General features: G+C 49.1%; 3 protein-coding genes and 1 long non-coding RNA gene across 6 annotated transcripts; 2 read left to right on the forward strand and 2 right to left on the reverse strand.

Annotated features, from left to right (window-relative positions):
- Positions 1-598: 598 nt before the first annotated feature.
- Positions 599-14,276, forward strand: ITM2C (integral membrane protein 2C). Its single transcript, XM_032480457.1, has 6 exons — positions 599-931; positions 8,641-8,781; positions 10,776-10,964; positions 11,679-11,789; positions 12,357-12,507; positions 13,013-14,276. Exons 1-6 carry the CDS (start codon positions 806-808, stop codon positions 13,102-13,104), a joined length of 810 nt encoding a protein of 269 aa, XP_032336348.1. The 5' UTR covers positions 599-805; the 3' UTR covers positions 13,105-14,276.
- A 21,450-nt stretch (positions 14,277-35,726) lies between these two features.
- Positions 35,727-78,916, reverse strand: GPR55 (G protein-coupled receptor 55). 2 transcript variants are annotated; one of them, XM_032480458.1, is made up of 2 exons: positions 78,716-78,916; positions 35,727-39,538 (listed from the first exon to the last, which is right to left on the reverse strand). In XM_032480458.1, the coding sequence occupies exon 2, from the start codon at positions 39,528-39,530 to the stop codon at positions 38,571-38,573; it is 960 nt and encodes a 319-aa protein (XP_032336349.1). In that variant the 5' UTR covers positions 39,531-39,538; positions 78,716-78,916; the 3' UTR covers positions 35,727-38,570. The 2 variants fall into 2 exon arrangements, with proteins under 2 accessions (XP_032336349.1, XP_006183339.2); XM_006183277.3 differs by lacking the exon at positions 78,716-78,916 and adding an exon at positions 50,681-50,764.
- A 28,936-nt stretch (positions 78,917-107,852) lies between these two features.
- On the forward strand, positions 107,853-116,678 carry SPATA3 (spermatogenesis associated 3). The gene is made up of 5 exons (XM_006183278.3): positions 107,853-108,025; positions 108,113-108,237; positions 111,208-111,382; positions 113,462-113,605; positions 116,591-116,678. Exons 1-4 carry the CDS (start codon positions 107,853-107,855, stop codon positions 113,565-113,567), a joined length of 579 nt encoding a protein of 192 aa, XP_006183340.1. The 3' UTR covers positions 113,568-113,605; positions 116,591-116,678.
- LOC116663792 lies at positions 110,107-117,876 on the reverse strand. Of its 2 annotated transcripts, XR_004320130.1 has the most exons (4): positions 117,605-117,876; positions 117,333-117,444; positions 115,060-117,195; positions 110,107-114,857 (listed from the first exon to the last, which is right to left on the reverse strand). It is a non-coding gene; the product is annotated as an uncharacterized LOC116663792 (long non-coding RNA). The 2 variants fall into 2 exon arrangements; XR_004320129.1 differs by having other exon boundaries at positions 117,333-117,876.
- Between the last annotated feature and the right edge of the window lie 5,313 nt (positions 117,877-123,189).

A 123,189-nucleotide genomic window follows, 5' to 3' on the forward strand; every position in this document is an offset into this window, starting at 1 on the left:
CCACAGCTAACACAAGAGCGCCAAAGAGCAGGGGCTGCTTTCCTTTCTCTACTCCCAGTGTTCTCCGCATGCTCCCCGTGAGGGCTCTCAGGAAGGATTCTGCAGGAATGAATGATGAAGGGAAAAGAATGATGGAGAATGAAGCCGGTGTGGATGGATGCAGGATGCGGGACAAAGGCAAGTAGTTAGGCACCTGGCCTTGACACCTCCTCCCAGGGCCCAGGACAGGTCGGAAGAGGGACTGGGAGGAGGGAGCGGTGGGAGCATGTACAGTGAGGGCTCCAGCATTTCCAAAGAGGATGGTATGAAGTGGGGTAGAGGAAATGTGGAACAGGTCTAGAAGATGCATTTGCCTGGCAAACACGATTTTAACAAAGATTGTATATTCTGGGGATGCTGGTCTTGGAGAGGCAGATGGAAGGGATAAGGCTGCGAAGGGGGTTGAGTCCATGTCTGATTGGATGGATGGATGGATGGATGGATGGATGGATGGATGGATGGATGGAGTTACTGAATGAGTGGTTGCGGGAACTTCAGACTTCCCCGGGTCGGAGCAGCGCGCCCGGTAGGGGTCACTGCAAGCCCCTCAGGCGGGAAGGGGGCGCAGGCGCGGCAGGAGCCAAGGCCCTCCCTTATTGGGGCGGGGGCGGGGAGGGCTGGGGGTGGGGTTAGAGAAAAGGACGCGAAAAGGATCCAAACTTCCGGTGCCTGCAGAGCGCGGAGCGGTGGTGGCACAGAGAGAGGTTGCACTGAGAGAGGCTGCACGGTCAGAGGCTGCAGAGCGGACGCGCGGTCCGTCGCAGCCATGGTGAAGATCAGCTTCCAGCCCGCGGTGGCCGGCATCAAGGGCGACAAGGCCGACAAGGCTTCGGCCTCGGCCTCTGCCCCGGCCCCCGCCCCGGCCGCCGAGATCCTGCTGACGCCGGCTCGGGTGAGAGGGGCTGGGATTTGTTCAGATGGGGGGCGGGGGACCAAAGCGCGCCTTGCCGGTTCCGGCAACTGCCCGAGGCGCACTGGGATCCCGGAGCCTAGAGCGGAGCGGGGGTGGGAGTCAGGAATGGGTCATCGATCCCAAAGTGGGGAGGGGGCTTGGGTCCTGTCCCCTTAAGGAGTCAAAAGCATAAGTCTGAAGAGTGAGTGGGGGTCCGAGTCGAAGATGCCAGGTGGGGAAGCGCTCGCGGTCTCTTCTAAAAGTGGAGGGGGGCCCTAGACGCCTGGCCCCAAAATACGGGGAGGGGGCTGGTCCGAGGAAGTTCGAGGAATGTTGGTGGGGGTGTGTGCGTCTGGTTCCAATCAAGGAGGAGGGGCCGCGAGTCGATTCCCCAGGTGGGGGATGGGAGAAGGGTTGGACATTGTTTCCCCAAAGTAGGGCGGTGGGTTGTGATTGGTGGGGAATGAGGGGAGGGGGTCTGGTGCCAACGAAGGGGGAGGGACTATTGATTTCGTCCCAAACCGGGGACTGCCGGGGACGAAGGATGGGCTGCTAGTGTGCACCTGAATTTGTGGACCAGATTTAAAGCGATGAAACATGAAATGGAAATAAACCAGAACCGGCCTGGCCACAAGTCCGGGATTCGAGATTCGAGTTACGAGTCTGGGTGCCCTGAGCCCACCCCGCCCCCCGCCGTCTGGGCCTCCCAGCTCTCCTCTTCCTTCCTCTCCTCGTTCGCTCTCCCTCTGGGCTACCCCCTCCACACGGCGGGGACGCCCCTCCGCTGCCCGGGGGCCCTCCCGCATCCAGGTTGCGCTTTGTGGGGGCAGCGTCCTCCCCTTCCTCCCCTTTCCCTCCAGCCGTGGGGAGAGGAGGCATTTCCGCCGTGGAGAACTGTCTGAGCTGCGTGGAGTCTGACCGGGGGAGGGCCCCGAGGGGGCAGGACGCGTGGCGGGCAAGGAGGGGAAGGAGAGCTGGTCCGGCCAAGCTTTATAGTGCCCCAGCAAAGGGGCCTTCGCGGCCGTCGCCCCTGGCGGTCTTGGAGCGCACCAAGCACCCGCCGGCGCCCCCCCCCCATCGAAACAGGAGTTCTCTCCCTCTCTCTTTCCGTTGCTAGCTTCTGAGGAGTCTTCCACAGCACCAAGGCCCCTCCCCAAGTTGACTGCTCAGACTAAACCTTGAGGTGGGGGCGGGGGGTGGGGGGGCAGTCGGCGGTGAGGAGATGCTGCCGGATTACCTGTGCCCTGGAAAAGGGGACGCTGGAGAGGGGACTCAGAGGTGGGTGTCACAGCTAGAGCAAAGACTGAGCATAGAATTCCAGGAAGAGCCTTAGCGAGCCTCCTTGCCCTGGTGTGGTCACTGCAGCATCAGTGGCCACCGGGTCTGGTTTGGGGGTTGCATAGCAACCCCCACCAGAGCAGCTCTGTCTTCTCAGCTTAGATGCTGAGGGGATACTCCACATTTGAAGGCGTGGCCTGCAGCTTTAAAAGTTTGAAAGGGGTTCTTCAAGCCTTCTTCCTCCCTTGCACCCAGCCCCTGTAGGGTGCCAGGATGGGATCCCAAGTACTTCTCCCAAGGCCCAGAAAACTGGACCCTGCTTCTGAGAGCTATAGGATTCTGGCAGGAGGGAGGACCAGCCAGACAGTCGAGGATGTAATTCAAACTCCCGTTAGAAGGTCTGCCGAATTTCTCAGGAGTGGCACATTTTCTGGTAGCAGCCGCGCGATGGTAGATGCAGCCTTGGCTGTAACTGACATCCAGCTTCTGGCTCCAGAATCAAGCGTCCTCTCTTAAACCGTCCTCTCTCCCCTCGCACAGCGTGAAATGGAAACATCAACATCTTCCTGGTGCTGTTTGCAATGGTCTGAAGCCAGCTGAGTGCGCCTCCTCCCCAGACCTGATTAGTTAGGCAGGATTTCCCCCCTAAAACTCCCCCACCCCGCTCTCTTAATGGGCAAGGGGGAGCGATGGGGCCCCAGAAGGAGGATTAAAATCCCAGCACCTTTAGGACAGACCTGCTTGTTAGTAAACTTCCACAGCTCACCCGCCCTGAGGTGATCAGAGGAGGCTTTTGGGTGTCACACGTTGGCCCTGCCAGTCACCTGCTGGAATTGGAGGCTTGTGAAGAGAATTGACCTCTCTGAGCTTCTTGTGGCCTCGCCTGGCCAGTGGGCACATTTTCCACGTGTGCGGGGTGTGGAGCAAGCCCCCCACTCCTGCCTCCTCCTCCTGCGGTAAACACATCAGGCGCCCAGCATTCACAGTAGCCCAGGACACCAGCCAGGGACAGGCAGGCAGGCTAGGAGTTCCCGGGAGCTGCTTCTTTAAGAGAGGGCATTTGGGTTTGTCCCCTGCTGATGGGCGTGTGAGAGGAAAGCTGATTAGAAGGTCTCTTCTGGCTGGGGGCGACCCTAGAACCTTCCTTGGCTACTGAACTGCACTCAAAAATAAGATTTCAAGCTCTGGAAGGACCACTCAATGAACAGAGTCTTGTGAGTGCCTTTCAGCAGTGAGCCACCCTCTAGCTGTCATAATAAAATGTCAACCTGTATGCCCGCCCCGGGGGGCTAGGGGAGGGCAGCCACAGCAGCAGCACCAGCACAGTGGGCCTCCCCCGGCTTCTGAGTAAAACTGAAACAAGGAGGATTTTGTCCCAGACCTGCTGCTGGAAGGAAGTGCCTCGGTGGGCTGGGAAGGGATGGGGGTGGGGCCCCAGCTGGGCCTCCAGCTGCCCACCCTCCCCACGTGGTGCTTGTCTCTGAGATAATAAGAAGCCAGCGCTGATGGGCAGCTGGCGGGAAGTCAGCTTGGAAAGTGGGCTGGACGGGAAGCACCCCCTCTTAGCACTCTAGCCGGATCATTCTTCCCCTTTGGAGGCCTACCGGCCAGCCCTGCAACTCTCAGCCCAGTTCCCCTGTCCCTACTATCTGCCCGTGTCTTTGTGTATGCGCGCACGCGTGTGCACTCACGCACACACACACACACACAGGCAGGTGTGGGCGTGTACAGACTCGAACAGTCAGGTTGGAGGCGCCACAAGAAGAGAGAACCATGTTCAGTAGTCATCTTCTCAGCGCTGTAATTTTCTCCTTGGCTTTTGCCTTTGATTAATGGCCCCTGTGTCACCCCCTCCCCCAGCCCGCATACCTGGGATCAGATTTCACTTTCCACCTCCTGGCCTCAGGCCCTTGGCAGGAAGGAGCTGGGTCTCCTGGAGTGGTTGGGGGAGGGACCCCTGCCAGCCAGGAGAGTGGATCTGGTGGGGCCTGGAGCCCTGCTGCCCCAGTGCCCCATACCCATGGGCCCTGAGGGCTGGGCCAAGAGGATCTTGGTGAATGGGCGGTCCTGCCCCTGTGGTGGTGTAGGAACTTCGGCGGCCATGCCTCGCCTGCCCTGGGACTTCCCCAAGGGGCTCTGGCTTTTGGACTTGTGCCCCAGTGACTTTTCTGCCTTCTCTCTCATTTCCCTTTCTTTTCTGTCCTCCTTTCGGCCCCTCCTTGCATGATTCAAGGCTGTCAGCAGATTGCCACGAAGGGATGAGTTTCTCTTACCATAAAAAAATCTTTATGGTAAGATCACGGAAGCACAGCCCCTGCAGCATCTCCGAGTTGCGTCTCCCCTAGGAGAGCTTCCAGCAGCAGCTGTGCTCCTCGCCCCCCGAACCTTTGTTCTCTGGGGTCTCATCTTGACTGTTGGGAATGGAATAGAAAGAATTAGCAGAGGGAATCTACCCCGGCTGTGCAGGGCTGTTCTCTGGTCCATACCCTTCTTCCTCCCCAGGCCTGCACTGTGGGCACCACTGGGTCACACGACAGGAGTGGGGTTTCACTGATGGTGAGTTCATGGTGCCCTGTCCGCGTTTACCTAGCTGATGTCTGTACTTCTGACCACACCTCTGCGTGCTCGGTGGGCGGAGGGCATTTACCCAGTCCCCCCACCTCTCCAGGCTTCTGTCTGTCTCACTCACACACACACTCCCTCCTTCCCTCCCTCCCTCCCTGGTGCCCTTGCCTCTGTGTTCTGCAGCCTGGGAGAGGAAGAGGCTGAGGAGGGGGAGTGGTGCCGGTGAGCTGAGGTGGGAGCCCACCCCCAGCCACCAGCCTGGGCCTGCCATGAGTGTATTTCTGGCGCCTGTGCTAGCTTCCTCCGAGCAGCCTGCCACTGTAGTTTAATCTGCTTGCAGTTAATTTGGACATTGCCACGGAGGGAAGGTGGGTGAGCTTTCTCCCTAAGCCGGGGAGTCTTCAGAGTTAATGCTTCTGTTGGCAGGGTTCCCCCTGACTCTTTCGTCGCTGGCTTTACTAAATCATTTAATGAGAGCCCTGCAGACTCCTGAAACAGGCAGGCCAAGGCCCGGGCCCCTCCTAGGTCCCCGGACATGTGGCCCAGGTGCCCCAGAGGCATGCACAGCAAGGCATGTTTCTCAGGATGCTCAGTTGCCATGGAAACAGTATCGCTATTTTTCTGCTTTCTCTCAGTGGAAGCCCCCCAGATGCCCAGCTGTGAGTAACTGCTCCACTTGGGAGCTGTGTTTTCCTGGGGCTTCAGCATGACAGGTGAAGCAGCTTAAGGGCTTCGGGAAGCAGGCTCCTCGGCCATCATCCTGGGTGAGCTGTGCAGCCAGGGATTTTCCAGCCCAGGCTGACTGCGTGCTCCCAGGGGCCTCAGGGCTGCTGCAAGGGGCTGAAGGTGCAGGCACGGGGAGCTCCAGGCAGGATTCAGGGGCCTCCCCTGTGTGGCTCTTTCTGTTCCAGAGCGTTTGTCTCAAAGCAGAGTCTCTGTGATTTCCAGTCGGCCTCCTAGCAGCCTCTGGGCCTGCTTTCCCTTCCACCCCTGCTGCTCCGTGATGCTTCTGGGGGTTTGGCCCCTGCAGGCCAAATGTGTTGGGTCGGAAGGGGAGCAGGGTGTGAGCCAGGGGTGTGCACTCGGTGGGGGTCTGTAGGGACCAGATAGGAAGCCACTTACCTGCTGCATGTCTAGGAAAGGTGGGGGTCCACCACAGAGACCTGTGAGGACACAGGGTGGCGTCCCGGGGTCCTGACTGGAGACTCTTTCTCAGTAATGGTGGCCTCTCCTCCCTTCAGCTGCGGCCTCTCTTCCCTCCCCTGTCCTCACTGACCTTCCCTTTCCCCGCTCTTCCGCCTGCCCAGCCCCTCCCCCAGGCACTTAGAAGCACCTGACCCAGCCTGGGCCCAGAAAGGCCGCTGTAAAGCTAGTAGGTCTCACCTTGTCCGTGAACTTACATTGTGGAGCAGACCTTGGGGCTCTTGCTTTGTAGCCTATTGAGTTTTTTTGGTGTTTGTTTTGTTTTGTTTTGTTTTGTTTTGTTTTTAAAGGCAGTTCTCACAAGCCTGCTTCTCTGGTTTTCCCCAACAAACACAGGAGCAAAACTTGGCCACAGTGCAGCTTCAACAGCTGGCTCGGTGGTGGCCCTAAAAAGGAAAGGTTTAGCTGATAAAGGTTCTGCTATTTTTATCTAGCACTTTATCCTTTATAAAGGGCTTTCAGGGTCTTTGTATCCTTTAATCCTGACAAAACCCTGGCAGGAAGAGTCTGTTCACATTTCACAGGAGGACCTGTGGAAGGTCAGGGGGCTGGGTGCTTCCCACTCATGGATCTCAGCCCATAATGGGGCTTCTGAGTCCCTGCAGTCCAATAAAATATACGTCCTGCCCTTAGGGCAGGATTCAGAGCAGGTGCAGTGCTTGGCCTGTCTTCCTGGTCACCCACCTCTCCTTTGGACCCACTCACAATAGCTGGAGCCTCTGGATAGCTTGTTCCTTGTGAGACCCTGGCAGAGCTTGGCCATCGGGTCGCCAGGTCCTGGGCTACTCCTGGGAGCCCACTGGAAAATCAATGCCATTGCAGCCCCCAACCCATTCTGGCTGACGGCCATCCCTCAGGGCCCTGTGGGCAGTGGTCACGTGTGCTAGTGACCTTGCATAGTGCCCCCAGGGAGCCGAGGAGATGGCAGCCAGGTGGGTGGTCTCACCAGCTTGCTTCTCTGGTTTCGATTACAGGACCCCTGCAGCAGGGCCAGGGTTGGGAGAGGCCCCAGGCCTGTAAGGGGGAGCAGGATGGGCCAAGGTTCCTCTCCAGCCTGCATCCCTTGGTGCTGGAGACTAGGGGCTGCTGGCCTGGCAGTAGGTGTGCGCAGTGAGGGGGAGAGTCCTTCAGGCATTTTCTGCCATTTTCCTCGGGAAAGGGGTTTGGGAGAACCACAAGCGGGGAGGTATCAGCCCCTCTGATGGGATGGCCCTCTGCTCCCTCAGGCCCAGGCCCCACACCCCCATGTGCCCTAAGCAAAGGGGCGGGACCTGAGGGACACAGCAGGCCCTGCACCCGACCCCTACCAGTCTGGGCCCCCTTTGCTGAACTGAGGATAAGGGCCTGTCCTGGGTAACTTGGACCTGAACTGTGTCCCTACCTTCCTACCACCTGCTCCAGGATGAAGGGAGAATGGAAACACGGCACAAAGAGGGCTGAGTGGACAGTGGCAGAGCTGGAGTGAGAAGGTGCAGGCTCTGGGCTGGAGCTCCCCCCTTCCCCAGCTCTGCCTCAGCCCCTTAAGTGGTGGGGGAGGGGAGCTGGGACTGGCCTCTAACCTCTCCCGGCTGCATCACGGAAGAGGGTGGGCTCTGTAGGCAGAGACAGGCCTGGGGCCTTGGAGACATCTCCAGGATGAATGAGGCCTGCATTAGGGCAGGGGTGGCTGGGAGGACAGGCATAAAGATGAGGGGTGGCCAAGGCCACACACAGCTGGTTAAGAGCCCGAGTCACTAGACTCCTGGTCCAGTGCTCCAGGGAGCGCAGGGTTACTGAGTTTTACACACACACCTTCCAGCCACTGGCCCAGATGTGTGTGGACTGGAGCTGGGTCAGGCTGGCTGGCTGCTTCTTGGCAGCCCTGCAGCTACTGTCCCGAAACCAAGCATGGCTCCCCAGAGCAGGTTTTTTTCCAGGAACCTCCTGCCCTGGCCTCCCTGCCGGCAGCTGCCGCTGCCACAGCCACGTTTCCCTCCTGGCAGAGGCGCCCTGGCTTCCAGAAGCCTCCAGACTTCACCCTACAGTTTCCACTCCTGACAGCCTGCTTGACGCTCCCAGCCAGTGCCTGGGTGATGCCATCACTGTCGTGGCTGGCTGAGCCCTGCCCGGTGTGGCCTGAGGGGACAAGCACCCCTGCCCAGACCCTGTGGGCTTCCAGGAGCCCTGTCCCCATCAGTCAGTGACCGCTCCAGCCTGCAGGTGGATCTTGTCACTTCCTACTTCAGAAGCCTTCCCTGGCTCCCCATTGCCCAGAGCAGTGGCTCCAGCCTGCCCAGTGCACCCCAGTTCCTATAGGTGCCTAGGCCTGGAACAGTCACCAAGGTCACGTCTGTGCTTCCCCACTCTCTGTTTGAAAGAACCTACTGTGGTCAGAGCTGGTATAATGAAGGGGACTAATAGTGTGGGTAACTCAAAATACGCTTGCTTGATCTCCATGGGTCATCTTCAAGGTGGGGGTCCGTTTCTCTTTAGATGAGAAGAGCTGGGGGGACCCTGGCGATGTTTTCCTTTCCTGCCAGATGATGTTCTGTGTGTTTTGAGCATCTCCCTTCCCTCTGCCCCGAGGCTTCCCCTCCAGCCGGTGGGGAGAGGTCTCACTTCGGGAAAGGGGATTCCCAGGGGGGTGGGACCACCACCTGCTGACCCTGTGCTGCTGTCCACAGGAGGAGCGGCCCCCCCACCACCGCTACAAGAAGGGCGGCTCCGTGGGCGGCGTGTGCTACCTGTCCATGGGCATGGTCGTGCTGCTCATGGGCCTCGTGTTCGCCTCCGTCTACATCTACAGATACTTCTTCCTCGCTCAGGTGAGGCCGGGACGAGAGAGAATGGCGTTTAGAGAGAAGCAAGGAAGTGTGCGTGTTTGCGGGGGTCAGGGGTGAGGGTGTGGGAGCGGGAGGTGTGAGCTGTTGAGAGCCAGGGGCTTGGTGTTGTGAGGAGAGGGCAGCCCCAGGTGGGAGGAGTGCTCAGGGGAGCCCAGAAGACCTGCATCCTCGCCCTCCCTGGTCTCGGTCCAGGATACAGGACTGGGGCCCCGGCCTCAACTCCCATGGGCTCTGGAGGAGGGTCCTTGCCTAGTTCTTCAGACACACCTGAGCTTGACAGGGCGCTCTTCCAGGAACACAGTCAGTGATGGGGGAGCCAGGATTAGAGTCTGGGCCCTTGAGGCTCCTTCCCACAGTGTCACCCCCAGGGCGCTATTACCGGAAACTCAGGTCCAGCAGAACTTGGATCTCTGCAATCCCTTGAGAGTCCAGCCCCTATGCCTGCGGGTCATGCTTTCAAGAATTCCATTCCTGGCCTGGACATCTGGGCTACAAACCTTGAAAGGTGGAGGGTGGGTTGTAAACAGATTCACCTCCACCTCCTGTGAGGGCGGCCTTCGCCCAGGATTGCACCCTGGTTATCTGCTCACACAGCCAATCTGGGCCCAAAGCTGGCCCAGACACCTGGTCATGGTCACAGCGACCTTGTGATCAGCCCAGACCTGGGGAGGGAGGCAGTGCCACCAAGTTCTCAGACCTGAAGGTAGTTCAGTTAAAGGTCGCTCAATAGAATAACCATGAACACAACTTATGGGGAATCTCAGTGACAAGAAGGCTGAGAATTGCAAGTCATTTATGACCCAAGTGACCTCCTCCCACCCTTTAGCACTGGGCTTTCGCTTTGTTGTCACCCAGTTTTTCTGCAGTGGAAATTACTGAAGAGTTTGTGTTCCATGTGACTTACCCTGTGAAACCACACTCCCACACACCACTCACTTCCCGTTTTGTTCAGCATCTGCTCCAACTCCCCATGGCCTGCTCCATACCTGCCCCTGGTTCTCTTTCCCAGCCACGCGCCCTCTGGGGCCTTTTCCTGTTGCAGCCTCTGCTCCCAGCCCCGACTCACGCCCTCCTGGGGTTCCTCACCCCACCCGGATTCCTGGGGAACAGGGCCACCTCAGAGCAGCCTGTGGGTCTGGGCCCTGGGACAGTATGATTTATATGTGATGATTCACTCTCCTGGGAGAGCTGACACTCAGAGAAAGGGGAGTTCTGCCTATCACGGGCCAGGGCCAGCAGTCCCTGCTCTATCTGGAGGAGCCCCTGGGGGAGTGGGAGGGGCACACGGTCCCTGGTCAGTCAGTCACGTGCCTATCAGTCACGCCAGGCTGCCTCCCTACCCGTGCTGTTGGAGTGATTAGGCTGCCCCCCGAGATAGGATACACCATGTTTATCAAGGTTTCTCATGAGGTACGGGGTCCAGGGAAGGTGACGGGACTTGTGAGAGAGTGGACACGCAGCTTGCAGGGGGTGGGGGGGTACCACCAGAATCTAGTAACAGGGCTGCCTCTCAGCTCCTCCCTCTTCCTCCCGTACTGGACCCCGCAGCAGAGGGCAGGAAGCGCAGGTGAGCACCCTCTGGTGGCAGCGGAGGGTGGCACCCCACAGGGCTCCTGCCTGTCCACAGTCCCTGTGTTTGCCTCTGCAGATCCACCCCATTTCACAGCCGTAGACTCACGGACTTGGAGGCCAGAAGAAGCCTGAGGGGCTCTCGTCTTTTTACAGATGGGGAAACTGAGGCCTAAAGGTGTCTTCCTTTTAGGAACTGGCAGACCTGGCTCACCCTTCCTGACTCGGCATGTTTCTCGGTTTCTCCTTCTGTAAAATGGGTCTCACAGCCCCACCCTGCCTGCTTCCCCAGGCCTTCAGAGCCTGCTGTGGTTGGGCAGGCAGCAGTGGCTGTGCCGAGGGCACTGAGTGACCAGGCTCCCTCTCTTTCTCGCTCTTTCTCTCACCCCCCACCCACCCTTGCTCAGCTGGCCCGAGACAACTTCTTCCACTGTGGTGTCCTCTATGAGGACTCCCTGTCCTCCCAGGCCCGCACGCGCATGGAGCTGGAGGAGGACGTGAAGATCTACCTCGAGGAGAACTACGAGCGCATCAACGTCCCTGTGCCCCAGTTTGGTGGTGGCGACCCCGCGGACATCATCCACGACTTCCAGCGGGTGAGGCTGGCCAGGGACTGGGGCAGGGGCGGTGAGGGGGCACCCAGGGACCCAGAGCCCCCCTTCCACCAAGAGTCACCAGGAGAAGAGGAACAGGAGCAAAAGGAGAATGCCGACGTCCCTTGTCTAAACCTGAAGTACATACTGTGTAATGTACACTGTGTGGTAGATGTAGATGTCTATGGTTTAGGTCCATCGGGGATTTAAAGACACAGCTTTTATCATATAGGTAATGCGGCTCTCACAGGACCTGAACTAGCCGTGTCTGACTTTCTCCTCAGCCTCCTGACAGCTGCAGATTGTTACCTTTTTACTGAGCTGTTTGCATGTTGACATCTTACAGAGGTGCCACACACAGGGCCTGGGGTGGAGCATCTCTTGCTGAGGGTCCAGGCCATCCACTGGGGTGTTTGGACCGCGCAGGTTTGATCAGATGGACAGTTGGGACACTTACCGTGTTTTTCAAACCTCAACTGTGTGACCCCCCTGAGAAGAATCCTTGTAACAACTGAAACACTTAACAGGTGGTGTTTTCATCTGGTGAGTGGAAGCTTCTACAAACAGGCTAGGAGAGGTGCAGGAGAAGGGAGCCCCACCCAGGTGTTGAGGAATCTGGGAGCGTCGCATGGGTGCCCTGGGGTTCGTGCCTTGCACAGCCCACCAGGGCCAGGCTTTCGCCTGCGTAGACTGATGTGGCCCCCTCCTCCTGCTCAGGGTCTCACCGCCTATCATGACATCTCCCTGGACAAGTGCTACGTCATCGAGCTCAACACCACCATCGTGCTGCCCCCTCGCAACTTTTGGGAGCTGCTCATGAACGTGAAGGTGGGCGGGGCCTCGGCAGTGGCTGGTCCCCCCCCATGAGGCCACGCCAGGACAAGGGAGGTTCCTGCGGCAGGGGTGGGGGACCCAATGTTGTGGTCAGCTAGGCCGGGCATCAAAGGTTGATCCCCCACCTGCTCACTTCTCCCACATTCGAAGTTAACGCCTAACCCTCCACTTCGGCCTCCCTCACTACGGAAGAACCTCGAAACCAACTTCCTTAGCTTTCACGGCCAAGTTCCGTGTCACCCCATGTCAGCAGTGCAGGGAGAAGATGGGGGCCCTGCCCCCGAGGAGCAGTCCCCAGAGGATGGGGACCAGGCTTGCACACCTGCGTGACTCACAGCAGTGCAGGTGCAGGCACTTGGCACAAACAGGAAGTGTCTCGGAATGTCAGAAGGGCGAGCCGTGTGGCCTCTGGATGAGGAGGGTGGTGTTGGATGGGCATTTCAGGCGGGGGGGAGCTTGGCTCAGGTGATCAGCAGGATGGTGATGAGGGGCGTGGGCAAGTGGGGACCACAGGAGGAGAGCCCTGGTTCTGACCTACCACTGTGGCTGCTCCCTTTGCAGAGGGGGACTTACCTCCCGCAGACGTACATCATCCAGGAGGAAATGGTGGTCACGGAGCACGTCAGCGACAAGGAGGCCCTGGGCTCCTTCATCTACCACCTGTGCAACGGGAAGGACACCTACCGGCTGCGGCGCCGGGCCACCCGGAGGCGTGAGTGGCGGGCTCCACCCACCTTGGCCCCTGCCCCAAGCTCCAAACCATGGCCATCCTCTGGCAGTGCCTGGCCGCACAGCTGGAGACCAGCTGTCAGAGAGCTCAGAGTAACAGTGAGGATAACAGCTGGTGTTAGTTGAGCCCTGCTTCACATTCGTTATGTCTCCTAAGAGAGAGTGTAAGCAGGCAGCATCATCCGCATCATCACTATTCCTGCTGCCCCTTTTAAAGATGAAGAAACCGAGGCACAGAGAGGTTAAGAAACACTCCTGAGGTCACACAGCAGGAAAGTGGCCGTGCTGGGTGGTCTGACTCCAGCTCTTAAATTCACACCACTTCACTGCGCTGCCTCTGGGTGAATCTGGGTGTCATTACCTGGGCCTCCCGCTTTCCCCTTGGGGGCCTGAGGTCCTGCTAAGGCTCCAAGGCTGGTGGCCTTTGTGGCCCAGCCAGTTCTGGGCCAGGACACAGGCCTTACTGGGATTTCTCGGTTCTCTCTCAGGGATCAACAAACGAGGGGCCAAGCACTGCAACGCCATCCGCCACTTCGAGAACACCTTCGTGGTGGAGACGCTCATCTGCGGCGTGGTGTGAAGGCCCCTCCCCCAGGCCCCGTCCCACCCTCTTTCTTTTTCTCTTCCGGCCACTCTCTGGCCCTCCTTCCCCTCGCTTAGCTTGTATTTTGGACACTTTTCCATAGATGTGACGTGTCTCCCCGTTTCTCTCTAGCCCTACCCGCCTCCCTGTACCAGAGCTGTGACCTCTCAAGGCCTCCACCTCTGCTGACCTCCCCGGTCTGGGGGATGGATGGGGTGCCCCAAGGGGGTTTCTTTGACCACCATCTGGAGGTCAGGTCCATGGGGGCCGGGCCCACAGCTGCACCGACAGCCCAAGAAGAAGGGCTGGGCAGAAGGGCCAGGCATGTTGGGGTTCTGGCGGGGGGAGGGATGTAGAGTGGGGTTCAGGAATGTCTGCACAGCTGGAAAAGTCCCGAAAGGCCTTTTCCTTGCACGGTACACTTCCTCCTCTGTTCCGATTCTGGGGCCTGAGCTGAGGGTGGCGGAATGTGCCCCAGGATGGAGCCACCCAGAGCACAAGGGAAGATGGCTGTCCTGGGGTCTCCCCAGGATTCCTGTCAGTGCCTTCAGCCCACCAGCGGGAGCCTGGAATTTGGGGGTGGGGGTGGGATGAGTCCGGCAAGCACAATCGTTCGGGTGGAACCAAAGAAGGGAGGAGCCAGGGCCCCCAGCCCTGGCCCCCCAGGAGCACAAGTGGGGTCCCCGCAGCCACAGCCACAGAGAAACGGGCAGGAGGTGGGGGGTCTCTTCCCATCCTGTCCACAGGCAGCCCTGCCCTGCTGAGCACTGAGCCGGGATGCACTTGGGGCTGTGGGTCCTGCTGAGCAGGTGGGGCTCACTGCGTTCTCCAGCTTAGAGCTGTCTTAGAAGATCACTGGGGGAAGGGGAGGGAGAGCCACCTGGTACTTGCACACCCTGCCTCCTCTTTGTTCTGAAATTCCGTCCTCCTCTGCTCAGGGGGAATGCAGCGGTTTTTTTTCCTTTTCCTTCTCACTTCTGCATGTTTTTACTGATCATCCGATATGCTAACCCTGTTCTCAGCCCTGAGCCCTGAAGGGGAGGGCTCTGACGCCTCCAGTCAGACCTAGGTGCTCTCTGGAGATGAAACTTTTAAGTGCTTTGTATATTTTCTCAATTAGATCTCTTTTCAGAAGTGTCTGTAGAACAATAAAAATCTTTGACTTCTGACTCTGACTTGGGAGTGGTGGGTGGCGGTGGGCGGGAGGTGGGGTGCGGGCTGGGTGAGGGGTGCTCCTCCATCCTGTAGGCTGGGCAGGTGTCCCTGGGGTCAGAGGAGCAGGTGGGCGTGGAGGGGGAGGCAGGCAGGAGAAGCTCACAGGCCTTGACTTCTGGCCCCCAAAGAGGTGGGCCTGCTCTTGGTTCAGCCAAGGAACCAAGATGTCCCCTTCATTCTCCCCTCAGTCCAGGTAGATTTGCATTTTACAGGCGAGAGGAGTAGGAAAAGGCGGAAGAGCTGAAGCAACTTGCCCAAGGTCGTGCTGCTTTTAAGCGCCTATAAACCACCTGTTCAGTTCTACACAGAAGATGACATCATTATTGCTTGTCCTTAAGCACAAGGACGGTGTCATGTTCTCCACAATTGCTGGGCAATTAATAACCATCTTGGTGGAGCTGAGCTGAGGTTTGGCATGAGTCACAGGGTCACATTCTGCAGAGAAGGAGGGGGTGGGAGTTGCCCGGAGGCTTGGTTGAGTGGACCGCAGAGGTAGGACCTGGGTCCTGCCCTGGGGACAAGGATGAGCGCCTACACCCTTGGCTCACAGGCTCAGTAATCCTGCGAGGGACACAAAAGATCCAACAAGTTAGTGCAGATACACCTTGTTCTCAGATCTAAAGGCAATCTTGGGAAGATGTAGGGTTTTGCTACATTTGCCAATCTAAATGCAAGGCAGTCACAATTAAAATGCCGACAGAATTTATTTTTTAACTGACACATTAAGTTCTTTGGGCAAAGTAAACAGCGGGAGCAGCCAGGTGAATCCTGAAAAGGGGGAGGAACTGTCTCCAGATACTAAACATAAAATACTGTAATTAAAGAGTTTGGGGTAGCAAAGGACGAGGTCAGTGGAGAACAATGTGGGGGCTCAGAGGCTGACTTAAATACAAGGAAATTTAGGTCAGTGGGGGACATGTGGGTTCTTTTTAATTGCATGACTGGCTAGCCATTTTGACAAAAAACCTCGATCCTATGTCCCTCTAACAAAATTAATTCTGAGTGGATCAAAGCTTTTAAGTATGAAGTGAAACCATAAAAGTACTTGAGAAGAGATGCTTTAAAAGAGCATCTTGGAGGAGATAATCTTTAAGCTTGATACCTACCAATAATCACTTGAAGTATGAAAAACTAGAATTTATAGACAGCAGAATATACCACAAAGTTAAAAGTTTTGTAAGTGGCAAACTGAGAGAGAGATTATAAACATAGGACATAAAAGGGCTATTTTTCTTAGTATGAAAGTTATTATAAATCGATAAAAAAAATGAATAACCCAATAGATAAAGCGGCAAAGAATATGAGCATGCAGTTCACAGAGAAATTCAAATGGAACACTGCTTAAGCATGAAAAGATGTTCAATCACGGTTACATAGAAAACACAAATCAAAACTAGGTAGATACAATCTGCGTAAGCTAGAGGTTTTTTCGTATTTTATATTGTGAAGCATTTAATACGTACAGAATACTGTACATCAATCACTAGCTTGTAAGCTATGAGGCACAACCAGTGTGTGTCTGGAACCCGACAGCTGACTAATGAAGCAGAAGACTGCCAGTATCACTGAATTCTTCACATGTACCACTCCCCTTGCTGCCGTGTAACAAAGCACCCCAGAACTTAATTCTGCAGGGATGGCTGAGTTCCACGGTAACTGATGTCAGCCCTCATGGGCTACCTGCTCTCTCCTGCTTTGCATTCAACTGGGAGCTTGGCTGAGCTGGCACATCCAGAATGGCCCCTTCCTTCCAGGATATGGCTTGGAACAGGCGCCAGTCAATACCCTGGTTTTCCTTACAGCTTGGCACCTGAACTCCAAGAGGGGAAGCTGAAGCTGCCTGTTTTTTAAAGCCTGGAATCTGAAGTTCCAGAACATTACTTCCATGCATTATTGGTCAAAGCAAGTCACAAAACTAGCCCCTATTTAAGTGAAAGGGAAGTGGACCACCTCTGGATGTGGGGAGAAGCTTACATGCTCAGGGATGCAAGGATTTGTTGGCTCCCATGTTCGGAGGCTCCTACATCATCCCAGCCTCTTCTTTCCATCCCTGCTTCCACCTCTATATCCTCTAAGGGACGTTAAAAGTACATCTATTCTTAGATCCAAAGACAATCATGAAAATATATCAACATTCCGTATATTAGCCAATCTCCTTATATTAATTAACCAAGCCAGGTTAACTCCTATCCTGAGTTTCTGTGCTTTGTGTTATAACTCTACCACAGCTCTATGAACCCCTCATGAAATTTTGCTTGGATTTGACCATCATAAAAGTAGTAATAATACACATGTATTATTCCCTGATTTGTTTTTCCTCCCCAACCTTATATTTCTAAGATTCTTCCACATTGGTGCCTGTAGTATTTAATTCATTTGAACTGCAGTGTATCAGGCTATTAAGTAGATATACAGTTTAATTACCTCTTCTCCTAACAATGAATATTTGGGATCTTTCTGATTTTTTACTATAAGAAAAATGCTTTGGTAGACATTTCTTTTACAAAGCTTCTGGTCACCCGTGCAAGGGTTTCCCTATCATATACACCTTAAAAGGGAACCAGTGGGTCACTCAGTACGCAAATGTTTAACTCACAAAATTCTACCAGATTGTTTCTTATAAAGAGTTGAACCAATTTACATTCCCACCTGTGCTGCAGAGACGTTCCCCCTGCTCCAAGTTCTTGCCAACACTTAATATTAATAACCCTTGGGATTTTTTGGCAATGGATTGAGAGTAAATGGTATTTCATTTTGGTTTTAATTTTCATTTACCTGATTACTAGGAAATTGTGTTGAGTTTCATACGTGTGTTGGACTTTTCCTATGAAATGCCTATTTGTGCTCTTTGGCCTATTTTTCTATTAGATGCTTCATTTTTTTTTTTATTGACTTACAGGAGTTCTTTATATATTTTATATAGTCTTTATGTATTTTGTCATTGATGTGTGCAAATCTCTTAGCCAAGTTTGTGGCTTGTCTTCTCACTTTCTTTGTATTCTCTTTGATGAGCAGAAATTATTGATTTTAATGTAGTCAAATGTATCCTTCTTCCTTTATGGTTAGGGATTTTTGCATCTTGTTTCCAAAATCCTTCCTATACCAAGAATGAAGAGCGATTGTCCTATGTTTTCTTCCATTCCTTTTAAAGTTTTGTATATTACATTTTAAAATCCCTTTTTATCCCCTGGCATGCTGTGAGGTAGGGATAACCATTGGTTCTGTTTGTGGTGTGCAGTGTGTGTCTGCAATGATTGAATTTCCGTATGTATAAGGTCTATTTCTGGGCTTTCTAGTCTGTCCTACTGGGTCTATTCTTTGAGTCACAACCACACTTAAAACAAGACTTACACACCTGACAGTGCAAGAGTCCTTCCTTGACTTTCTGCAGCAGTGCCATGACTGTTCTTGGCCCTTTGTTTTCATATGCATTTTAGAAATAATTTATCAAGTTCTATGAAACATTTGTCGAGGTTTTTATTGGACTTGTTTTAAATCTATAGATCCACTTGGGGAGAATTGAAAATTACTCTAATTTCTAATATAATTAAAAATTGTTATAAATATATGTCCTTATCCATGAACATGGTATTTTAAAAACTTATTTGGATTTTTAATATCTTCCAATATAATTTCATACTTCTCTCAGTAGAAGTCTTGCACACCTTTCATTTGATTGATCCCTAAATCCTTTATATTGTTATTAGAATTAATAATTATAACTCTTTGTTGCTAGTGTGTAGAAATGTAACTAATTTTTGACTACTGATTCAGCAAACTTGCCAAGTGGTCTTTCTTACTCTAAGAAATTACCCAAGGATTCTTTTGTGTTTTCTATATAAACAATTGCATTGATTATAAATAGATTTTGTTTCTTTCATAGTTTATCTAGGAGTTTTAAATATATGTTTATTAGTAAAATTGACCTGTAATTTTCCTTTCTCATAGTGTCTTTGTCAGGTTTTTGTGTTAAAGTTTTGCTGGTCTCATAGAATGAGTTAGAGAGATTGGTTTTGCAATTTTGTTTTGTGTAAGTTTAATAATACAGTCTTCTCAAGTGTGCATAAGCCTTCTTGTGTCAATAGTGGCAGTAAATTGGTTTGACAAGAATCAGATTTTAAAATTTCAATTTTTAAAACATAATGTGTTTGACCCAGCAATTTCATGCCAAGGAAATTTATCCTGTGGATAGCCTCAAACAAGTAATACAGAAATATATGTACGAGGCCATTTATTGTTGTAATAGGAAGAAACTGAAAACAAGAGATGTTCAATTAAAGACTTAGTTTTAAAAAGTGCAAGATTTTGTTGCCACTACAAAGACAGAGGTAGATCTATTTGTGCTGATGTGTAAAGTTCTCCAAGATCTATAATTAGGGTAAAGCAGGTGGCAGAGCAAGATATATACACATATGCGTACACCATTTGTGACTTTTTAAAAAGATAGCTCTATGGATGTGCTTATACTGCTCCTGGAAGGGCACTCGGAACCTTGTAACATCAATCACTTCTGGAAAGCAGGGATGACAGAGAGCTGTGCCTCCTTCCACACCATGTGCTCTTTTTATAATTGAAATGTGTCCCTCTCTCTCTCTCTCTCTCTATATATATATATATAGATATATATATATACACAGCCAGATTGGAGGAGGGCCTGATAGCTGAGGAGATGCCCTAGTTGTCAGAGTTTCACCCGTTTCCTCTCTGGCCCTTGAGGTCTGTCACCCATCCTAGAAAGGAGCCCTGTATTAAGCCCAGGTTTAGCCTGAAGAATAGAGCAGTTGGAAATGTTAAGTTGACATAAGTAGGAAGCTCTGTAACCTCTTGCAAGTGTTGCTATGGAAACCAGAGCCTGGGCGGTCTCCATGGTAATCGTTCTCAGCCTTCTGCCTGAAGGAGTTACCACCCACTGGTGCTAGAGTCTTACTTATCAGAGACCTCAGAGCATCAATAAATGGGAGGGAATGTTGGACCGGCTTCTGCCCACCCCAGGGATGCTTGGTGAGCTCTGGGCACCACCTGCTGCCCACCGGAGGAGAAAGAGCCCATCCCCCAAGGGACACTGCCCTTGTGGGGAAGCATAGCACCTACGAGGCAGACACCTGAGGCCGTGTATGCAGTGTCCCCGGAGGAAGAAGGGAGGCTGGTGTTTGGAGGCCTGGGGGTCTAGACTTTGCACTGACCCCCGGTGTGCCTGTATAGCTGTGGTGGAATAACACTGTCTTTGGGTTCCAACACGCCCGTTTTTGTTTTTTTTTTTTTCTTTTATTGAAGTATGGTTGATTTACAATGTTGTCCTAGTTTCAGTTGCAGAGCAAAGTGATTCAGGTATACATACACATATACAATGTATCTGTGTGTTCTTTTTCAGCTTCTTTTCCATTATAGGTTATTACTTCAAGATATTGAGTATGGTTCCTTGTGCTATACAATAGGTCCTTATTGGTTATATATTTTATATAGCTGATCCTACATAAAGTGAAGAGTTTGGAATAAATCATTCTGAAAAGACTAAGTCTTTTCCAGCTTTAAGAACACTGGTTTGCATGTGGCCCGGCAGCATGGGGCCCAGAGGAGAGAGAGCCCAAACAGCGGCCAGGGTAGGCCTCCTGGGAATTCATCTGAGGATGGAGGATGGTAAGGAGGAATGGTGGTGGGTGGGTAAAATGCAACACGAGGTATGTCTTCCATGGGCCAGAGGACATGTCACAGTGCATTAGAGCCTATGGCCTTCCTGGGGCTGAGTCTTCTGAGGGAGACTGGGGGGCTAGAAGGGAGGCTTGGAGTCCAGGGCTTGGGATGGTGCTGTCCCAAGAGGGTGGATCCAGAGCATCAGTGAGGCCCGGACCCTGCCACCCACTGCCGCATCTCCCAGCCCTTGCTGTGTGCTGCACACGTTCCAGTGGCCCAGCGTCCAGAGCCAGTCTCCCATCTGTGAGACCGAGAGCTTACGTGCCCTGTCTGGCCCCACAAGAGTCTAGGCTCTGCCCCTAATGGGGCAGCAGTGAGATAATGGGGGAGAGGGGTGGGGAGAGAGGGAGGACCATGACTTTGACCAGCCTCCTTGTCCAAGACTCATGGAGCAGAGACCCACTATGTTCAAGCACATGCCAGGGGCTTTCACTGATTTGCTTTGCTCATTTCTGTTCATTTCTTGCATTGTCTCTGGGGTGAGTATGAATCTCATAGCTGTAAATTCAGGCGTGCAAAAAAGTATCTTTGTTTTTCTACAATAATCTAGTTTTCAAGTCCCCATTTAGCCTGCTGGCAGAAAATGTAATCACAATAACGTGGGGGTAAACGCAGCTGTTACTTCCGTTTGAAGAGCGATCAATTAAGGCTTCACTCTTTTTTTAGCCCCCTCCCCCTCCTCCAGGGCCCAGCATCTGAATCATGTGCCTGTATTTGGGGTCTTCCCCCACCAACAGAGCTTTGACGGGAGACAGTGGCTGCCTCCTGTTGTAATTTCTAGAAACGTGTGAAGACCTTGTCACCCAGAGTCCTGTGAGCAGAGGGAGGGGGTGGCATCCTCTCCGTGGTTCCCTTCATCACCATTCATTTGCTGGAGCTGCTTCTCCAGTCCGTCAGTGATTCTCTGAGCACCCAGTGTCCTGTCGATAAACCCCTTTCTGGCTAAATTAGCCAGAATTCTTCCTTGTTTGTGTAACAGTTTTACTGAGCAAGAGAGCCCAGTGGGTAGAATCAGAAAACCACTTTATTCTCTCTTCCCACTTGCTTTTCAAACATGCTCTGTGGGATCAGTTCTCTTCCCAACCCCAGATGAAATCTAAGGTTGGTTTCCTGGTTTTTCAGGTCAATCCAAGATAATAAAAATTCCTTGGGTCACTTTAGCCACAAAAATCCGATTTCAGTCACTACAATGTGGAGTTAGGCAAAACAGTGGAGACTCCAAAGTTCATGTGAAGCTGGAGCTGCCCCCTCCACCATGGAGCCCCCGCCACACCCCCTGGCACCACCCCACAAGGCTACTGGGTGATGAGGGGAAGAGGGTGGTGTTGGCCAGGGAGGAGCCAAGAGGCAGGAAGGGCCACCAGCTGTGTGTTATCTGGCACCTGTGGGAGCCTTTGAGCCCCCATCCTCACCTCTTGCTGCACTTCAACGCAGGTGGACACTCCGCCAGCTCCAGCCTTCTGTGCCTGGATCTAAGTAGCTCAGACCAGCTTCTGAGACCTTTGCCCATCTTTTGACACTGCTGCTCCCGCAGCACCGGCATTCCCGGCACATCCTCTGAGCTCTGAGCCTGGGCAGGCAGCTCCAGCCACAGCCCACCCCCATTAGCCTCCGCAGGTGCTTGTCACACACCAGGTCCTCAGGATTGCCGCTCCCAGCAGCAGGGGACATAACAGCAAGCTCTCAGGGAAGCCCCTCTCACTAGACAAAGGCCAAGGCCTCGTGCATGGGACACTGGTCATTCTTTCCTTAGAGACGCTCTTTCCAGTTAGCAGCCTGGAGTAGAGGATGAGCAAGAGTTGCAGGATTGCTTTGGAGTCACCTCCTTCCCAAGTCCTTTATTTTGGAATCTCTGACCAGTGGGCATGCCCCGCCTCTTTTCTCAGATCCCCGAGGGGTGATGAGGGGCAGGAGAACCCAGGGCCCCTCTCTGCGACCTCACTTTGCCTTTGACTTCTTTCTCTCTCAGCCTCTGGGCTCTTCATCTACAACTGAGGGGGGATGTCGGGAAAAGGGGGGAAGGTGACCAAGTCTTAGGTCTGCATAATGTTTAGGTCTTGCAGGCTCCGCCGTGGGCATCCCACGCAGCTGGTTCTGTGGCTGAGGAGGGGCCAGAGCAGTGACTCTGACCCTGAGGCGAGCTCTCTGCATCCCCCAAGCTGGGCTGGGAGTTCCTGGAGCTGTGTGAGGAGGAAGGTTCTTGTTCCAGGGTTCCTGGAAACAGAGAGGGCCCAACCTGCATCTTGGACACGAGAGGAAGTTCGCACAGCCTCATCTCAGGGAGAAGGGGCAGATGATGTCCTGCACATCAGTGGTGGCAGGTCAGCCCTGGGAGACAGTGGTCAGAGAGTGAACTCCGGACTACCAGCCCTGGGTTTGAATCCCATTCCTGCCACTTTCTGGCTGTGTGGTTCTTTTGCTTATCTATGGCTGCATAATAAACACTGCAAAACCTGTGGCTTAAAACAGCAGGTATTTGTGAAAGACTTTACAATTTGCGCCGGGCTCGGTGGGGACAGCTTGACTTTTCCCCACGTGTCATCAGCTGGGTTGTCTATTGGGGGCAAAAAGATCTACTTCTTTTTAAAATAGTTTTTGTTGTTGTTTCTTTTTTATTTTGTTTTTTCCCAATGGAGGCACTGGGGATTGAACCCAGCACCTCGTGCATGCTAAGCACACCCTCTACCACTGAGCTGTTTCCATGCCGCCAAGAAGACCTGCTTCTAAGATGGTGTCACAGCAGTTCAGAGCTCAGCGGGGCCGACTGGCCGAGAGTCTTGATTCTCTTCCAAACGGGCCTCTCCACTTGGCTGCCTGGGCCTCCTCACACCACAGATGCTGGTTCCAAGGAACCCAAACCCAAACCTCTGGAGGAAGCCAAAGCTCCCAAGCGCTCTTAATGCCTGGGCTGACGGTCCCAGCACAGCATTTCCTCTCCATTCTATTCAGTCGAGCAGCTCTGGGCCCAACTCAGATTCAAGAGGAGGGAACATTAGCTCTGCTTCTTGATGAGAGAAGTGGCCCTTGTGTGCAGTGGGGGATGAAGCTGTTTGGGGCCATCTGTGGATACAAGCTACCAGAGTGAGCTCAAGCAAGTCATTTAATCTCTCCAAATCTCAGTTCCCCACTCTGCAAACTGGAGATAATAATATCTCTCTCTCGGTTACTGATAGGGTTAAATAAGCTCTCAGTTGAGTTCACAACAGTTCGAAGAATGTGTAAGTACAGCCCTGGGCTCAAATAAATTCAATATTAGTATTAGACAATCCTGAGCACACATTACATCCAGAAGATGGTGGAGAATTTTCCCCACTGTTAGTCCTTTTGGCGTCTGCTTCTGACACCTCCTCTCTCTTGCCTCCCGCCCTGCCTCTAGTGTCCTCATCCGAGATCCCCGCAGCCTTCCTCTCCAGGACACGCAGCAAAGTGCCTGGGGGTCAGGGCTTCGCTTCTGAAGGTCTTCTCCAGGTGCCACTAGGGAGGAATTAAAGCCATCAGTTTCCCCAGGTTAGGACACATTCCTCATCCTGTGGAGAGATGCTAACATTGCCCACCCCTCCTGATACGAAGCCCCTCCCCACCGGCTCCCACTAATTAGGGACAATTTATTACTGTAAAACTATAGCTAACCTCCAGGGGGCCTCCACAGGTCTTCCCTTTGTGGCAAAGTTAGCTGGGGGTGGGGCGGGGGGGAGGGTTGGGGAGGGGCGAGTGACAGAAGACAGGAAAGAGAAAGGTCATGAGTACAGGCTTGCAAGAGGAGAGAACAGCCCTCTACTCCCCACCCTCTGCCTGGGCAGCCCTGGCAGCTGATCAGCACCGAGGCCGATCCTGCAGAGGCCAAGGCTGTGTCATTTCTATAGGAAGCAGGGGTGCAGCTGACCCGCCCTGGAACACCCCCAGGCCTCTCTGGATCCTGGCAGTTAGAACCAGTTTAGGGGGAGGGTATAGCTCAGTGGTAGAGCGCATGCTTAACATACAGGAGGTCTTGGGTTCAATCACCGGTTCCTCCACTGGAAAAAGAGAGAGAAAAAAAAAAAAAAAACCCCAGCAGCAGTCAGCAGTACTCCGATGGAATACCATGCAATTTGGGAAATGGGGCAGATCTAATCAATCTGGGAGGCAAAAGTCCTTCCTTCCCATTTCAAAAGAGATGCTATACCTTGATTCTCTAGGTGTTCAGAAATGCCCTGTTCATGGAGGGCAGAGCAGGCCTAGGTGTGGTGATTGGGGGCCTTGCAATATGGGGTTAGAAGGCAGAGATCCCTTCTGTTGCAGGAGTGCCCCCATCTCCCAGGTGTCACTGAGGACCTCCTAGCCCCTGACCACCCGAGCTGCACCCACCCCCTCGGCCTGCAGTGCAGATGGAGCCCTGGTACCCACCGGGTCATTTCTCCTCTCGGCCAACCCGTCACAGCAGAGCTGCCCCACACAGCCTGCCCAGCTGAATCCAGAGACCCCCACCCTCACCCCAGCAGGGCCCGAGCTCCCCGTTCTGGCCACCGTTACCCAGGAGACCGCTGTCACCAAGACTCCAGGGCCAGGCTTTGCTGAGCAGAGACTGTCTCTCTGAGTCCAGGAAAGTTTCCAGTTGGATCTCCTCCCGCTCTCTTTGTGCTGTTGCCTGTTGTTGCTGACAATAAAACTCACATTTACCAGAACTGGGACAAGCACTGGGTGGAAAGAACAGTATTTTGGTGATTTGCACCAAGTCCCAGCCTCAGCAGCCCCCTTGGGTGGCCCTGAGCCCGGAGAATTCAGTGCCTTGGCTCAGATGGGCCGTCTTCCATCGGTTTTGTGGGGCGGCCACCTGGCCACCCCTCCTCAGGGCACGTGGGCATTTAGCAGGTGAGAACACCCCGTCCTGCTGTCCTCGGGGGCCAGAGCCATGAGGAACCCCCCCCACCCCCACTCCTGCCTCTGCACAGAGTATCAGCACGGTTTTCCAAGCAGTTAAGAGAAGGTCTTTTGCACACCGTTCGGCTCACTCCGGCCACAGACTGAGATGGAACCAAACAGGCGGTGAGTGAGGAGGTGATGTCAGACATTCGCTCAACAAACAGTTCTGAGCCTTGCTGGGCCCTGTCCGGGGCATGGGGGCAGAGATGAGCAGGACACGGCCTTGCCCTCTGAGAGCTCACAGGCCTCATGGCCAGCCTCCCAGCCTGGGTAGACCTAATCTCTAGACCAAGATACGATACACAGGCTTTCAGAGCATGGCTGAGAGGCTGCAGCATGGCTGGCCCTGGGCAGGGACTGGTGAATAAGAAACGGACCCTGCCCTTCCAGAGCCCACGGTCTAGTGGGATAGAACAAACTGGAAGTTATTGGACAGTGTGCTAAGTGTTGTGACAGGGAAGTCCAGGGCGCTGTAGGGGAATGGGCGTCCGGCCCAGACAAGCAAAGCAGGGGACCTATGTGTTGGGTTCATATTAATGTTGTCCTCTGTCATCGAGACCACATGTTTTCACAGCTTTTGACGTCACTCTCTTCACTTTCCTTTTTGACCTTGGCCAAGTTCCCATCAGAAAGAGTCTTGAACATTCCTGCAGAGGGAGGTGGTGACAAGACCCCCTCAACTGCCACCAAGGCTCACCCTCACCCTCCCTCAAGGGATGAGAGCCAGCTCCTTGGCTTCCACGACCCCTGGCTCCTGCAGAGAGAGGAGGGCCAGGGTTGGACTGGGACGCGGTGAGATGAGCAGAGTCCTGCATGGGGGGAACTGGAGACCAAATCCTTCCCCCTCCTTCGGCCCACAGCCTGGGCTGGGCGGACCCTGGCTCTTTCAGGGTGTTCGGCCTCCCATCTGCTTGCTGTCCCTCCAGGTCCTTTGGCAAAATTCCAAACCTCACTGCTTAACTCTGGATTCCCGCATCGCTACACCCATGCTCTGAACTTCTGGACTACACGCAAGAACGAGCCTGGAGTTTATGACTTCTTCAAGCTTAATTAAATATCTGCTAAGTAACCTTTTAAGACCTCTCTGTGTTCCACTCAGAGAAGCACATCCTGCCTTTTCTTTTGGGGACACTAAGGACTGTCCCTTGGTTCTCACTAGAGACATGTACCTGTCTCTCCTAGGCACAGAGTTCTACGGGCAACCTGTGTGGACTCAAGGCCCTACCACGTTCCAGGCCCTTCCATGTTCCAGGCCCCAGCAGCTCTCTGCAGGTGACTCCAACACCTGGGCCTCCCCTGGCCTCCCTCCCCAGTGAGGGGACTGATGGCAGTTTGGTGCAGGAATCCCTAGCCTTGGGCCCTGGGATCACTTTGTTGTGGCAGGGAAGGGGGACATTAGTCCAGACATCACCTCCAGGGAAATGCCACCCCAATCTGCTTCCATGTCCCATTAGAAGAATCTGGATATCCTCCACCTACCCAGGCTGGGTTTCTCCAGGAACTGGGGGCACATGCCACATTTGTCTAAACCTGGGGCATCTCCCACCTGGCCATTAAGAAGAGGCACACAGGAAGGGGGTGGGTATAGCTCAGTGGCAGAGCACATGCTTAGCACGCACAAGGGCCTGGATTCAACTCCCAGCACTGCCATTTAAAAGAAACAGTTTTCCCGAATGAGAAGATTCAACCTGAATACAAATACTGTTAGGGGTGTTCATGCAATTCTGTGAATGTCTCAGGGAGTAGTTTGAGTGTTTGTTTTTAAAGTAGTTCAATTCCCCCAAAAAGTAATTAATACATTAATTTGAAAATGTTGCTCTTTTCCACTTTCACATTTTATGGAGCATTTTGACCTCAACTTTTCACTAGCATCTTTGGTGTCTGAGTCTTCACTATCCCACGGGCCAGGTTGAGCCGCCAGGGGCTTCCAGAGTACAAGACCTGCCCTCGAGGCTCAATTACTCAGATTCAATCCTTTTTGAGTCCCTGCTTGACACACCACTGTGAAATGACAGAAGTGTCCCTTCCCATAACATTAGGGGCTTAGAGTTTTAATTTGAACCTTAAGAGAAATGCGACCTTATTCGCAGCTGGTGATGTGAGACGTAACAGTCACCCAGTGTTGTCATTACTGCAACCAGGGTGGACGTGGCTCCCTGAACCCGGCTGGGGATGAGGGGCTTAGTCAGGACCCTGGCTGTCTATTATCTCCAGCAGGTGCTGTGGGGCCCGGGATTCAGATGGAGTCAAGACTCCAAATGCCTCCTGGTTTGAAGTGAGGGCTGGGACGATGGTGATGACTGCAGCTGTCAATCAGCAGGTATTTATTGGCTCCGCTGCGTGCCCAGCCTGTGCCAGGCATGCAAGGCAGAGAGGGGATGTGAGCCCTCGCTGGGAGAGACAATTAAGAAGGACTGTTTCTATTTAGAACTCCATGCCTGGTGCACAGCATAATGGAGAGCCAAATGGGGTGGAACAGACGAGGAGAGAATAAGCCTGCTCTCCACCAGGTGCATCACCCATCACACTGGGTGGAGGCTGCTGGGCAGGCTGTGCCAACTTCGGGAGCCGACAGGTCACCCATGATGGCTCAGGGTCTTTGAAGAGCCCCGAAGGGATCTGGGAATGGGGAGGGAGGGCCAAGCACAGAGACCCAGAGTGATGCTGTGGAAAGAGCACTCACCTGGAAATCAGAGAGCGGCTGCTACGCGTACCTCCGATCACATCTGTCTCCACATCTGTAAAATCGTTCCCTTCCAAGGTGAGGTCCTGCGCATACCTATTCCTAGCCTCTGTCTTCAGTTTTATGGGGTCACCCTTTTTTATTCTCCAAACAGGAGAACTTATAACCTCATCCCACATTCAGTGGGAATTCTGGTGGCCCCAGAATAGTCTTAGGAGTCTCAGGGAAACTGCTGAATTCTCCATCTTAGCCCTGGGTCCTACAAGTCTGTATGTCGGGCCTCACATGGAGCACGTCCCTGATTCCAAGGCTACTGAGTGTGGGATACTTGGTGGGATATGGATTATAATGAGCCTGAGCCCCTTTCTTTGCCAAGGGATTTCTCATTTGACTGCTGCCCCCTCCCCAGGTTTGCTGATTCCAGGTGCTCTGCAGCCCTGGGAAGTCTTTGCAGCACCTCACCTGTGCAGGCTGCTTGTAATTGCAGATGCATGGCAGGAATTTCTAAAAATGTCTCTGCTTTGCTGTCTTGATTCCTTCTTTGAGTTGCAGCTTTGTCCCCATTTCATTGTAAATATCCCAACAAAGAAGAACCACACGGCCAGGCAGTTATACCAGGAGTAACGACCACTAAGAGCAGATAATGAAGAGCAGGAAGAGAGAAGCTGGCCTGGCTGGGTGGGAGCAGTAGTGGGGAGGGGGCACTGAGGAGCTGGGAAACTGAATCCTCAAGTGTGCCAAGGGCTGGATCGGCTGGCGTGATTGGGTCTTGGAGATGCTTTATGGGGTGACAATAAGGTGCCCCCGAGAACTTTCACATAATGTTAGGTAAGGTCATCCTCTGAGAGTGGCACTTACTACAGCAGCACATGGAAGGAACAGTCATAACAATAAAATACCGTACATAATATGATGTTGATAATGTAACTGGTATGACACGCTTCTCCAGCCTATTTGACAAATACGCCCACATTTCTCGTATTGCCCCAGTTCCTTGCTGTAGTTCCTGTGTGTCTTTTGGGCAGGAGAATTGCCCCAAATTATCCCAAAATCTCAGTGTCTTCCTAGTCCCAAGGGGAGGTCAGCTTTGCTTCCTCATACCAGGAATTGAGCCAGAGTCCCAACAGCCCACAGCTACCGTATCATTGCTTCTCGCTGTCACAAGGTGTCACTGTTGAACCTTGCTCTCACAGAGGGTGCTGCTACCCCGGAGGCTGGGATGCCCCTGGTGGACGAGGTGCAGGTTTACAGGTCTTCTTTCTGTTTTGTTTTGTTTTGTTTTATTTTGTGTGTGTGTGTGTGTGTGTGTGTTGTGTGTCTGTGTGTCTGTGTCTGTGTGTCTGTGTGTATTTGTTTAATGGAGGTACTAGATTGAACACAGGACCTCGTGCATGCTAAGCATGTGCCCTTCCACTGAGCTATACAGTCCCTCCCCTCTTTACAGTTCTTCGTAGCCCACTTTCCTAAGGCACAGCCCCTGGGGCAGGGTGGTGGGGTGAGGAGGGTAATCAGCGCCAGGCCTCAGCCCTCCTCCTTCGAGATGAGAACAGCACATCAGCCAAAGTCCCCCTTCACTCGAGGTGATTCACTTTGAGGTCTTCTCTGCTCTTCCCTGCCACGGCTCCTTGGATCACCCTCACTCACTTTGCATCCCAGAGATCAGGGTTGAGATGTGGATGTCTTTGTTTTCAGAGAGCCCCATGCATACCAGCAGGGGCGGTATGCTTCTGCTAAATGGCCCACACCCCAAGAGGAAGAGGCTGGCACCCTGGCCCACATTTGCATAACCAAGAGAGCACACAGAGCCAAGTGGCAGTGACCAGAGGGGAAGAGGGGGGTGCGAATTGTGTAAAGGGGATGAGCTGTATGGTGATGGATAGAAACTGTATTCTAGGGGGTGAGCATGCTGCGAGGTACATAAAAGTAGAAATGTAATGTACACATGAAACTTATATACTGTTACAAACCAACGTTACTTCAATAAAAAAAAATCTAAAATTAAAATAAAGAGGGCACACAAGTGACCCTTCTTCAGAGGAAGAACATGTGTTCCAGGTGTCCTTATGTCTCTGCCTAAACCAGGAATTATTACCCTGGGGATCAGGAGTGGAATCCAGGAGGGTCACGAAGTAGCTTTGGGAAAGCATTACACCTTTTTCTTTCACTAATCACCAATTGAAACTAGCATTTCCTTCCTTTGTGCATGTAGCATTACACCGCAGTCATATAAAAAGTGCCTGGAATTTTGTCACCAATAGAAATCACAGCTATTTTCGTATCACACCATAGTTGCTGCAGGTATTTGAAAATATCATATCAGCTCAGCTCATCACTCATTCAAGATCATGATAATAAGTTACTGAACCTGTCACTAGACCTCCCTATCCAAGGCCTAAATTTAAAAAGCACATATATTGATTGCTACATCACAATTTTTAAATTCTGATAACTGTATTTCAGTATATTTGGTTTCCTCTGCATTTTGCTTTATGCATTTAAAACTGTGATCCTGGAGAAAGTCCACAGGCTTCCCCAGACTACAAGAGGAATCCACGAAGCAAAATTGATTAAGATCCATGGCCACACAGAGAGCAACTGACCACTTCTTTTATTGAAAAAAAAAAAAAAAAAAAGGATAAAGAAAAAGAGAAAACTCACCACAACTCTAAGAGTTAATATTTGTTGAGCCCTCACCACGTGCCAGATATTTTCCGTGTGTTGTTGCATCGTAGGTAGAGCCGTCATTTCCGTTTAAAGCTGAGGTGCTGTGCACTGCCTGCAATAACTTGGCAATGAACACACAGTGGTCAGGGCCAGGGTAAGAGCTAGAAGTCAGCCTTGATCTTTTGACCCAGGACCCGAACTTTCACCGTTCTCAGGCAGGCTGCCTCCGAGGTTCAGTGAAGCTTCCACTTGTGGGCTGAGGGCCAGGCTGTGGCCAGCTCAGGCCAGGGGAGGGAGGTGGTCTCAGCGGCTTAGTGTTCAATCAGTGGTCGGCTCTGATCCCATAGGCACCAAGCAACCTGTAGAGCCCCAGGGTCACCTCGGCTCTTACCCCTTGCAGGCCTGGATAAGCCTGACTCCAGTGTCACAGGCTTAAGAGGGGCAGGGCCCTCCCAGGACAGCCACACATTCCAGGGCTCACACCTTGCTGCACCTCTCTTCCCAGTGCTGCTCCAAGATGTCAGCCACAAAGACTCCCTCCCCTGGTTCCACGGCATTTGACCACATCAGGCACTGCAAGATTCCCATCGTTTCCTAGAGGTCGTCCAGGCACAAAAGCTCTGCGCCATCCTTCCAGTTTTCCTGCTCACTGACCCTCCCTGGTCCCCCCCACCTTTCTGAGGCAATGGATCCTGGCCCTTTTCTATCTTGGAAGTTTCTTTCACTTTCACCTCCAAGGACTTTCCCAAATACTTTTCTTTTCTGAAGGAGAATTTTGGTAAATAACGTTTTCTCCATCTCACTAACAACTAATTACTAAGCTGGGTCCTGTCTTAGTCCAGGCTTCTATAACACAGTACCACAGACTGGGCAGCTTGAACAACTTAACGTTTATGTCTCACAGTTCTGGAGGCTGGAAGTCTGAGCTCCGGGCACCAGCATGGTCAGGCTCCAGTGGAAGCCCTCTTCCTCGTCCTGGACCACTAACCCCGCTCTGTGTCCTCACATGATGGAAGGAGCAAGGGTGCTCTCTGGGGTCTCTTTCATAAGGGCACTAATCCTATTCATGAGTGCTCCACCCTCACGACCTAATTATCTCCACAAAGCCCCACCTCCTAATGCCATCCCATTACTAGGTGGGATTTCAGCATATGAATTTTGGGAGACACAAGCCTTCAGTTCATAACCAGCCCCATGTGCCCCAGCTGAGAAGGGAGGGAGCCCTGGGCCTGTGGTATGTTTGTGCTTGGTCCCTGGAATTGGACATCACTCATTCACGTCATTGATACCCCGGCTTTTCCAGCTGGTCCTCTGCCTCATCCAGCTACCAGGAGACACGGGCATTGGTTGGGCACTGAGAAAGCCCACCTCCCAGCCCCACCCCAACAACCTGCCCACTCAAGGTAGGGCCTGCCCTGAACACACTCTGTGCCCTCACAGAGTCCCAAAGGCACTGCAAGGCAGGACACGGCCTGGCTTCTCCAAAGACCCCACACCTCGGCACCAAGGCCTCCAGCTGCCTCTGCTCTTGGGGACTTTCTCTGTCCAGCTGCCTATTTTGCATCCCTTCCTGAAACAAGGCGACTCGTTCTGACCTCTGTGGTTTCCCATCCTGTCTCAGACTCTTCCACCTGTTTGCTGCAGCCAGCCAACCCTGAAACCCCAACCATGCCTCCCAGGGCCCAGCTGGCCCCAGAGCAGATCCAGCTGAGTGACTTGAGCTGCCCACCAAGCGCTGTGCCTGCTCACCTCTGGGTGGAGGTGAGCACCCCAGGCCTCCTGTCCAGGGAGGAGCTACTGCCTGGCTGCTCTGAGGCCCTCAGCTCAGGGAGCCTCCTATCGAAGGTCATGCCTTCCTAGGCCCACATCTGAGACTGGGCCACTCAGGGTCTGCTTACCTGGGGTCTCATTCCAACCTGGAATGACTCCATAGGGACCTCATGGCTGCAGAGGGCTCTCAGGGGTTGACTGAGGTGGCCGCTGGGCCTACATCCCAGCTCAACTTCTCCGCCTGCCCCCACTGCTTCCATCTTCTCCTTTCACAGATGTCGGTGCCAAGGGCACCCCCAATTGGACTGTATTCAGAAATAGGGCTCTTAGGAGGTATTTAAGGTAAAATGAGGTCATAAGAGTGAGACCTGGATCCAACAGGATTAGCGTCCTTATAAGAAGAGACACTAGAGAGTTTGTTCTCTCTCCACCAGGTGAGGACGCATTGAGAAGGTGGCTGTCTGCAAGCCAGGAAGAGAGCCCTCACCAGAAAGCACACTCTGCTGGACCTTGAACTTAGACTTCAAGAACTGTGAGAAATAAATTTCTGTTGCTTAAGCCCCCTGGTCTGTGGAGTTTCGTTGCAGCAGCCCTGCAGGTCAGACGCCGTTCCCTCCCGATGGGTCGGTTTTGCAGTGTGAGAACCCAGGGACGAAACATCAACAGTTTGCAGCTCTATTACATCAACTTTCACCCCTATTTACCTATGTGACTTAATGTCCTAGCCTCCGGGGTCAAATTTTCCTAATATTCCAAGGATGGTCAGTTTGCTCCCATCCTCCAACAGTGCAGAAGTCCAGTTTTCTGCCAGCTTCCCCTCCCCAAGTATTTCTGGGTCTCCTGCCCCAGGACATGCTGACAAGTCCCACAAACGCCTCCTGGGTTTGCCTTTGCTCTGCTCCACTCCGCCGCACACACTTGACTCCCATCAGTGAGAGCTGAACCCCAGCTGCCACTTTAAGTCTGTGTTGAAAACACAGGAAAACTGGAAGGAAAGCAGAGCCAAGAGGCTCGTATCTGCTGCTGGAGGTGGCCCCGCCCAGAGCCCAGCAGCAGCCAGCACATCCTGGGGAGGGGAAGGTCTGCCCGCTCCTCTTGTGCCAGTTCCTGTAAGACCTTCCTTAACCATCCCAGGCCCTTGGCAAGGAGGCCTCTCTGCCCTTCAGGGAATCCCCACCATCTGCTCTCAAAGCTGTGATTTGGCCCTGCACTACACATGATGGTCACTGGAACACTGGACTCCGATATATTCCCCAAGTCAGGATCATTCAGGCTCAAATGCACCATCCTTGAGAATCAGTTAGTTGGATCACCTGCGTGCAGCCAGGTCAAGTCTGATAACTGCACATCTTTCCTAAATTCTGTAAGGCCTCCACTGGTGCTCCACCACAAGACAGAGCTTAAACAAGAAGCACACACACGTGGGTCTGTGCACCATCGCCCCTGGAGGTACAGCCCCAGCCATCCTCAGAGAGTGGTCTCTCTCAGCAGAGCACGCTTCTCAGAGACGTTACACAGCTGCACCCCGCGGTGCCTTTTGCGTGACTGTCGGTGCCTCTCGGAACCCCAGGTCTCAACAGCCTCTCTTGCAGGGAGCATCCTGGTTACACTTGCTCAAGCGAGGCCCCCAGAACAAAGGCTGTCTGAGGCTTCAAGGTGAACTCAGGGCCCTGCACCCAGCAGGAGTGACGTCAGGCTTTGAAGTGACAGCGCTCGGAGACTTCAAAGGGCCGAGGGCCACGTTTAGGTCTCAGCTCACGATCAAGCGCCCTGGGCCCTCCTGCAACGACTCTGTGAGGAGGACGCATCTGGCAGGCTCGCGGCGGGGGCTGGGATGCTCAGGCCTGAACTGGGGCAGAGGGGCATCCATTTTTCCTCCCACCCCAAGCTCCTGAGTTCACCTTGACCTGCTGTAAGCTCTCCATCCAATGTCCGTTCACGGCTCCGGGGCCTGGGCTCCCTGGGGAAGCTGACTCTATGGAAAAAAAGCGATAGGTGGCTGCAATGGTAGTTTCAAGGGGTGCCCCCCCACAAAAGCACCATCTCTGCGGCACCTTCTCTGTGGGTCTTTTGAGTTCTCTGCTCCCTTCAGCAGCAGGGTCTCACGGTGGCCCTGGAAGGTCACTGTCCACACACCGCCTACCCTCTAGGGTCAACGGAGGGTGGTCTGGTGGGTATCAGCGCCATCTCCACGGGGTTCCTCCGTGGAGATGCCTTTGTCCCTACCTTGTGGCTGTTCTGCACACCAGACTCTCCTTATGCCCACCCGCGCCGCTCTTCTCAATTTCTCTCCTCATTGATCTGTTAACAAAATCCGTTTCACACTCTATTAGTCTCCAGAGTCGCCCACCAGGGCTCAGTCATTTCAAGCACCTTTACAATTTCTGTTTATTTGTGATAACTTGCCACAAGGCTGTTATCTTACTAGTTCAAATGTCATCAGTATCCTGGAGCAGCTATAGTGTGTTCATAGAATGACTTTCAGTTTCATAGGGTCCCTAGAGAGGGACTGGATAGGAATAGAGTGGACAAATGCAGTATGTGGACTAGTGTTCTCCATGTCAAATGGAGAACAGACGGCTGTTGTATGAGCCTTCTCAGGCTGCAATAACAAAACGCCACAGAACCGGGGGCTTTAACAACAGGAATTTATTTCTCCCAGTTCTGGTGGCTGGAAGTTCAAGGTCAAGGTGCCAGCAGGGTTGATGTCTGCAGAGGGCTCTCTCTGTGTGTTGCAGACGACTGCCTTCTCACTGTGTGTGAGGCCTTTCCTCAGTGTGTGGAGTAAGAGGAAGCAAGAGCTCCGGTGTCTCTTTCTACAAAGATGCTAATTCCATCATGAGGGCTCCACCCTCAGGACCTCATCTAAACCTGAGTATCTCCCAAAGGCCCCATCACCACATACCACCACGCTGGGGGTTAGGGCTTCAATATATGGATGGAGGGGGAACAATTCAGTCTATAGCAACTGTCAAGGAGCAAGGATGCTCTCAGTCATCCCTTGGCACCCAGGCCATGGCTGGCCTGTGCTCAGGATTGTGGGGCGCTCAAGAGAATGGGGTGGCCCAGGCCAGGGCTTGACTCTTTGGATTCTCCGGGAGCTCTGGATTGGTTAGCAGGATTCATATGTGAGGAGCCAAGGAAGGAAACTCAAATCTAATCTGGGAGAGACGGACTGACTCTGGGTGGTTAGAGAAGGGAGGGGTCATCCGAGGAGGACGTCTGGAGAACCAGCCCCAAGTCTTCACCATCAGCGCTCAGCAGGTCTACTGTGCCGGGCCACCCAGTGTGTGCAGAGGAGCCATGGCCTTGGGAAGTGGACCAGTGTCACAGCGGTGGTGCAACAAGATGACCGGAGCCGGGTGGGGTGGACTCAGAGCTGGAAGGACCACAGCCTGGGGGTCTGTGTGGTCCAGTTGTACCACGGAGAACCAAGCACCCAAGTGGACTTGGGGACCTGCGTCCAGATGCTGCAGGGCCTGGCTCCGGCCACTTGGGACAGGCCCCAGCTATGCTCTTGGTACAGGCCTGAGGGTGGCTCCCTGTGCTCCCACACCCGGTGTCCAGGTGGCTTCTTCGATCTGGCCCCTTTGTGGTCCTTTTGACCAAGATTGTTGGGTCACTGGGCAAAGGCCATTGGCAGCCAGCTCTGTCTCTGGAGTCAATAAAGTGTAGCCCAAGACAAGGTCACTCAGCATCACAGGCATCTTTTATTTGGCAGATCGGATTAATCAAACTGTGCTAGTTTCACACATGTACATGTACCAAGTGTGTCTCAGATTTTTCCAGACTATACAATTAAGGTCACATTTATGGCCAGACAATGTCCCTAAGCCTCCATTGGTTTTAGTAGCAAGAATGTTGGCCTTTTGCACAACTAAATTCAGCTGTGGTCCCCAACTCACGGGCCGCCACTTGCTGCGGGGTGGGCCCTTGGATGCGTCAGCATCCTGACTCTAACTCTGCCCCTCTGCCCCTTCCGTGCCTGCTGGGCCCGATGGCTGATCATGGACCAGACTTATCCCAGAGCATGGACACTGACAGCGCATCCTGGCTTGCAGCCCTAGCCCTGTGCTCACTTCCCACCGACCCTCATGGGTCCTCTGTGACTCACAGGCCGGGATGGGTCCCCCAGGGAGAGAGAAGAGGCCCGTCTCCTCCCCTGGGTGTTAGGATCAGTCAGGGGTTCCCCTAGGCTCACCCCCAGGTCCACAGTGGTCACATCAACTCCATACTGCCCTATCCCTCCAAGGACCTACACCCAACAGTGACACAGCTCGTGTGTCCAGACTCCCCTCCCACCCCCTGTCTCCCGGCTGAGGCAGAGTTATGCTGCCCACAAGGCAAGATTTATCAGCACCACTAGGGATGATGGGGTGTCAGGACCCTGCCATCCCGCTCCTCTTTGGAAGCCCGTCTGGCCTTAAGCACACTGGTAGACACAGTTGCAGCCTGAAGGGCGCCACTCAGCTCCGCCAGGCAGGCCCCCAGCGCCCACTGCAGAGAGACATACTGGAGACGGGGAGCGAGTGGCGGTGCACTAACTCCGCCCCCTGCAGACTCTGGCCCCAGTCCAGCGCAGGGGTCCTGCTGGATGTGGCCGTCTGGCTTTCCGAGAGTAGCACGGGTGTGCCTCTGTCTGGGTGGCCATGGGACTGAGCAGCCTGCAGGCAGGGAAAGGAGTGTCCAGGTCTTGGGTCAGCTGGGCAGGATTCTGCGGAGTACCTGTCTCTGGCTGCAGTTTCATGGAGGCCCATTCTGAGAGGCAGATCCTGGTCCTGATCACTCCTCCACACCCATTTCTCCCATTTCTTCCTCACCTCTCTCCAGCCCCACGGAGTGTCAGGTGACCACTGACCACAGAGGATACAGGTAAAGGCAGGGGTCCTGCCCTTCAATGGCTCTCAGTCAAACTGGGGATTCTCAGGCAGGAAGCAGCTCTGCCCTCCCTCCTTCCTGCCCATCCCACACCCCATCTCCCACCCCCTCTCAGAGCCCCATTGCTTCAAGCCTTGGGTAATCACCCAAGGCCTCTTCCCCTCTCAGGGTTTTATCTAAATCACCACCCCACAACATGGCCACCCCTCCTTTCTGTCCGCCACTTAGCAGTGGACACCTCTTCCCCTGCAAGTAAAAAGTGGTTGCTTTTCTTCCTAAAGACCTCCCCTCCTTGTTCGCATCAAGGCTCATTTATTACTTCTCATCCCACTCCCTCCAACTCACAAACCACCCCACGACGTGTCCTTACAAATGTTTCATTCTCCGGAGCAGCTGAGTCATCGGAAGGCTTTCAGCTGTGGCTGCCACTCCTTCTCTAAATCATCAGAGAAGCCCAGTCCAAGCCGCAGTTCAGTCGTTTAGTTTCCAACCAGGAACCGCCAAGAGCCCTGTGCCGTCGAGATGGTCCCTCCATTCCTGACTGGCTCATCTTCGCCCTCCCAGCCGCTGGACAGGGACAGCTCCATGGACAGTGTCACCGTGGCCAGCCACCCAGAAGGACACAGGTGGGCAAGACAAACACATCTTCCTTGTTCTCCTTTGGCTGGACCAAATCAAGCCTGATTCTTTCTCTTCATTTCAAGGAAACTAATTAACAGCATCCCAGTCTGTTTAAGATGGCAAGCTGGTCACGTTCAAGAGTTTCCCCTCTCCCAGGCTTGGCACTGCTGCCTCTCCTTCCCAGGGCCAGGGCTCAAACTCCATGCGATGAATGCTGCGATGGCAACGGGGGAGGGGTTGCCCACTTCCAGCCCTTGGCCTGCGTCCTACCTTTCCCAGATACAGCCTCATGGATCCCCAGAGTCACCGATGCCTTTCCACCCTGCCCCGACTACTCCACAAAGTGTCCACGGCCTCACACAGCCTGGTCCACACCACCCCGCTCTGCCCTTCTGCAGCCTTCTCCTGGGCACAGGAGATTCTCTCTCTTAGCTAGGCCTTCCTAAGGCCCATAGAAAACTTGGGGCTTTATGCATACTTGCTGTCCCCAGTCACCCCCACTGCTGTCATCCCTGTGAGGTTGTTGGCCAACAGAGCTCCAAAAGAGACCAGAAAGTACAAGTCTGCTCCACCCCGGGATCCCCCAGATAAAAAGAAGTTTGGTCATCCCTACCACTCCATTTCTCCACCATGACCAAATGGCTTGATTCTCTCTCATAACTCTTCTCTCTCTTCCTTTCCAGAATATTCTAGTCCAACAGAAGGACAGCAGAGAGTTGGGAAACAGCCTTATTCTCTTTCTCAATTCTTTCACCTCATGGGTTTTAGACTTAGAAATCAAGAATGCACCTGGTTCTTAGGTTCTTCAGAAATACCACCCCCCAAACACTGAGTGATTTATGTCAAGTTGTTTGGATGCTGGGGAAAGGTCTTTGGGGCACAAGAAGCAAAGACGGCATTCAAGTGAGCATCAAAGGGCGGGCACAACAGTAAATGCCCTGCATATCATCCATCACATCACAGCCCTGGGAAAAGGGTATCTGCTACTAGAATTTGGGAATTTTGGCTGGGCTTTCCTTCCTCCGAGCACAGCTTTCTTCCCTTAGCCCCTGGTGGTCACAGTATCCTGGAGAACCAGCTGGACCCTGGAAGGCCGGTGGGCCGTGATGTCCGTGCGGAATTCTTTGATGACAAAGTAATAGCAGAAAACATCCAGGCAGCAGTTGATGTTGGAGAAACACATGGATAATTGCAGGAACAAGCTGATGTTCCGCTTAGCTCTGCACTCCACAATAAAGTCATTCCTCACCAGGAACTGCAAGAAGAAACTCAGGTGGACGGGGAAAAAGGAGACCACAAAGACAGCCAGACTGGCCGCAATAGTCCAGATGCAGGCCTTCTGCTTGACCCAGTCCTGGGTGTGGTTGCGACGGCTGACCAGAATGTGGATGCTCCTGGAGGAGCAGAAACCCATGATGCTCATGGGGAGAAGGAAGCCAAACACCTCAAGGGGGAAGAGCACCTTGGCACTCCAGGTGTTGTCCGACATGTTGTGGAAGCATATGTAATCTTCCACTTTCCCATGGAAGCTATAGATAGGGGTACTCCCAACCCACACCAGGACCCAGATGGTGCAGCAGATCCCAAAGATCTTCCTGGGGGACCGGCAGTGGTTGACCAGGATCGGGTACTGGATGGCCAAGAATCTGTCCAGGCTGATGAAGCAGATAGTGAAGATGCTCCCGTACATGCTGATGAAGTAGAGGCACTCCACCAAGGTACAGAAGGTGGGGGAGGGAGCCTTCACATGGGACAGGGCCATCTTGAACGGGAGAGAGAGCACCAGCAGCAGGTCGAAGACCGCCAGGTTGATCATGTAGATGGAGGTGGCAGCATGGTGTGGCCACCTCTTCTTGAGGAAGGAGCTGAAGCCTCGGATGGCGAGCAGATTGAGGAGCAGACCCAGGAGGAAGGTTGGGATGTGGACTGCCAGCTGCACGATTTTCATCAGCTCATCCACATCACTAAAGGAGCAGTTCTGGTTCTTGTTTAGCTGGCTCATGTTCTTTCCTACAATGTCAACAATAGATGAGGTGAAGGTCCTCTTACTTTCCAAAACTGATGGATTCTCAACTTTGTTGAGAATCATAAACACCTCCCCTTTATCACATAGCAATCCATGCTCTTGGGATCACAATTAGCAAACACAGGAAGAGAAATTAACCCTAATCTTGTTACTTTTTAATGTATATCATTCCAGACTCTTTCTGTCCACACACTTACACATGTGTGTGCGTGCGTGCGCCTTTATCTTTTACAAAAATAGAACTGCGCATGAATATCTGTCCCACTTTTCCAATCAGAACTCCCTCTGTTGAAAGTAGTAACAATGGCATAAGCCCTGACCCAAGCTGGTTTAATCGAAGAGAGGATTTCACAAAACTGAAAACATGAAAACTAGGGCAGGGCTGACTTGAGCTGTAGCTTCAACAGCTTCAAATGCTCTTTTTAGGACCCAGCTCCTTTCTATGTAGTCCTTCTGCTCTGCCCCACTCACACCCCAAAGGTCAGACAAAGCTGACTCCACCCTGTGGGGCTGGCTGCAATCAATGTATCACTTTCCCCCATATATCATCATTGGTTCATTTATAGGTTCATGGATGGACAGATGATTCCCTCCCTGCCCAGGCAATAGGAAGCAATGAAATTCTTGCTTGGGTTTCTGGGAAGGGGGCTGGCGCTCCTTCTGTTGGATTTGAAGTTGGGAGGGTAAAGTCCGGAGCTGCCGTAGCCTCCTGCTCTCTGTGGAGGAAATCCAGACAGAAGTTGGAGAAACATAGAAGAAAGAACATTCCAAGAGGGACCAAAGTGAGGGCTTGAGGTCTCTACAAGGCAAAGAAAGGACTTTAGACAAGTAGAAAATTAGAGCTGGCCTCAGGGACAAGAGGACCAAGACTCCTGGTGTGGTTACATTGGGATGCTGGATGCCGGCAATCAGGGGGATCACAAGCCTTCAGGAATGAAGGAGTTGGGTATTTTTAAGACCCTATATAGAATGCCATTCCCAAACCCTCTCTAACTACTAGAGAAACACACACACACGTTATTCATTGAGCACTATATAGTAAACATTTAATGTATACCACTTGATCCAGTGGCTTTCCAAAAATTCTATATTTTCCTATGTGCTAACTTTTCTTACAGGTTTATGTCACACGAGATCTAGGACAATGCATTTCCTCATATTTAAAGCTTCAGACTCCTGTGGTCTGTGTGAATGGCACCTCCTGGAGTTGTGCAGTGTAGAGCCCCAGGTGTAACTGCTCCAATCCCACAGTGCCTGGAATAAAGGTGAGCTGGCAGGGTGCCTCCTCCTGCCTAAATATGCCAAAATAGCCCCAAGCTCATCTCAAAAGATAGCTAGAATAGCTTGGCACCAGCAAGATAAATTTCAAAAATGGTGAAAAGAGTGGGCAAGAACTCAATTCAGATTTAACTGAAAGGTGCTGCAACACCAAAGAGGAAAACTTCAACATAAGAAACTGCAGAAAACCAAGAACCACAAAGATAAGCATAAAGACAAGCTTGTGCTTAAAGAGATCCGACAAGACTGCAAAAAAAAGAACTTGGGGCATCCGTTTTGGTCTGGGTCATGCTCAGGCAGAATCCGTGGATAAACACAGAACACTGCTGATGAACTCAAAGATTAGAACAAGAGTGGCCAAGAAAAAAAACCAGTGATGCTCAAAGATAAACCCAAACTCAAGCCCAAAACATGACTGAATTGAACAAACCGATGAAAAACATAGAAAAATGGTCTGACGGAATGTATGCATTCTAAGACGCTGGAGCTTGTCTGAATTGACTGCACCAGGTGAATGTGTGTAAAACAGACACGACTCAGCTATCAGTGTTCTCTGGCAGGACGCTCCTAAAGGTCACATTTGAATTACTGAATGACTTCAAATGGAAACTTTTCAAATGGTAATCCTTGAAGTTAGAGAAAGCACGCTATGGACTGGCAAAAAGAAATTGGGTTGAAAAAAATTCTTCCAGTTAATGGTAGAGTGAGTAGAGAATCTGAAAAATTAATGCCCTGAATTCCCTCTGAAGGTTCAAGGAAACTATCTTAAAAAAAATTTTTTTTTTTTATAAAAAATCGGGAACTTCAGTGGAATACGATAAAAAGTCTCCAGGCTGCAGCAAGAGATAAAGCAGTTATTTTCCTCAAAGACTGGCTGCCAATAAAAACCAGTCCACTTGCAGTGAGGCCAGCAACCTCCCTACTCTCGACCTGTTGCCTGGGGCCACTGATAGTTTCTGTTCCAGCCAACTCAGGGATCCACTGCAATCAGTGGTAAGGTGGGTGGCTAGGAGGCTGGGAAGCAGATACTAGGACAGTATTAGACATTTGATAGATTTATTAGGAGAAAGCCCAGTGAAGGATAAAAGGAAGATGGAGTAGGCGTGGACAGGGAGGGCCTTCAGACTACAAAGCAGTCTGATACCTGTGGAGAGAGAGGAAGAAGGAATGAAGGGGTAGGAAGAGCTTCAGACCACAGTGAGGCTCTGAGAATATCTTAGCCAGGCCGAGGGAGAGTCCCCAAGCACAAACTGCCCGTTGGAGAAGTTCCACATCTAGCAGGAATCTCCCAGGACTAGTACCTCCACGGAGCCCAGTCATTGGCTAGAAGCCGCCCAAGATGAGCATGGCCCCAACTGGGCTGTCAGTCACCAGGGCTCTGGTCCCAACCTCATACCAGGAAGGAATTAGAATGAATGAGCAATGTCATGGGTCAAGCAAATGGGGTCTGTGAATAGCCCTGAAGGGCCCGAGAGGACCTTTGTTAATCACCACCAGCTGGTGCCTGAGAGGTACAGCTGAATTAAACAAGAGAGATGAGAACTTGCATTACAGGAGCAACGTTTCTGCAAAATTTTTGGAAAGAGAGCCACTCCCAGATGTACCACTTACATCTTTAAATGTCATTAATATAAAACCTTACAAACTTCCGTGAATAAACAAACCATGTTCCCTGAAAAAAATTATACCAGAGAGTTTTGAGGGAGAATCTTTGAATGCAAGAATTTCACACCCGATTAAGTTGCTTTCAAGTGTAAAGATCATAGAAAGCCACCCTCAGGTGCATGTGGCTTCTAGGAAAAAACTGCCTCCAAGAGCCAAAAATCTAGACCTCTAAGAGATACTAACAATACAGGATGCAGACATCAAGGTGGGGAAGTTTGGAGCTGAGCATTTAAAACAGGAAACTGGAAAGAGACTAAAGCTATGATGAATATAGTTACAGATTTAAAATTTTTAAAAAAAACCAGTAAAAGAGATCATTCATGTCCTTAAAAAAAAAGGACAAGATGGATTAGATAAATTAAGAAGGAAGAATGTTCTCGGGTTGTAGAGGGCAGGGGTAGTGGAAAGGATGAAGCAAATATTCCATAAAAGGAAATTAAAAGTCATTGTTCTGTTTTTTTTTTAATTTGATAGTTCAGAAAGTGTAAGATTTTTTTAAAACCTTGAAGTAACCACTGACTATTAAAAACAGGATGCCCATCTTCAAAATTACTGAAGAAGATAAAAAGAAACAAACAAATCAGACAAAATAGCAAAGAAGTAAATAGAATGGGAAAAAGAAACTAGGTATAGAAATGACAACAATAAATACAAAAATTTTAAATTTACAAAAATTAACCATGTTTTCAGTTCAATTACAAAATAAAATTCAACTTTTTGTTGCTTATAAAGGACACACTTTCTTAAAGACAGAGAAATGGTCGAAGTCCCATGATGATACAGCAAATATAAACAAAAAGAAAGTCAGAGTGACAATATTCATACTTAGCACTGTAGAGTTAAGCATAAAGCCACATATCAAGATTAAGAAGTTTATTTTATATTAATAAAAGAAAAATTGTGAAGGCAAATATACTAATCTTATACACCGAATGATGTTGTATAAAAGTACATAAAGTAAGGTTGTTAGAATTTGAGCTATCGACAAAGATATTTTGATGTCAGATTTTAATGTATTATAGATTTTAACAGATCAAGTTGCCAACATATTAATTGGGTATAGAATTATATAAATAATACAATGAATACAATTTAATTACTAGCTCTTAGATTTGGTTTTAAATAAATAAGCAATCTATTTTTTTCTTATGTATCCAACAAACAGTTGCCAAGACGAATTCTCTGCCTAGCAAGAACAAAACCTTTCATTTTTTTTTTAAAGCAGAAATTATGTAGGCTGTATGCTCTAACCACAATACACAGAAACCTAGGAAATAAAATTGGCTATTTAAAATTAAGTAAAAAAAAACCCCAAACAAACAAAAAACAAATTTCTTCTGTATAGCACAGGGAACTATACTCAATATCTTGTAATAACCTTTAGTGAAAAAGAATACGAGAACAAAATATATGTATGTAAATGCATGACGGGGACACTGTGCTGTACACCAGAAATGGACACATTGTAACTGACTATACTTCAATAAAAATGAAAAATGTACATATATATATATATAAAATAAATAAATAAAATTAAGTCAAGTCAGAACTACAAAACAAAATGCATGGGATATAATCAAGAATGACAAGAACTTTCTGGATTGATTGTTTAAAAAAAAAACTCACAGGATGCAGCTAAAACTATTCTCAGAGATAAATACTAGCCCCAACAGCTTGAATCGTTTTTTGGATAGGAAACTAACTAAATGAAAAAAACAGTCAACTTGAGCATTTAGAAAAAAAGAACAAAAAAGTCATACAGAAATCAAGAAAACTTTTATAAAGATAAAAGCAGAAGCAAATGAGTTAGAAGGGAGGAAATCAATAAACTGAATAGCTGGTTTCTTGGCGGGGCAAGGGAGTAAAGAGTGATCTAAACAATTCATAGATCTCTGATAATGGTGATCGAGAAAAAAGACTCAAATGATCATAACTAGAAATATGAAGGCATTATAAGCCTAGATAGAGAAGAAAGAAAAAACAAGAAGAAATGACCTTATCACCTGTGTGCTAATCAGTTTAAAAACCTTGATGTAGTTGGCAATTTGGGGGCAAAATATAATTTACCACAATTGATACAAGGGTTGACATAAGAAGTATTGATTAGACCAACAAACATGAAAGAAATTGAGAATGTTCTCAAAGAATTACTCAGACCAGCATATTTTAAATTTCAAGGAAGAGGTAATTCCCATACTCAGTAAATAATTTCAGAACATAAGACAATAATGATAAAGTTCTGCTATAAAACTAGTTTACCCAAATACCAATACAAATGTAGCACAAAAGAGAAAAACTATTACTCAAATTCACATAGGAATATAGATGCAAACATCTGACTTAAAATATTACCAGGTAGAACTCATTATATTAATATTATAAATCATTATTTCACTAAGTCAGATTTACCAAAGAACTGTAAGACCATTTCAATGTTAGGCAATGTGTTAATACTGTGTATTACATCATTAAAGCAAAAATGAAAAGCCATCTGATTATATCAATAGACAGCTTTTCCACAAAAGTCATTTAGATGAAAGAGATGATTGAAGGATACTTCTTACGAAGGATAAAGAGTAACTTGTTTACGTTAATGGCCAATTTTGCATTAAATGGTTAAAAAAGAAGAAGAAGAAGCATTCTTGTTGAAACCGGACACTTGCCAAACACCCAGAAGTTTCAGATGATGTGTTAGACAATTAACAGAAACAAGAAATAAGATAGTCCCCAAATCAATAATACAAACGGAAGACTTAATCAATAAATGATGTTGAGACATATCAGTGAACAATTTAGGGGTAAAAATCCACTTTTAGATCCTCATCTCACACCAAATAATAAAAAAAATTCCAAATTCATTAATGAGTTAAATTTCAAAAGAATTAAACCAAGCTGGATGAATCTATAAAAGCCAGTGAAGGGAAGAAAAAGCTCTTCATCGACTTAGAATGATTGAAAAGCAAAAGAATCAGAAAATAGGATGAGTTTGATGCATAAAATTAGACATTTTTTTGTTAAAAATTTTAATATCAAATAATACAGTGGAGGAAAGAAAATACCACAAATAGGCTAGAGAAATGATGCTCCTCCTCTGTGAAGAGTATAAAAAAATGTGGACTATCAAGACCCACAAGAGACAAACAGGCAAAGGACACAAATAGCTCCCATCAGAGTATTTAAGCAGCGGTAAAATTTTTCTTATATAATCTAAAGAAGAAGCTGGTAAATGTTCCATAAAGCAGTCACAGACATGCTGGTGTATGTACAAATGAGTACCTAAATTTGGGGATTTGATATATTACAATAGAAATTTTATTAGTCTTTCACAGTGATTCGGAATATTTACCTTAAGTAAAGTATGTAAAAGAAGGAAAAATATGTGTACAGAATTATGCTCACTCTAACATTTTTTTTTTCTGATAGCAAAAAATACACAAATCCATTTAAATGTCAACAAGAGCTTAATTTCACTATGGTAAATCTACTCAATGGAAAAATTTTTCTGACTACTTTATGTTTATGCTGACTACGTTAAGTGAAAAAAAAAACCCCCACAAACTACAGAATTATACATTCAGAATGATTTTTTAAAAAACCCACGCATAGGGAAAAAAACCTAGAAAAAAATTTCCATATGCCAAATATTGATTGCGGTCTAACAGTTAGATGGTGAGTGATTTTTTAATCTTTTATTTTTGCCTCTCTCTCTTTTGTGTGTGTAGTTTTTAAATTAGTGATACTACGAAAACATTTTTAATTCTTTTAGATGTATTAAATGCTGTGGGAAAAGAAGAAAAATGAGAATAGCGTTTGATTTTCCCTTAAAAGAAGCAACGTGCATATGTGTTTGAGGCACTGCGGGGGCGGAAAGGTCTGCACAGAACTTACAGAAACGCGTTGCACTAACTGATGCTCAGCTGATAAGGCATAAATCTTGCCAGTCAAAGATTTCAACCTGTAACGTCAGAGGGACTTGGGAATAAAGCATGAAGTGACAGAATTGGACAGGTGAAAAAGCAAGTGTCACCCAAGGGACCAGAAAACAGCTGCAAGAACCTGATCCATGATAAAAAGAAAAGTTTCATCTGTCCGCAGGTCAGCCATCACATCATCAAAATTTTGCATAACTTAAGGAGGAAAGGACAGTATAAAAGACTCGAAATGCCATATGGACAATGGAGAGTGGGTGAAGGGGAGGGAAGGGGTTTGAATATAATTTTCCCAAAGTTTAGAGCACTGTTAATAGAAACCGTTAATGTAGCCGTTAAACCTAACTATTATCTAAATTGGATATTTAGGTTAAATTGCCTTGTCTATTTTAAAGGGACGAAAGGAAAATTCACAATAGAAACTGAAAGTGAAAAAACTGCGATGTCTCAAAACAGAAAGCAGAGGGACCACCCCATGGAGGTTTAGACAAATGTAGCAATTATAATAGAATTATAATACTCCCTAATTATAATTATATTAATTATAATACTTCCTATGAAAAGAGAATTCATTAAAAAACAAAACAAAACCCAACCATCTTGTGCCAATACGAAATAAAGAAAACAAAAAGGCATAGACAGAGTCAAATGATAGGATAACCTATGAATTGTCAGGCACACAGAACACTAGAAAAGTAGGAAATATGACCAAGTAATTATTTTTAGCTAAAAAGAATTGAGAGAGCAACACAGAGACCCCACAAAAGTAAAAATTATGATAAACAATTAAACATAAAATTTATATTCCAATGAGCATCACAAAGAAGTCCATACTGGGAACAAGCAGAAATGCAAAATGAAATAGAAATAGGAACATAACTGTAGATAGAGCGCTTAATGCTCCCTCCCTTAGAATAGCATCAATCAAGTAGACAGAAATTTAGAGCTCTCAATAGCTTGATTAACAAGGTAGAACTAGCAGAAAAGTGGGGACTAAATCATAAATCAGGGGGATGCACTCTCTCTGGGAGAGGACGAGGGTCTTTGACCAAATTCATCTCATTCCGGGGTCCAGACAAGGACTCCAAGGCAATGGCAACTCTACCCGTCTGTTCTCAGACCCATCTGCTGCAGCAGATAAGGAAACACCGCTGCCTGCTGCAGCTCTGTGATATCAACGACACATAATAGGCGTTTTTATGCATTCTGTTAAGTAGCCTCTTAAATAATGTGAGTCAAAGATGAAATCAGAAGTATATTTCTGAAATACTGAATAAGAGCAAATATTTATACCCAAAACACAGATGCAGTCACAGCTTAAAGGAAAATGAGAATTCCTAAGTGTTGTTGTAAACAGAAAAGACAGTGAGATATAAGGTAAATCGGGCTACATGCAGACAATCTGGAAGAGGAACATAGGGCGACATGTGACAAGTGGCCCTTGCACTGCTCTGATCAACCACGGGCTAGAGGCTCTCTGTCTGCAGGGGCTGCATGTGGAGGGGCTGGGAAGCCACAATGCAGGAAAACATAAGAACTAGAGTTGTTCATAATCTATAAAAACAGTAGACAGCCTAGCATCACCAAGGCTCAAGACAAGCTCCACTGCATGACTCCATGGGGTCATAAAAGGAACAAGATCCAGGTGCTTAGAAAGCAGAACTGTCTTGCTACCGGAAGTCAGAGAGCAGACCAAACAGTCATGTAGTGAGTTCCCTGTTCCTAGAGGTAAACAAGCAAAGGTGATATATCTGTCTATCCAGAATGTTGTCAAGGGAATTCACACCTATGAAGGGCTTCTTTTCTTTTCTTTTAAACTCTGTAATAGAATATTCTGTCAATATATTGTTTTCTAAAGTTTAGTGAAGAGGAGAGAAAACATCTCGTGCAGGAAAAGGGACTGGACTGAGAGTCCAGAGGCCCCTGCTCTGCTCCTGAATGTCTCTAGCTGTGGGGTCTCTGTCTGGCGTCTCTCAACCAAACAGCACTGCTCAGCCCTGGGGGCCAGGAGCCTGTGGCCTCACCAAGGGGCTGTTTCCTGCCAGCTCGGCTCCAGTCAGGGCTGTGATTCCTGTAGCTGTCAGTGCCCAGTCTGCCCACACCTTCAAGGAACCAACGTCCCACTCAAGGCAGCCCCGATCCCGTGTCTGCACAGCAGGGGCATCTAAACCCAGCTGTGTGGCTCAGACCAAGCCAGCTTTCCTTCCTGGAAGTCCTGGATTTTCCAGAAAACAACAGCAACGGGGAAAATGCAACCTGATTAAGAAGGTGCCCTCTTCTCTTGTGCTGCCAAGCCCCTCACCAGCACAGAGCACTGTGGTGTGAGTCACCTCAGAGTCGGGAGGGCCAGCCTGGGGCTGAGCAGAGTTGGTATCGCCTGAGATTGTCGTTTGAGGAGGAACACTCTCTGGGACCAGGTTCCTTATCTAAAATCCCAGTGTCCTGTAGGGTGCAGTGGTGAATGCCATGATTAGATTATAAAGATTTACTTGGATGCCATTATCTGCTACTAATACCATAGTGTGAATAAATTCATCGGTTGATGCCTGAGTTGGGCTTCTGAAGGACACAATGCAAGAAAGGACAGGACACAGTGGGGACAGAGCACATAGACAGAATCTCTGAGAGTCCAGAATTTTGTGGTAGTTGCACCCCAAGCTTGGTGGGGCTGGAGAAGGGCTGGGGGAGGACGGGACCAGCTCAAGGACTTGAGGTGTGGCTAGCTCTGTGCTAAGTGCTCTACGGAGGATACTCAGTACATTCCTGAGACTTGTGATAATAATGCCCATTTTACAGATGAGAATAGTGAGGCTCACAAAAGCTAAAGAGTCTACTTGAGGTCAAACAGGTAGTGAGGGTCCTTGCTGGAACTCACATGCTGAGTTTCTCCTCTATCTTTCCCCCACCCCGGTCCCCCACCAGCATCATCAGCAAGAGTGCCTAGTGTGTCCCAGAGCCCCCGGCATTTCCTCACTCCTTTGAGTGCCTGACACCACCTAACATGGTCTGATCCCCTCAGACTCACCTCTTCTCCTAAAAACCCCATCCCTTCCTTCAAATGTCCACTTCCCTTTTCCCCCTGCATCCTCTGATGTGATTTCCCTGCTGTGGCTGAGTGGGGCTTTTAACGATCATACATATGCCGCTGGGGTGAATGTCCTTGCCATCTTTAGCAACCCTGGGACAAGGACCATGCCTCTCACCCTTATACCACCGTGCCTCCCATAAAACAAGCCCTCGAGAAGGACTTACTAATTGAAAGGGGGACTGAATGAATGACCTGGTCTGTGGCAGCTCCAGAATGACAGGTGTTTCCTGTGGAGCTGGGACAGCCGGTCAGACCCGAGAGCCCCGAGCCTTCCACGGGGCTCCAGGTGCACTGTGCACACCCCTGCCCCCGCTCCCTGCCCCAGCTCCCTGCCCCAGGAGCACAAAGCCTAGCACAGGCCAGTCCTGCAGACTTCCTGACCTCCTGTCCTCCACCCTAACTCTCAAGAAAGATCTAGAATCTCCAGGGCTCTCCGTGCTGCCCTATCTCCCCTCCCAACCTCTCCAAGAGACACTTGGTGAGGGGTCGAGAATAATCTAGTCATAATATGTAAAAGTAGCCAAAGCTTCCTGGGTGCTTACTGGGGGTAAGTACTTCCATCAATTACTGCTCTCAAGAGCCCCTTGAGGAAGAAACTATTATTGCTCCCATTCCCCAGAGAGATACACTGAGGCCGGGGAAGTTCCACAGATGGCAAGTGCCTGGTCTGGGTTCCCAAGCATGACCCCACCCTGCTGCAAGCACCTTCCTCAGGGGCTGCAGGGTGATTCCTAGAGTTTGTGATCTTGGGCTCTGGGTGGTTTCCTGGCCAGACTCCGGGGGAGCAGGCAGCAGGGCCAGTGGACGGCAGTGTCACGCAATCCGAGCTCCCCTGGGGAAGACTCCTGGGCCGCCTTCAGTGAGGTTTCCCCTCCCTGGCAAGATGCAACCCTGAGTCAAATCAGGAGGAAGCTGAGGGTTTGTAGAAAATGTCACCTGTAACTGGGGACAAACCAGCCCTCCGCCGCCGCTGCTGCTGCCACGGAGGCTGTCAGGGGCTGCTGCTGTCCCTGCCTTCTGGGAAGGCCCGCCGTCGGGGCAGGTGTGGGCAGAGCCCACGCCGCGAAGACCCGGCTGACCTCAGGAAAGTCACCCGCCGTCCACCAGAGCAAGGTCAGTGCGTGGCTCTGTGCGTTGGTTTTTCTAAGCGGCCCGGGGGCTGTTACCTGTTGGGGGTCCGGTACAGCTGAGCGAGCTGTGCAATGTCATTTCTCCTCCCAGCTTGGTCACCAGCCTGCTCTGGGGAGTCACTTCCCTCTCTGGGGTTCAGCTTCCTCGTCGGTGAAATGAGGGGGTGGGACCAGACGCTCTTCAAATGACTCCGCATCAGCCTCATCTGGCCAAAGGGTTCCTTCTCTTGGGTCTGGAGGAGGGTTCCATTAGGGGTCCCTCCCCCTAAGTGGAACTAGAGTGTGGCCTGGGGGGCATGTTGCCAGGAAGAGTCTTTACGTCCTGTGCCCTCTCAGAGGGTCTGCACGCACCCTCAGCTTCCAGAAGAAAAGCCAAAGCCACTGGCTGAGCCAAGGCCCAGGAAGTCTTGGGGAGAGAAGGAGGCATCTCATGCAGCGGACGGCTGGCGCCTGGCATCCCGCAGGGACAGCCGGAGCCCAAGAAGGGCTGTCGTGGCTCCCAGTGCTTCTAGGGTTTAGGAGTCAGAACTGCTGCCCACAAAAAGGGAGGTGGTGCTGGATGCCTTCATATTTTAGGGCTCTTGGGCTAGGAAGGCCTCAGGGCCCAGCCCAGGGCGGGGACCCCCTCAGCCCCTGCATGGTCTGCGGGGGTGCCCGGCTCTGCTGCTCCTCGGCTCTGGATTCTCAACCCCAGGCCTGCACAGTGATCTGGGTCAGCCTTGGGCTGCGTTGTTCCTGTGGGCCCTGCGGGCAGAGATTTCCCCAGCAAGGCCCATTTTCAGGGCAGGGAGAGCCGGGACTCGCCTGTGGGCCCTGGGTGGCTCTCTGCAGGGAACTCATGCAGGTTCCAGACATTCAGGAAAGTCTGGGCTGAAACGCAGTCTGGCAGATTCCACTCCTGGGCCCAGGAGGGGCGAGGAGATCGCATTAGAGACTGAGGCACGGGCTGTTTTCACAGGCCTGGCCTGCTGTGACTTTCAGGCACCCACAGGAATAGAAACTCTCCAAGGTGGGTCTGGTGATTCACCCCAGCACACGCACGGACTCTGTAAAGAACAGCTTGGTGTGACTGTGGGGAAGTCCCCGGGCCCTCCAGAGCACGGGATCCCCATCATCTGGTGAAGAGCTCGGCACAACTATGTCAGTTTTTAGACCCTGTCTCCCATCTGATCAAACCTGCGCTTGGATGAAGGGTAGAACCCAATTTACTCCCTGCCCTGGGCCACGGAAACTCACGTCGGCCTAGGCTCAGGGGCAGGGCTCAGGACAGTGTGTCCCCAGACAAGGCCGCCCCAGGCCTCTGGCCCAATCTAAGTCACGGTGAGGTGGCCAGGCCAGGCCAGGCCACCCCAGGTACGGCTGCAGGAGGCCAGGAGCCTGTGGGGAAGGTAGTGGGGAGGAGACAGGCAGGTGTCCAGGGCCCGCAGTGAGGGAGCCCCGGGAAGGGGTCAGCAGAGGGAGACTCACCGCTCAGCCCCTCCTCAAAGGGAGCCTCAGCCACCTCCCCGTCTGGCTGTCTTCTTTTTTAAAATAAATATTTTCTTTGTACTTTATTGCTGCTTTTTATTTTAAAATTTGAGTACATGCACATGGTTCAAATACCAACGTAAACATGCAGTGAAATGTCTGTGCCGACACTGCCTCCAAATCCAGTACCCACCTACCCTCATGGTACCACTGATTGCAGCTTCTTTCAGAGGTTCTGGACCAGCACATCCATATGTGGGTCTTTATTTTCTCCCTTTTAATGCAAACACACGTCATATTCCACTTCCCTTTCTTGAAGAGCCTTGCTAATAACTCTTATCCGGGGAGTGATGGTGGACTCCTGGCTGGGGAATGTGAGGTCCAGAGAAACCCAGTGTGCTTGCTTACAAGGGGTGGGCCAGGCAGGGTTGGCCCAGGGCTGACACATGGCTCAGGCCTCTGCATCCCGCTCCTCTCCTACCCCCCACCCCTGCCGCAGCGCTGGGGAGTCATTAATATGAAGACTTTTCCCCAGAAGGTTTCCCTTAAACCGCCCAGAACCAGCCACCCGAGTCCTGCCCCGCCTCTCACCATCCAGAGCAAATCAGAGGCTTTGGGAGCCTGGGTGGGTTCCTGCCTGAGCTATTACCTCCATCCTCACCGCATCCCTGGGCAGCACCTGAGCTCCAGGAATCACTCCTTGTAGGGTGAGGAACCAGCCATTCTGACTGCATCTGCCAAGGAGCCACTCCCCAGCACCTGGGGAGTCACCATACCTCTCCTGATGCTGCTTTATTTGCTCCTTTAGCTCATGGAGCATCCCCTCCAGGGGGAAGACTTGCCTACCCACCAGGGGACACTGCAGGGTGTAAGTGCTGGGCCAGAGCCTGGAGGATGCCCCCCACCCCTGCCCAGGGAAGCTGCTCAGGGAACAGGGGCGAGGAGCAAGGTGCAGGAGGAAGATGCTAGAGGCACAGAGAACAGCAGAAGTGCAGACACGAGGTGAAGAGTGTGGTGTTCGGCGGGGGTCCAGGGGTTTCTCTGCACAGCTGGAGGCCAGGGGAATGGCAAGAGCTGAGGCTGGGGGCTGGCCAGACAGGAGCAGGGGCGGGGATGCTCAGGGGCCCCAGGGAATGTACGCTCTGGCCCAGAATGTCATTCAGGAAGCTGCTTGATAAAACAGAAACATCTGGCATAGTACAGAGCCTTTCTTCTAACACCCATCCAAATCAGGACCAGCTACATGGAATGGGGCCATTCAAGGTCTAGACATAGGACAGACCCACTCGGGCAGCAGGGTCAGGGTGGGGTGAGGGCAATAGCAGTAAAGGAAGAAATCAGGAAGGGGAGGGGGTGTTGGCGTGTCTGAGGGAAGGGCCACCATCTTCTGAGGCAGCCTGATTCCAACAAGAGACACAGAAGGGCCGAGCTCAGTAGCCAGCCCCCAGGTAGCTGCTTTGTGAACTTGGCTCACTGCCTAACTTCTGTAATCCCAGTCACACACTCATTCAATCAACAAACATCTGTTGATCATCTACTCTGCACCGGGCAGTGGTGGTCAAGACAGACCACAGCACTGTCTCAGAAACAGTTTTCAGGAGTCAGCGCGCAGCAGGGGTCAGAGCACCCAGCAGGGGTCTGGCTCTCAATGACCCTGAGACCCTTCGGCCCCCACTGACGTTAGGTCTGCCTCAAGGGTTTCTTAGAAAAAACAGGGAAAGCAGCAACATGGAGAATGGAACCTTCGTGATGGAAGAGGGTGGAGTTCCCAGAAGTCAGAGGTGGCTTCACCGGGTCGGGGCAGGGGGGGAGAGCAGGAGAAACTGAGGACAGAGAGACAGGGAGAGGGAGGAGGCTGTCGCCCCCTTTGTCCCCTCCTGCCCCTTGCTCCAAACCTCTAGGCTCTGCCACAGTTCTGTCCCCAAGCCCGGTCCATGCGTTTAGCTTGCCTGGCTCAGTCCACTGGAGCACGGATGAGGCCCTTCCCAAGGGTCTGAGCCAAGTCCCCAAGGACCCCCCGCCCACCTGGCCCTCTAGTTGTGGCAAAGACAGCTGAACCCTAACAGCACCTACGGGGCCTGTGAGTGTCCAGCCTCCTTGGAAGTGGGCACGTGGGCGGGTGACGGCATCAAGGTCACGACACTTACTATCAAGGCAGGATGAAGTAGAACATGCCAGGGGCAGCAGCCTTTAAAATTCACCCCTTCCCCTCCCACACATCCCTTCCGGCTCTCACTGGAAATGCACTGTGAGGTTAAGGCAGAAAGTTCTGGATGCTCAAACATCCGGGTGTGGGCTTTCTTTGGTTCCTGTCATGACTCTGGCCATGTTTTCAGAGCTCCCGGCTCCCCACAATGGTCCTCCCCATAACTGCTTATGGCCCTAACGGGAGCCTGCAGGAGTCAGACAAGGCGGTCTTCAAGCCAGACACCGAAATTCCACAGCATCAGAGGGGCTCTTCACCACGAAGGTGATAAAGACCACAAGATTCTATAAACGATGGACATCCAAAGCTTCCCCTTCATCTGAAGGCAGAGGAGGGAAGGTTCTGTGATTTATTTAAGCAGGGCCGGAACTTCCAAATTAACACCACTGGCTTTGGTGTCCAGATTCTCCAAGGCCCTTTGGAGGGCTGGCCCTTAAGGGGGCAGTGTCCTGGGCTGAACCATCCAGGGAGCTCCCTGGCCTTTCCATCTCTGGTCTGGAAACCAGAGCCCCCGGCTCCCCTCCTGCCTGGGCCCAAGGGGCTCCTTGACACCGACCCCAGCTACACTTGTACATTTCCTGGGGACATGACGGGGTAGGGGAATGGTGGACCCTTTCGGAATATTTCTTTCCTCTTCATGTTTCCTGTTGCATGAAGTGTACTCTGTCCTTAGCCCACGTGTCCATTGGGAACATAATAATCCCTTTCACACTTTAGTTATGAAATCTGTCCTACTTATTTTTTGTGATTTCTCCTCACTTCATTCTTTCCCAACCCTCCCCAACTTCCACACATTTTTCTTTGTTTTGCTGCATGAAAAAGTTGTTAATTTGGGTGTAAGAGTATGTCCTTTTGTTCCCATGAATTGTCTGTAGCATTTTAATAATGAGTACACCTTCAGTGCGCCACGACTAGAGTAAGCATGGTATTCAGTTCCTTCCTGGAAATCTTTGAATTGATTTTTATTTAAAAAATTTTTTATCCTGGGTAGAAGGATAAAAAAGCTTCTCCAATACCGAGGTCGGCAGGTTCCTCTAAGGATGCCCTTTGTCCCCTGTCCCTCTAAGGACGTCCTATTCTCATGCCCTTTGTCCCCAGAGCTTCTTGCCCCAGCTCTGGTGCCCTCCAACTCTGCTCCATCAAGTATGCCCCCGGTCACTCCTCACTCCTGACTCAGTCTCCAATCGGGACACCCCATCCCTCAAGGAGACGCCACAGATGCCACCATTTATATGGTGAGTCCTGAGGATCAGCCTGTGGGCTACACGCTTATAAAATCAGTTCATCCTCCAACCAAACTCTGAAGCGTATACTCTCATTAGCCTCATTTACAGGTGAAGAAACAGCAAGGTCGACTCACGAGCCCGCATGTGCGCCTGGAGCACAGTTGGACCCAACCATCGAGCCGCGAGTCCAGATGTGTACCTGCCAGGCCGGGAGCTGCGTACACACCTGCGCCACCTCATCGCATCCTCACAGAGCCCACGAGGCAGGGCCTGTGAGCAATTCCATTTTATGGGTGCAGGAAACAGAGTCATTGAGAAGTTCAACAGCTTACCCATGATGACCCAGTTATTAAGAAGCTGAGCTGCAACAAAAACCACACCTGCCTGACTCCCAAGGCCCCAAGGTAACTGCTGCTCTAACCGCCTTTCTATTTCCATGTTCTGCTCTCACAGTGTGACTTCCTCCTACTGTCACCTCCTGCTTTTGGGCCCCATCATCCCACAGGCACGTGGTGGGGTCCCTCAGCCCCTGAAAGCTCCTCTTTCCCTCTACCTCCCTCCCCGCTCTGAGGTGGAGCCCCAGCCCTCCATCCCCTGCCTCTCCACTGCCCAGTTCATCCCCAGCCTGGGCCAGGCCCCATTCCTGCTCCACTCCGCCCCCCGGGCCACTGAGCCCACAGAAAGCGCTCCATTGGGCAAAGGGAGACACTCAAAATGGTGATCTTGAAGCACCAGCACCCCTTCCTGCCTCTCCAGTGTCTTTCTAAGCCCTCCCCTAGGTCCCCACCAGCCACAGATGCCTTTGCCTCCAACTTCACAGAGAAAATCTGGCTTATCAGGCATGCACCTCGGGTCCTAGCCCTCACCCAGCCAACCACCACAAGATGTTTCTGCTGCTTAGAGAAACTCACCTCCCACCTTCGCCCACCTCACCCGTCTCCTTTGGGAACCTGCGCCATCAAGTTGTCACTGTTGTTTATGAGCGATGTCCACAGAGCAGAGAAAATGTTAGAGCATGTCACAAGAATAAAACTGCATTGCCTACTTATTGGTTTTGGAGATAGAAAATTACTCACAAATTGGATGGATATTTGTTCTGTAATCTAAGGTGATCAGAAGTCTCAATTTACATATGATATGATTTTTAAATTACAGAGATTTCTGTAAAGGAACGTTAACTTCTGTTACATAATACACACAGTGCTATATGCATGGAAAGCTATTACAGAAGGAAAAGTTTTCAGTGCTCGTTAAAATAATTGGATCTACAACTCTTCTAAATGAAAAGAACATGGGCATGAATATTCATGAGATGAAAGCACAGAGGCCTCGACTAAACAGCACTTCAAAGTTCTCAACTCAAGAAGGTGTTGATACAAGGACAGTCTCCACATGGGGCTGCAGGTCTCCTGGGTCCTCGTCTTCCCGCCCAGATGCATCTGCAGCTGCGATGTCTTGCTTAGTCCCACCCTCCATCCTGGTCCAGGACTCCTCATCCCGTTTTCTGATCCCATCACTTCCCAGTCTCCTGCACAAAAAAAGCACACCTTGCTCTGGCCCAAGCCCGGTCTCTGATGGCTTCCTTCCAGACCTTGGTTTCCTCATCTCTGCTATGGGCACAGTTGTGCTGCAGGCGGGACCTCCAGCCAACTTACTCTCTCTAGAATGATCTGATCCTAAGGTCTGAGGAAACAGAGGCAGACAGGCCCCCAGGTCCTGCCCTGCCAGTCCCGATGCCCCACCATCTTCCTTGGCTGCCTGGCCTCCCTCTCTGCTCTTCTCTCCTCTTATGTCCTGGACTCCCCTTCTGGCCTTTCTCTGGCATCCAGCCACCTGGGCAGACTGCTCACCTATCCCTACACCTTTCCTGCCCAGTAACCTCATCTTGCCATCTCCCTACCTTTGGGTCATTTTGCAAACTGTCCCAGGGGCCTGGTGCCCCTTCCAGTGAGCACTCAGACCTCTCAGAGTTTCATGAGTCAGGCACCTGCTGGGCCCAAGGAGCAGGAGATGGTGGGCAGCCTCCGTCTCCACAGTGAGTTCTCAGCCATCTGGGGGTCTGGCCTGTGTCACCCGGTAAGAACACCTCCTTGGATTGGTTCATAAGTCTAAGAAAAGGTAATCAGCTCCTTTGTGTCAACTCTCAGACCCCTCCAGGCTCTCCAAGCCACCACTGGACGGGGTGGGTGGGGTGGCTGGGTTCAGTGGCCTCAGGGCATCTCTCCCTGCAGACCCCCTCCCTTCCAGGTACCCAAAGACTGACCACTTCACTCAGAAGTGACTGTGCCCTGTGTCTGGTACGTACCCCACTCCCCACTCCCCAAACCAACCTCCAGGAGACAGCACCTGGGGGTCCCTTTGGCAGGTCAAAGGCTGCCTGCACTTGGGTGGCTGTGGCAGCAGCAGGAGGGAAGAAGCCAGGCTGTAGGAAGTCAGGGCATAAAAGCCTGCAGGAAGGAAGGGGGCCTGGGTCCTTCAGGGGAGGCATTACCAGCCTCTCCCTACCCAAGCTTGGCCTCAAAATCCCTGAGTTAGTTTTTTGAGGTCACACCTACAGCCACCGTATAGCATCCTGCCACCCTAGAAGCTCTGGGCCAGGCTCCGGTCAGCCCATCTCACCTCTACCCACCTTGGCTGCCCAAATTGTCACCTCGGGTCAGGCACTTTCCTTGTCTACCTTATAAAGTCTCCCTTTTGGGAACTAACAACTCAACTGCCTCCACGGGGCACAGGCCCTGCCTGTTTGGGGGACCTGTCACTACCCTGGCTGTTTCTCCTCTGCACCTTTAACACAAGAGGCTGACTGGGTCCCTCCTCACATGACAGAACTTGCTGGCTTCTAATGCAGCACTGGCTCTGGAATCACAAAATCTCAGTTGGCATGAGTGCCGGGACTGCTCTGGCCAGCAGCAGTGGAATGAGCTCCAAGTAAACATGTGTGGGTCCCCAGCCACACTCTCCATCCCCTGGCTCTGTCAGCTTTTTCTGCCCTGGGACCTCAGAAAGGTTAGGTCTGGGGACCAAATGTGAGGTGACCACAAACTGTGAAGAGCGCAGATCTCCCTGACATCCTCCCCCTGAGCTCTCGGTGCCGGGGAAGGTGGACACAGCCCAGAGCAGCGGGAAGACCCAGCGTTGGCCTGTCTGACCATGGTGAGTGAGACCCCCTGACGGGGTCTGATCCCTGGGCCCTACACTCCACCATCAGGGGCCTGAGTCACTTCTTGGGCAAGAGGCAGCTTCCCCTCAGGGGACATTAGTTTTCTCCCTGGGATGGGGTTCAGGTGGCTAATTGTCCTGATGGCCCAAGGCTTTGGCAGTTCTTGGGACACTGGTCTTTGAGTGTCAAAACCAGGACAGTCCCCAACAAACATGGATGAACCAGTCACTGCAGGTCGGAGAGGGGCTTTGGGGACTGGCTCCTCAAAAGAAGCCTGAGGGCTTCTCACCTTGACTCTGTCCCCCTAAGGAATGATATTGTCCTGTTGGGTTTCTGGCCCGGGGTCCCTGCTTCCACTGACTGTGTCCCGGATGCCCTGATCCACTTTGCTCCCAGGATGCGCACGTGTCCCTCCACTGGACAAATGAGCACACACAGGACCTCTTCCCTGCAGAGACACCAGGTCTCAGAGCAAACACCTGGGGTGGAGCGGGTACTTTTCCTCTCTCCCCCAGAACAGCTGGCAGGCACCCCGGTTTCAACACCACAGTGACCACATTTCCAAGAAGAGGCTCCCAGTGCCACTGGTCAGACAAAGGGGCTGTGTTACCTCAGGCCTTGCTTGTCGCCAGCATGTGGGAACGTCTGGAATGTATCAGACAAGGGGCTTCAGGTTACACGAAGCAGGCCAGTCTCAGAACCAGAGTGTGTGGTCTTGGGCCAGCGGCCACCCCCAGCCCAGCCCAGCCTCCTGTCTGGACGAGGGGCCCAGGCAGCCAGAGACGACAGGACTCCATGTCTGTTTATTATTTTCTCCATCAGGAAGTGTTTCCTCCTTAACTGGCTCCTAGGGGGCCTCAGAGGGGTAGCAGACCACCTTCCATAGAGGAGACTTTGCCTAATAATTCCGTCCCAGGGTCCAGAATAATCACACGGTGTGTCATCAGCTTCCCTCAGACATCATGGGCTCACAACCAGAACTGTGCACGCCCGCTCTGAGATGTATAGACACTCAGACACACACAGGAATGCGGACATGTACACACACACATACACGCCCAGAGACACACCCTAACCTAGAAACACACACACTCACACACAGATTCATCCAAAGAGACACATACAGAGGTACAAGCACTCACACACACACAGTACACACTCATGACACCCACACATGCTTGTGCTCCCACAGACACATGCACAGACTGAGTCACACCTAAAGACGCAGGTACTCGTCAAATCACACAAATCACAGAAACACGTAAGGAGATCTGAAATCAGAAAACCACACACACTCACACTCACACAACTTCACCTTCTCAGACAGGAGCACCCTTGAATCACCCACAGATTCTCTGCAGCAACATTGCCTCATAGCTGGTTCATGACCTCCTGTCCCCGCCCCCTCCCCCCCAGGGTCTCAGTCCTGGCCTCCCAGCCTTCCTTTTCATGATGTAGGTCAGTCAAGTCATTACGCTGTAGGCCTTAAACTTACACAGCGCTGTATGTCAATTACATCTCAGTAAAACCAGAAGAAAAAAAAAAAGAAAATGTTCTTGTAGCCTGCATTTGGAGAGTCATTAACCTAAAAATTTATCAAAGCATCTCAAACCCAATAAAAACAATTAGAGAATGAATTCTATGGAGAACAGTATATGAGAAGTGAAAAACATACTGCTTATGGAAAGTGAAATATTTAGTTAATTATGGTGTATCTTGCGTGAAAGAACTATATTAGATTTTTAGCTCTGTGGAATAGTACATAAGCTATAATATAACTTTAAGAAAATGAACTTGCCCTGATTCAAAAAAACATCACGCGGCAAAAGTTACTGCTAATTTCTCAAAATCTACAAACTATGCAGCACAGATGATGTCAGAATTACCAACAGAACAAAGTTACCAAAGAGAGCAAGATGTTTGACTCCTTTAAAAGGTGGCTAAAGTTGTTCTCACGCTAATACTTGGAGGCTGTGTAAAACGTCCCACAGAGAGCTGGCCAGGCAAGGACTTCCTGAGCTGCCACTTGAGGAAGTGAAGCTGTCGGGACGGGCTCATGTGGAATCGATTTTCTCTTAAAAAGACCATGTTATGTCATTTACTCCTCCTAAAATACGTACGTACAATCAAAGTTCTCTTTCTGTAACTGATGACAAAAAAAGTGGTTGAGCCAGCCAGCCTTGCATACCCTGATCTTTTGCTCTGGTTTTCTGTGAAATGGTTTTAACAAAAACTTTCTATGGCTTTGAGAAATATTTCCTCTTTTCTGATGATAGCTCACTTGAGGCTAAGGCAGCTTGAGTGGTACTGGGGACCCTGGAATCAGGGAGAGAATAAATGAAGATTCCCGGGACTCTTTCCACTGAATTCTGTCAGCTCTAGAAAATACAAAACTCTCTGAGAACCCCAAGCAGCAGGCAAAGGGCAGAGCTTGGACGAGGCTCCCAGAGCTCTGGGCTCTCGCTTCCGGCCACCCTCGGCGGCACTGGGGCAGCCATAAGCCTCCACGGCATCTCAGCACCTCTCTTTCATCCCGCCTTGGGCAACTGAAAGATACCATGTTGGGTGGGAGGAAATAAAGCCTCCAAGTCCAGTCATTTGCTGGCGAGAACCTTGACTCCAACCACATCTCTTCCAGGTACAGTAAACAACTCCCAGCTAAAGTAGAAAGGCCTGGCTTTTCTTAAAAGATCATTCGTGGTGCCCCCAGGTAGCACCTGTGGAGGAAGGTCAGCTACGACAGGGCTCCCACCTCCCCACGTGGCGGTGGGAAGCATCACGCACGAGGAGTCTCTTAAGAGGACAAACTTGCAAGATGGAGAGTGATGGGACTGGCCAACCATAGGCCCTCCTCACACCTTCTTCCCCAGACCTTTCATTGTCCTGCAGCCCTGTCCTGGGGCTGAGCTGAGCCTCCAAGAAGCCAGTGCTTACTTTTGCCCCCAGGGCAGGGGACTGAGGGACTCCAGGGACAAGGCTCCTTTTCCACGGCTCCAAAGACCTGAGTCATTGGTTTCGTCACTTGGATGGACATTGCAAGCTCTGTCCTTAGCCCTGTCTGAGATGCTGGTGTGGGGACGGGGGTCGGGTGGGGAGTCAGGAAGTATCAGACCTCTGGGAGAAGGTTCTTACCTGGCTCTGTGTCCTGTGCCTGGACCAGAGCCCGACAGAGGCTCCACTCGGGGTAGGAACTACCCCTGGAGAGATGGAGGGAGAGGAAGGGGGTGACTACTCAGGAAGGGTCTTCTGCAGGGTCCTCAAACTCTGCCCATTTCTCCACTTGCCCTTGGCATTAAAATTCAGAGCACAAAGTGATGGTTTCCTGGTACTGCTTTCTATTCATAATCATTTACAAACTCGAGGCCATCAGCAGGAGGGAGCCTGGCTCCCCTGGCCCATGAACCCTGGAGAAAAGGCACCAGCCGGAGGACGGTCTTCAGAGCAAAGAGCTCTCACCCATCAGGAAGGTGGATATCAAGACTGAGATGTCTGCAGGGGCCAAAAGAAAGCACAGTTCTGGACCCTGACCACTCAATGCTGTGGTGGCACCTGTCCCTACATCTTTCCTGCCCTGAAGGGAGCCTGTGCTCTGCTTCTGGGTTCTCAGGGCTCACCCGTCCCAGGACGCACCTTCCTAAGGGGACACGCTGCTGCTTTGGGGCTGCCCCAGCTAGAGCTGTCTGGCCCAGCCTGGCAGACAGAAGAGTATAAACGTGGATGCTCCCATTTCTGGCTGGTCCAGCCTTTCCTCGCTTCTGTCCTGGGTGGGAAACAGAAGGAACCCAGGCCACACTGGGGCCTGCAGGGAAGGGAGTTAAGGAGGGTGTGGGGGCCCTGAGGCCCAGGAGCGCTTCCTCCACTCCCCTCCGTGGCCCCCAGACAGCCCTCACCTCCAAGTCAACTCTCCCCCAAGTGGCTGAGAAGTCACTGTGGAGATGGGGGCTTCCTGGAGTGCTGGAGTGGCTGCCAGGCTGCCCGCAGCTGTCCGCCATCTGCGGCTCCCTGGGCCCAGCAGGTGCCTGACTCACAAAGCTCTGAGAGGCCCGGGTGTCCACCAGCAGGGTCACAAGGCCCCTGGGACCGTTTATAAAATGACCCAAAGGTGGGGAGACGGCGGGAGGAAGTGACTGGGCAGGAAAGATGTAGGGACAGGAGAGCAGTCTGCCCAGGTGGCTGAAGGCCAGAGAAGGGCCAGAAGAGGGGTCCAGGACAAAAGAAGAGAGAAGAGCAGGGAGGGAGGCCAGGCGGCCAGGGAAGAGGGTGGGGGCAGGGGTGCTGGCAGGGCAGCGGGAGCAGGGGACTCCCAGGGGCCTGTGGAGGCAGTGGGCCTTGCGGGCTCCAGACTGAGAAGGGGGCCTGCCAGTGAGAGATGGGAGCCTGGCTGGGCGAGGTGGGCGAGTGGGAGGAGGGCCAGGCCAGGGGCAGAGAGTGGGGACCTGCAGAAAGCAGGGGTGGAGGGTAGTGGGTAAGGGGGAAGAGGCCAGGGAAGAGGGAGGGGAAGGCGGTGGGCTGGGGGCAGCAGAAAAACAATGAGGCTGCTTTTTCTTCATTGTTGCCAATGATCCGGGCAAGAGCCAGACCCTGGGGTTCTGGAATCCGACTTCCGTCTGCTTCACATCCCTTAGGATTTGTCCTTGTGACCTCAAAAGCAGAGAATTCTTGAGAGAGAGGACTGGAAGCCCTGCCTGCAGCACAGCTGTGCCCCTTGTAGAGATGAGGAGACCAAGGTCTAGCCAGGGACCATCAGAGGCCATTCCTGGGTCGGAACCGGGTGTGTCTGTCCCAGGACGGGGCCCCTCTATAACCTGCCCCTGGCCATGTTAGGCCCCATCTGGCGGCCCATGAGGCAGACCCCCACCCCGCGTGGAGACTGCCTGAAAGCTTGGCTGGCTGGTGCTCTGGAGCAGCCCCCCCACCCTTCCTAGGCACATCCTCCCAGGAGCCTCTCCGTGGGAGGGTCAGGAGGCTCAGCCAGCCCCTGAGCTCGGGTGCCTGGGAGACGTTTGGGCTGAGGAGTTTCCTAGAACAAACAGCAATGCCACGAACTCCGAGCATCCCTGACCCAGATGGGCCCCGCAGCAGAGGCAGCAACGGAGAGTCGGTCAGAAAGCAAGAGCCTGGAAGGCTTCTCACCCCCGGGCTCTGTGCTGCGACCTGGTGAGCCAGGTGCTGCCCCTCCTCCCCCTGGCGTCCTCCCCAGGCCGGGGAGTGAAGACCAGGGAGAACTGGCAGGTGAGAAAGGTCTCCAGGAAGACAGAGTCCATCCGCTGCTTTCTGGAGCCCAGGAAGGATCTTGTGATGGAAAGTACCTAAGATTAGACACTGGACTGGGGCAAACCTGATATGGAAAGGGGTGAATCTGTATCCCTCCCACGTGTGACTGATTTTTCCTGGAACTTCTGTGAGCTTAGCAACAGGGACCAAGGAAACTGGGTCTCTGGGGCATTAGTGGACGTGACTTTCAAGCCCAGCTGTCCCTCATGCCTTCTCCTCTAGACGCCTCATTGTCGCCAAGCAAATGCCCAAGAGATCCTGAACCCCTTCAAGCTGCCCCTGTGTCGTACCCTCTCATACCCCCTCCATCATCTCCTTTTCATCTCTGGGCTCCCTTCTAGTGATGCTCCAGCCATGTCAGGCCAGGGCTCCTGGGTGATGTCGACCAGTGTGGCCCAGAGAAGCCCCCAAGGACCAGATGCTGACCCCACTCCCAATGTAGCATGTCCCCACATTTGTGTAGTCCTGGGGAAAGAGGAGGCAAATCCTGAGTTAACCAAGATGAGGGGCCCTCAAGACAACAATCAAGTCCTGAATTCATGGACTGAGATGTGCACCGGCCCGACCAGCATGGAGACTCAGGTCCCGGGGCAAACCCCACAAGTCTGGAGGGAAGCTCGCGGAGGGGACTGGAGGGGACTTGGATTCCAGGAACCACTGCTGGTTTATTCAGAGGGAAAGTTCTGGGGCGAGATGACTGAGACACGGCACGAGAACAAATTCTCAGAGTGAAAACTCGAGTATCATGCGTGTGGGAGCCCCTGAGAGTGGCTCAGCACCGACGTCAAGCGTGACGTTCGGCTTTAGCTGGAGCCTGAGGTGCTCTCAGGAGTGGGAAGGACACAACTGAAAGCTCTGTCACAAGTGCACATGGGGCTCTTTTTTTTTTTTTTCATGGGGCTCTTTATCATGACTCCCCAGACACGGGCCAGTGTCCCAAAGACGACATAGCAGGACCACTGCCCCTGCTCACAAAGAATCCTTCCCGATGTCTTGCAAGTGACCAGCACTGTGCTGGCCCCGCCCTGCAGATGTGGCAGGGAAGTCAGTCACGTCCCCACGACAGGCACTCACTGCCTGGTGAAGAAGGCGGATGTCTGCACACACGACGAGGCCCCCAGATCCGCCCTGTGCAACGGGAGCAGGTGTCCCCACTGTGTTGTTCTCTCTGTGCTGCTGGAACTTCATTCCTGCCCCGAACCCCAGCCTCCAAGGGTAAGGGTGTGAGCCTGCCGGCCCAGGCCTCGAGCTCGAGCTCTCCTTTGTGGTAACAAACCCCAGCCAGGGACAAAGCAGAGAGAACCCTAAAGAAGACCGGGAGGTTCAGACGAGCTGTGCAAAAGGACAGCAGGGCTTGGAGAGGGAAGCCCTTACAGACCCGCCTGGGGGGAAGGAGGATGGGGTGGTTGGGATTTGAGAAAGAAAGAAAGACACTGAAAGAGAGTAGGTGAGTTCCAGGAGGTAGCTGCCTTCTGTATGAAGTTTATTTTGAGGAGGAGTGCCAGGGAGAGGATTTCACTTACTTGCTGAACTTGAAGAATGTACCTCCCAGACACATTTCAGTTTCCTCAACAAAACAATGACATGAAAAGAGACAGAAAAAAAAAGGAAAGGAGGGGTGACTTACAGAATGCAATGCATGCCCTCATTTGAGTCCTGACCTGATTCCAATAAAGCAGCTGTGAAAAGACACTTTTGAGACAGTTGGAGAAATCTGAGTATAGATTGGGTGGTAGGTGTTATTAAAGACTGAATTTTAATTTTTTTAGCTATGACACTGAGCGGTGGTTGCATTAAAGAGTGTCCTCAACTGAAGAGCTGCACCTTGAAGTGTTAGGCTGAGATGTGCTGCGGTCAGCAGGAGTGGGTGTGGGGGAGAAATCCACGTGAGAAGGTTGGCGGAAGTTGATTATTGTGGCAGCGGGCAAGGGGTCCCCAAGGGGCAGGACGAGTTCCTGCTGCAGCCCACACTCAGCCCAGGCTGCAGCGGGGGCCAAGTTTCTGCTCTGATGAAGACAGGAGCAAGAAGGACTGGCCCATCAGACCCTTGGGGACCTCTGGGCCTATCAGGGCCATGGCAGGTGGCTGCCCAGTGTGGTTCTTCAGGTCTCTACCGAGTCTTTGAGACACTCCCCCAAATTGGAAATCAGAACATGTTAGTCACATCATATTCTAGTGAACCCCCAAAAGTAAATAAAAATTGTCCAAGGTTCATGCTGAACTTCGGTCCACTTAACCCAGTGGCAATTTTCCCATGTTTGACTTTGGTGTCTTCAATTTTCTAAGAGCCCCATCACCCTTGGCCACAATCCAGAGAGATCCATTGGCCGCCAAATCAACATTTTGAACTACCACCCGGAGCACCCGCCTGGCAGCCCACAGTTGTCTGCATCTGCCTCTCGGTCCGTATCACCCGAGTTGTGCTGGTCATAGGACTTTTACTGAGGTTAGTCCTTACGGTTCACGACGGTGAATGGAAAATGGAAAAATGAAAGTGCTGATTCTAGTGATAGGAAATGACCCTGATACAGGCCAGATGAAGACGGAAATCGTGAGGCGTGCTGAAGCAGCCAACCCAAGCCTCGGTCAGCTGCAACTGGGTTGTAAGCCGGCCACACCTGCTCCAATACGAAGGGCTAGAGCACAATCAGAGAGCTCATGCCCAGTCACAGACGGCTGCATTTCACTGCAAGGTGTGATTAGGGATTTGGTTGTATTTTCAGCTCGGGGGATTAGAACCCCTTACCCACTGGCTCTGAGTCTGTTGCTGGACTTGATGACTTCAGTGCTTGCTGTCTTTTAAGGACCACTGTGTTCAGCATCAACCAGTCTCCCCAACCGTCGCAGCCTGCACGCGGCTACCAGTGAGGGCTTCCTAAACACAGACTTGGCCCTGGTCCTGACCAGGTGGTCCTCTGCGTCCCGGCTCTCCAGCCCAGGGACTGTCCGCTAAACTACCCACCCGGTCCTGTAGTCTGTGCTCCTTCCAGGCCAAGAGCTACCCAGCATTGGGGGCCTTCCAGCTGCCCTCACCCAGCTCCTTTAAACATGGTGTGGCCCCCTGGACCTGGTTCTCTCCAAGATGTCTGGGGCTCTGCAGCTTCTTCCTTCCCTTTGTGAAGGGAAGCACAGCCCCCCACCCCCGCCACGTGGTCTGCTGTCATCTCCAGGAAAGCCTTTGATAACAGCTGTTTAACCAAAGGCTTGTCACGTCACCACTGAAAGGGCACCACGGAATGAGATGAAGCACTAAGCATCCGTCCCTGACTGGCTCCCCTCCTTCCACGCCACCCCCTCCTTCTTCCCCGACTCCAGCCCCAAGGTACCTCTCCTCTCTGCTCCTGCCTGACCGCACTGACCTGGGGGAGCAGGACAGATTAGAGAGAATTTATTTTGGCTTATTGCCAAAAAAACTGAACAAACATTAAAATAAACATGGACAAAACCCCCAAAAAGAACAGAGTGAACGCTTTGATAATCCTGCACCTGTACATCAGAAAGAACTGACTTTCCCGTGCACCCTCTGAGGCTTTGTCTGCCGCGTTTAGTCTTCTGAGACTGGCAGACACAGTGAAGAGTCTGCTTCATTATTTTCATTTTTCTCTCAGGGCCATGTATATTCTTTCCATGCTGGTACACAGTCTTCATAATTATATATATTTTTATCTATTTAACAATCTTATTGACTATATTCCCTATGCTATACATTCCATGCTCACAACTCATTTATTTTCTCACTGGAAGTTTATACTTCTAGTCTTCCTCACCTATTCCACTCATCCCCCCGCCCCCTCCCCTCTGGCAACGACTTGTTTTTTCTCTGTTATCTATGAATCTGTTCCTGTTTTGTTGTGTTCATCACTTGTTTTGTTTTTTAGAGTCCACATGTAGGTGAAATCACACGGTATTTGACTTTGACTTACTTCACTTAGCATAATACCCTCCTTGTCCATCCATGTGGTCTCCGTGTCTTGGCTGTTGTAAATAGTGCTGCCGTGAACACTGGGGTGCATGTCTCTTTTCGAATTAGAGTTTTCTCCAGATACATGCCCAGAGGTGGGATTGCTGGATCATACGGTGACTCTATTTTTAGTTTTTTAAGGAACACTCTATGTCTCTCGATTGGAGCATTTAGTCCATCTGCATTTAAAATAATTATTAACAAGGTATGTTCTTGTTGCCATTTTGTTAATAGTTTTCAGGGTTTTGTAGTTCTTTTCTGTTTCCTACTTTTACTCTCTTCTGTTGTGATCTGATGACTATCTTTAGTGTTATGTTTGGATTCCTTTCTCTTTTTTTGCATGTGCATCTAGTATAGATGAGCTTTATATATTGCAACCTAAATACTTATGTATATAGACATGATTATTTTAACTTGATGATTTCTTAAGTTTGAACACATTCTAACAACCTTGAATTTTTATTCCCCTCCCACCACATTTAATGTTTTTGACATCGTATTTTACATATTTTTCTTTTGCACATCCTTTAGTTATACCCACTATATCCTTAGTGGATGCAGATGATCTTACTACTTTCGTTTTTAACCTTCCTACTAGTTTTACAAGTGGTTGATCTGCTACCTTTATTATATATTTGGCTTTACCAATGAGATTTTTCCTTTCATGATTTTCATATTTCTAGTTGTGATCTTTTCTTTTCCACTTAGAGAAATCCCTTTAATATTTCTTGTACAGCCTCTCTTTGCTTTTGCTTCTCTGTAAAACTCTGTCTCTCAAAAACAAAACAAAACAAAAAATACACAACTATTTACTGCTCCTTCAAATCTGAATCATAGCTTTGCCAGGTAGGGTATTTCGAGTTGTAGGTTTTATCTTTTCATCACTTTAAAGATACCATGCCACTCCCTTCTGGCCAGCAAAGTTTCTGCTGAAGTCAGCTGATGGTCTCTTGAGCGTTCCTTCCCTTGTGTGTAACATGCTGTTTTTTTCTTACTGCTTTTAAGATTCTTTCTTCAGCTTTAATTTTTGTCATTTTAAGTACAATGTGTCCTGGTGTGGATCTCTGGGTTCATCTCGCTTGGGGCCTGGATTTATCTGTTTCCTTCCCCAGATTAGCGAAGTTTTCAGCTATTATGTCTTCTTATGCCCTTTTCTTTCTCTCTTCTCCTTCTGGGATCCCTAAAATGTGAATGTTAGTATGCTTGATGTTGTCATATTGGTCTCTTAAACTGTCCTCATTTTTTAAAATTCTTTTTTCTTTTTCTGTTCAGCATGGGTGATTTTCAAGACTCTGTCTTCCAGTTCGCTGATCCATTCTTGAGTGTCATCTAATCTACTGTTGATTCCTTCTAGTGTATTTTTTATTTCAGTTTTTGTTTTCAGCTCTGTTTGGTTCTTCTCTGTCTTTTCTCTTTGTTAAACTTATCACTATGTTCATCCATTTTTCTCCTGAATTCATTCAGCAGCTTTATGATCATTACCTTAATTTTTTTATTGGGTAGATTGCTTGTCTTCATTTCTCAGTTCTTCTGGGGTTTTAGCTTTCCTTCATTTGAAACATATTCCTCTGTCACCTCATTTTGTCTAATTCTCTGTTTTTATTTCTATGTATTAGGTTGGTTGGTTATGTTTCCCAATTTTTGAGAAGTGGCCTTTTGTAGGAGTCATCCTATAGGGTCTAGCAACATACTCCCTTCTCGTCAGCAGAGCTGTGTGCTCTAGGGGTTCCCCTTATGTGGGCTGTATGGACACTTCTGTTGTAGCAGGGCTGACTACCGTGGGCCTGCTGGTGGGTGGACTGACCCCCAGTGCAGCTGGCTGCCAGGCCCTGCTTCATGCAGAGGGCTACCAGCTGCTGGTGGGCTGGGCCAGGCCCCGGTACAGCTAACTGTGGGGCCTGGGAGATCCCAGGTCTGGTGCTGGCCTGCTGGTGGGTGGAGCCAGGTCCCAGGGCAGCTGGCTAGGGGGCTTAGGGAGGCCCACAGCTAGTGTTGCCCTGCTGGTGGGCAAGGCTGAACCCCCAAGCTGCTGGCTGACTGGACTGGGGGAGTACCAAGAGTGGTGCCAACTGGCTGGGTGGCAGGTAAGTCACCAGGGCTAATAGCCTAGAGGGAGGGCTCCTAAGTGGCCCTTGCCAGCAGCACCATTGTCCTCATGGTAGACTGACCTCCCCTACATAGCCACTGCCAGCATCTATGTCCCTAAGGGGAGCCCAGTTGCCTTTTGCCTCTCTGGGAGGCTCTCCAAGGTCAACAAGGGCCTGTGATCCAGGCTCCTTTCAAACTATGGCCTCTGCTGGGTCTCAGAGGGTGTGAGATTCTGTGTGCAGCCGTTAAGACCAGAGTCCACAGCTTCCCAGCTCCCCTGTACACAAGTGCTGCTGGCCTTCAAAGCCAGACATTCTAAGGGCTCATCTTCCCAATTCAAGATCCCCGGGCTGGGGAGCCTGATGTGGGGCTTGGATGCCTCGTTCCTTGAGGAGAACTTTTTCAATTGTAATTATCCTCCCACTTGTGGGTCAGTCACCTAGCTGGGGGTGTGGGTCTTGACTATACTGTGTCTCTGCCCCTCCTACCCGTCTCTTTGTGGTTCCTTCTTTATGTCTTTAGTTGTGGAAATTTTTCTCCGTTAGTCTTCAGGTCACTCTCGTTGCTGTTTGCTGTGTAAACAGCTGTAACTTTGGCATGCCTGTGGGAGGAGGCGAGCTCAGGCTCTTCTTACTCTACCATCTCCACCCACTTGGCCATTTGCCCCATAATTATAATTTTTAAACCACTAAATATTCTATTAAGTGGGTATACCAGCATTTATTTAACCATTCTTCAATTGTAGATCATTTAGGCAGTTCTTCCTTCTTTGGAGGTTATTGCCTTAAATATACATCCCCAATAGGGGAATCATGATGTCAAAGGTCATTAATGTTTTTATGACCCTTTATACATATTTTTAGATATCCCCTCCTGGAGAAGAGGAAGAGGGGTCAAATCAATCCCCCTTGCCTGGATCAGTGGTTCTCAGAATGTGGTCCAGGCACCCCTGGGGTGGCAGTGGGTCCTGGGACACTTTTAGGAAACCCACAAAGTCAAAACTATTTCCGTGATAATACTAAGACGTTACTAGCTTTTTCCACACACACTTCCTCTCGTGAGTGTGCTGTGGAGTCTTCCAGAGGCTACGTGATGAGTGGTGCCATAACAGACTGAGGCGGAAGCAGACGGGAAAGGCCAGCCATCAGAGAGGTTTGAGAAACTGTAAAAATAATGCCTGTCGCTAGTTTTTTTGTTTTGGAAAATAAAATCATTTTTCATAAAAATGTGTAAATATTTTTAATCTTTCTGTTGTAATTTCTAATATCAAAAATACTGATAGGTATTATCTATTTAAATAAACGCTTTGGAGGAGGCCATTAATAATTTTTTAATAATGTAAAGGGGTCCTGAGGTCTCATAGCTTGAGAACCGTGGGTCTGTACGCGATGTTCAGTGTGCAGGGGTAGCTGAGCGGGGCCAGTCTTGACCACCACCGATAAGTCCCCGGCAAGCTACCTGGGACAACATGCAAAGAAATTCTACATTTTTTTCCTTTTTGGCTCTTCTTCCCCACTTTTATTTCTTCTGCTCTTCCCTTTTCCCTTTTGCCAGCTTTTCTCTTGTTTTTCTCCTTTCCCCTCCCCAAGCCTCAATGCTCATAACAAAAGTTGCACAAATAACAACACCTTCCCTTCTTTGTATGAACTGAAATTTTTTCTTATATCTAAATAGAGACTTAGTGACATTTGAGATCAGCTTTTCGTTATTACTCATCCTATTCAAAAGAGTAGTATGCATATTTTTAAAACACATCTTCACACGTAATCAAAGAACTGAAAATGAAAATGAAGTTTTTTTTCCTATCAAATTGGCAGAGATTTCTTAAATGACAATTCTTAGTGTTGGCTGAAGTCTAGGGAAAAAAGATATCATGTAGTTTCTAGAATGCAATTTGGCAAACTGATCAAGAGTCTTAAAAATAGACTACCCTTTGAGCCAGAGGAATGTAGATGTCTATCAGGTCTACTTTGTGCCACCTGCAAGTTGACGTTGCCAGAGATCCTGAGAATTGAGAGTAAGAAGGAATTTTTTTCCACTTTTGTCTCAGCCCAGAGAAGATTAAACTGGGGAGGAAGGGGGTTACTGGACTTCAGGTAGAAATGACATGGTCAAAGGCAAATCTTCCAGAAGGCAGTAGGCCAGTAGGCTGGCTTTAAAGATGAAGGAAGGGACCTGCAGAGAGTGGGGAGCCTGGAGAAGGCACCACTTGGGTAGCCGGGAGCTGGCAAACCGGGTGACCACTTTAAGTGTTCTCCATGTTGGCATGCTCGCCTGTTATCCTCAAGGCTTTAGTAACATGTGATTAAAAGGAACAGCCTGGGCTTAGCTATGAGATCCAGAAGACAGCTGCAGTCTTACCACCCCCTGAGCTCTAGACGAGATTGGCTCACTTGGACCTCAAGGGGCGGGAGAAGGACAAAGCCCTCCCTGGGATGTCCTATTCCATTGATTGAGGAGATTCAAAGCCCTCCCAAGTTTTCTGCCAGCTCCCAGGGCAAGGCTGGCTGATGTCTCCATGGCATCCTCTGGCCACCATGCTGTCAGCCTCTTCCCAGAGTTCCAACAAGACCCCTGCGCACAGGCAGTCATGAGTGTTCTGCGAATATTTTTAACTGAGGGGCTGCAAGGAGACAAGAGGATTCATGTCACAGAAATACAACCTTCAGCTTATCTACAGCCAAACTGGCCCACAGCAACCCTGTCCCCAGGGAACAGCCTCAGGCTTGCCCCTACTCGGACCCCAGCCTCTTCCTGGCAGGCTCCTCTCACCCTACTGCTTTCCTGACCTTTCTCTCTCTCTCCACTTTACCTCCCACAGAGCACTTGAAGCCTCTGAGTTGTGGCCCAGGTTCATGCCAACTCCTATACCTTTAAGTCTCACCTTCTGCCCTAACAGATCTCAAGATGTTTCCTTGGCTAAGAGGACTTCTGGTGCCAGTTGTTACATTGATATTTTTCATCCTGTTTGAACTGGGCTTTGGGGAATTAGGGTGATGCCTAGGCCCACACTTGGGGTGCAGTGGCTCGGGCAGAATGGGGACCCCAGGGAAGCTAGTTCTGAGGTGGCCAGAGGTGAGGAAAGAGAGATGCTGGCTAAGATGCTGCTGATCAGCAGCAACCAGGGAGGTTTTGTGGGTCCTGGAGCCTTCCTCAGGCCTTCTGGAGCGGGCAGGATAATTGCTCCCCCAATAATGTCCACATACTAATTCCCAGAACCTGTGAATGTTAAGGTACGTGGCAAGGGGAATTAAGGTTACAGATGGAATTAAGGTTGCTAATCAGTTGCCCTAAAAATTGGGAGATTATCTTGGATTATCCAGGTGGGCCCAATGCAATCACAGGAGTCTTCAAAGTAGAAGAAGGAGACAGAAGAGAAAGTCAGAGGGATATGATGGGAGAAGAACTCAACACACTGCTTTGAAGATGAAGGAAGAGGCCATGAGCCAAGGACTGAGAGCAGAGCAACTTCGGGAAGCTGGAAAAGGCAAGGAAATAGGTTCTGTCCTGGAACTTCCAGAAGGAATGCAGGCCTGTCACATCTTAATTTTATTCCAGTGAGACCTGTGCTGGACTTCTAACCTATAGAACTGTGAGATAATAAGTATGTGTTCTTTTAAGTCATTCAATACATAGTCGTTTGTTACAGCAGCCACAGGGAAGTAATACAGCTTCCCAGACACTATCAGGAGAAGAGAACCTGGTAAAAGTCTGCCAGTCTTGGGTCCCTGGGGTTATAATGAGGGACTTAAGAGGCAGGATCAGCCGGGAGCGTAAAGGCTGTAAACATCCAGGATGCATATGTCCAGTGTAGGTCTTGTCAAAGACCACAAGTGTGGAAAGTGTGAATCTGCAATGACCAGAAGAGAGGGCTGGCAGTCCCCCAGGTCTCCTGGAACCACCTGCCCCTGGGGAATTCCCAGGGCGGGTCCTTGGTCTGGGAGATCTGTCAGGTGGGTCTCATGGAGTGCACTCACATTAGCCATGCTCATTCTGAGAACCACAGGTCCCAAGGCTGTGGGCCGCTAACTTCTGATTAATAGAGATAACTGTTGAATCAAGATACCCAGGAAACCAAATCATAATCAGAAGGCTTCTGAGCAAGCTCTGTGACTTGAATGCTTCACGGCCGCAGCTACACAGCCCCACCATCACGTCCATAGCAGCTGCCCCTCGCATCAGGTTGGCTGTGTGCAGTCCTCAGGCTTGGTCTCCCCCACCCTGCAGCCCCATCCCTGACAGAGCTTAGGCAGCACTGCCAACACCTTATCCTTAATAGTCCTTTTTCAGTGTTTCCACAGTGACGTGGCCCAGGAGCCATTCTGTCTCCTCAGGGGGACCCAGCTTAACTCTCTGATGGTCCATTATCTGTTGATTTTAAAACAGCTTTCGGACAACAGTCTTCCCTTCTTTTCACATCATTGGTAGAGGCCTCTTAGTAATTTCTGTGCTCTGACAACGTCTCCCAGTTTGTTCTAGAGACAAAAAATGCTTGGAGGGAGGGGTGCAGCTGTGGCCAGCCTGGACCCTGGAATGGCCCTGGTACCCCTCTGGGAGGTAGGCTTTGTTTTTTCATCTCCATCCCAGCAGGCTCCTCACACCCAGGGCGCCCCTCCAGGCTCCACTTGGAAGCTGCTTCGGCTTGAAGACTAACTGCTCCCTTTCTCCTTTACTCTCAAAATCTGTAAAATTCAGGTACTCTGTAGTTTCTGGGGCTTTTGCTTTTTTTTTTTTTTTTTTTTTTTGGCATCCTTTTCAACTTCCTGACAGACGACAACCATGAGATCTCCCCCATACCCACCTTTCACCACTAAGTAGCTGTCCGACCTCTGGTAAAGTGCTTAGCTCCTCTAAGCCTCATTCTCCCACTCCACAAGTACTTATGGAGCACCAGCTAAATGCCAGTGAATCCTGTTGGGAAAGTTCCTAGAAATATAGCAGGAAGCAAAATAAACAAAAATCCCTGCCCTAAGGAGCTTACATCCTAATGGGAAGGAAACATACTAACATATATAGATAGTCAAGTGGTGACAGGTACCGAGGAGAAAATAAAGCAGTGAAGGGGGGTTGGGAGTGACAGGGACAGGGTGAAATTTGAAATCCAATGACCAGAAAAGACCATCCGGAGGTGAGCAAATCCCTGAGGAAGGCAACTTCATTTCCTTGTTTGTTACATGGGGATGATAAAAAATAGTATTTACCCCAATGAAATGTTGTCCGGATTAAATGAGTTAATACATGCAAAGCACTTAGATTACCGTCTGGCTCATTGTAAGTGCTTTATAAATATTAGCTATTGTTATAAACTTTACTGTAATTAATGCCTTTTTAAGTTTTTCAAGCATCCAATTGAGCGTGTGATGGGAATTCAAAGACAGGCAAATGTGATATGCTTGCCATTCACACTCTCTCAAAAAATCAAAACAGAGACATTGCTAATCCATTACTGTCCTCTTTCTCCCTGAGTCAGGAATCCCTCCTAACACAGTCCTCCGAGCAGTCACATCAGACAAGTGGAACAGGCAGGTGAAAAGAAACCTACGGGCCATCCCTTGATGCAACTGCGTTTTGTAACAAATTCATCTTTTGAAATCCCCTCATCCTTCTTACCGATTACTATATGACAGTAATTTCATTTGTCCCCAAGAGTTGGCATCCTAACTCACTCATCCTTTCTGTGAAATAGTAATCTGCTTCTGCTTTGAGTGGCAAAGAAAAGAATAATTCGCAGTCCACTATTGAGCTTATTTAAGACAATACAAACCACCCCACACTGTAAGTTGTCTAATGATTACCTGTTACTTCTTTAGGGATGACCCAGTAAAAAGATCTTAACTTTTTACATTCTGTGTTTCCCTGATGTGATAACAGATCTGAGTGCTTGTCATGGTCATGTGTGACAATGGCTCCCATGTTCTTAGGAAAGAAAGTGGCTTTCACCCAGACTACTTGTTTTCTCTACGTAACTCTGAAATTCCCGCAACGTAAACACAGGCTCTCTCACTCTACTTTCTCTTTGGCCTGTTCAAGACACTCCCAGCATCTAACTTGAGTAGCACATTAGTAGTATCACTACTCAGGGGCCTATTACACATCAGCTCAACGGGAATTTTCTTAGAACTGTAAAGCAAAACCAAAAACAATTCAAGTGTAGAGAATGAGTACACTTCCCCGTGGTAGACCAGATAGCCATAAAGAAGGCATACAGTAAAATGCAACCAGAAAAGATTGTGTCAATGTATTTAAGCCAGAGCCTCTCTAATTCTCCTTAGAAGGGAGTCCCAATATCTAGGCTAGTGGGGAGCATTACCCCAGCATTCATCTGAAAGCTGGATTTTATCCTCAATTTTTTATTCTTTAAAAGACCAAACTTGCAGAGAAGTTGAAAGACAATTAAATAAACACCCATTTACCCTTTACAAATTATATATATATATATATATACACATACCCACATATCTATGTATATACATGCCTTTTTTGCTGAACCATTTGAAAGAAAGTTGCAAACGTAAGGTTACTGTCACCCTAATTATTTCACCTGCATCTACTTAGAAAAAAGGATACTCTCTTACATAACCACAATACCATCACCACACCCATGAAATTTAACATGGACATGATAATATTATCTAATAAACAGTTCCTATTCAAATTTCTCCAAGTATTTCCAAAATGTTTTTATATCCTTTAAGAAAACTTATTATCCTACATCCAATCAAGTTTCGCACGTTGTATTTGACTATTTAGTATATATTTTTTTCTAGTGCTGTCTCCCCACCAGTTTTGTCTTTCATGACATTGACATTTTTTAAAAGTCTTACGGACTATTCCCCAATCTGTACTTGCCTACTTGCTTCCCATTGATGCAATTCAGATTAACTATTTTTTGGCAAGAATACTACTTAGGTGATGTTGTGTCCTTCCTAATTATTCACATCAGGAAGCACATAATAGTAGCTTGTCCCATTATTTATGAATCTAATTTTGATCCTTTAATTAAGGTGATGTCTGACAGATGTCTTTACTGTAATTAATACATAATCTGTGAAGTGAACCTTTGATACTATGCACATACCCTGTACCCCACACCCCTTCACCCAATGGCTTTAGCATCTGTTGATGATATTGATTGGATCAGTTATTACAGAGGTCTTGGCAAAATGGTGATTATCTAATTCTATCATTCCTTTTTTATTTGTTAACTGGCATTTCTCTGTGAAGACAAGCTGGAATACGGGTTTTAGCTGTCATAAATCACATCTAAAACAGCAGGAAATCTTCCACTGGAAGTAGAATGGTGAGCACGGTGTACCATGTAATCTCCACTTCCATCTCCTCACACTTCTTTCCCTCCAGCTGCTCCACTTACTGAACATTTTGTTCCCAACACTGTGTTAAATGTTTAATGTACACTGGATCATTTAATTACTCTCTACCACCCTATGAGGAAACTGAATCACAGAGAAGCAGCTTACCCAAGGTAAGCGACAGATGTGGGATTTGACCCTAGACACATCAGCTGAAAAGGCTTTGCTCCTGTCCAGCCTCATTCCTAAACCACTGTGTTAGCCCTTTTTGTTTTATATATAACAATCACAGCAATAGTAATACTTCATTTTTGTTGATTTCTAGGGAATTCATCTTTCTTTCCCCTGATTATTAGTACCGTGAAATAAAAGGTCAGAGAAATTGTACCAAAATAATGACTGTAGGATGATAGATCATTTTTATTTTCCTCTTTATACTTGGTTGTATTTCCCAAGTTTTCTATAACAAACATGCTTTGACTTTTTGGACAGATTTCTACTTGTCAGATTCAAAAAGAGTCATTCAAAAAGGATCTGAAGGTTGTTCAGATTCCTAGGGGACATCTGTGCCTAATACCATGAGGCTCACAGGACAGACACATGGGTGCATGCCTGGCCGTATGTGATAGTAAGTGGTCATTCAGCAATATATATGATTCATTCTACACCAAACCAACTGGGGAAAAGAATCCAGTTCAACTAACAATCCACTTTCCCAGAGTCCTAATCACAGACTGGCTTTGTGCAAAACTGCAGACAGCTGTCAAGGGCAGAGAAGACTGAGCCTAGGACCTTAGATTGTTTACAAAGTAACAGCAAGACAAGGAAACACACAAGGAACAATTTTTGAGAAGGACAAGATAAGAATTGCTTTGGTGGCAGAGTGAGAGCAGTGACCATCATCCACCAAGGTCAGATGCAGGAGAGGTAACTTGGGTTATTAAGAAATTTCTAGAAGGGAAGTCAGAATCACAGACCAGAAAGTCATTGCTCTGAGAGATTTTATAAGATTCTGGACCTCTGTAATTTTCCCCTTTTTTTTTTTAATTTTTGTTATTCCATGTCTGTTTTCCTATAGTGTGCAGCAGAGGTGGGGGGGGGGCCTTTAAAAAGGAAAAAAGAAGAATTAGTAGGGAGATTGAATCGTAATACAAAACTATGTACAAGTCTGAATGACAAAAAAACACCATAAGACCCCTCTCACACGTAAAGACTTGGAAGTCGTTACTTCCATCCTCACATGAAAAAAGTTGAATAAACTGAAAAATCAACTTCTTTTCTTAGATTAATTGGAGAATTGAGGTCGCAGGGTAAGCCACCACCCCGAAATGAAACCATCGCCCCAGAGAGACAGGTGAACACAAAGCATCACTACTTACCAGGAGCAGATGCCGTCACCGGAGCCAGCAATGGGCAGGAGCACTTAAATGATTAGATGGATCTCTGGAAGCTGGGTGTGGACCAGCTTGAGAGTTAAAAACTCCTGGGGTTCCAGTCTTAGGGAGGCCCCTCACTTTCCTGGGGTTTACCTCCAGGAGCCCCACTAGGTTCTCACTGTGAAGGTGAAGAGGAAATCCCTGTGCCTTCAGGGAAGGGGAGGAGAAAAGTAACCTTCTAAAATACACTTGGGGCATGTAACCATTTTGAAAACCCAGAGCATTCTGTTCTCCTTAACAAAGGCCCTCCATCAAGGGAAACAGTTTTATCAGCACCTTATCTGCCCTGGCGGAAGGGCAACAAGGCCGCTCCAGCCCCCTCCAGACTTCAGTCCCACGTACAGAAAAGAAGGGAGAAAAAGAGGAAGAAATGCTTCTGAAGGTCAAGCCCAGGATCTGCGGCCCCCTGAGATTCAATCATAAGATCATAGACTGTTCCCCCTCCAATGCCTAACTCCGTTAATTTCCTAGGGCTACTGTAACGAGGTGCCACAAACTGAGTGGCTTAGACAATAGAAATTTACTCTGTCAGTGTTCTGGAGGCTACAAGTCCAAAATCAAGGTGCTGGCAGGGCCGTGCTCTGTCTGAAGGCTCTAGGGAAGCCTCTCCCTAGTTTCTGGTGGCTGTCAGCAATCTTTGGCATTCCTCGGCTTGTGACTGCATCTCTCCAATGTCTGCCTCTGTCATCATATGCTTGCTTTCTGTGTGTCTGTGTGTATCCCTGTGTGTCCTCTCCTCTACTTATAAAAATATTGATCATTGGATTTAGGGCCCACCTTAATCCTGTATGACCTTGTTAATGTGACAAATCACATCTGCAAAGACCCTATTTCCAAATAAGGTCACATTCTGAGGTTCCAGGCGAACGTGAAATTGTAGGGAACACTATTCAACTCACTACACTTGTCACCACATCAACAAACTCCAGTATAATAGAAGTAAATTACAACTGAGAGAGCTGCAAGACACAGACTCTATTTAAAATGGAGTTCTTAGGGAAACCCCAAAATAGCAGAGGAGAAAAAAATAAATAAAAGTAGGAAACTGAAGTCTCTGTCAACTATGGCTACAGCAAATATTAAACGTAGCCCAGATCCTAGAAAGATTAACAGAAAACCACACACTGAAAGCCTCAGGTCCTGATTAGCTCACAGACGTCACATCCAGCTTTCAATGATAAATTACAAGGCATGCTAAAAAGCAACAAAATACTCAGTTTGAAGGGAGAAAGCAAGCAACAGAACCAGACTCAGAAATGACACATATTTTGGAATTATCAGAGAGACAACTTAAAATAACTATGATTAATATGTTAAGGGCTTTGATAGAGTAGATACATATAAAACAGATGGGCAATGAAGGCAAAGGGATGAAAACTCTAAGAAATAATCAAAAAGAAATACTAGCAATCAAAATGAAATGCAAACAGGAAAGAGAATGAAGAAAATAGGACACTATCCAAGAACAAAAGGACAATTGCAAAAGGTATACCATGCTTATAATGGGACTACCAGGAAGAGAAGAGAGAGGAACAGACAAATATTTAAAATATTTGTGAATTTTCCAGAATTAATGAGAGACACCAAACCACAGACCCAGGAAGATCAGAGAACAAGCAGAATAAATACCAAATAAGCTACACCCAGGCGTATCATATTCAGACTGCCCAAAACCAAAAACAGAGAGAAAATCTTTGGAGGAGGGAAGCCAAAGCAGCGAAAAAAACTTTACATAGAGAGGAACAAGAATAAGAATTACATCTGGACTTCTTGTCAAAAAACATGCAAGTACGAAGAAAGTGAAGTGCTGGAAGGAAGAAATCTACCAACCTAGAATTCTGCATGCAGTGAAACCAGTCTTCAAAAGTGAGGGGAAATAAAGACTTTCTCAAGCAAATGAAAACTGAGGGAATTTGTTGCCAGTAGACTGCCTTGCAAGAAATGTTAAAAGGGGTTCTTCAGAGAGAAAAAAAAATGATTAACTAGGAAACTCAGACTTATATAAAAAGAGGAAGAACATTAGAGAAGAATAAATAAAAGTAAAATAAATTTTTTATTTTTCTTGATCTAAATTGATCTAATAGGTAATTGCTCAAAGTAATAATAGCAACAATGTAGGTGGTTATAGCTTATGGATAAGCGAAACAAATGACAGCAATATTATAAGGGACAGGAGGGAGGAACTGGGAACACACTGTTATAGTCATCTGCACTACATTGAAGCAATATAGTGCTCATTGAAAGTGAACTTACATTGCAAATGTCTATTGCAAACTGTAGAACAACCACTAAGAGAAATATAACTGATACACTAAGAGAGGAGAGAAAGTGGAATCATTTAAAATGCTCAAATAAAGCCAGGGAAGGTAGAACAAGGGTGTAAACTTCTAAAACGAAACAAAAAACAAGTGCAATGATTAGAAAACAATTGCAAACATGACAAATATTAATCCAACTGTATCAATAATTACTTTAAATGTGAATGGTCTAAACAGAACAATTAAAAGACAGAGACTGTCATACAAAAACAAGACACAGTGCATAAAAAACAAGGCCCAACTATATGTCATCTACAAGAAAATGATTCTCAATATAAAGATATGGATAGATTAAAATTAAAGAGATGGAAGCCTTAAAAAGGATGGAGATTCTGATATATGCTACAACATGAACGAATCTTAAGGACATTATGCTAAGTGAAATAAACCAGTCACAGAAAAAAAAAAAAAAGATAAATACTGTATGATTCCACACATATGAATTATCTAGAGTGCAGTCAAATTCACAGAGACAGAGTAGAATAGTGGTTGCTAGAGGATGGGGCAAGGAGTTATTATTTAATGGATACAGTTCCAGTTTTGCAAGATAAAAGAGTTCTGGAGATGGATAGTGGTGATGGCTGCACAACAAATAAAAATGTACGTAATATAACTGAAATGTACACTTAAAATGGTTAAGGTGATAATTTTTTTGTTATTTGTATTTTACAATAATAAAAATAAATAATAAAAATAATCCAATAGTAAAAAAAATTAAAATTTTATTAAAATTTTTTAAGGTTTATTAAAATTAAAGAAAATTGAAGGGATGGAGGGTACCATGCAAACTAATCAAAAGAAAACTGGTTAGTTATATTAATTTCAGATAAAATGGACTTCAGAACAAGGAAAATTATCAGGAATAAAAAAGAACATTAGGTAATGATAAAGGGGTCAATTCTTCAAGAAAACAATGATCTTGATGCATATGCTTTTAACAACAGAGTGTCAAAGTAGGTAAGGCAAAAACTGATAGACCTGCAAAGAGGAAGACAAACCCACTGCTATAGTTGGAGACTATGCCACCCTTCCTTCAGTACTTGACAGATCCAGCAGGCAAAAAAATCAGTAAGGATGGCTGAACTGAACAGCACCAATCAATTGGATCTAACTGGCATTTATAGAATACTTCACCCAACCACAGCAGAATACATATTTTTCTCAAGCTCACATAGAACGGTCACCAAGAGAGACCACATCCTGGGCCATAAAACAGATCTAAACAAGTGTAAAAGGACAAAAATCAAGTAAATTATATTTTTAGACCATAGCGGAGTGAAACTAGAAAACAGTGACAGAAAGATAGCTGCAAAATCCCAAAATATTTGAAGATTAAACACCTTATTTTTAAATAACATACGGGTTAAAGATGTCTCAAAGGAAAAATTAATTTGAAAATATTTTAAAATATTTTATTGAAGATGAAACTTATCGAAATTGGTGGGGTGCAGCAAAAGCAGAGCTTAGAGGGAAATTTATAGCAAGTATTGAATTCACATATTAGGAAAGAAGAAATATGTAAAATTAATCATCTAAGCCTTCACCTGAAGAAACTAGAAAAATAAGAGCAATATAATACCCAAGTAAGCAGAAGAAAAGAAATGGTAAAAATTTGGAACAGAAACCAATGAACTTGAAAACAGGTAATTAACAGAGAAAATCAACAAACCAAAAGCTGTTTTGCAGGGGCGAGGCGGGGGGGGTGGGGTGGAATTAACAAAACTGATAAACCTCTAGCCAGGCTAACCAAAGAGAGAAGACACAAGTTACAAATATCAGAAAAGAAAGAGGGACAATCACTAGTGATCCCTTGGACATTAAAAGGATAATAAAGGGAGATTAAGAACAACTCTATGCCCACAAACTTGGTAATTTAGATGAATGGACTAATTCCTTCAAAGGCACAATCTGCCAAAACGGGCACAAGGAGAAACATAATCTGCATAGGTCTACTCAAAGAAATTGAGTCAACAATTAATAAGCTTTCAAAAAAATTTCAACAATTAAAAAGCTTTCAAATAAACTTTCTCTTTCTGGAGAAAGAAAAAGAAAGAAAGAGAGAAAGAGAAAGAGAGGAAGAGAGGAAGGGAGGAAGGGAGGAAGGAGGCAGCAAGCCCAGATGATCTCACTGGTGAATAACTAACAAAACATTTAAGGATAAAGTAATGCCAATTACCAGAGTAAAATGCTGCAAGAATTAATGACGATTGTGAAAGGTGTTTATTTTATATTCCAAAAGAGTTATTAAGAGCTTCTCAGTAGGTAAATCAGGAAGTAAATTGATGGCTAAGAAAGAATTCTTTGTTAGATAACTTTTAAGAAAAACAATGTGACCTTTATAGTACAACATATAATGAAACGATTTAAATGGGAATATTAAGCAGAATAATAAAGATTTGATTTTATCACAATTCTAATCTTTGCAAAAATTATTTGATGTACTTGCATTTGTAACATTAAACTAAATAAGCTTTAAGATGGCATTCTAAACTTTAATTATACAATTTAATTATGCATTTAGACTGAGTCATTCAATAAAAGCCCAGTTTGAGCATTCTTTATATCTCAATTTTACAGGGAAGAAAAGTTCCAAAATCATGTACAACAAAATCCATGACATATTAAATAAGAGATTAATATCCAGAATATACAAAGAGCTCCTAAAACTCAAAAGATAAAATACAAAATAAACGACCTGATTCAAAATGGGTAAAAGACTTGAATAGACGTTTCTTCAAAGAAGATATTCAAATGGGCAAAAAGCACACGAAAAGATGCTCAACAGCACTATCATTAGGAACATGCAATCAGTTTCATTTGCACTGAGATATCCCTTCATGCCCATTAGGATGACTATTACTAAAAAACACACCAAAAAAGTGTTGGTGAGGATGTGGAGACATTGGAATGGCTATGCACCACTGCAAACAGTGTGGAAGTTCCTCAAAAAATTAAACATAGAATTATCATATGATCCAGCAGTTCCACTTCTGGAATGAAAGAATTAAAAACAGAGACACAACAGATATTTGTACACCCATGTTTATAGCAGCATTATTCACAAGAGCCAGAAGACAGAAGAAACTTGAACATCCATCTACAGATGGATGAATGGATAAACAAAACTCAGTGTTGATATAGATAATGAAATACTATTCTGCCTTTAAAAGGAGGGAAACTCTGACACACACTACAACATGGATGAATCTCAAAAATATTATGCTAAGTGAAACAAGCCAGTCACGAAAAGACAAATACTGTATGACTGCAGTTATGTGAGGTACCTCGAGGAGTCAAATTCATAAAACCAGAAAGTCAAGTGGTGGTTACCCAGGGCTGGTAGGCAGGGAGGGAGGAATGGAGAGTTAATGTTTAATGAGCACAGAGTTTCAGTTTTACAAGATGAAAAGAGTTCTGGGGGTGAATGGTGGTGATAGTTGCACAACAATGAGAATGTATTTAATGGCACTGAACTACACACTTAAAAACAGTTACAATGAGGGGGTGGTGTAGCTCCAGTGGTAGAGCACATGCTGAGCATGCACAAGGTCCTGGGTTCAGTCCCCAGTACCTCCTCTAAATATAAATAAACAAATAAACCTAATTACTTCCCCCTCAAAAAACAAACAAACAAAACGTTTACAATGGTAAACTTTATGTTACGTGTATTTTACAATTTTTAAAAATTAGTTGTAATAATAATCATGATAAATAGAATGCCAATATAATTTATTGTCCAAACTGGGACACTTTGGGCTGTGAGAGCAGATGCTTTTCATAACTACCCCTTAACCCCAGGGTAAGTGTAACTTTCTTGGGTAATCCAGGTGCCCCCAAAATATCCTGCCCCATCTCAGTTGAAAGTGACCGTCTTTTTAGTTTGGCAAATACTGAGTAGAGTAACTGAGGCGGGAAGCCCCATAAAAAGACCGGCAAGACCCCCCAAGCAGGGCCACTACTCTCATGCCAGCACCACCCAGTTCCCTGGCCCAGAGGCTCTGTCTCACTTTTTGCCTCTGAAACAGCTTACTTACCCCTAAAATTCTATTGGTTCCCTGAGCTCACTTCTGATTGGTTATTTCCTTCACTCCTGATTGGTTATTACTCTCACTTCTGATTGGTCCACTTCCCTAACTTGTGATTGGTCCATTTGTAGTACTTCATTTGCATGGAGCTCACTCTTGATTGGTTATTTCTCTCACTCTTGATTGGTCTATTTCTACAAAGCTAGTTCCTAGTTAGTCAACTTTTGTTATACCTTATTTGCATATGATGTTGCAAAGTGTAAACTGGCAGTCTATAAAGGCCTGTGTAACCCTACAGACAAGGTCCAGAGCTTGGAGTGTTAACTTCACTGGGACCAGTGGCGTAATAAACCTGAGTTCTCCAACTCTCTGAGTGCTGCCTGGTCTCTCGCCTGGATCCAGGTTGTTGTTACAACTGAGCTTTCGAACTTTCTAACACTAAGCTATAACACCGAGCTGTAACACATTTTTCCGCAACATAAGTATGAAAGAAATCTCACAGTTAACAGTGCCAACGAATAATTATGCCTGTTTAATAACCTCAAACTTTTTAGGTTTGACCACTAAGTATTTAAAGGAAAATTGCCACAAGCACTTTTGGATACATTTCCTATTTATAGTTTTATCCCAGAAGTGTCCTTTCTACTCGAGGATACTCACCTTTGGTTCCAGGCTCAACCATCAGGTTGTGTATGTGGGATGCACCTGAATCTTCCTGCCTCTGTCCCCCACCCCCTTGTCCTCTTCCATCTCAATCCCATCCATCCTTTAAGGTAGGCCCCCCACAAACCCCTCCTCATCTTTCCAGCCTTTCCTGACTCACCAGGTAGAATTTCTCCACTTCCAAACTTCGGCCGCTGATACTTTACTTGGCGTGAGGATAACATGAGTAAAGACCTAGATGACTGAAGGAATGTTATTGACACCTGCTTGGCTGCCAACCCTGAGGAATAACCATAATCACAACCATTAACCAGCTGTAAGGAACACTACCTTGGGCCTCCCCCCGGTGCACTGCGCGGGCCGCACCTTGGTTTTTTTCAGGACTTTGTAAGGCTGAGGCATAGAGAAAGAATCTGATTTGATTCATGGCCATGGTGGGAGCTGACATTCCCCTGAGTGTTTTTCACATACAGGAAGTGGTAATTCTAACCTTTGCTGGTGTCGGGCTCTGACTCACAGGGGTCCTCCAGCCCCAGAGCCTGGCCTCCATGCAGCTAAGGCTCTGAGCAGCGCAGTCAGGGGCCTGGCTGAAAAAGTCCCCTGAGGGAGCTGGTCGTGAGAAGGTTACCCTCCCATTCATGTGGTTTTATCAAGAAGCCTGGATACTACAGGCCTGGGCCAGGTTACCCTGACCACACACATCATTTTAGATTTTAAATGCGTCCTGAAGGTCGCAGGTCTCAGTAAGTATTTCACACCCTTCCCCCAGGTTAATAATATCACCTTTGTTTTTCCGTACTCCCATAGTACACAGTGAGTGTGGCCATACGCTGTAAAAAGTTGATTTCTTTGATTTTTTTTTTTTTGCAAATATTAAGCTAACATCATGCTTAATGTATACCAAGATTCTCCTCCTATAAGCTGTGAGTCTCGGGGGTTACCAACTTAATGTAAAGAGTTTAACAAAGACTAATCTTATTTACAGGGAAATGGAAGCTTTAAGCAGCCTCATGAAACCAAAAGGCAACATTAGCCCATATAATATGACATCTCAAGCTTGTGTCCAAAAGAGTATACTTTGACCACTTCACACCCACCAGGTTGGCTATAGTCAAACACAAAAAATAGCAAGTGTTGGTGAGAATGAGGAGAAACTGGGATCCTCATACTGCTTTAGATTGCTGCTGGCAAAGTCAAATGGTGTCGCTGCTGTGGAAAGCAATTTGGTGGTTCCCCAAAAAGTTAAAAATAGAGTTATATGGCCCAGAACTTCCCCTCCTTGGTTTATGCCCAGAAGAATAGACAATTAGAGTTGAAACAAAGACTTATGTAAGAATGTTCATAGCAGCACCGTTCACAGAAGCCAAAAGGTGGAAGCAGCCAGCTGTCTCTCAGCTAATAAATAGATAAATGGACTGTAGCAGATCAATAGAATGAACTATTTAGTCACAAAGAGGAATGAAATTCTGATATATATGCAACACAGATGAACCTTGAAAACATGCTAAGTGAAAGAAGCCAGAGACAGAGGGCACAGATTTTATTATTCCATTTATCTGAAATGTCAAGAGTAGGTAAATCCATAGAGACAGAAAGCAAGTTAGTGATCTCCCCAGGTGCTGTGGGGGAGGGGAAATGGGGCGGGACTACTTAATGGGTATGAGGTTTCCTTTCGGGGTGATGAAAATGTGGTTACGAAATATTGTGGATGCTCTAAAAACCACTAAATGTACACTTTGAAATGGTTTAAGTGTTAAATTTTATGTTATGTGACTTTTACCTCAATTTATTTTTTTAAGTGTGCACTTTGACAAAGGCAGGTGTTTCTTTGACTGAGTGTTGTTGGACTAAGGCAAGAAAAAGCTGCTTTTCTCCTTGCAACATTTACTATCCTCTAGGGTCAGAGCTCCTCTCCCCAGACCTACTCCCAAAGCCACCTACCTTCCAAGAGACATCAGAGGACTAGTGGCGGACAGGGGAGGTCAGGGGAGGTCAGCCTGCAGTATGACCTTCGCCCAATTTTGCGTCTTTGTCCTACTGCCTTCTCATCGCTTTCAGAATCTGGAGGCCATGCCAGCCTCCAAAGGACCCAGGTATTCCCATGCCCTGGCATAAAGGGTAACACATTTGATTCTCCCAAATATCCAGCATCAAGGGATTAGACAAAAACCAACACCGAATGGATTCCATGTGAAGGCAGAATGTTCCAAAACAGGAAGAAATGAGTGGGGAACAAAGTGCAGGGTAATAGGGGAAAAGAGGATATACCTTATATTGTCTTTCATATAAAGAAGAAGAGAAAACAAGAGTATGTGTGTGTTATTTTCATGAAAAGAAATACAGGAAGTATAACAGAAGCTAATGAAAAGGGTCAACTATGGAGGTGTCAGGGACAACGCAGAAGGACCAGGGATGGCAGTGAGACTTCTTGTGTACCTTCGGCTATCATCTGAACTTTGAACCACGTAAATGTTTTATGTATTCAAAAAATTAAATTTAAAAGAATGGGATAAAGCAAACCCTACAACGGAGTGCAAACAGGAACAAAACAAACTGATTATATATTAAACTGATAACATGACCACACTGAGGGAGGAACTGACTCAAGTACTCTAAATTTTTCTAAAAAATTTTTAAATGCAAAAAAAAAATCTTATACATTGACCCTTGAACAACATGAGTTTGAACTTCATGGGTCTGCTTATATGCAGAATTTTTTCACTTAAATAGGTAATGCAATACAAATGATCCTTGGTTGGTTGAATCTGCAGGTGTGGAAACAGGGATACAGAGGCTGACTGTAAATTATACACGGATTTTCGACTTCACAGAGCCCAAGTGCTCCTAACCCCCGTGTTGTTCAACTATACGTTACTTAGTAGGTGTTCTGTTAGTTGCAATACTGGTCTTATAGTTCTGAACTTTTATGTATTATATAGTATGAAGCAAATACATATTTTACTGTAAGAGAATAAAGTTACTAATAATAAGTAAAAGAAGTTAAAGAAAAAAACATGTAAGGTTAAATTTGAGGTGGAAACATCAGTTTGAACTCATGTTCTTTTTGATGAGTTTCCTGGTTCTGTTCACTGATGGGCCCAGAAGTGATGACACCCCTGTAGCAATGAGCACACATAACACTAAGTTCTTGCTTCCTACGTACCATTCACCACTAAGGGAACCAGGAACAAAGAATCCTTGAAGAAATGGTTAATTCCAGGTCTGGAATAAAAATATACAATGGGAGCCTGGAATGTCTTGTTGTGCCAAAAAGCAAAAAGATACACAAAGATAAATGTGATCATGTTAAAGGGATTCAGGCCCTGACCTAGAGCCTGCCATCGCTCAATGTGGGGAAATGTGAACATCAAAATGAATCATGATAGTATTAGATTATAACACAGTTTTTTAAATCCATGAATCCATTGTGATTTTTAGAGAAAAAAGCATAGGGGAAATTCTTACAGAAAAAATGCCAGCTAGTAAATGTGGAATTAAAAAAAGAATGAAAACCCTCCACTTTTGTGACCCGCATCGTAGTAAGTCTCATCAATGAGATGAGCTAAAACTACTGGGTGAGCTGGATATTCCGTTGATCCTCTGACCGTGTGACAATCCCACAGTTTACTTACTCATTACAAAGTGGAGAGAGGCTTAGTGATCAAACTCAGAATCACCAAGAGGGCACAACCTGATGTGATTTGCCTGCCGATGAGAAACAACGAGAAGTAGATAGCGTCCTCCATCCAGGTCGTATTCCTGCTAAAAATACTGATCCTGAATCTAATCATGAATAAATAACCAGATTAATCCACCATGTGGCCCATCCCACAGCACAACTGGCTGGGGCTTTTTAGAAAGGCCAATGCTGTGGGGTGGAGATGTAACTCAGTGGTAGAGCACATGTTTAGCATGCCCAAGGTCCTGGGTTCAATTCCCAGTACCTCCAGTAAAAAAAAAAAAAAAAAATTAAGACCAATGTCACAAAAAGAAACAAACAGCAATAAAACAAAAAGCGAGAGACTCTTTTAGATTAAGAGAGGCCACCGGACATAACCAAACTTCATACATGAACCTTGATGGGATCCTGAGAGGGAAAAACAAATCCAGCTATAAAAGACTTTTGGGGGACAACTTGAATAAAGATGGCATACGGGATGCTGTTATGGTTATGATAATGCTATTGTGGTTTTGTGGGGGAACATCCTTATTAGGAGATGCTGAGATATTTAGAGGTGAAGTGTCAAGATGTCAGCAATTTACTTTCAAATTGTTCAGCAAAATAAAAGCATGTAAAATGTACAGAGAAGGGGAGAAAGAGAAAGTAAATATAGCAAATGTTAACCCTTGGAGAAGCTAGGGGATGGGATAACGGTGTTCATTATACTCAACTTTCCTGTAGGCTTGACAATTTCAGTATAAAATGTTGGGGTGCAGGGAATTCATTGCAGGGTGGACAGAGAAGGTTATGACGGAGCTTGCTGCCAGGCGCAAGGAGTCTGCCACCCACAAAGGAAGTTTAGAATGGCTTCCTGAATCACACTAGGCTCATCCCCCTCTCATGCCTTCCTAAAAGAGGGAAGGGTCTACGTTTCACGTTCCACATTCCTTGAACACCCTCACCTCCATTCGCCTGATTAAATCCCCAGCACTTGCAATACTCTGAACCCAATACCCATTGGAAAAGTTTGATGAATGGAAAACACACCTAGCAAATACCCTGCAGGTGGAGAGGAGCGTCTCCTGATGCCCCAACCCTGGGACGATGATCCCCACCCCAACCTCTGGTTCCAGGACCTGTGAGGCCTCTGGCTGGTCCAAGCCCTGGACTTGGGTTGGGGGGGGCCCACTTTATCACCCCAGGGTTTCTCCCCTTTCTTTTCATCTAGAATGCCTGGGATTTTTCCTAAGTGGACCTCGGGCTCTGCCAGCATTTCCAGCACCATCCTGGCTCAGAGCTGCACGTGTTCATTCATTTGCTCAGTTATTCAATTACTTGATGAGTATTTCTTGAGCACCAGGCACTGTCTGGGGCACTAGGGACACCCTGACAACAAGCAGCCATGATTCCTGCCCTCACGGAGCTCACAGACAAACTGCAGCCACCACAACTGCCACCAGGAGGAACAAGGGGCCGGCAGAGCTGGTGATGGGGAAACTGCAGAGGTGACATTTGAGTGACAAGCAGAAAATATTATCAGCAGGCTCCCGGGAAGGGGTGGGTTTAGGGGATGATAAGCAGGAGGGTGTCAAGGAAGGCTCCCAAGGTCAGCTTGTAAGACTTAGTAGACAGCGGTGGCTCTCACCGGACATCCTGGAAGAGGCCTGCAGTGGAGAGGGATATGTGACCAGCAGGCACACAGAGGAGAGGCCCACGCTGGGCTGGGTCTGTGAGTAGCCACGAGGCCAGGTGTGGCCAGAGCCTGCCCTGCCCTAGAAACCTCCACCACTCCCAGAGGGACACACCAGAAAACATCTTCAGTCCTGGGCAGTCTCCCTTTATTTTGCTCTTGGAAAGCAGATTCCAGGCAACATCCCCTATTCCAGGTAACAAGGCTCTTCTGGCTTGTTGGCCAAGAGAGTGCCTTTCCTTTCTCCCCTGGAAGCAAGGATTGGGGGAGGGGAACAGCTCCGGGACACACATGCAAACACAAACACACACTCTCTCTCTCTCTCTCTCTCTCACACACACATTCATATGCACGATTCTGTATCTCAGGATACCCGCCTCTCCAGAGGCGTATAAATAACTTTGCAAAGGCTAGAGATCATTTTATTTATCCAGAATTACACTGGAGAAGGGATTCTCCTACCCCCCAACCCCATAACCAGTGGTTTCCTAAAAACAAGAAATTCTTTGTGCAAGTGCACTTCACACAGAATGAGATGAGGGGACTAAGTCTCAGTTCCCAGTTGACATGGAGCAAAATGGAGGCAAAACAGGGTAAACCAGGGCAAAACAGAGCATGTGTGGAAAAAGAGTCATAGGACTGCAAACCCTCGGGAGTCGGCACAAAGTGTGTGTTGGAGCCTGCAGTCGTTTCCTGGGGCTCCTGCAACAAAGCACCGCAAACCTGCTGGCTCAGAACAACAGAAACTTACTCTCTCACCAGAAAGCCAGAAGTCCAAAGTCAAGGTGACAGCAAGGCCACACTCCCTCCAGAAGCTCTAAGGGGGGTTCTGTCCATTACAGCCTCCAGTTTCTGGCGGCGCCAGCATTCTCTGTGGTGGCAGCCCTCCAATCTCTGCCTCTGTCTTCACACAACCTTCCCATCTGTGTGTCTCTGGTAAGGACACTTGTCACTGGATTGAGGGTCCATCCAGATAGCAACCCCACAGATCTCTTCATCCCAAGCTCCTTGAGTATGTCTGCAAAGACCCTCTTTCCAAATAAGGTCACATTCACAAGTCCCCAGAATTACAACACAGACATGTCTTTTGCGGGGGCCACCATTCAACCCACTACAGGATGAGACTTTCACAGAACATGGGGGATGAGAGGCAGCGGTTAAGCTTGCTTGCTTTCTGACTTGGCGCTGGTGCCTTGTGGCAGGGAACACTCATACTACAACTGCGCTAAGAAACACATCTCTCTCTCAGGCTCTCACCACTTTTCGAGAAGAAAACAGAAGGCATTCTGGGAAATGTTGATGGGCCCCAGACCCCTTCTCAGCTATGCAAATGATACCCTCTCCCCAGGGCCCATTTCCAAGTCCCCTGCTCTGAGGTCCTTTTACCGGCCACCCAGGCCATTGGACTCTGTGACCTTGGGTGTTGATCCTGCTTAAACCCCTCGACCAGTATTTTCTGGCTTCCCACTCGGGGCAGGGTCCCAGGCTTATGAGAAAATTCATTTGGCGATTAGTCTTGCTAATGGTTTTGCACACTAACCTTAGACTGGTTCTGCGAAGCCCAGATTCCTAAGGGGTGAGTGGGAGATTCAAAAGTCAGGACAAGAAGCTTAAATCCGTCTGGCCAAAATCACCCTCAAAGATCCCTTTTAAACTGCCATGAGCCAGACCTTGAAGCTCAAAAGCAAAAATCAACTTGTTCCCTTGCCCTGTAGGTAGGCTCTCCCTTGCCTTGGGGCGGGTCTAGTTTGAAAATGGAGGTGGGAAGAGAGAAATGAGTTAATGAGACTTTTCTTTTTCACTTCTTCATCTGCAGATTTTTAATTGGCTTTCCTAACTTATGGGCATGTGTGTGGCAACTCACTGTATGTTACTCTTCTCACCAATGAGCCACCTGACTACAAGCTCCCTGAAAGCAGGTAGAACCCCCCTCAGCTCCCCTGAATAGGCCAGAGAGCAGCCTGAGCCAGGCTGTGCAGGGCAGGTGCTGGATAAAGGCACCCAGGGAAAGGGGGAGGGACGGTCTCACTACTCTGAGCCAGTCTAAGGCATCTTCCCAGAGATTGTTCCCACCAAGGGGAATTCTATCCATCAAGGGCTTTCTCGCCTCATTGCCCAGGTCCAGTGCCTTTCTTCTGGGCTAAATATCCACCCAAAGCCGTGACAGGAACAGGCCCACACCATCCAGTTCTGGATTCTCAGCTGCAGCCACGTGCAGTCACTGTGCTCAGTGCCTGAGAGCTCAACACATCGCAGATGCTCTTTAAAAGATGAAAGTCTCAGAGAATTCTCAGACCTGCCAGCCTCAGCCAGGGCCCGGGGCTCCCTGTATTAGTCAGGGTTCTCCAGAGAAACAGAGCCAATAGGATGTGTGTATGTTGAGAGAGATTTATTTTAACAAATTAGCTCACATGATTGTGGATGCTAGCAAGTCTAAAATCTGTAGAGTAGGCCAACAGGCTAGAGACCCAAGGAAGGCTTGATGCTGCAGGGTCGAGTACAATAGCAGTCTGCTGACAAATTCCACCTCTCTCGAGGGAGCTCTGGCTTCTTTTTAAAGGCCTTCAACTGTTTGGATCAGGCCCACCCATATTAGGGAGAGCAATCTGCTTTACTCAAAGACAATTGATTTCAATGTTCAGCTCATCCAAAAAGAAGAAAAAAACCTTCATAGAAACATCTGGAATAATATTGGCAAGTATCTGGGCACTGTGACCCAGCTAAGCTGACAAATAAATTAACCATCACATTCCCCTAGCCCTCTGAGGCGCTCCTTCTCTTTCTTTATGCCTGACCCCTCCCAGGCTGGGCTGATCTTGAGCTCTCCCCTGCCCTGTTCTACCCAAAGAGTCCCCAGCCCTTGAGCCCCACCTTTCTGGACCTTTCTCTTTCTAACTGGTGGATTGAATCACTCTGGTGGCTCCTAGAATTATATTTTCCCCAAGCCCTACCTATGGAATTAAGCACTGGGCTGTGCCCAGTGGTTGGGAGTGGCTCTCTGACCCTATTCTTGTTCCTCCCTCCCCCTGCATCACTGCCAGCCTGGACTAGGCAGGAAACAGCCTTAGACAGAAGCCTATAACCTTGTTAAATTTTCTTCTAGAGTTTAACACCAAGTGAAATTGTATAGTTCTATCTGTTTAGTGTTGTTTCTCTCTTATCAAAATATAAGCTCCCACAGGGCAGGGATTTCATCCCCAGACCCTAGCCCAGTGCCTGGCACAGCAAGGGCCTCAGGATACTTGTCAATTGGATGAAAACATCTACTGAACTTCTCCTTTGTTCAGCACACACTGTGCCACGGTGTGGACCCAAGCTCAGCTATGTCGGCAATTTACAGTTTCAGAGCATCTCTGCACACTTGCTCAAGACCCTTCATTTCTCTCTACCTGGGAGCTGGACCCTCCCTTCTCTGGGAACAGGAGTCATTTTCCCTCCCTCTCCTGGAGTCTGCGCACCATTAGGTGCCGCAGGGCAGGGACTGAGACCCTTTCAGTCCCTGGAGGAATATGAACTAAATCAGTGAGGAGATGCCTGAGGGCTAGTTGGAGGAAAGGGACCGGGACACGCAGGACAGCACAACAGGTGGTTGATACCTCGGTTCTGTCCCAAGGACTCATCCACAGTCACAGCAGCTCCGGGGAGTCGCAGAGGGAGAGGGCGCGCGGTGTGCTTTGGAAATAAGAGTTCCAACTTTGCACCCAGCTCTTCCTGCATTCTTGCCCCTGGAGACTCCCCAGGGCCACCTGGCTCCCAGAAGGATTGGTGATCTTTCCCTCTCCCCAGGCAACGCATCCCTGGCGTCCCGGACCCGCAGCCCGGCAGCGCCGTCTGGTGGTCGGTATCGCTCAGCCGGCGTCACGAAACGCCGTCCCTGCCAGGGCCCCAGCGAGCGCAGATTTATTTTATGTTTTAGCTGAGTTAGCCCCAGGGCAGGGGGAGTCCAGGAATCCACCGTGCACACCTCTAACTGATCTTTCTTACTCAAGGCAGAACTCTGGTTGGTTCCCCTTTTTATTTCAAAAGTAATGTCCATTTATCATTTAAAAAAAAAAAACAGGTAAACAAAAAGAAAAATCCCCCATATTAGGTTGCCAGATAAGATACAGGACATCCCATTATATTCGGATTTCAGACAACGAATAATTGCATGGGACATGCTTGCTCCAAAAAATTATTCATAATTTACCTGAAATTCTAATTTAACTTTATTTTTTGCTAAATCTGTCAACTCTATACCCATAATCTACTTACACTGTGGTTAACAAGTCAAAGTGTATTTATACAGCTTTTTTTTTAAAAAAATCCCTATGTGTACATTTTTTTTACCCAAAAAGTGAGGAGAGACTCATAAGGTAGACTGTTTTGCAACTTAATTTCTCCATTTAACAACCTCTCGTGAACATCTTTGTGTGGCATCAAATGTTCTTTTATAACCTGGTTTTCCAGACTGACATAATATAAGACCAACATCTGGTATGATTACCGTTTCCTGACCCCCTATTCTTTTTCCCAGGTACAAAGTACCCTGATCCTTCCTTCCTGGTTTCCAGTACTTAACCCCGGGGCTCCCTTTCCTCAGCCCTCACTGCAGGCCATTTGTAGCAGGTGCCAGTGTGAATTCTGCAACATTAATAAACAAGTGCTTTCCTCGGAGAACACACGGGATCCAGCTCAGGAACCAGACTGTGGAATCAGACCCCTCCCCTCCTCACTCAGTAGTCCCGTGGCCCTGGATGTGGCCGGTAACTGCACGGCTGCAGCCTCCTTGATTGCAAAATGGGGGTGGTGATCACAGTAGGGCTATCATGAGGACCAGTCTTTCTTTTCTCCCCAGATGGCAACCTCCACATGAGTAAGAAACTTCCACGTCCATCCCAGTCAACACTGTATTCTTACAGAATATGCTCGATGCTTGAACATCCCATGCACTCAAAGTATGCAATGACCAAATAACCAAGAGACGGATGCTTTTCCACGGAAGAGAAGGATGTGACTGTTCCCTCTGGGGGAGATGGTGCAGCACTGTTAGGATCTGTTAAAGGATAAACTGAGGCATATTAAAACTTTTAAGAGTTTAATTGAACAAAACTCAACTCAAATCGGGCAGCACCAAACTGGAGTCGGGGAAGGTCAGACGTACAGATAAAGTGCTGAAGTGCGGAAGCAAAGAAAGGAGATTATCTGACTGACTATCGTTTGAAGCCAAGTTGCTGTTTGTAATTGGCTGTCCTTGGCATTTGGATTTCATGACCCTGAGGCACGTACTGGCTTAGATTTTGTTTGCTTAGGTAGATGTAAGCACCATGGAGCCAGCCACACCTTTAATGGCCTCCTTGTTGAGTTAATTTAGCAGATATGATCTGTGTTCTAACCATAGGCTCCGGAGCAGCCGGATCAGCCCCCCAGCCCTACCCCCAAAGCAGCAGCCCAGCGCCCATACTTCCTGCTCGGCTGACTCAGGCATTAGCAGTGGGCAGGAAGGGTGAGTCTCTCTGCAATCTAGGAGCCAGGGTGGGATGGGGGAAAGGGTGGGCTTTGGGTCGGACAGACCAGACTTGAGTCCTTACTCCGCCACTTTCTGGCTATGTGACTTTGTATTTGTTTCTTATTGCTGCAAATTACCACACCCTTAGCAGCTTAAAACAACACAAATTGGTTACCTTGAAATCCTGTAGGCTGGAAGTCTGATGCAGTTCTCACTCGGCAGAACTCAGCGGCTTGAGGGGAAAATCCATTTCCGATGCAGACTGAATGTTTGGGTCTAACATATGCAAATTCATACGTTGAAACCTGATCCTCAACGTGATAGTATTTGGAGGTGAGGCCTTTGGGAGGTGATTAAACCATGAAGGTGGAGCCCTCGTGATGGGATTAGTGCACTTATGAGAGAGACCCCAGAACGGCCTCTGCTCTCTCACCACGAGAGGACTCAGCAAGAAGTTGGCTGTCTGTGACTAAGGAAGCAGGCTCTCACCAGACACCAAATCTTGGGCTTCCCAGCCCCCAGAATTGTGAGAAATAAATTCTTGTTCTCAGTCAGCCGGTCTGTGGCATTTTGTTATCACAGCCTTAACTGACTAGTGCTGCGTCCAGGGCAGCTCGGGACCGTGTCTGAGGACTGGCAACACAAGACTTAAGAAACAAAGAGACAAAGTAAAGAGCAAAGATGGGACCAGGAGACTCAAGATCTCGTGTATCTAGAGCACCAAAAGCCTGGTCGACCTCATATTTATTAGGGTGGGATGTATACACAGCTCAGAAAAAAATGCGACCAGAGAGGTGGGGCTTTAGATATTCTGTGTGATAAGCACTAAGTTCTACTTGCTGATTAACTGATTAATTTCAGGCCTATCCCTTCCAGGAACAATCACCCTCCTCGGGGTATGCAGAATTTCTAAGTCTATCCTGTTATTCCCTCCGGGACATTTCCCTTGGGTTAAACCGCATGCTTTCAAGCCAGAACAAAGTTCTGTTAATGGATGATCTGGCTCTCCAGGACCGTTCATTGTTTTACCCTAAGGAAATATCTTCCCTACTTTGTGCCCTTATGGTCAATCTCAGGATGGCCCCTCACAAATTTTCTTTAGCATAAGACGTGTTATAGGTCATTTACTGTGTAAAACAAAGCAAGCATGTGCACTTTAAGCAAGTAAGTGTGAATATAAGATTTTAAGCTCATGGAAATTTAAGTGCGGCTTGTTTTCTAGTTGCTTCTTTTCCAGCAGCTTGTTTTCCAGCGGCTTGTTTCCCAGCAGACTAGGACAATTTCCTTGCCTTTTAAACAGTTTCTAAAGGCTGCCCACATTCCTTGGCTCATGGTCCCTTCCCTCCATCCTTAAAGCCAACACTGTTATTCTTCTATAGTCACATCTCCCTCTGACTCACCCTTTCTGCCTCCCTTTTAAGATCCTTGTGGTTACATTAGGCCTGCCTGGAATAATCCAGGATAATCTCCCTTTTTTAACATCAAAGCTTAGCACCCACAATTCCATCTGAAACCTTAATTCACCGTTACCGAGAAACCTAACATATTCACAGGTTGCAGGGATTAGGATATGGGCACCTTTCAAGGGGGCATTATGCTGCCTACAACAGACCTAGACTAATTATTTAACCCCCAAGAGTCCGTGTCCTTTTGGAGAAGAGTTCCTACAATGGCTGGAGCAGGGATTAAGGATGGTGATTATATTCATCATCTAATTGCTGGGTGAAAAATTACCCTAAAACTTATACATGTACATACATTACCTATTTTTAAGAATTAAATCATTTTTCAAAATAATGAAAATTATCCATAACGTTATTCAGTTTGGTCTAATTCAGAAGTTTCCAAGCGTTATCAGCAGAATCCTTTCCTCAAGTGAAATTTTACAGGAAATCCCAATATGACAACTAGATACAAGAGCAGGTGGCTCAAAGGGATGGGAGACCTGGGGACCATCTATGCACCTCTCACTCCACAGTTTACAAACCTCTGGATTCAACCTTTTATCTGAGCAAGACCTTCGCGATTATCCAAAGCTGGAAATAACAGCTTTTCTGAGATCTGAAATGGTAGAAAAGACTATTCTTCCCTTCTCCTCCTTCTTCTTCTTTTTTTTTTTTTTTACAATAACCTGATTTTATTTTATTTTTATTTATTTCTTATCAAAGTGCAGCCAGTTTACAGTGTTGTATCCATGAGTTTTCCTCTTAATATCGCTTTATTATGAAGACATTTTATTTTATAAATTTTTAGTCAGAAATTTACCAACATTCAAAGGAAGGAAAGATTGGTCCTTTGGTTAGAACAGGGATTCCCAGCCTTTTCTCACTGTGCCATTAAAACTGTACTCAGAAGGCTCTGCAACCCTAGAGCTTAAAACAAGTGTGTGTGAGGGGTGTCCCAGCTGCTCCCCTCTCCCTCAGCCCTTCCTTCCCTTCCTCCACCACCCACCCCAGTCAGGATTAGCCTCCAGAGGCCAGTGTGGTAGAGGGTCAGCCCCACATCTCAGCCTCAGGATGCCGGGGTACTCACTGTCTCCTGGCAGACACCTCCTATTTGCGGCCAGTCAGGCCCAAGTTTAGATCCCAGACCTACCACCCACTAGCAGGTTGAATCTGGACAAGTGATGTCACCTCTCTGAACCTTGGTTTCTGCTTCTGTAACTTGGGGGCGGTGCCCATTGCTAGGCTGCAGTAAATATGATATATGTAAATACCCAACACATAAAAGGGCCACAGTTAATGGAACAATTGTTACTAGACACAAAGGAGAGTCTATTAAATGTCCCTCAATATCTGCTCACCCATTCTTCCTTTTTCTAATAGAATGTCAAATGATTAACTGGGTAGCTGGCCACCCAAGCAGAGGTCACATTTCCCAGCCTCCCCTGCTGCCAGTGAGGTCACATGGCTAGTTCTGATCAATGGAATGTGAGTGGAAATGATGCACCCACCTTCTGAATCCTGCCCTGGAAAAGACGCTGCTTTCCCCTCCCTCCTGCCTTTCCATCCTCCCACTGGCTGGGAGATGGAGGGTCCTAGGCCAGCTGCCCTGGAGGCAGGAAAGGAAGACACCTGTTGAGGGTGGCAGAGCCTCCCGACTATCCCTGGATCACTGACTCCAGAAGAAAGAACTGCCATTTCTAGGGCAGTGTATCTTTGGACCTCTTTGTTACATCAACTTAAACTATGAAGAAGCTTAAAGTTGTAGATTCTTTGGGTGGCCTAACAATTACATTGACGTAAGACAGAATACAGGAGAAAAACAAATTTAATTTTGTACATACAGGAGCCCCCATAAGGATATGAGGCTCAAATGCCATCAGGCACTTGCGACTTATACACCATCCCGAGCTGAGGAATGGGACAGGGGCCTGAGGCCATAGGGGAGGAGGGCCACCCCCAGGAAGATGAGAAGAGCAGATGGTTGCAATCAGGCATTTGCCCAGTCGTGCAGGTAAGTCTTTCAGAGTTTAAAATAAATAAATAAATAAAAAGCTATCTCTGGTAATAGCAGGTAAGGGAGAGATAAAAAGCTTTTCCTGAGTCTAGTGGGTTTTGATCGCCTTCAGCTTAAAATAACCCACATGCCAAAGGGGCACATTTTGAGTGGCATATTCTGCTCCCCTTCGAAGTGTATGCTCAGGAGTCTTTGAGTTCACTCATTAACACCAGCTCATAGCGCCCTTGCCTTTAGTGTCACTTATTTAGTCTCTGTCTCCTTCCCCAGAAAAAGCCCCCTAAAGGGCCAGGCCCAGAGAACCCTCGAAGTAAGTGGATTCCAGCCTCATCCTTCTGCTCTCTGTGGTCCCACTGAGGCTGAGAGCCCTGCCACCTCTCTGCTCCTCTCCCTATGCTGTGGCTTCACTCTGTGGCCCAGGTGGGACCCTTTGTCAGTGGCACTTGAGTCCCAATCTTCTGCTGAAGGCAAACCACCGTGTCAGACAGTTAAGTACAAGGGCGCTCTGAGAACTGTCCAGATGCCAGTTGAACTGAGGATGAAGAGCACAGCACTGCCCCCTAGAGGGCCTTGAGCTGCTGCTGCCCCCAGTCAGGGGCACAGAGCAGGGTAGGGAAGCATCCTTCCTCCATACAGTTCAATCTATGTGTTGGGAGTCTGGGAACTCTAGTCCTTCCTAAACTGGGACTTCCCACTTCAGGACTTGCCGACAGAAGCTGGTTTAGGAAGCACAGGTCGAGCCCAGGCCCAGGTAGGGCCTCCTACCTCCCTCAGTAATCTCAGTCTTGAGACTCCCACACTCAGGTCCACCCATGTGGTGGGTTGGCTGGTCTGATTCATCCTGGATGGAACCAGCATCATTTTCTAATACAGTGACCCAGCATCCTAGAGAAACACCACCCAATGAATTCCTCCTGACTCTGACCCTTCCGATTCACCAAGAAAAGGGAGTGGGCTGCAAGTGTTCTCAGCAACACCACTGAGATGCAGGGTGAGCTGGGTCTCTCTGGGCTAAGGCTGAAAAACCAGGACAGAGGAAGGAAGAGTCCCTCAGCACTGTCCCTCCTGGTTCTGCAAAGCTGCCAGGGACTTCTGCCTGTACCTGGTCTTCCAGCTCAGGGTTTGCGGGCTGGCAGCTGGCTTTTCAGAATCTTAAATTTTTGTATTTTTAAAAATAATTTTAAACAATCTTGTAAAGTCCACTTTTTAAAAAATTAACAAATGAAAAACATGCCCCCATCAGTGAGTTCTCAGTCACTGTGGCTGTCCTGAGCAGCTCTGTCCTACCTCCCCAGGGTTCTCTTTGCTCACCTCGTGTGCTGGTCAGATAAGGAGTTTTTATGCTTTTTGTTTTGTTGTTTTCCTGAAGATCTTTCCAGGAACTTTGACATATCTCTGGTGTCCTGTTAGATAATAGAAGATATACCTATTGGTCTCTGATCCTGATTCTTGGCACAGAGCTCCTGAAACCCTTGTAATTCCTTAAGTGATAAGAGCACTACAGAGGGCCCTAGAAGCATCTTTCATTCAAACATTTGGTCGTTGACCCTGGTTCCTGAGACTGAGCTTCCAAATCGCTTGGAATTTGCTGGGTGATAGGAATGTCTCTTGTTCTAACAGAGCCACTCTGGGTGGCCTCCTGGATGGAAGCTTGGAATTTTCAGCCTCATCCTGCATTCTCCAGGGAGGACCGAGGGCCTGGAAATGGAATTAATCATTGATCTTGCCTGGGTGAGGAGGCCTCCCCCAAAACTCCACGTAGTATGGGGTTTGGAGAGCTTCCAGGTTGGCAAACACAAGTTGGGGGAGAGTGGTACAGCCAGAAAGGGCACAGACGTTCCACGCCCCTTCCCACACACCTGGCCCTGCACATCTCTTCCAGCTGGATGCTCATCTGATTCCTTTAGTAATAAACTGGTAAACAGTAAACTGTTTTCCTGAGTTCTGTTAGCCACCCTAGCCAATTAATCAAACCCAAGGAGGGTGTGTGGGAACCTCTTATTTACAGCTGACCAGTCAGAAGCCCAGGTAACATCCTGGACTTGCTATCAGTGCGGGAGAAGAGGCATGCCTTGTGGGACACCGCCCTTAATCTGCGGAACCTGACACTTTCTCCAGGTAGATAGTGTCAGAATTGAGCAAAATTATAGGATACAGAATTGCTTGGTGTTGGGGAAAAGAACCCACACATTTGGTTCCCAGAATTGTCAGCGGTGAAGTGTTCTGTGGAAGAAGTAGAAGAGAAACACAGGCAGGAAAGACTGGGTTTTTCAAGTGCAAATATCCATAGAAGACTGGAACTGAGGGGACCACCCCTTCTCCGACCAACCATCTCCTGCAGCATCAGTTTATGATAGCCCGACATTCTGGCTCCCAGATCACCCAGAGAGCTGCCAAGCTGAGCCTAGGTAGGGCCTGCCTCCTAGGGCGCAACCACCTAGAACCATCCTCTATGTTCCTCACCGCTTTTCAAATTTTCCAGATGCAGTGAGCAGCAAGGTCCAGTGCTTTTTAAATGCCCTGACTGCACAAAAATCCATTTTACTTGGAAGCTTGGGCATAATGGTCCATTCGTGGGATAAAGGGATGTATCTTCTTGACACCGAAGACATGCAAAATGATAAGCGAAACCAATCACATTACACCGCACCCAGCAGCAACCTCCCTCGGTTGGAATATTTCCAAGGAATAGCGAGCAGAGGCCCTTGGTCACAACAGGAAGAGGTAGGGCGCAGGGGTATTGTGACATGCTCCAGGGAAGGGCAGCTTTTCCCTTGGCCATCGGAGGCCGGGTCCCAGAGGGGCAAGAGAGCCACACAGGACATGGAGCCTGGGGCCCAGCCCTCCAGGGCCCCGGGGGAGGGGGAGGCCGAGCCGCAGCAACAGGCTCCCGCCCAGTCCATCGAGGGCCACGGCCAGGTTGTCCTGCTGGGCGAGCTCTGGAGACAGGATGAGTGCTGCCTGACCCTGAAGAACATTCTGGAGCAAGTCCCAACCAATCAGCCCTCCCGACCCTCGTCCATCAGAGCCACGAGCGGCCACAGCAGCTCCAGCAACTGCGCCAGGCGGCGGCTCAAGCGCTCCGCAGACAGCTCGTGGAAGTGCGCAGACTGCCCGGCTGCCAAGTGCAAGCGCTACTCGCAGAAGCGGCCGTGCGACGGGCGCAAGACTGGGGACCCGCAGGAGTGCGAGCGCGAGGCGGCTCCGGCCCCGGCCCGGACCCCTGGCTCCCGGTCGACGGAAGATGCGGCGCCGGACTGCCAGGAGCGTAGGCAGCCGCCCGCGGCGCCCGAGCCCCAGGCGCAGTTGCTGCTGGTGCTGTGCCGCGCGGCCGCGCTGGCCTCCCAGTTGCCGCGGCTGCAGCTGCTCCTGCAGCAGGTGCTCGCCCGGGGCGGCCGCCCGCTCGCCGCGCTCGTCGGGATCATCGTGCAGCCGCGGAGGGACGAGGAGGCCGAGGCGCGCCGCCGCATGGAGACCTTGCTCTGCAGCGCCTTCGCCCCGCACAGCCCCTCCGTGGAGGTGTACACGGCCGTGTTCTGCCCCAGCCGCCCCGAGGGCACCCTGGACATCCAGCCCGCCGCCAGCCAAGGGCGCAAGAGGGCGGCGCGAGGCTGCGTCCCCCTAGTGGATCAGGCGACCCAGACGGATGGTGAGGGGCCCGAAGGCGGGGGGTGGGAACGCCAGGTAGCCGCGGTTGTCCCCAGGTGGGAAACTTAAAATACGAAGGGAGTCCCCTGACCCTGTTGGTCCCAGGTGGCAGATAAATCCGCGATGTCACGGTCCCTCCCCTAGCGCCTTCGCTTACACCGTTTTGGGTGAAGATGAATTCGATTTCTCACCCAGGTGTCTCGCTGGAGCAATCTCGGGTCAAAAGTGTTCCAATTAATTTGTAGTCACATCTCCCACCCATCCGCCCCACCCACTTCCCCCAGCCCACTGCTCCCAATCATGCTTTTGTAAGGTACAGATTTGGGAGTTTGTAGTTCTGGGCACCCCCCCTCCTCCATATCCACTATTCCTTGCTTGGTTCTTTAGCCTTCTCCTCCAAGGGAATCACAACTACAATAAAAACATGCCTATCGTGAGCCAGGCACTGTTCTAAGGGCTTTTCATGACTCATCTTCTCAATGACCTTCTAAGGAAGGCACTGCCTTTGGGTAGACTGCCAGCTGCCGAACTCTTACCCACAGCCCTTGAGACCCATCCGATGAAGGAACCCAGCCCTGTAGCCCCAGCAGCTTAATCTGTGGATCTGAGGGCCCCGGGCAGTGGGCTCTTAAATGAGCACCAAGTGCCTCTGTTTCCCAAAGCCCCTCCAGGAACAGCATTCGGAAAGGGGGAGTGCTCTGGGTGCAGTAGTCCAAGCCGGGGTTGCTGGAGGCTATGCCACCTCCTGGTGGTGACCAGAGCAAGTGTCCCCACTGCTGACGTGTGGGGGTGACATCCAGCTGTGGTGTCATCCAGCTCTAAGATGCTAGTTTCAGGACAAGTGGTGCCATGTTTGTTTTGAGTGCCCAGGGTGCATCCAGAGGACCAGAACCACCTAGAGTCTTCTGGTCAGGACCTCATCCTGACTCTCTAACTTTGCATCCCCTTAGACTCATTCTTCTGGCTAACCTAAATAGTCCATGAGATCTAGCCAGGGCTGCCATACCTGGTTAGGAAAGCCCCTTACCTAGGGACTGTTCCAACTGTGACCCTCAGGCAAAGCCAAAACTCCCAGTCCCTCTTTGAAAACAAGCCCTAGGTGACCATTTCCAAGGTGCCTTGTCCCCCATCAGCCATACCCACCCTGCCTTCAACGGTTCCCTGCTTTCTTTGTCCTCCGACCTTCACCTTCAAGCAGCAAGGGCAAGTTGAGCCCCTTCTCTGGACTTTGGCACATGGTCTCCACAGTCTGGGAGTGGGGAACTCGAGACAAGACAAGGATAGAAATCACTCTAACATGCAGAATGTGATCTGGAAGAGAGAGATCGCGTCTATTTGGGCATCTCGAGAAAGGCTTTATGAGGAGATGGTTCCACTTGAGATGAATCTTGGTGGTGGGAAGTGTTCTGACAGAGATGGGGAGGGGCCTGATGGAGGAGAAAGGGCTTCCCAAATGCAGGAAAATCAGACATGTTCACCAGCCGATCGGCTAGAGGTGGACGTGGGTAGCAATGAGGTGGCCAGTAAGCCTGGGACAGTGAGCTGTGACTGTGTTATGGAGGAGTCAGAATTCCAGGCTAGGAAGGGCTCAGGCCAGAAGGCAGAGGGGAAGACGTTCTAGAATAGAACTACTGCAGTGCCGTTCTTCCTCATCCTTCCAGGACAACCTCTAACTCCGCAAATACCATCTCCCTGCTTCTTGGGACTGCCCTTGCTAAAGAACCCACACTTATTTTCTCCACTGCCATAGGAAAACTCCCCACTCCTCTGAAGCCTGACCCTCTATTTTTCCTTCATCGCTCTCCCGGGGAACAGGGATTTGTTTTCTGTGTCATTTTTGGCTCTTTGGTATGAAATGGAATGTTTCTTTCATTGCTACCAGGAAATCCTACCCATATGTGTCTGCCCTCTCCAATTCATTTAAACCAGTGGCTCTCAACCAGGAGCAATTTTCACATACACAAACACTCCAGGGGCATTTAATAATATCAGTAGACATTTTGGGTTGTCACATTTTGGGAGAGGTAGTTGCTACTGTCATCTAGTGGGCAGAGGCCAGGGATGTTACTAAACCACCTACAATGAAGGACAACCTCACAACAAAGAATTATCTGACCCAAAATGTCATTAGGGCTGAGGTTAAGAAACCCTGATTTAAATCAGGTTGCAGCCCTCGGTCAAAAGCCCACTGGTGCCTGAAAATCTAATTTTGCAGAGACAAATGCCTTAGGAGTTCCCGACCTGTCTGCTAAATCTGGACAATATTCCTGACTGGGGTTTCCAGTCTCTCTGATTCTAAGTTGAATCCCCAAAGGGATCCATTGTTCTTTTTTTTTTTTTTTTAATTTTTTTTTTTATTGAAGTATAGTCAGTTTACAATGCTGTGTCAATTTCTGGTGTACAGCACAATGGTTCAGTCCTACATGAATACGCATATATTCATTTTCATATTTTTTTTCACCATAAGCTACTACAAGATATTGAATATAGTTCCCTGTGCTGTACAGTATAAATTTATTTATCTATTTTATACCTACCAGTCAGCATCTGCAAATCTCAAGCTCCCAATTTATCCCTTCCCACCCTCCTTCCCCCTTGATAACTATGTTTGTTTTCTATGTCTGTGAGTCTGTTTCTGTTTTGTAAATAAGTTTGTTTGGCTTTCCACTGTTCTTGACTTCAGGGAATTACTACCTTCTTGTAGACTCACCTGCTCAGTGAAACTCCTCACATCAAGTGTCAACCAAATTCAACCCAACTTTATTGATTGGAGCTTCTTTTCATTACTAATCTTTCGTGCCTTTGTTTTTTTCAATCCCGTCAAGGGATCTTTTAATTCATTAATTTTAAGGCCTGCATAATTATCTGACTCCCTATTGCCTTCTGGAGTCATGAAAAGAAAGACCCCTGAATGGGAATTTAGCCCTTTCAATGCCTCCAACCAGCTTGCATGACCTTAGAAAGGTAATTTAACATCTCTGAACCTCAGTTTCTCATCTGCAAAAAAGAGAATCATTAAGGTCTTTTCAGGTTCTAGAATCCTTAAAATATGTCCTGTCATTTCACATTTCACATCTGGTCTGACCTTATACGGGGGTTCCTTCTGGGTAGGTCTCCCCTAAACCTCATCCCGGGGCAGGAGCATCAGCCCCTGGACATGGGGGTTAGCGGTCGAATACTCACCTAGGGATGCATGTACAGTGGAGGTCGTCTTCCAGTGTGAATGAGTGCATTCTACGTTGCAAAGTGTGAAGTTTAAGGCTGTCTTTTTAAAATGCTGTATCCTCTTCTGTCCTAAAATGAAAATCACGTTGTTGACTGTGAGAACCATAGTCCCTTAATTTGGTACAACCAGTTGGGAGTTTGAGGGGTAGTCTGCTGTTGTCAGTGTAGAGTTTCAGAAAAGTTTAATTTTCCAAACAGCAGTTGTGCTTTGGGGGGAAATTCTTTTGCCAATTGCAAGGGTTCTTATCAAAGTTGAGGAATTACCCCCTCCAGCTCTTTCCCACAGTGGGGAGGGCTGGCTTTGGGAGAAGGGGGAAGCCACTCTCTGTAGGATAATCTGGGAGGGGAACAATTGAGATAAGAAAAGGCTGTGGGCCTTCCATGGACCCCCAAATCTTTAGTTACCTAAAACTTACAAAATGCATGGTGAAGTAGTTTGTTTGTTTGACTGTTTTGGGGGAGAGGGCAATATGTGAAAACCGGTGACAGAGCAAGCATCACAGCCAGGGTGTCTTAGAGCAGAACAGGGACCAGGAACACGCTAGCGGGCAGGTGCCTGAAGGACGCACTCGGGTCACAGAATCATGGGGATCCAAGTTGTCCCAGGCCCTTGATCAGGCTTAAGTAGGTCCCTCAGGGGCATGGCAGCTGCCCTACTCCCACCCCAGGAGCCAAGGAGAAGGGAGGGCAGCAGGCTGGTGTCAGCAGAGAAGTCTGTCCCACAGAGCCACCCTGGCTTTTGTGACCTCACAGGAGGGGTGTGGGTGACTGTTCCCTGGGGGGCCTGGGCCCAGCTGGACGCCAGAGCCTTCCCCCAGGGCAGGGGCAAACGGCCCCTCGGTGAGGGAGCCGGGAGATTAGGCAGCTCCATGGAGGTCCACGTTTAGGTTAGGAGGAGCCACCATGAAGAAGGGCAAGAAGAAAAAGTCAGAGTCCAGGCGCCGCGGCTCCACCTCGCAGCGTGCCAGCTCTGAATCCACCCCACAGCAGCAGAGCTCTGAATCCAGTTCACAGCAGCCCATCTCTGGATCCACCCCGCAGCTGTCCAGCCCGGGGCCCACCCCACAACCACAACAGCAACCACAACCGCAACCACAACCACAACTGCCCAGCGCCGGGCCCACATCACAGCCTCCCAGCTCTGGATTCACTTCGCAGGCTAGCAATGCATCCACCGGCCAGCAGCCTGGGCCCCAGGCTCTTCCAGCTCCTGAAGTCAGCCACTCGGCTGGGGGCGTCTTGTCCCCAGACACTGACACGAAAGCATCCCCTCGATCCAAGAAAACAGGTGGGCAGCCTTCTAGCCACAGTGGTTCTAGCCTTCCCGCTGACAGAGCCCTAGGGCAAACCCAGAGGCTGATACTTGCTTTCTTGGGTAGAGATGCACGGTTAACGTGTATTCTGGAACTGTGCTTGTGGAGTGGGGCGGGGGTTGGGTTTTGGTTTTACCCAGAAGACCCGGATTCCTGGGTTTTGTCATTCTTCACCACGCTGAGTCTGTCTGAAGACAGCCACACATACATATTAACATTCACCGTGGCTCGGTGGTGATACTAGCTCATTGGGAGTCAGCAGTACCACTGCTGAAAAACAAACCCCAAGGATGCATTAATAGAATAATACAGTTAAGGACAAGGGAGGTGGTCTTACTGCTTTACTCTGTCCTTCCTCATCAGGCCGTGTCTGTGTGCTGTAAAAGATGCCTAGCAATCTAGTCGGAAGAAGATAGTCCAGGTTAATACAGGGTGAGAGGAGTGGAGAGAGGCAAGATCCGTCTGGTGTATGAGAATTGGTTGAGGGACCAACCCCATCTGCCTGCGGGTTGGAAGGTGTAGGTAGATTTGTTCCATGTTATCATCAGGTGTCTGACTAAGGGCTCATGGATTGAGTGGCCAGATAAAATAGAGGATACTCAGTTAAATTTGAATTTCAGACAAACGACAAATAAATTTTTAGTGTAAATGTGTCCTGAATATGGCATGAGCATCCTGTATTTTTATTTGCTAAATCTGGCAACTTACCCGTGGGAGACACTAGAGAAGGCAGATTTCTGCTCAATGTAAAAAAAAAAAAAATCCAACAATTAGCTCTGTCTGAAAATGGAATAGCTGTCCGAGAAAAGTGGTCTCCCATCTTCTTGGGTTGCCAGAGTCCTAATGAGCATTGGATTGTGTAGAGGGAACTCAGCTGGAATTCAGGAAGTGGGCTGGTTAATACTCCACTACTACTGATAATCATAGTACCATAGCTGACTAACATTGATCACCAAGCATCTACTGCATACCTGGCACTCAACTCAGCAGTCTACGCTAATCTCATTTAACCATCCTATAAAGGAAGTACTAGTATCATCTCCATTTTATGGATGGGGAAACTGAGGCTCAAGAGTTTAAACGATTCCCTCCCATGCAGGCACTGGTAGCTCTAAGAGTGAACCCTCGGTCTATTCTGACTCCACAATCCTCACTCTTAACTGGAGCACTGACCTTCCAATCCCAGAGGTCTGTGGTCTCCCCAGGAGGAAGAACACCCCTCTCTGAGCTTCTCCTGGATCCACTGACAGCTAGTGCCCGTGGCTCTGTGGTCCTTGCAGGCCACACTCCCAGGGCCACAGCTTATCCTTCTGGGTTGATGTGGACACAAAATAAATGAGAGGTGAGAGTGCTAAATCCAAGGTATGGCTGTAACGATGCTATTTCTGTGGCTAGGAATCAATCTGTAACATACAGAAACGGTTTTGAGTATTATACTAAATATTGTGCATATTATGATCTTCAACCAAGAATGTACAAGTCTTCCACTGAATAGCTATCATCAGAAAGATGGACAGTAACAAGCATTGGTGAGGCTGTAGGAAAATCGGAGCCTTCACACACTGCTGGCAGGAATGTAAAATGGTGGAGCTGCTGTGGAAAACAGTCTGGCCATTCCTCAAAGGGTTAAGCATGAAGCTATCATATGACCCAGCAGTTCCACTCCTAGTTATATAAAGAGAATTTAAAACCTATGTCCACACAAAAACTTGTGCACAAATGGTCATGGCAGCATTATTCATCATAGCCAAAAAGTGGAAACAACTCAGTGTTCATCAAGTGATGAATGCATAAACAACTCGTGGTACATCATGCAATGGAATACTATTTGGCAATAAAAAGAGATGAGGAGTGATACATGTGACAACATAGATGGACCTCAGAAACCTTAGGTCCAGTGAAAGAAACTCGTCCCCTATAGCCCACATACTGTATGATTCCACTTAAGAAATGTCCAGAATAGGCAGCTCTATTACCAGGAACTGAGGAGAGTGGAGAACAGGCAGTGCCTATTTATGGGTAGGGAGTTTCCTTGTTGGGAGACGAAAAAGTTCCAAGAATTAGAGAGTGATGATGGTTGCATTCCTTTGTGAATATACTAAAAGCCACTGAACAGTTCAAAGGAGTAAATTTTATGGAATGGAAATCGTATGTCCATTAAAATTTTTTTTTAACTAAAAAAAGAAAAAAGACAAGTCTTGCCTTTAGAATCCCTTCCTTCCCCATTCCAGGAAAAGTTCCTGTCGTGGGCAGGTCTAAGCAGGAAGTGTGCTGAGTTGTCCCCAGTTGACCACCGGCTTCATGGACTTAGAGTTGGAAGAATCTACAGCTCTGTCAAGAAGCCAGGACAGAAGCAGCTGCGTGAGGAGGGAGTGATCCAGCCAGAGGTCCTCTTGCAAAACAGCAGAGGGTGCCATCTCCAAGTTCTGCTGGGCTTCTCAGCCAGGGCAGCAATGGCGATGGGCTTGGAAAGCCTGGAGCAGCGGTTGTCTTCCGGATGGATGTGTCCATAGAAATGGGACATGGCCACTCTGGTTGCAGGAATCTCAGTGCCACCTCTCATAGGATGGGCGGTCCCTGCTGCTGTCACCTCTTGCAAATTCCATGGAAAGAGCACAGAACTGAGAGTCAGGAATCTTGAGTGGAAGCCCCCTTCTTCAATCTCCTTGCTCTCAGGGCACATCTCATATCCTCTGAGCCTTGGTTTCCTTATTTGTAAACTGAGAATAACAATATCCCACTTCTCAGGACTGTGCTGACAAGTAGACGGGATGGCTAGTGACGCGCAGGGCACCGTCCAGGTGTAAGCTCTGCGTCAGTGTCATTAGTATCATTCCCGGGTAGCACCAGGTCTATAAAACAACGAGCTTCCCGTGCAGTTAGTCTTCTCTCCATAGACACACCATTCCTCTTGTGGACACCCTTCTCCTTTTCTGTCCACCCAGGGCCTCTGACTCGAGCGGGCCCGCGCGCCTTCTGTTCCTGCTCCACCTGCCCCGGCAGCTTGGCTTGCTGGCGTCGTCTGGGCCTGTGTCATAGCCGCATCTTCGATGTCCTTCTGCCTCGGGCCTGGCCAAGCATGCCAGGGAGAGCATTCCCAAACCTCCTCACCTTCTACAGGTTCTGGAGCGCATGGGGGGCTGGAGCCTCAGGGCACACGGTTCCCGGGGCCAGGCCCCACGTGGGATCGCATTAGCAGTCGTGTGGAACTTCCTCCTGGGAATCCTAGGCCAGAAGGAAAGCCTCTCCCTCCCAGTGGCCATTTCCTGGGCTTTGGCGCCCAGCCCTTTCTGACCAGACCCACCCGCAGGTGCCCCACCTGCACAGAGAGGTGCTGAGACTCTGCCTTACCGGGGATTGCTTCTGCGGGGGTCTCAGCTTCTTTGCTCCACAGGCACCCTCCCTGCTCAGAGCTCTCCCCTCTCCAGCCCGTCATGACTTCCCCGTCACTCAGGAGCTTGGTGATTAAAGGCTCTGTTGGGCCAGCACCTCCTTTTGTGGCCTAGGCCATAACTGACAGCTTCTGGTTCTTGAACTGCGTATGACTTTCCCCCGGAGTTTATATAATTGTAAATGGTAATAGTAAGACCTCCACCCCTTGAGAGGGTCTCAGGCTGTTCCTGTCAGCCCCACAGGGGTCTGTCCATGACCGGGCAGCCCCCACAGCATCGTCTGCAGTATCTGCCCTTCTTTTCCTCTTCCACGAAGCCACCAAGAGCAAGCTGGTGGCTGCCACGTCCCCTGGTCCAGGGAACTGGACTGAAGAACTCCCTCACTTTTCCAGTGGTGCAGGGCTGTGTGCAAGGGCTGGGAGATAGGCCTCCACCTACCCGCAGCTCTGGGTCCCAGAACGGCTCCGCCTGGACTCAGGTCTCCCAAATGTCCACAGAAGAGGCCTTCCACTTGGGGATCTCCCAACCCAGAAGCAGAGCCCACCCATCCCCCATCCCCATCCTGCTCCTCCTCCTTGTCCCTCTCCCTCTCTTGTCCATCCTTGAAAACATCATCCCTCAGGCACAAGAAGAGAAGCAAACAGACACCCAGGTGTGTGGGGAGAACATGCCAGAGCTAAAGATACTCTACTGCCTGGCTACCTCCTGTCAGGGAAAGGCGTGTCCCCGCCCAGCCTCACTCACCATTATCAGCTGTCTTTCCGCACACTTACTACTTCCGTCCAGCTGGTGCCAAGTTGTGCCAGGGATTCGTATCACTTTAAAACCAACAAGAAGGAAAAGCCTACTCTGCATAGGCTGCTAGGCACTATGAGGGGAACCAGAACAGGGAACTTGACCCATAAAAACTGCATTCTACATGGTAACTTAAGACATGTACATTTAGAAACAAAGGTGCAAGCCAGGAAGTGATGTGTGTCCTATAGGCGTTCAAAGAGCTTCCCTCCTGAGTGGGAGTCCAGACAGACATTGTAGTACCAGTCATATCTGAGCTACTCTAAAAGGATCTTAGGATCCTCTATTGCCTATTTTAAAGGGAGAGCATTAGTGGGGAGGAAAAGGGACAATAATTAGGAAAGTGAGGGGGCGGGACAGAGGCCACTCTGACTAGGTAAAACATGTAGTCTTAATTCTGCTCAAGTTTAGCACCTGCTTCCATAAGTTTTCCATTTCCCAGTGGAGTGGAAGGTTGGCGCTGGGCTTTAAATACACATTCCCATTAAATAAGAGTCCCTACTTTGGTAGGATTTTTGTCAAAGTGGATATTGCATTTTGTGGAACCCTTCCTCACAATAATTAGCATAATCATAAACTTCCCTTTTCCACCACCTTTGTGGTGGGTATCATATGCGGCTTCCTCCGATGCCTCAGCTCCAAAAGGGAGCGACATGGTGGACTGGGCTTCACAGGGCGGTCGGCAGGCTTGAGGAAGACTCTGGATGTGAGGTGTTTAGCACAGCGCCTGGCATGTGGCAGCCTTGACTGCCTTTGTGACCTGTTCCCTGAGTGTCCAGAGGATATGGCATCCCAGGACGCCAGCCCATTCTCGGATCCTGGCAGGTCCTGTGGGAGAGCTTTACTGGAAGGGAGGCAGGGAGTTGTGTTCCCTTGAGAGGAGGACCTATGGGGGGAGAAGGGTATTCCTGCAGTCCTGAGGGAACCCCACAATTTCTGCTTTCCCCCACCCATAGACAGGCACTAGAGCCCAGCTGCCCCCAACCTGTGAGTTTTCTGCTTTGCTTTGCAGAAGGCCTACAAGAAAACATTCCGCTCATCGTAATTCGCATGCTCCAAGCCCTCGGGACTGTTGCTGTGGCTCTGGGGGCCCTGGGAGCTGCCTACTACATCATTGAATCCCTGTGAACAAGTCCCCAGGCCTGCAGTCCCGCAGGTATGTGGACCCCTTTTGTGCCTACGGCCTTTTGCAGAGTGGTCCTCAAGCCCACTAACTTGCCAGCCCTACAGCACAGGGCTAGTGTCTATTCCTTCTCTGAATACAGGAGGTCCTTATGGGTGGACCAAGGTCCCAGCCTCTCAGCTTAGAACTGAGTGCTGCATTCCTGGTCCCAGTCCTCTGGCACGGCTCTCTTGTCACGGCACCCCAGGCTCGCTTGTGGACAATGCAAGACCCACTGTTGGGATTGTCAAAACAGAGTTTCCCACGGCTCCCTGGCCTGGGGTGGTTCCATGAGTCACAGACACATAGGAGGAGATGGAGAGAAGTGGGAACAGAGGTTCCTATGCAGCTCAGAGCTTCTCTTCAGAACTTGCTCCCTGCCTTTCCCATCATTGCCAGTCATTCATCCCCAACTCACAGGGGAGGAGCCCAAGCTCTGGTTTAGATTTCAAAACAATCACAGTGCCTGTTGGGTACAGAATGGAAAGGGGGAGGACAATTAGGCAGGAATCACTTGCACTGGTCCAGGGAGGCAAAGATGGTGCCTGGACCAGAGTGATGGCTGTGGAGAGGAAATTGAATGGGTGTATTTTGGGAGTAGAACCAGCAAGTCTGGCTGATAGACTGGGTGAAATAATGAGGGAAAGAGAAGCCTCAAAGATGACTCCAAGGTTGGGATGTCATTGACAGAGGACCAGCGCATGAGAAGGGATAGAAATCAAGGGTTCTGTTTTGTTGGTAATTTTGAGACATTGACCAACCAAGTGGAAATGTCACGTAGGCAGAGGGATAGAGGGAGGTCACAGGACAGGTGGGTCTTAGCTGTGAACATAGGAGTCTTCAGCAATAGTGGAGATTTAAAGTCCTAGGCAGCGGCTGAGATGATGTAGGGAGAAAGCAGAGGACCGGGAACTGAGACCAAAGATGAGAAGTCTGATAGTGAAGGAGGGAGCCAGTGGAGAAGACCTGCTCTGGGTCTCCTCTGGGTCTTCTCTGGGTCTCAGTGAGCATGCAGGATCCCAGTAAGTTTCCAGAGGTAAGGAGAACAGGTAGGCTCAGGTCAACAAGTGTCCACAGGTAGAAAAAGGCAAAGAGACGTATCTCAGTGGGAGGGACTGGTGAGCAGGGCTGTGACCTCTGCTCATAAGGATCCAGCAGCCTCCTTTCTGCTTGTTCTCCTATTCTCTGCTGAATGTGGGCAGACAAACATGTGCTCTCCCATCCTGGCACCAGCACCCATCTCCATCTGTAAAATAAACAGAGGGAGGACGCTGAACCAGCACTCAGGTTCGATGGGCCAACCCAGGTGCTCACTGAGTGCCCCCTTCCCAGGCGTCCTGTATTCTCAGACACTGCTCTAAATGCAGACACTTTGAGGTGCAAAAAGTTTTCACTGCTTCATGAGAAAAATTCACTAGTTGAATGAAAGTTGAATGAAACTTACATACCTCCCATGGTTAAGCTGCTTTGTAAACTGAAAAAAATATTCTGCCAGTGGCATCACTCTCTTTAATTCAGTTCTAAAATGAAAGGGTAAAAATTGGTAGGTTTCCAAATGCTGCAAGGCATTTTAAGACTTGATTTGTAAATGGATTATGAGTGAGATTACTTGATGCTTCAAACTTCAGAAAACAGAATTCAAAATGATAATAAGGAGATTATCTCAGATAACAACAGAACAGCTGGGAAGTGTCAGGGCTGTAACTCAACAGCGTCATCAGAGACCTGGGGACTTTTCCAGCTTCCAGCTCTGACACCATCAGAGCTTCCCCTCCTGTGCAGAAGTCTAGAGGAGCCCCCAGAATTGTATCCTCACACCTGACCGCCAAAAGCTAGAGTGCTGGGGGATGGAAAGGCCACCTTTCCTTGTGTCTCTTCTTGAGTTAAGAAATTTTTCCCAGGAGCCCCCTCCCCAGTATACTTGCCCCCTGATTGGAGTGACATGCCCCTGAATTGGATCTCACGCCCCTTCTTAAGCAAATAACTAGCGCAGGGGTTTGGATTATTATGACTGGATTAGACCAACCTACAGCTACCCCGACGCTCTGCCCCTAGGGCTGGGACTGCTTCCGTCTAGGAGGCTGGACAAAGAAGGGGAGCACTAAAACCCTGCTGGGAAGGAAGAGGAGGGATCTGGGGAAAGCAGCCAGCAGCACCCACTGCAACAGGCAAGAATGTTTGAAGAAGGTGATGTGGTAGCCAGTGCAGGATGAATTTCAAAGCGCAGATCTATTGGCCTGGAGACATCTCTGGCTTTAGTGCATTAGCCACTGAAAGCCACCCGGAGGGTGTGCGAGTCAGTGTGCACGCGTGTGTTGGGGGAGCAGAGGGGCAGGGACGAATTACGGGGGTTTGCTGAGTTATCCTGAGTCTCGCAGGCTCTGCTCTTAGACGCTCTGGAAGGGAAATGAGCAGTTTGGTGTTCTTCTCAGTCTGGAAAGTGAGGAACCATCTGATGACAGTGGCAAAGCCTCCTCTCTTGGGGAAGATCTTTCTAGAATTTTCTTTCCTAAAGCTTGGTGAGCCTCTCTCTCTCAGCATCCCACCAGTGAATGATGCTGCACTAAAATGAAAGGGGCTGCATCCCCTCTCCTTTCGGGCACTGAATGTAGTAAAACTCACCACCGTGGTCTAGCTTTGGCAGAGCAAGGCTCCATCACAGCTGCTGGGGGCCCTGGGAGCAGGGAGAGGACACAGAAGACACTGACAGTGACCAAGCACAGTTGATGCTAAGCACTTTGCATAAGCTCCTTATAGCCTGAAGGGAAAAAACCCGTCTCTGTGAGGCTGTGTTTGGACAAAAGGAAGAGTGGACATGATGAATGGAAGAAATTTGAATCCTAAATAATTTATTTTTCCACAGGAGGATCTTAGCTACTAAACTGTCACCTCTGAGGCTATAAAACTGGAAAGCCACCAGAATTCTGGGGCCACAGAGTATTGTTGAAGCTAATGGCTCTGTTTTTATTTTTCTTACAGATCCAGTTTCCATCAAGGATCCTTCTTGTCACCAAAATAGAACAAAACAAAACAAAACAAAATTCTATTTCTTTAGTGTATTTTACCCAGAGACACAAAGGTTGGACTTGGCAAATGGATGGGTAGGAAGGTAAATGTGGGGGTCTCAGTGAGCCCCAGGTAAACCAGGGTGGGATCCTGCCCTTGCTGCTGGGGGTCACAGACCCAAGGTGGGCAACTTTCTCTGCATACATTCATAGAACCAACTATTTTAGATTTTCCCACTGTAAATGCAGGAATTAGACAACTTAATTCAATAGCTAACATAATTAGTCAACTGCACTTGGATCCAGCAGTAATCCCAATTAGTGGGACCAGGAGGAATGCACTGGCTTTTTCCTAGGCCTGCACCTTGGAGAACAGAGGCCCTGAGCCCAGGAACACTCTGTCTTTGGGAACTGGCTTCATTTAGCTTCACCTGTGTTGGGAGAGACGAAGGGCAGGGGGAGGCACAGTTTGCAGCCTTCTGGTCTGTCCGGTGACTTAGCTGAACCCAGTCAGCACCTGGTGGTTTGGACATCTAGCTCCTGAGCAGCAGTGGCAGAGGTCTTAGTTCAAGGAGATCCCTGAAAACACCAGGAGGGGAGACGAGTATGAAACAGGGAAAGGAGAACAATGAATACAATGAATACAGGTTCAGTGGCCACTGGGGGCAAATGAAGCTGAGTCCTGCTGGGGCAGTGACAAGAAACAGAACACATACCTCTGAGTAATCCCACCTGAGAAGAAGCCTGGTTGTTTACACACCCATCCTGTCAATTGTTGGTTAAAGGCTGCTGGGAGGGAGGTGGTTAATTCCCCTGCACTTTTGGCCACTGGAGAGAGGAAGTCCCCAGGTAAAAAAATGCAGATGGTAAAGGATGGGAGTCCAGAGTGCACTGAAGCAGGGGGATGGGAGGGGGTGGGTAGTAACCAGGTGAGGACAACCCTGAACCCTGGAGCAACCAGCACAGAGCACCTGGATGACCCGCTCACCTCTTAAGAGGCCAGCAGGACAGCCCTTGGGGAGGCAGGAGCTGATCTGCCCGCTCCAGCACAGGTGCGATTGGGCAGGGGGCCAGGCCAGTTACCAGGAATCCCAGAGCCCACTCACCACCTCCCAATCACAGGACTTCCTTTCCTGGAGAGGGCACCCCCGGATTAACAGGAACCTTCTCTGGGAAGCCAGCCTCCGGAAGAAGAATGCTGACTTCCGGGGGTGGAATGGGGTGGGGTCAGTGTTGCTATCTGTTCTGCAGATTGAGATGAAAGGGACCCACAGACATGGTGGAGGGGACTGAGGAGGTGGGGCAGGGGCTACAGCCTCTTGTCAGCCCAGCTCCTCTGACTGAAGATATTTAGCTCCTTTTTCTGGCATATTAATTAGGTCCCCTTTCGTTGCAAATGTTGGCTAATCTAACCCAAACTGACCTGAGCAAAACAAAAATGTATTGATTCCGATAAAAGTTAAGAGTTCCAGTTCTGGTGTGGTTTCTTCTAGGGGTGCAGCCAGTGCCCCCAGAGCCCATTTCTCCCCGTCTGCTTTGCTGTGTTGGTTCTGTGCTCAGGCTTAGGCAAACTTTTCCCACCAGGTGGCCAGATGGCTTCCCCAGCAACAACCTCCCTGCCTCTGAAGGTCAAGTCTGGCAGGAAGGAAGCCTGTTTGCCAACATCAAAAGGCCTCTGATCCGATGCGGTTCTGGATAGGTCCTATGTCCCTCCCAGAACCCGTGCTCTGCCCAGGCGAATGCTGTGCTCTGACTGGCCAGGCTGGGCTTACACAGCCGCCTTTGGAACTGAGGTCAACTCTATGGAAAGTATGAGCCTGAGAGAAGGGAAGAGACAAAACAGAAATCTGGGTAATTTTTAACCAAAGGAAATGGGAATGGATGCTAGGCAGCTAAAAACAGCAGGTGTCTACTCAGAGTGAGCTGGGCCTGGGACCATGGGCCCTGGTGCTGCCCTCCTACTCCCGCCCCTTTCCCCTCCACCCCCACCACTTCATGAGAATGAATGATTGAGTAGCCAGGTGCCGGGGATTCACAACCCCTTTGAGCCACAGACCCCTGGTGGTTGGATTTCCCCAGGGCAGTGGGGACCTGGGCAGCACTACCCTCGCACCCAGGGAGATGTCTAGGCAGTGCTGGTTGTCACAGTGACTAGGGGATGCTTGGGCCGTTTGAGGTGAAGGCCAAGAATGCAATGCACAAGACAGTTCCACACAATAAAGACCTACCCCACCCAAAATGCTAACAGCACCCCACTTGATAGTCACTGCCACTGAGCTCATCTGCAGACGCTTCCCCACACTGGCCTTGCCTTGGGCCTCACAGTGCTTGTCATGGACTGTAGGCATTACTCTTAAAGAATGGAAACTGTGTGTGCTGGACAGTCACATGCCAGGATCCCCCACCCCTCTTCATCCCGCTGTGTGAAGCTCTGATTGGCGTGTCCACCTGTCCCCTCTGTTAGTTCCTAAAGGCAGACACCAGGTGTTTTTCTTCTCTCAAATCCTTCTCAGCACATAATGAAATCTCATAAATGAATAGGCCTACCACCATCGGGATCATTTTTGGATAAGTTGAGATTTGGGCTGGGCCATTATATTTAGAGTGATTTATAAATGTGACCATTGGATGAACCACAGTTGACCTCTTGAACAACTCGGGTTTGAAGTGCATGCAAGTATTTTTCAGCAGTAATTACTACAGTACTACATGATTGTGGTTGGTTGAATCTGAGGATGGGAGGAACCACAGGTATGGAGGGCCAGCTACAAATTTTTTTTCCACTTTTTTTCTTTTTTTGGAGGGGGGGGTGATTAGATTTATTTATGTATTTATGTATTTGTAATGGAGGTACTGGGGATTGAACCCAGGACCTCGTGCATGCTAGGCACACACTCTACCACTGAGCAGTGATAGCAGAGGTTCTTAGTTCAAGGGGATCCCTGGATCCCTTTCCGCCAACTATAAATTTATACTCAGATTAACCCTCCACATTGTTCAAGTGTATTTTAATTACTACCAATTTCAAGCAATAGCCCCAATAGGTGCTTTTGAAATTTAGAGCTAGAAAGTGTGACCGAGAATATTTGTGAACACAGTGCAGTAACTAAGGCTGCATGGCTGTGAGTTCAGACTGGAGACAGCCTGGTTGAAGCTAGGCTTGAGGACTTAGCATCCTCACCAGTCTGAACTGAGACCTTGACTCTGAATGGTCTCTAGACCACAGATTGGTTATTCTTGAGAAAGTTAGGTTTGTCCCACTGGAGCAATCCATCCAAGGGTGGCAGAGGTACACAAGATGGGAGTGCAAGAAGCAAAGGGCAGAGCCAAGTTCAAAAGGCCCCATCCTCCTGCAAGTGCCCATCTGGTCCAGTCAGCTCATTGGTGCCAGGAGCCTAGGACCAGCTGGAAGATTCTGAGTTTTGCAGATATAGTGGTCTCCATCCATTCCACCTCACCTCCAGAGGGCAACCACTCTCCCCCTGGTCATGAAGCCTGGTGGGTTACAGTTAGAGTTAGTAAACATGATCAGGGAACTGAACTGACAAATCCAGTCATAAAACTCACACGGAACACCTAAGTACAGCCTCTTCTGTCTCCTCCCTAAGGTCCCAGGCTCAGTTCCTTGTCAGGCAGGGCAGTAAACCAGACCTGCAGACACTGGTGACCCACTGGTGACCCACTGGAGGAAGCACAGCTCTTCACACTGCTGTTGCAATTTCCATCTTCACTGGGAAGATCAGGAAGACCCTGTATCCCCAGGCAACTCCTCCTCCGCATATGCAGAGACAGCATATACATTAATAATATGCGGATAATTTACGTTATTACACCTCACACAGCCAGTTTCAGAGACTCGGAGCAGGGACAGCAGGGATTTGAACCAGCAAAGCGCCCTCGTCAGCATCCCAAGATGTATTCCTGGCCAAAGCTGGGAGGAACAGAGCCGTGAGCTGGCAAAAGGACTGGGACCAAGAAGCCTTGAGGCACCTTACTGCCAGAAGTGTAGCATCATTGGCTGCCAAGGAGGAAGCTTTCCAAGGAAGAGGGCCATTTGGTCCCAGCTGCAGGGCTGAAGAAAAGAATTCAAGCTCAGCCTCCTCCAGGAGGTTAAGAGCTAAAGAGTGCTGTTCAAGTCCGGGGTGAGTGATCCCAGCTGAGTATAAACTAGACGAGTGGAAAAGCCCACTTGTCTTCTGCTGGACTCAGGATGAAGGGTCTGGGCTGGCTGACCCCATGAAGGCACTGAACCCCTGGGACTGGATTCTCCTTTAAACCTTTTTCCTCCCCCCTCCACTTTTTCTACCCCTCTTTTGCCAGCCCACCTCCAGCGGTCAAGTGAACTGCTTGTACCATGTTCTGGAGAATCTGATTATACTCGGGACATTGGCATTTGGATTGCTGTCTGCTGCACAGCATGCAGTTTAGTTTTAGCTTACGGCGCTCTATCTGCAGGTGTGATAGGAGGTGCTTTTACTGTGCTGATGAGCTGTCTTCAAGGACATAGTGTGCGTGGAAGATTCCCGCTACTATACTTGCTCAAACAGCCCATGGCTCCCAGTAGGCCCCTGAGTGAGTCCCTGAAGCTGGACAGAGCTGACTAGGAGAAGTGGGATGGAGGATATTTGGGGTGTATATTGCACCTTTGGTGATTAATGTTTCATACATATTTGGGGACTTTATGTGTGGGAACAAGCAAAAGGAAAGTCTTTTTGGTCTGATGGAGTTAGGAATTGATTTGGTGCCTGAAACGTCCTTGTTTCCCTTCATCTTACTCACTTGGCAAAACCACGCCCTGGTGAAACCCAGTTCTCTGCCTCCTGCGCAAGTGCATTTGTGCAGCCAACTCGGGGAAGCGCAGCCAAGCACGCCAGACTCACTCTAAATTCACCATCTCGAACTCTAGGTTGGCCTCATTGCTGCGGGGGATCAAATCACCTCACATTCCCCAAGATTCTTCTCTCTGTCTTCAAACCTCCCGCACACCCCCTGAGACTTCCAAGCTCACCACCAGTCTCCCCATCAACCAGCCCCTCTCCACTAATCAGTATCCGTGACCACAAAACAACCACTGGTTTAATTTCTGTCACTATGGACAGAGAGACACATAGTTTTGTCTGCTCTAGAAACCCATATAAAGTGGAATCAGCCTGTGCACTCTCGTCTCTGGCTTCTTTTGCTCCATGTAATATTTTGAACCTAATTGATATTTCTGTATATAGCAACAGTTTATTCCTTTTTCTTTCTGAGTAGCATTTCATTGTGTGAGCATGCCACATGTGTTTATCAACTCACCTGTTAATGGACAATCAGATGGTTTCCAAATTGGGGGTTTTAAAATAAAGTTGCTAAGAACATGTTTGTATAATTCTTTTTGTAGATCAAGGTTTTCATTTCTCTTTGGTAAATACCTAGAAATGGAATTGCTGGGTCCTGAGGTAGGTATATGATTAACTTGATAAGAAACTGCCATGCTGGTTTCCAAAGTGGTTATACCATCCAATCTTCTCGGACTAGAGTATGAGATATGCGGGTGCACTGCACAATCTGACCACTTAAAAAGTAAAGTAGGGTGGGTGGTGTTATAGCTCAGTGGTAGAGCATGGCTTAGCACGCAAAGGTCCTGGATTCAGTCCCCAGTACCTCCATTAAAAAAAAAAGTAAATCAGAGTATGTCACTCCTCTGCAAAGAAACCTCTACTAACAGAAAGACTAGATATTTGACTCTATTAAGGAATTATTGTAAATTTTTAGGTGTGAAACTGATTTTATGTAGACTTAAAAGAAGTTCTTATCATTCAAGGATACATACAAGAATACTTATGGATGAAATGATGTGATGTCAGGGAGGTGGGAAATGGGGATACAGATGAAACAAGCGGGCCATTGATCTTTGGGGAATAAGTGTGATTGGTATGTGCTGGGTTCATCATACTTGTCTCTCTACTTTGTGTAGAAAGATCACAGCCGGACGAAAGTCAAAGCAATGAAGGCAAATTTTAATCAGGAACTATTTCAATGGGAAAGGCAAGACCTCAGTAGAGAATGGAGCTCCATTCTGAAACAAAGACAAGTGGGGATTTATAGCCAAGGAGCAAGGTGGAGTCAGTGAATGGAAAATTACTAAGAGGAACATGAGAGCAAGGGGGAACTCTAGCTCAACCGACTTGATAGGATTCTTGTTGAAGGCACCCCATGCTGATAAGCTCTCAGTGGGGAAGTGTCCGTAGGTGCTCAGATACCAAGGGTAGAAGGTTCTGGCTAAACTGATCCAGCAGGATTTCTGCTAAAACCAGACTAAGCAAGCCAAGGACAGAGCCCACGGTTAAGGAGAGGTTGTCAGTGTATTCTTGACATTTTCCATGAGAGTGATTTCAAAATCCTCCGGTGGTCTCCGTCTCACTCGGAGCAAAAGCCTGGTCCGTACAAAGCCCCCCTCCCTCTCTAACTGCACCTCCCATTGTGCCCCGCCTACTCTGCTACAGCTATGGAGAACTTCCTGCTGTTTCTCGCCAGTGCCAGGCACCCTCTCACACTAGGCCTCTGTGCTGGCCATTCCCCGTGCCTGGCACA

The sequence above is a fragment of the Camelus ferus genome, chromosome 5 (genome assembly GCF_009834535.1).
Source record: "Camelus ferus isolate YT-003-E chromosome 5, BCGSAC_Cfer_1.0, whole genome shotgun sequence".
NCBI classification, from domain to species: domain Eukaryota; kingdom Metazoa; phylum Chordata; class Mammalia; order Artiodactyla; family Camelidae; genus Camelus; species Camelus ferus.

Coding starts and splice junctions, on each gene's coding strand:
- ITM2C (XM_032480457.1), top strand. CDS start 806: ATGGTGAAGATCAGCTTCCAGCCCGCGGTGGCCGGCATCAAGGGCGAC. Junction 8,782..10,775: donor GATACTTCTTCCTCGCTCAG/GTGAGGCCGGGA, acceptor ACCCTTGCTCAG/CTGGCCCGAGACAACTTCTT. Junction 12,508..13,012: donor GCGCCGGGCCACCCGGAGGC/GTGAGTGGCGGG, acceptor GTTCTCTCTCAG/GGATCAACAAACGAGGGGCC.
- GPR55 (XM_006183277.3), bottom strand. CDS start 50,723: ATGACATTGCACAGCTCGCTCAGCTGTACCGGACCCCCAACAG. Junction 39,539..50,680: donor CTGTACCGGACCCCCAACAG/GTAACAGCCCCC, acceptor TTGACATTGTAG/GAAAGAACATGAGCCAGCTA.
- SPATA3 (XM_006183278.3), top strand. CDS start 107,853: ATGAAGAAGGGCAAGAAGAAAAAGTCAGAGTCCAGGCGCCGCGGCTCC. Junction 108,026..108,112: donor CCCACCCCACAACCACAACA/GCAACCACAACC, acceptor TTCGCAGGCTAG/CAATGCATCCACCGGCCAGC. Junction 108,238..111,207: donor CCCTCGATCCAAGAAAACAG/GTGGGCAGCCTT, acceptor CTGTCCACCCAG/GGCCTCTGACTCGAGCGGGC.